Here is a 144179-nt window from a genome sequence, read left to right as displayed (position 1 = left end):
TTCAATATGGGCTTCATGCTCTTAGTATATGATCCTATGATGACCCCATAACTTTGGTACTTGATGTACATTTGGAAATAGTCATAACACTTGAGAAAAAAGAAAACAGGAAATTATGTGATAGTGACCAAATGCGTAGGAAAGAAATCTGTGCTCTAACCAAACTAATTTGAAGGTATTTGGAGATCAATTTTTAATCTCTCTCAACAAGTGATGATTCAAACAAAATGTTTCCCTTTTCCAAAAAAAGTGATGAAAAGTTATTGACAACTAATAGCTATTTTTGTATTCCTATAGAATATTCATGAGAATTTTCTATGCATTCTTTGAAGTTAACTTTCATTGAAACATCAAAAACTTACAGGTAACCTTTGACAAACAATTTTTAATAGTATGCTACAACTGAATAATCACACAATTGCATGAGAGATAGGGTAAATACAGGTTCCTACTGTTTCTATTTGTAATGAATTTTTTAAAGTATTCAACTTGGTGAAATAGTGCAAAGTTAAAATTAAGTAAGATCTCTCTCTCTCTCTCTCTCTCTCTCTCTCTCTCTCTCTCTCTCTCTCTTTCTCTCTCTCTCTCCCTGTTTCTCTCATTTCTCTGTGTTTCTGTCTTTTGTCTTTCTCTTTCACTCTGTGTGTATATCTCTCTCTGTTTCTGTATCTGTATCTCTCCCTTCCTCACCCTCCACATAATTATAAAATCATGAGTCTAATAATAGATGAGCCGATGGAGACAACAGGGTTCAATAACCTGCTAACTACTGACTCCAAGTGAAGCATTTATGTCATAGTAGAGCTTCGTGTACAGAATCTGAACTAAAAGTAAAGTTCTCTAACTGCTGCTATTCCTAGATGATTATATTGATTGTATAAAACCTGAGAATTCTTTGAAATGTATTTAGTAAAATAAAACTCTTTGAAAGAGAATGACAATGTAAATAAAAAGAACAAAAGCAGAGAAACTGAATGCTAGAAATATATGACTATTTTTGGTTCCTAAAATAGAGGCATAAGAAGGCATGTCTCCTTCTTTGCAGAAATATGGGATTATGGATATGGAACAATCATATAATATCAGACTTTTTAATGTAAGTCAATCAGTCAATAAATATATGTCAGGCACTTTGCTAAATCAGTGCTGTGGATGCAAATATGAAAAAGAATAGTCCCTTTCCTCAAGGAAGTTACAATTTAATGGGGCAATAGAAAACACAAAAGGAAGTTTAAAAATTGGGTGATAAGGTACCCAGAGTGAGGAAGGAGAGGGCATTGGACTCAGAGAGGTGTCTAATGGAGTTCAGTTTATAGCCTAGTAGAAAATAATGAGATGACTGGCCTGGACACCCTGGTTAAATGCAGGGTTTTTAGTATTACCTTCTTCACTACACATGCCAATCAGAGGAATAGAGGTTACTGAGGGCACTGAAAATATCTGAATATCAATACTGATACCATCTTGGAAAAGGATGAGGTTTCTGATCATTTTCTTGAGGCATAATAAATAAGTGCATACTGCAAACCAAGTAGGAAATAAAGAAGAATAATATCTTGTTGAACATGATCAATTCAATTTTTTTCTAAATGTTTCCCTTCTTTTTTGTTCTAAGAGATAACAACAAATGTAGGTAATATAAATTAAACTATATCAAAAGTATCATTAAATATGTCATTTCCAAAAAGGAAGGGAATGGGCTAAATATGATGAATTAAAAAAAAACACAGACTACAACTGGACAAATAGCCCATTGAATTAGACGATCAATGTATGTGACTTAAACAGATGCTATAAATTTACAGTTAGACCCAATGAAGATGGAGTAAGAGATCAATTTGTATTACATTAAAGAAAATTATTCCAATGATGCCAAACTTCTCCCTGCCATAAAACTCATCATTCATACACCCACATCTATCTATCTATCTATCTATCTATCTATCTATCTATCTATCTATCTATCTATCTAGTCTGTCTATCTACCCACACACATCTAATCACACACATCTTTATGCATAGATGTGTGTATATGTGTGTGTTTTCCAGTTGTCCTATAATAACTACAAATCATTAAATTTCATTATTTTCAAAAAAAATCATATTTATAAGAAACCTAAAGGTCTTGAAAATTTATTGGGGGTGAATAATGATAAAATACAACATCAGGGACAAGCATGCCCAGATGGTAGCTCACTTAATGAGGAGGAGAGACAATTGATAGACAGGATGATATACATCCTAAGTGTTACCTGATATCTCCAAGAAAATAAACTAACCATGTTTAAGTTTAAAACATGTTGATATCTCTTCAGAGTTTTGCTACCATCACAGAGATATCTTTCCACCTCATCAGTACATGCCTCTTCCTCTTCCATGGACTCATTGCCAGCCCCTGGAATCCAATGACAATCAAATAAATTCTCAAGTTTTACCTATTGACCTGACAACAGAATCTCATATAATGAGTAGGGTTGAAATGATTAGAACACAGATCAATCTAAATTTCTTTTTTAGGTTTTTGCAAGGAAAATGGGGTTAAGCGGCTTGCCAAAGGCCACACAGCTAGGTAATTATTAAGTGTCTGAGACTGGATTTGAACCCAGGTACTCCTGACTCCAAGGCAGGTGCTTTATCCACTATGCCACCTAGCCACCCCCTAAATTTCTAAGTAACAGTATTTTCATTGGGGATTGCATTCCTAATCAAGGACTTGATTTAACTAATAAATCATCCATTAAACCAAAAATATAAAATAAAAACAGTTACAAAAATTAACATCTTATCATTATTTAAAACTATGGATACATTTATATAAAAAAATGTGTTCATTCTTTAATTAAGAACTTTGCACTCCTACTCCTTAGTTTATTCAAAGTTACAAATACATATTCCCCATGTAAGATTTTTTTTTTAGTTTTCTGGATTTGGAGTCTTATTCTTTTTTTATTTATTTACACATTATTAAATAGTCTTGGGTTTTTTTAGTTTTTTTAGGGTTTTGCAAGGCAAACGGGGTTAAGTAGCTTGCCCAAGGGCACACAGCTAGGTTATTATTAAGTGTCTGAGACCGGATTTGAATCCAGGTACTCCTAACTCCAGTGTCAGTGCTTTATCCACTATTCCACCTAGCTGCCCCTAAAATAGTCTTGTTGTAAGAGTAAACATAATCTCCCCTCCTCCCACAAAAATAAAAAAGCCCTCACAAGAAATAAAGTGAAAGAAAGAGAAAAAATGTACTTCAGTTTGTGTTCTGATACCATCAACTCTGTCTCGTGGTGGATTATGTTATCATAAGTCCATCAGAGAAGTTCCTTCCATATTTTCCCACATATAATTCCACATATAATTGTAATTTCCATATATTTTTCCAAATATTTTTGCTGTTTCTGGTTGTAATTCCCTCCATCTATTTCTCCCCACTACCAATTATTATATTTTCTCTCTCCTTTCACTCTGTCCCTCTTCAAAAGTGTGCTGAAGGATGGTTGAGTGACACAGTAGACAGAGCACTGGCTCTGGAGCCAAGAGACCCCAAAGCTACATCTCCTCCCACAAGAGACACAGTAACCACCCAGCCCCATGGTCCTGAACAGGCCACTATGTCCCACAACCTTGCAAAAAGTAAAATAAGGAAATGTGTTACATCTGACTATCCTCTCCCATGATCTACCCTCTCTTCTATCTCCTTCCCTTCACTCCTTCCCTCTCACCCATCCCCTTTCTCTCCTTTTTCTTCTAGATTTCTATGCCCTATTAAGTATATATATATATATATATATATATATGTTGTTTTCTTTCTGAGACATTTCCAATAAGAATGAAGGCTCCCTCAATCCCCTTCACACTTTCCCCTTCACATATATATATATATATATATATAAAATATATTTAAAATATATTATATTCATATTCATCTCCCTCCTGTACTTTGTTTATATAAGCTCCTTCTAAAAACTCTAATAAATGAGAAGGTTATTATGAGTATTATGAGTATCATCTTCCCATGCAAGAATACATGCAGTTCATCATCATTAAACCCCTCATAATTAGCCCTTCCTTTCTATGCTTCACTTGAGTCCTGTACTTGAAGATCATACTTGCTATTCAGCTCTGGTCATTTCAACAGGAACATCAAATTCCTGTTTCAATGAAAGTCCATCTTTTACCCTGGAAAAAGATGTTTGGTTTTACTGGATAGTTGATTCTTGGTTGCATTCTAAGTTCTTTTGCATTCCAAAATATTATATTCCAAGCCCTATGAACCCTTAATGTGGATGCTGATGAATTGTTTTGTTCTGGATGCTGGTAGTATTTACTCTTTGATTTGGGAGTTCTGGAACTTGGCTATAATATTCCTAATATTCCTGGGGGTTGGTTTTTTTTTTTGGAACTCTTTCCAGGTGAGATCAGTGGATTCTCTCAATTTCTATTTTGCACTCTGCTTCTAGGGTATCAGGACAATTTTCCTGTAAAAATTCTTTAAAAATGAAGTCAAGGCTCTTTTACTGATCATGACTTTAAGGTAGCCCAATAATTTTTAAATTGCCTTTTCTGATTCTGTTTTCTAGATCTGTTGCTTTTTCCATTGAGATATTTCATGTTTTCTTCTAGTTTTCTCATTCTTTTAATATTGTTTTATTGAGTCTTGATTCCTTGCAAAGTCATTGGCTTCCTATAGCTCCATTCTACATTTGAAGGATTTATTTTCTTTAGAGAGCTTTCTTATCTCTTTTTCCATCTGGCCAATTCTGCTATTTAAGGTATTTTTTTCCTCTGCATTAACTTTTTGAACTGTTTTTTTCCATTTGACCTAAACAAGCTTTTAGTATGTTATTTTCTTCAGCATATTTTGGAGCTCCTTGACTAAGCTGCTGACTTGGTTTTCATGATTTTCCTGCATCTCTCTCATTTTTCTTCTACCTCCCTTACTTTGTTTTCAAAATCTTTTTTGAGCTCTGAAATATCCTGAGACCAACTTCTGTATTTCTTGGAGGATTTAGATGCAGAAACTGGAAATTTCTCATCTTCAGAGTGTGTAATTTGGTCCTCCATGGGACCAAACTAATTGTCTATGGTCAGGTTCCTTTTTTTCTGTTTACTCATTTTCCCAGCCTGTGCCTGGTTTGGGGTGCTTCCTGAACTTCTGAGTATTATTTGGACATCCCACAAGGACCTCAGTTCCTTCAAGATCTTATGACTGCTCTACTATCTGTGCTCTGTCTTTGGAGGGCAATGGGGGCCCAGACTACAACCAGGATCTGAATATGGACAAAGCCCCAGAGTCCTGTCCCAGGGACAGAGGAGAGACATCAACAGTCTCCCCCCACTCCCTTACTTTCCGTGGGCTGAGTTCTCTGGAAGCAGCTCCCAGGCAGCTCTTAAGGCCTGCTTCCATTTCCTGGCATCTGGGTTGTGCTGAGGAGGTTCATGCTTACCTGAGCTCTGTGCCCATTCTGGCAGAGTTCTCCCCACAGATTTTGCAAGTTGGGCTTGGTCTTCCCTGGGCTGCAAGTCAGGAAACTGCTTTTGCTGCAGGGAGCTAGCTCTCCTTGGGACCCAGGTGCCCAGGCATCTGGAAGGCTGTTCCTGGATGAATGGAAGTCCTTTGCTCTGGCTTAATATTCCTAGCTGTGCTGTTGCCTCCTTCACCCCCATGGAACAGAACTTTCCCAAGATCTTCCAGGTTACCTTGGACTGGAAAATTGCCTCACAGGATCTTTCTGTGAGTTCTGTCTCTTGAAAATTTAGTTGGGGCATAATTTTAAGGATTTTGGAATATTTTGGAGAGAGCTTCTAGAAAAGGCTGTTCTCATGCCACCATCTTGGCTCTGCTCCTAGATTCTTTACCCCATGTTAAATTAAAAAAAAATAACCATGGAGGAAAATCACTTCTTTCCATCCTTCATGAGCATAACTAGTTCTATCAGCATAATTCTCCCTGAGAATTAGGAAGAAAAGTAAATCAGACCACTGCAAATCCTCTAAAAAAATTAGTTTACTGGAAAGCTGTTCATTGTTTGAACTATGTTCAGGAACAAAATCTAGGTCTCAACAAGATCCCAAGTTAAACAAAATTTGTATGTATACAATTCATGGTTAAATGAGGTAAAGTTCTTGAGAATATTTGGTAGTTTGGAGAGGAATCAAGGGATTAAGTGTGCCCCTTTTCTGGAATTGGCTTAGATATTTATAAGTAATATATATCAAAAGGAATACAAAGTAGACCAATTGATTCCAGCTCTTCAGAAGTTATAAAAAATGGTGAAGCCTCATTCTTGGATCATCTCTGATAATTAATAATCATAATGATAGTTATTCTAATTTTAGTAGAACATTGGAGGCCTGATTCTATTCTTTTTCTTCATCAGTTCTGAGCCTAGTACCTCAAATTATTAAATAATAATTGTTGATAAATGCTAAATTAAAGGTTGATATAGTATTTTTCTAACAGCAACTCAGTGAGATTGGTATAACAACTATTATTATTCCTGTTCAAAAGATTATATAATTAAGATTTGGAGAAGTTAATAAAAGTCAGTGTTCTCATAGATAGAAAGTATCAAAGGACTGAGACTTCAATCCAGTACTCTTTGCAATATACCACATTAGATTATTGTTGACATTTTGTGCCACAAAATAGAGGCATTTCTTGGCTTCAAATAAGCAGAAATAACCAGAAACTTCTGTTTTCCTGGGATTCTTAATAAAAATGTCAAATCTTTTACCTATGATTAAAAAATAGCATGATTTTTACTAACTTAATTGTCCTGATTCATTTTGGTTCCTTTTTTTGGCCATCAAGCTCAGCATTATGAAATGCCTAGTAATTGATCCTAATTCCTCATACATAAAATAAATAGTATGTGGGGATGTTGAAAATGGGTGCACATGTACAGCTTTTAGTATATTGTTAGCCACTGAGGGATTGGGGGTAGAAAGGAAGAGTGGCATAAAAATGTGTGGATAAATGTTGAATGGCTTTTATGACATGTAGCTGAAAAAATCAAAATAAAATATTCAAAAACATGAAATGACAGGTTAGATTCAGGACTTTAGTCAGTGACCATGTAATGAACTGAAACAAACTTACTCTAATCTTACATTTATGACCCCTTAACTGATAGTATTAGGTAAAATTATTAATTATACATGGTTTGATTTCAGTTCTCCATCCTTGGCTCTTTCACTCCACCTCCACCTGGTCTAAGTCATATTCTTGAACTTTAGTCCTACATTCTCAATTGAGTATTAGAGAATTTAAATTGGATAAGACATAGATGGTTCAAATATACATGTCCAAGACGACTGTCTTTCCTTGCAAAATTACCTTTCTTTATCCCTATTTCTGACTGGAATACCATCATTCTTCTGGTGTCCTGGGTTTGGAATTTTGCTGTTATTTTTGATTTTCCATTCTTCCTCAATCATATATATATATATATATATATATATATATATATATATATATATATATATATATAAAATATCAATTACCAAACCTTGTCATTTATACATTTATAATATTTCTTATCTCTGACTCTACTCTCTACTAATACAGTCTGAACCTTAATCCAGTACATCATCATCTGTTACCTAGGCTATCAAATTGGCCTCCTAAGTGATTGATCTCCCTCAGGATTCTTCCCACTCCACTCCATCCTGATAAAATACAACCTCTTTGAGAGATAGTATTGTTTTCTGGTTTGTTTCCTGTTAATTGATTGACAGTACCAGGACATAACTCAAAACTATGAGCAGTGATAGGTAATATGTTCTGTTGCAAGTATAATCAAATCTTTGCCTGGGACCAATGAAAAATTGGATAATGAATTATTATCAGAAAGATTTTAGAGTCTAACTAGACCTCTCCTAAAATATATATGAGAAAACTGAGCCTCAGTAAAATTAAATGATCTGTCCAAGGCTATCCAGGTGGTAAGTAGTAAAGATCCAGGTGCTGCAAGGGAGAATCATTCTGGGATATTGGAAGTGAGGAGAAATTTAACATTATCTATGCCTCTGAATGAATGAGAAAGTCATAAGCATCCTGAATATGGCACCTAACTACACACATGCCGCATTTATCATATCTATCCCTTTGTTGTGTCAGGATGAATATAACACTTTCTGGAAGCAAAATTAGTTTGCCTATGAAAAAGTAAGTTCCCCAGTGTTACCTTTGTACCCATTGAAGTTTATTTACCTCACCTAGGTGGGCACTTTATTCCTGCCAAGTTTTTTAATAACCCTGCTGTCAAACATCTATGAAACACCAAGAGAAGCTATAAATATCACTACAGGACTAAAATAAAATAACAAAAAGTTTCCAGTGTTGCTATTCTTTTAAAAAAAACAGCTTGCTATAACAATCTGCTTGTGATTGTCATGCAGCTGTCCCATGATTTTAAACTACAGCTTTTCCAAAGTCACAGGCTTATATTTTGACAAAGCTACCCCTGAAATTTAGAGACATCATGGGAACCCAGACAGTAATGGAAAGACTTATTAAAACTGTCAAACACATTGATGAGGCAGGACTGATTTCTGGGCAATAGAAAACTGGGTAAAAAGGAAGCAGAAAGATAAAAACTTTTAAGTTATATCCTTCACAAAAATTTTTCACATTGCATATAGATACTCATCAAAACAAAGAGCAAAAGAAACTCTATGATTATTTTCAGTTTTCTATTCATTATCATTAAAAAAAAACAAATCCATACTATTTCCCAAATTTTCCTGTTTCTCTTAATAATATCACCATTTTCTCAATTACCAGGTTTGAAACTATGGAGTGATCATGAATTCTTCTCTGTACTTTATTCCCTACCATCTGAATCATTATCAAGTTCATTTCTTCAAAATCTTCTGTGAGTCCTCACTTGACTTCCATTGCTATCAACCTAGTTCATGTCATCATTGCTTTTCACTAAGAATATTCAACCAGATTATTGTAATAACCTCTGTCAACCTTCCAGTACTCCCATCAACAAATCTTTCCTACTTAGTATCATTTATGGATAAATATTTCTGCAACAAAGCTCCAATCCTGTCACTTGCCTTCTTTAAAAACCTTGCATTGCCAGCCATTTCTGAATGAGTGAAGGGAAACACATAGCATTCCAGTGGCTATAGTAAACAACATAAGATCTTAGATAATTTATTTCTCTCTGGACCTCAGTTTTCTCATTTGTAGAATTGGGGATGAACTGCCACTCCCAGAATGTTATAATACTATGATTCTTTATTAAATAATTCCAGATCACAATATGAAACTATCATTAACCAGTACTGTTGGTGATGAGGGAGAAATAGTTATACGAGGAAAAATACATATATTTTGTAATCAAGGATTTTAAACTATCCAAAACATCAGGTCAATTAAACAATATTGAATTAAGAACCTAGAAGAATTGTGCTGTGAATACTAAGACAAATGCAAAATATTCCCTGTCCTCAAGAACTTTCCATTCTAGGAATAGGAGTAAGGGAAAAATATACCCAGGTATAAGGAAATGCACCATGATTTGACTGGGAAGGTAGTACACTAAAAACCAAGGGCATCAGGGAAAGCTTCATAGAGGAAGTGGCACTAGAGCTGAGTTTTGAATGAAAGCTCCAATAACAGTTTATTGATGTTACTTTAGTAATACAATAAATAAATATACTTGGATATAATATATTTTTATACAAAATATATAATTATATAATATGTAATTGAAATATTGTATTATAATTATATTCATTATATCATTATATTATATACATTATATCATTATATTATAATCATTATAATGATATTCAGGTTTATTATTATATAATACTTTAGTAGGAAGAACTTGATAGTAGTCTTCTCTTTATTTCTGCAACTCTATTCATTCTTTTATATAATTGCAGTGGAAGAGTTATAGCCTCTTTTCTCCAGAGTTATTCTTTTTGCTTTCTTGGCTATTTAGATACTTTTTTCATCTTTCTTCTCTTCCACTTCAGTTTCTCTCAGTCTGTGACTTCTCTTGTGAGACATGTTCTCTCTCCATTAAAAATAAAAAAAAACCCTTCATATAATCCTGTTCAGCCTCTTTAAGCTCTTATCTAAATATCCTTCCTACTTTCATAAATTCTTAGAATTTCTGCCCTAAATCCTATCTCATCACACACACACCTAAAATGTTTTATTAATACATATTTAAAAATACATTTTCCTACTATATCTTCCATATAATAGAAACCTTCTCTGAGAGAATGAAAACTGAGCAAAATCAACCAATATTTTTATTGCTCATTCAACATTGCACACCCAGAGTTTCAACCTCTAATTCAAAAGGGGGGGGGGGATTATGTTTCACCATCTCTTCCTTGGATACAAGATTGTGCATTGATTTTAATCTGAGAAAATAATTTTTTAAACAAAAATCACTCTTTCCACCAGGAGTTCTCTTCCCTGTGGGTCATAGACCCCTTTGGCAATCTAATAAATCCTATAATCCCTACTCAGAAACATTTTACGTGCACAAAAATCAAATTTTAAGCACAATACTACCAAAGAAAAGAAATTCTATTGCAATATATTTATCAAGTTATTTATTTTAAAAACAAGGTTCCCAGGTTAAAAAATCTACTTTGAACCTTTGTCTTCTGTATTCGACCCTCTCAACTACAATGAAATTGTTTTCTTTCAGAATATCAGTGGTCTCTTTCAAATCAAATTTAAAGACCTCTCTTCATTCACCATTCTTCCAGAGCTTTATGCTCAACAGTCTTCTCTCTTCTGTGTTTTTAACATTATAAGTGGTTCTTCTTCAATATGACATATATATCCCTAAAAATCATCATATTATGTAAAATCATGTAGTGAAAACCACAAAGGATTGTTGGAAAATGAGGTTGGAGCAGAATACTCAAGAAATGACAATGATACATAAAAAAGGAAACCGATAAAATAGATTTGCACATACACAAATCATCTAATATTGAGGTCCTTTACTTCTCCTTTCCCTACTACATGGGTGGAAGCAGTCACCTTTGATTACCTGAGTAGCTAGATTAATGTGTCTTTAAAAACTGCTAAACTAGTATCCACGCTCTTACCTGTGCACTTTTCCCTGAAGTCATCCAGAGGTTGAAGATCACAATTCTCCCAAGTGAGTTCCAAGGAAGAAGGGTTTTTTCTTTCCTTTGTCCTCCTTTGACTTCCTACCTAGGATATTTGTCTTTTTGTATTTCATTTGTTCTCAGTTTCAGATACATATGTGATCTCCTACTGGATCCAGGAATTTGAGTTATGGCAACTTTGGAGTCAGGATTCTAAGTATGATATTGAAAGCCGCCTATGTAGCAGGTCAAGAGGTTTCCCAAAGTAGAGTTTGGGTTTGAAACTTAAGACTATTATATATAAACTGAACTATATCAAGAACCTAATACCCTTCTCATTCCCAGAGACTAAGGTGGTATGAAGGGGGAGGAGGTAGAAGGAAGAGGTAGGAAGGGATTAAAACCCCTGTGCTGTAGAGTATATTTGCATATTCATTATGATATCTTTTGAAGTAAATTTTTTCTTTGTAAGAGCTAATCTATTAGTGATAAAACAAAACTGAGGTGCAAAGGGAGAACCCTACACTTGAAAGAACACTGTCACTGGGGGTTGGAGTCATAGTCAAAGTTTATCCCCCCTGCCATACTCTCAATGGTATCAAAGAATGTTGGGAAAAGGGATGATAGATAATAGTGCCAGCCTTCAGATGGTGGGGTCAGGGTAGTCAGTGTTGACACTATAAAAAAGGTTAGCAGAATTTTACACATGTTAAATAGTTCATAAATATGTTTATGCCTGTCAAATGTCTAATAAATAATATAACAGTGACCAAAATCTTTGACCTCAGGTAACTATTTGACCTTTACTATGTTCTCCAGAATATCTCTACTTTCTCCTCTCCTGTCTTTAACAAGTGATTATCTCTCAAATCTCAAAGCTTTCCTACCTATATACTTATATTCAGACCTCATTTATCCTCAATCTAAAATGACCATTTCTATCATAATGACCTCCACATCTAACTCTGTTTTATAACTTCCCATAAGGAAACTCACTTTAGATTGTCTCCACTGACCTTTTTTCCCCTTTCTTTGGTGTCCCTTGCATATGTGCCATTATCCTAAAGGTACTTATCTATACTCCTTACCCTTCCCATCAGGCTGCTTTAAATGGACCTGCCCTCCTGGTCAGTACAGCCATAAATTCAGAGCACATAGCAGGACCAGATCTGGGTTCAAATGCTATTTAGATAATTATTAGATATGTGATCATTGCAAAGATATTTAACCTCTCCAAAAATCTCACTTTTCTGATCTGTAGGATCAAAATAATTGCACTTCTAATACCTCCCAGAGTTGTTGTGAAACTAAAATCAGACAATATACCCAAGGAATTTCATGTGCTTCAAAGCACTCTATAAATAGTAGATATTATTTTCCCTCTCAGGAAACAGCAATGGATAAAGTACTAGGCCTGAAGTCAAGAAGACCTGAATTCGAATCTGGATTTATACACTTATTAACTACATGATCCTCTGTTTGTCTAATATACTGCAGAAGGAAATAGCAAGAAAACCTTATGGAAAGTATTGACATTTTTAAAAAATGTATTTTATTCTGAATTTAAGAAATAAAACAGATATTTCTTTAACACAGGACAAAGGAAAAAAGGTGACTGTACATGAAACTGGAAATCTAGTCTATACAATTCTATTCCTTTGAAATACACAATAAAGTTATCATGTAACCTTTTTCCCTTTTCTCTCCCCCTCTCCCTAGAGATGGCTATCATTAGACACAAATATGTATATATTTATTAAATCATTCTTTGCACACTTCTATTTTTTCAGATTTTTCTCTGGGGCATAGATAGCATATTCCTTCATATGTCCTTTGTAGCTAGTTTGGGTATTTGTTATACTCAAATTGACTTATTCACTCAAAATTGCTCTTAAAATAATATTAATGTTACCATATATAATGTTCTCTTGGTTCTGCTCATTTCGCTCTTTATTATTTTGTACATCTACCCATGTTTATCTAAGAACACTGAATTCATTTCTTATAACATAGATCACAATCACATACCTTGCATATGTACTAGAGTCACAAAGAATTGGACATGACTGAACACCAACAGCTTTCCCAGTCTCTCACAAGGGAGGAGAGATAAAATGGTAGCAGTTAATCTTATGTACTATATTGTGCTAATGTATTCACGGAGGTACCCATCTCTCCCATGTTTAATTATCTTTTAACAGAGATCTGATTATGGTAATGGTGGGAATTTCAGATTTCATATCGGGCCAATGTAGTTTGCAGATAAGGCTGTCTATGTGCAGCCCCACTGAGAAGGAGAATTACTGATTAGTAAATACCATCTTAGAACAATGCTACCTCTGAATCCTTATCTATTCATCTAACAGTATTTTCTCAGTAGCTATTGTCACCCTCTCATCTGATCTTCATGCCCTGGTCTGGAGAGTGCAGAGAAACTCTTTACAACATAGCTGCAACTCATCTTTCCCTTCCCTTCAACCAGAAACTAGACAGAAACTCCTTTGTCATAGCTTACATTAAATCATTTCAGACAAGCACCAGACTATAAACTTAACCTGACCCCTACCCCCACTAAAGACTAGGAAATATAGTATCATAGAGATCCTCCTAGGGAGACTATTTGGTATCCTGTATATTCAAATATGATATTTTGAATGGAAACTACTCAAAAAATACCACAAGAAATGTATTCTCCTTTGGGATTCTATGATAGTAACTTTTGAAATATTTTTGTATGTGGTTTAAAAGCAGGAAATAAGTCCCTGAGAAATGCTTAGGTGAAAGAAGACTCTTTGCTCCCCTCCTCCCCATTTTAATAATTAATAATTTAGGAAACTGAAGATTTTTTTAATAGTCTCATTCATGATGGGGATGAGATCAAATAGGAAGTCCAATAACTAGGGGTTTTGAGGGGGAAAATTACAAGTAACTAAAATAGAAGTTAGAAAGAATCAACTCTAATGTAATAAATAGATGTCACAACTATACAGAACAATTGAATTCATCCAAAATCATAAGTGGCCTGTTAAAATGTTGTAGGATGAAATTTTTAATTTACTATTTAAGCTGAAAATCTCAAGAAATTTTCATTTATAGAGTAGGTGCTTTTACAAATTATTGCAGGAACATAAATATAATGAAAAAGTGAAGAATCGGTTATAGGAATTTTGGAAGTAATTTTCTCTTGGGTGCATAGTACTGACTGGATATCTCCCTAATGAGACATTCACTCCTTACTCTGTGCCCTGGGAGGAAAGGAATGAGTTCTTCCAATTACTGATAAGGTTTAGTGATTGCTTCAATAGTTACAGTAACCTATGGGGTCTTAAAAGAATGCTTTGCTTCATTGAATGATATATTTTTAGGGAGATAACCATTGAATCAACAGAAGAAGTCTTACTATGATTTTTTTCAAGTATTTTTCAATGCTTTATAATAGCCAATTTAAAAACCCTCAATGTCCCTCTGAAAGTTTTCAGAAAAACTCAACTTTAGTTCAATGATCAAATATTGTCTCTTCCTATACTGTTTTTCATCATGCCTGAAATTTCCAGCATTAACTTTATTATTTAGAATAAGAACAAATTCTTTAGAATTTGTACTTGCAAACCTTACATCAGAAGTTCTTTCCTAAAACAAAGGATTCAGGATTTGGTTTACTTATTTAAACTGAGAGTTACTTTGGAAAACTCTCATTTTAAACTGACTCATTATCTCTACCCAAGAGGAATGTGGGAACTTAAAAGTCTAGCTTTTGCCAAGGGTTCCAATGTTGCCCCTTACAAGCACTCATCTAAATATATGTGGACAAGATAAGAGTCCATGGCAGAATAAAGGCTATAACCATTCCCTCTGACCTTCCAAATCTTTTGTAATGAGCCTCCTCTACCCAGAGATCTGTGCACCCTCTATGATTTGCAATATTAGTTTGTAAAGGAACTCCATGTAAAGGGAGAGCACTTCAGGTCATATCCTCAATATCTGGATTCTATCCCTCAATGCTACTTTGCCAGGCAGTCTTCTGTAATTCCTTCCCCCCTGTGGTAGAATAGAATTCTTCCATTTTCCCACAATGGGAATTAGTTTTCCCTAAAAGACAATAAAACTGTCCCTGGGATAGTAATACACTACTGTTGGAGTTGCAAAATGATCCAACCAGTCAGGAGAGTAATTTGGAACTATGCCCAAAGAGTTATAAAACTGCATACTCTTCAATCCATCAATACCACCTCAAGGTCTATATCTCAAAGAGATTTAAGAGGAGAAGAGGGGAGAAAGAAACCACTGGTATAAAAATATGTATAATACCTCTATTTGTTGTGCCAAAGGATTGAGATTCCATTAATGGAATGACTGAAAAACTTGTGACAAGCAGGATGATTTCAGAAAAATCTAGAAAGACTTACATGAACTGATGCAGAGTGAAGTGAATAGGACAAAAGGAACATTGTACACAATGTTCAGCATTATTGTATGATGATCAATTATGTATGACTTAGCCATTCTCAGTAGTACAAAGGTTCAAGATAGTTCCAAAGGATTCAGGATGAAAAATGCTATTCACCTCAATGGAATCTGAATGTAGTTTGAAGCATACTATTTTTCAATTTACTTTTTCATGTTTTTAATATATGTCTTTTATAACATGACTAACATGGAAACATGTTTTGCTAATTGCATATGATAACATATAGAATTTCTTATTACCTCAGGAAGGATGGAGGTGAGTGAGACAGGAAGAGAGAAAAACTGAATTTTTCTGAAATTAATCCTAAAAAATTGTCCTTAAATATAACTAGGAAAGATTAATTTTAAAAGTTGTCCGTGGAATTTGATTGATTTCAGTCTCCTTTGACATTGTTTTCTGATCACCTGATGAAATCAAAATGTCCCATTCATTTGGAATTGAGATCCCCTCTTACTTAGGGATCTCTGAAAACTCTAGTCACTAAAACCTGCTCTGCTGATTTGATGCATTTCAATATGGAAACAAAAGTAGGAAGAGGCATGTTCAGAAAAACTGAGAGGCACTGTGTCATTGTTTAAATCTTTGCTGTGTCAGGGCAAAGGAAATCTGTTATCTGTTATTTATATGTTCACTAACTCACTAGTGCCTCATTTTATCTCACCAACTAAGCTGAAAAGGATTTTGTCATCAAGTTCACCCCATTTGTCATTGTCCACCCATCCCAACCCCTCTTCAAATAAGCTTCATCATTATTTTGCTTCTATTGCCAGACTCTCCTCTACTCCACCTGTGTCACATACAAATAAAAATTATAAGCTAAGCAATTTGTGAGAGCCCTAGAATTAGAAAACAACAAAGTAAGATTATATATGGATTATTGAATTTTGTTTGTTTTTAAATTTAATATTTCCCAATTATATTTTAATCTGGTTCAAGCTGCACTTCGAACTGCAGAAGTCTGTAGCCCGTTGGTTAACTTTGCTCTACTCCTATTATTTGCTTTACAGATGAAAAGGGACACCCTGTATTACCTCTCTATCCGATGAAATTGTGCCAAGACTCAATCAGGGTACCTTGAAGGAACTACACTTAAGAACACCTCTGAGCTATTTCAAAACTTGTATTTTTACCTAGGACTCATAGATTTCAGTACACATAAAAGATCTAGTAATGTAGTTGTGTTAATCATTTTTTTTTCTTGAATGATTTCAAGAAATCTCTTTTGAAGCATAGGATAATGGAAGGAACTCTGGAATTAGGAGACACTTGATTTCAAATCTTACCTGCTTCATTTTTAAAATTTTGAACCATGGATAATCTGGTTAATTTTTCAAAACCTGTTTTCTCACCTATATTATAGGACTAATAATATCATTGACTTCAAACTGTACCTTCCTTACTTGTTTCTTTTACAGTTATGGATAAGTTAACTTCTCAAAACCTTGGTTTCCTTATTTTGTTAAATGGAGGTAATAATAGTAGTCACTTCACAAGATTATTTTTGTGACCATTAGTTAAGATTATGTAAAGTGGTTATCCTATCTTAAATCCTTGTATAAATGTGAATTTGTTTTTTTTTTAATTTTCTACTTCATATTAGTTAATGTTGAGTTCATTCCATCTGCTAGATTCTGCCTCCTGTTCTGTATTTCACTTTTGGGCATACTTCCCACTCTTTTGGGGGCACTCTCATACTCTAGAAATTTGCCTTCTGACTATTACATCCATCCTGGGCAGTTGGGACTAGTTATGCTAAATAACCTGGGGTGCTTTTATAAAAATATTCTAAAAATGGGAAAATGACCAGACAAGTACAACTACAGTTCAAGTGCAATCTGCATTCAAGTGAAAAGAAGTTTATAAACCCTTTGATATACACAGTATATAGGGTTACAAATATGTGACTTGGCAGAAATCATATTATCTAGCTAATGTAGTTTATCTATTTAATCCATAATTAAATATTCTCACCTAGTATAGTGGCTCAGGGAATGAAAAAGAAGTTAGAGAAAATTTTATTAGAAGAAGGTCAGGATTAGAAAGAGGAAAGGAATCATTTCAGTTAATGGAGGCACTGTTGTAATAGTCCTTGGGGAGCCAAGGGACAGCATGAGGGTACTGGAAAGAGAGGTACCAAGGACAGAGAGTGATTTTTTTCACAATTTTGCCAAGGCTGACTTTATATTTAAAAATCTAGCTCATTGAGGGCTATAGTGATGATCTAGAACAGATTCAATATTCAGACTTCTTCTCCAGCCTTGACTTTGAAGGATGGAAATGAAGAGCTTCACCAGGAACTAGAAATGAGAACAACAGGCTGGTATAATAGTGAAAAGATGTTTAATACTCTTTGGAGTACTGCATTATAGAATCCAGGAAGATAAGTTCTGAATAAGGAGCTGACTTCAGATCTGTTCCTTAACATCTGGTTTATATACCTCATTGTTTCTTTGTCTTATGTATACTGGCAGTAATTAAGATGAGGACCCCAGGATGCCATCATTTTGGATATGGGATATATTTCTTCAGTTATTCAGTCTTCCCTCTACTCTGTGCTCTACAGGAACTCTGGAAGTCCCATTAGCCTTCTACTTCACTTGCTGCCACATGCACTTCTTGGTCATACTGTGGAGAGTGGGATTCTGCTCTCTGGTCTATATATTGCCCTAACTTTCCCAGTAACACTACATTCAACCAGGATATATTTTCATGTCTCTACTTATTGCCAATTCCATGAATGCCAGAATTCTTAATTATAGATCCATTGGTAGAGTTTACTAACTGTAGATGTGAAAGAGAGCAACATTATTTTAAAATCCTATTATTTAAACAAAGTTGGTCACAACAATTTCTAGGATGAAGATGTCTTATCATAGAGAGTCTTTTTTCCCCCTAGGCAACAGGCCATCCCTACAGACAAGGTTAATTACTAGATGTAAATAAATACAATGATAATGAAAGCCATCCTATGGTCATTTTTGTTTCTTGTCACTTTATACAGCTGAACATTTTTGGGTAGCTATTGGCATTTCTTACCTCTTCCTATGCCTTCAGGTTTAGATGAACAAAAAATGGAGAACATGACAATTCATGAAAAAATAACCACAGTTGTCTTGTGTCCCAAAAGTCTTGCCTTCAAATAGAGCATCTGGTGGAACACACCATTCTCAACCTGCCTGTGACTTAGCAAGGTGAATTTTAAGAAATTTTAGAATCAAAAATTCATTACCTTATGACTAGCTAGTTGACAAGCCTTTTCAAATTTTGTGTAGATGGTTCTTGAACCATTCATGGAAATCTGCTATTGGGTCTGAATTTCATCCCTTCATAGTACCTACCAGAGCTTGTGTTGTGCAAGCACAACCTTTAAGAATTTCTTTCACTTGCAGACACAATAAGGCTTTGAAGTCAAGGTAGTCTCCATAAGCATCAGGGAAGAACTGTAAAAATAATTCCAGAAAGTGGAGTTTAATATTTTCTTTATCATGGTGTTTTCTAAATGTTTCTAAAGTCACCATTCTTGAATTTGTAGGGATTCTAAAAAGCAACACTTTAACACAGTCTGCAAAATAAAAATAGAGCTCACAAGATCATCAACATGTATGAACTTTGTACATTCATGCAGATCCATTAATTTTAGATTTCATTTTCAAATGACACATATATATTAAAGGGGCCATGAAAATGTAGATGTGTGACCTTTAGGGGCTATGCAGCTTGGAGTCTCATAACAAATTTTAATTTACACCCCATTAACATGAGCCAAAGGACAAAAAGGCAAGTAAAAGAGAAAATGAGCTAGGGAGGTCTTTACAGAGCCTGGCATAATGAAGTGTGGAGTATTATGATCTGTCCCTTACCATAAACATATTTAAGATAATATAAAATCTGCATAATCATTTCTTGATAGCAATTCCTTTGTAGCCTTCATAGTTAAATTAATCTTTTATCAAAGACAGGCTCCTAGATTATTCAAGGATCAAAATTGTCTTAATTCAGCTTAGGATCATAAAATCAGGCCAGCTTGCTATTTCCCAAACTTGGGGGAACTATCTTATACACCAGTACTTTTGTCCAGATTGTGTTGTATATCTGAAAGACATTGTTCCTCCTTGCTTGGAAGCTACCTATTGGAATCTTTAGCTTCCTTTCAAACTGAAACTTCTGACATCTTCTATGGGAAACTCTTCTGGATCCTCTAAATTCTTAGAGTTTACTTCTTCAAATAACATTGCTTTTACTTATCTCTTTAAACGCTTTCACCTTTCCCCTCTTCCATATAAATTCCTTAAGACAGGGACTGCTTGGGATTTTATTTTGAGGATCAAATGAGGCAACATATTTAAGACATTTTGCTGACTTAAAAGTCATATGTGTTTTCATTTTGTTTTTATATGCCCAACACTTTGCATACAGTAGACACTTAGCATATGCTTTTAATTGAAGCAAGTGTAGCTGCTAGAAAACTTAGAGTGGAGATATACTGGTAAATATTTAGAAAACAGCTCTTAAAAAATGTAACCACATCTTACTTGTGAATTTATTTGTATTGTCAATATTTTAGACAATCAAAAATGATAAATTAAATATTGATTTATATCTTTTATTATTTTTGAGGTATAAGTATTCACATTGAAAATTTAATAATCTGTTGAACTCAAAACAGCTGGCTGCAATATAAAACTATCTCCTCTAATTCACTGCATTCTTGAAAGGAGCCTCTCTCCAAATCCCTCTCTGGATATATTAACTTTGTCTACCAGTTGTAATTCCAAAAAATGACTAAGAAAATAAAGAGATTTGTTAATATTTGTATATTTCTTCCTAAACGCTAGATGCTGTGTTAAACCTACTAATGTTATCTCATATGCATATATATTAATCCAGCAATACCACTACTAGTTATGTATCCCAGAAATATTTTTAATAAAGGGAAATGAATTCATTTATATAAAATATTAATAACAACTTTTTGTGTATCCATCATGGGAAATGGTTAAACAAGATGTGGTACATGATTCTAATGGATTATTATTATTATTATTATTATTATTATTATTATTATTATTATAATTATTAGAAATGATGAGTAGGATGATTTCAGAAAAATCTGAAAAGATTTACATGAACTGATGCAAGGTGAAGTGAGCAGAACCAGAAGAACATGGAACATAGTAATTATAATATAGTGTGATCAACTGTGAATGACTTAGCTATTCTCAACAATATAATTATTCAAGGCAATTTCAAAAAGACTCTTACTGAAAAATGCCACCTATCTACAAAAAAAGATCTGATGGAGTATGAATGTAGATCAAAGCATACTAATTTCATTTTATTTTCCTCCATGCTTCCTGTCACAATATGACTAATATGAAATGTGTTTCACATGAGTGCACATGTTTAACCTATATGAAATGTCTTAAGGAAAGAGGATGGTAGGGAAGGAGTGAATTTTGGAACTCAAAATTTTATAAAATGAATCTTAAAATTGTTTTTACATGTAATTTGGAAAAATAAAATAGTGGTTCAAAATAATTATTATTTCATGTTACCCTCACAACAACCATGGGAGGTAGGTGTTGCTATTATCCCCATTTTACAGATAAGGAAGAAAACAGAGTTTTCATGATTTGTCCAGAGTCATATGGCTAGTAACTTTCTGAGACTGGATTTGAACTCAGTTCTTCCTGACTCCAGGTAGGAATTTTTATGCATTAGCTCACTTAGCTGCTGTTTAGCAACTTCCTTCCTCTGAATCTATTCAAGTGTACAATGATGCAATTCAGCTCTGATTTTCCCTTTGATTTCCTTTGTATTTTTGTTGTATTGTGTTTTCTATGTTATATTCTGCAGTGATTTCCAAGGTAGTTCTGTAGAAACAAATTTCAGTCATGTTGAAGATCCACTCACTCCGTGCCTATTACTGCTAATGAACAGAGGAGATCCTAAATCCAAAAAGCCCTTTATCTATACTGTAATACTAGATCCATGAACAAACATATTATGGCACACTTGAGTTCAGGTCAGAGGAAGGTGACTCATCCTTGGATATCTCTCAATACTAATTCACTGCTAAAATCAATTGACATCCATGGCAACCAGAAACGTGGGTTCTGAGGTTTGGCTAATATTTGAACAGCTCTTAAATAGCCCCTGCTGAACTCTGCATCCGAAGCACACAAAATGATTGTTGTTATAAAACAAAATGTTTCTGTTGTTGCCCATGCTTGCAAAGAACACATTTGTATTTTTAGAGCTAACACATTTTAATACTAGCAAAGACACTAACTAAAGAAAATGTAGTAAATTTTTCTCTTTTTCAAGTTAAATGCCTTTGTTGTTTACAGTTTTAAAGACATGTCCCTGCCTAATCACTAACCACTAAAAAGTATAAATCAAAGTAGTTTACATCTTAGGAGCTTGGCAATAAAATGGCATTTTAAAGCAGTAAACATCTTTAAAACATTCAGGAGCTTTATAAAATGCCAAACTGATTTTTGGAATGACAAATTTGAACTCGAAAAACAAAATTTGTTCCCAGGCAAAAATTTGTATCTATTTTTACAAACAATAAAACTTCGGGGGGGTTGGTAAATGGAGAAATAAAAGATCAGACCACGAAACTGTGAAATAAAGCTAGTCCATGTTATAGAATTGTCACTGTGCCCATAGCAACTCATCTAATGTGTATATTAATGCATATGGAAACCATACTGATTTTTGCTATATTATTAATTGTCTTGTGTTTAATGTTTGACCATATGTTCTGAGCATGACAAACCCAAGCAAAACAGCAATTGAGTCTGATTAAATTCATCTTCAGGGCATTTCTCTGTGCTAGATGCAGCTTACCACTTTCATGTGTCTCTCTATGGCTCTTTGGGGATCCTCAACATAAATTCCTTCATGATAATAGGATTCCAAGATATGCAGCCAAATAAATAGTATCATCAAATGAAAAGATTGTTTCAATAGGTCAAGCTAGAATTGTTTTGATCAAATGAAATTTTTTATTTTTACTCTCTCTTCTAACTTGTTATTGATTTTTGATCTTACTCCGTACAAATCAATGGTTTGATTCTCCATAGACAGCTGATTTCAGAAATGACTTTCTATTGCTAACTAGCCATTTCCTTTCTATTAAAATATAGTCAGTTTTACTTTTTGAAATTTATTCAGATATCTCCTATCTTATTATTTTCTTAAAAGAAGTTTTTGTGATATGTATAGGTTATAAGTTTTTTTATAAGCCTTTCATCTCATTCATTTCTTGAATCTATACCCTATTTTTCAACATAAATTTGATATCCTCTCCCATGCTCATCTTTGTATTAAAATGACCCAGAATCAAAATTTATGGTGAATTAATTTAGTAAATCAGTTCATTAACTAGAATTTATTATATTTATGTGTGCAAGCCACTAGGCTAAGTGCTGAGGACACAAAGAAAGACAAAAGCAATAAGTTCCAGCTATCATACCATATAATGTAATATATCCATTTAAAATAGAATTACAATATTTCCTTAAATTCTGCAAAGATGTAACTACATAGACTGTAGTTATCTTTATAGTAGCTTTTTTTTTTACGCACATAACTTCAAAGTGAAATGGCCAAGTAGCTCTTGAAGTGATATTTCTTTTTGCTCTTGATCACAACAAAAGCATCACCAACTCCTTTTTTTTTTTACTTCTTCAAGGAGAACCTTTGCTTACCTGCAAATTCCTTTAGATTTCTGGTAAAATAATTAATTCAGTTAATTAAGTAATTAAGTTAATGTTCATAGATGGATTAAAAACTGGTTATCTTTATTACTCTAGGCTCCTTTCCCTGACAATCTCCTACCATAGCTGTAGAAGTGGAAGGTGGCTGCACAGTACTGAGATTCCTTTTATATTTGTGATTTGTTTCACAGGTTGCCATTGCTAAATAATTCATCACAGTATCTGGCTGAGATATATGCATGGATGAACTAATCTGGGCAATATGTACTATTCATCAACTTGGTTTTTCCTCTTCAGGCTGTTAGACTGATCTCTTTTGAGTGGCAATGGATCTCATTGAGGAAGCCCTAGAGTATTCCAGGGCTTGAGGCAATCAGCACTATGTCACTAGCAAACCCAAGCATCTGTATAACCCAACCTGTTTTTATAAGGAACTTTTCTTCCATATGGTTTCTTTGCAGAACAAATTCCATGAATCTAGTAAACACTTTTGTCAAGAATGCATCAGTTTTATGCCTCACTTGATACTGATAATTAGAGATTGCTGAACAAAGTTATCTGCATTTAAATTTTTAAAAAAACTTATAGGCTCTTACCAAATGTATGGAGTCATAGGGAAAGCTCATAGGATTATAGATCTAGGTCAGAAGGGATCTCAGAGGATTTTAGTCCAATTCCCTCAAGCTTTTACTGATGAGAAAATTTTACTGATGAGACCCAGTTATTGAATTAGGAAGTTTTAGTAACTTACTTAAGTTTAAGTTCACACATGGAATAAACATTAGAGCTGAAATTCAAACTCAAGACCTTTGACTTCAGAACTAGTGCTCTTTTCATCATATCACACTACTGTGAATGTAGTTAGAAGAAAAACTTTGTCTTCATTTTGTTTTCTTTAATTAACAAATGATAATCCCAATGATATATTATGTTGTCCATAATATATATATATATATGATATGCATTTGAATAATATATGGAAATATATATGATACATTTTCTCAACTCTTCTCAGTGATATGACCATGTAAATCTCTGCTCTAGAAAACCACCTTGAAAAAGTAACTTTGTCCCCTTTAATTTCCTTTTTTTAAGCAAAAGAAGCATAGAGAGGCATATCCATCAATGATTTTTGATAATCTCAGTTTTTTTGGGGGGGAAAGTAATAATACTATTTGTGATTTTTTTTAATTTTCTAACAATATTTTCAATGAGATACTTTGAAAATCAAATCCTGAAATCTTTTAAAATTTTGTCACTGTATCACAGATTCCTTTTTTCTCATTGTTTTATTTTTTACCAATTACATGCAAACTTAATTTTCAACATTTTATCCTTTTACAAATTTATGAGTTCCTCATTTTTCTACCACCCTTTCTTCCTCCTCCCACCCCATGGCAACAAACAATCTAGTAAAAGTTGTCCATGTATAATCACATTACAGATTTCTTTGTGTACTTGATGAAAATCTTCATGATATAATTTTTTATCTTTTCCTTGCTCTCTGGACATTCCACCACCAGCCAAGATGCCTGAATCATAAATCAAACTTTAGAGGACTTCACTCTTTTCTACTAGGAATTCTTGTCCTAAAGGTCTGTTCTAGTGATTGATGATTGTTTTGACATGATATCCATCCTTTCCAGTTCTAGATAGGGATAGAGTTGGGGAGAACTTCATTGGTATAGGGAATGCACAAGTCATGAATCAACTCCTAATTTTCCTTCAGTATTGAAGAGGACTATATCAACCAACCAAGTGATTACACAATTATATTTATTATAGTGAGGGTTATCCTGAGAAGGACATCCCTTTACCATAGCTAATCTACCCCTTGACTTGATTGATAGGAAATAGGATTTACTGATGGTCTGGTTGATGCTGGAGTCTCTTGGCCTTGAAGTGATTTCCCTTCCTCCCAAATCAGCGAGGCATAACAGAGCACCATCAGTGCTGGGTAAGCACCAGCATCTGGCATCTGGCAACAGAATGTGACAGCCTGATATATATTAACATGTATTTCAGTGAATCAAACTAATTCTGACATTGCTCCAGAAAGAGGTATACCAATCTGCTCTCTTTTGGATCCATCATTGTAACTTTCCAAATGAAAATATACCCCCCTATCCAATTTCCTACATATTATTCAAAGTATAGTACATTGGATGTTGAGGAGTTAATGAAATCACACTTGTGCACATGATCATCAGTGATGAGAGATTATTATAAATATCAACAAATAAATTCATCTTCTATCTATTTGTTCTTACCATTTTGAATCTTGTAAGAGGGTGTGAATTAGTCAGACTCCACAACAAATGAACTACTTTTTGTTCCCTACTTTTTTCTCCCATTATTTTTGGCTGTGTTGTAAGGTAATTTTTATGCTTATCATCTTCCACAACCTTTCTCCATAATATTTTGTAGATGATCTTGCAAAACCTATTTTTTTCTGGATTAGCAGATCCCTCCTATTAGCAAGTATATCTAGGGCTTTTTATGAAGTTTTTCATGGACTGCTTTTGCCTTATTATAGTAATAGCTCAACATCAGTTAATAAATTCTTTTTTAAAAATTAAGATAATCACCACTGATGTTTCTCTATATCCATTTCACATTTTTTCACAGCTGTTAGATATCATACCCAGGTTTGAAAGACGCTATTGTAATTTCATAGCGTCTTCTCATATTTATCATTTCTTCTATTTTGCTATTTTGATCTTTACTTTGACTTATCAGGCTGCAGAAAACTGACCCAGAAATTATTTCCATACTGTTAACAACCTTCTTTCTACTGTAGTGAAATCAATTTTATAATATTGTTCAATATTTGTTATGTCCATTGTCTTTTAACACTGTCCTTGAAAAAAAAATGTGTATGTTATATAAGTGTGAAGCTTCTGATCTATAAGCTTTTGCTCTCTCTTTTATGCCTAAATCAAAAACATTTTCTAGGTTATTTTTTCATTCTTTCTATGTCCCATTTTCATTGAGTGTCAAGGAAACATTGATTTATATCTTGTATAGAGATCAAATAATTTTTAAGCTTTTTCTTTCACAATAGATTATGTCACAAAAGCTAGATTATTTTCACTAAGAATTTACTTGGTTTTGCTTGTTATATTCACTACTAGATGAGTCAATTGGTCAGTCAATAAATATTTTTAAGACCCTCCTAATAATGACATTGTAAAAATAAATTTTGTCCTTCATTCTCCATGAAGATCACAGCATCAGGTAGGTGCTGCCATGACAAGCACATGAATTAGATTTGAGTGAGGAGGGATGGACTGTAACCAGTCTCACTTTCTCCTCCAGGGTCATCTGGGTCCAGTGTCCAGATATGAGTCAGATCTACTGAAAATGGCCCTGGATGTGAGGCAATCAGGGTTAAGTGACTTGCCTAAAGCCACACAACTAGTAAGAGTCAAGTGTCTGAGGCCAAATTTGAACACACGTCCTCCTGACCTAAGGACTAGTGCTCTACCCACTCTAGTAGCTGCTTAGTCCTGGGCAGATAGTCATGACTTGGAGCCAGGAGCACAGTAGTTCAAATCTAGTTTCTGATTATTTAGGAAAACTAATAATTAAAAAGTCTGTAGATAAGACAATATCATACTCCTTTCCAGCTCAACAGAATCCACCAGAACTTATATTACCTTTAAGAAATATATGCCACAAGGAGCTAGCTGAGTTGTACTTTTATGAATGGGAAACACTATGAATTTTATTAATGGAAAGCGTAGCAGTAGGACTTTTTTGTTGAGGATAAAGACATTATGGCTATCTTACAAAAAATCAAAGTGTTGTCATATAAAAGAAAGTTTAGATTTACTCTGTTTGACCCTAGAAATATCTTAGAAGGACAGGATGGAAAGGAGGATAATTAGGCTTAAAACAAGGAAAATAACAAATGTAGAATAAACTCTGATTCAATAAGCAAATAGTGATGGGAGCTTTCTTATAGCACACTAGGAAAGCGATGAGGAAGGTAACAACCATAAGAGGAAGCTCCCCTAGAGGCTTACTTTCTCCCTCCATGTCTTGTCAATATTAATCAGAGTGTTGTCTTCATAGAGTTTTACATATAGACCTTAAAGATAATTTATTTCAGTTTTAGAGATGAGAAAACTATGACTTAGAAGGATTAAGTAACTTGTTTAGGGTCACAGAGCTAATAAATGTCTGAGAGGAATTCAAACCCAGATCTCCCTGATACTGAGTTCAGTTTTCTATCCACTAAACCACAGCAGTCCTAAGGTAATTGCCTTGCCCAGGTATTAGTGTTATCCTTATTCCATACTAGGGATTTGAAACAAGATTAGTTCCATTTGTGATAGAAACACTGAATGATTTTTGATCTCTCTTTTTTCAGCAATCTGTGAGCTTCCTTAGCCCAGATTCTGATCTCTCACTGAATCAGAAATCTCTGAAATGAACTAACATGAATGCTGGTCTTTTTCAGCAATCCATTAGGGGAATAGCACAGTGACAAAGATATTGGAATATAATCCTTTTCGTGATTAATTTTATAGCCTGTATCTATCTATCTTACTCCTGGTTCACAGAACTGGGTAATGAGGCAGTTCTGGACAAGCAGTCAAGCTCCTGGGAGATTATCGCTTTAGGACAACAATAATTATTACTGCATTTTCACCAGGTCTTGTGGAGGAAGAGGATGAACAGGAATTCTGTGATTTGAAGGGAAATGATCCCCAGATAAACCTTTGGCTTCCTAGGAGGTCAAAGAACCTGAGTTATGTGGTTGTCAATAGACACTTATTGCTATTCTTTTTTTCCTCCCTTATTGATAATAGAGTGAGTCAGATTAACTCTGTCTTAAAGTAGGTCTTCACTATCTTAGAGATAACTGTTCTTTATCAACTCCAGTGACTCAAAATTTCCCCCATCATCTATTTCCTTTCTGTTGTAGAAGGCTACTGATTGGCCACATATTCTAAGCAAGCCTAAAAGGCTATAAAAATCCAATCTGTACCTTAAAATGTCAAAGCTCCTAGTTGCCTGAGCAGTCTTTCCCAATGTGCTAATAATTTTTTTCCCTTTCAGTTAGACTACTCATTTGCAGACTTCATGACAGGTTATATTCTCCCTGGGTTCTCATAGGATGCAAGTTGGAAAAGTCTAACAACAGTTCTTTGATTTTTTTTCCCTTGCTATCACAATGTTTGCTCTTTTTAAGTAAATTGTTTTGTTTCACTATTGCATGAGATCTAAATAATTTTTTTAGGTTTTTTTGCAAGTCAAAAGGGGTTAAGTGGCTTGCCCAAGGTCATACAGCTAGGTAATGATTAAATGTCTGAGGTAACATTTGAACTCGGGTACTCCTGAATCCAGGGCTGGTGCTCTATCCACTGTGCTCCCTAGCTGCCCCTAAATAATTTTTAATGTTTGGATTTAAATAAGAGAAGTTCCTCTTAAGTATGAGCCAAACTACTAGAGTATCTTGAACTCAAGACCGAGTACACATTCAAAATTATAGGGAAAATGTACTGGGGAAACTACATCTCATTCTTTTAAAATCAAGGGAAGATTCTTCTTAACAGGTAGAGTAGTCCAGAAATGAAATTTGATACCTCAATAGGTAATGAGCTTCAAACTTCTGATGATTTTCAAATTAAGACTACTTGACCACTTCTCTGAATATTATGGAGGAAATTCTGACTCAAATAGCAATTGAATTAGATAATCTCTAAATCTTGCTCGATCTAAATTTCTATGATTCTACCTCCTAATGTCCTTCTCCAGAATCCCTCTTTGTCCAGAATCTGAAATGACAATCATCCAGTATGGTCCTACCCTTCAAAAATACTTTGTTCCAACATTACCAACCTCTTCCTCCCAATCAAAATTTCCATTCTCTCAAATGTAATAGTTCTCAGATAACAACTACAATAGATGTTAGGAGAAAAGCAATCTGGTTGAATTAGCTCTGACTAACATGTAAATGTACCATCAATGCTAGTCTTTAAGAAATATTCATGATTTTAGAAGACTTCAATCCAATAGCAATGCATTGTTGATTTACCATATGCAAGGTAGTGTACTAAGTGCTAGAAAACAGAAACAATGAAAAAGTAGTTTCTGTCTTCAAAGAGTTAATATTCCATAATTGTCAGATTTCAGGTAGCAGAACTGAATGAAGTTCAGAAATTAAGGCAGTGTAAGAAAATATTTTTTTCAGGTTCACCATGCAGTTGATTATGCTGGACTAACAATCTGTTCTGAGATTAAACGCAGGTAAGTCTCCTGATTTTCTCAACTTTTTCTTGTCCTCAGCTTCTATACCCATAGAGTCTGCAAAAATACAGACACTCCTAGTAGAAGTAGAAGTAGAAACTGAAAATAGAAGAAGACAGAGAAGATGTTCATACAACTCCCTCATTAGAACATTTCCTTAATTAATAGAGACCAGCATATTTTCTATAACTTCTACTCTTCAGAACTGCGAAGAGTACTGGGAGGTTAAAAGACTTACCTAAAGTGGCAGAGTCAAAATGAGTCAGAGATTAAGATGGTCTTCCTATCTACTATTCCATATTTTCCTTCACCCAGGTGAAAAGAAGTATTTTATAACTAACTGGGACTTGAACAAAGTCTTCCAAAATGTAGTTCAGCTCTCAGTCTCCTAACTTTCTCCCATGATTTACAAAAACCCTTAGAAAAAGATGCCCCCTACACCATTTGCTATTGATCATCTTCCATCAACTATGTGATATTGGCATACCTAGAGTCAAATAGGATGCATGAACAGAGAAACACTAAGCTCCCATTTCCCTATCAAATCGTGAGATCATGTCATATAGAAATCTGAGATCACTATATGATCCAGTCTGCAGGCATGCAATCAATGTATGCTCAATGAATCCATAATCTTCTGCCAACATAAAGAAGATGGAGGAGAAATGATATAAATTTGCGGTTGAGCACTGAATTTTATAGGAAATTTCAATATCTACACCTTCTTTATCCTAGGTTTTCTGTTTGGTTGGGGTTTTTGGGGGGGAGGGGAAGGGTCCATGCATGCGTGTGTGTGTGTGTGTGTGTGTGTGTGTGTGTGTGTGTGTATGTAGGTTTTATATGGCAAGGAGTTTATTTGTTTTCCTCCTCTCATGTTGTTTAACTTAGGTGAGAAAGTTGGGTTGATTAATGTTTATGCAATAATTTTATAGATGAGAAAACTGAGACAGAAAGAAAGTAAACAAAACAAATTAATTTTATAAGAGGAACAGAGTCTAATGCCCAGATTTATCAGATCTGGTTTTACCCTTTATATCTCTGATAGGTAGAGAACTCAACCTGAAATTAACCTTATGACATTTATGACCTTAAGGATTTAACTGTACCAGTGAAAACATGGGAGATAAATTAACAGCACTGCTATTCATTCCAAGTATTTTCATTCTTTGCATTACCCAATAAAAACCAATAAAACAAGCAATTATTAAGCTCTTACTATGGATAAGACACTGTTGCAGGCACTGAGATGCAGAGACAAAATAAAAAGAAGCCCCCTCTTGGTGCTTCAGTTGGTCCAAAACCAAACCCATTAATCTTTCTCCCCAAACCTACACTCTTCTGAATTTCTCTATCATTCTTACTCCCTAAAAAGGGAAATAAGAACACCATTGTTCAGTATCACAGCCTCAGTGTGTCACTTTTCCCTTCTTACTCTCAGCCTTCATGTCTAATCAAATGCCAAACCTTGGAATTTCTATCAACACACAACATCTCATATTTGTATCATGCACTACCTCCATATATCTATCACCTTCATCCTGACTTTCATTTTAACTTACGTAAATGTCAGTTTCCATTCCAACCATTTTTTCTCTTAGCTGCCAAAGTGATCTCCTCAAACACAGGTCTGACAATGTCACTTCACTACTTATTATACTCTAGTAGTTACCTGGAATCAAATATAAACTCCAAATGGGAGGGAAAGAAAGTAAATGATTGTTAGTTGAAACAAGTAATGAAGAAAATTTTAAAACTATAAATCTCTCTGCTTGGTATTTAAATCTATTCACAACTTTCTCCCTTTTTACCCTTTCTAGTCTATGAATGTATTACTATTTTCCAAATACTCTACTGTCCAGACATTAGGGGAATTTGCTGTTCCTCTTATATGACACTATATCTCTGTGCTTTTAGAGATGACCACTCTAAGTGGCTGAAATGTTCTTCTGCCTCTGCTTCTTGGAATCCTTGTCTTTCTTTTTGTCAACCTGAAAAAATAATTACCAAATTGCCACAGAGGTTATATATGAACTATCAACTCTAAAAAATAAAATAAAATAAAATACCATAGATCTCACAGAGGTAATAGGCAAAAAGTCTTCTTTATTCCATTGGGACCCAGTCAATGAGGCTAAGCCTTGTTACATATAATTGTTGCTAGATAAAGAACTAAACAATGATATGTATAACCACAGAAATGAGATCTAAAAGCATCAGAGAGGCAAATTTGCCTAGAAGAAAAAAAGTCTAATCATAGCAAAGCTTCATACCTGGGACATGCTCTTATAGGTGCTTGTCCAAGCTCAAGGATCATTTGGGGTTGGCTTAAACTTATTCTGTTATTTAACTACACAAGAGTTAATCAAGAGAGTAAGAATAAAGCACTGTTTTTGAGCTAAACTCAGGAAAACAGGTATCTCCTAACAGTAAGAAAGAAAAGGGGTGTAAAGAGAGGAGTGGTTTTGGCTTGGGGGTCCTGACATTAAAAACAAAATTTGAGTCACAGACTATAATAGTTCTTTCCTGTCCCCTTCCAGCTTCTAGTGTCTTCATCACCAAAGTTTGTATGTAAGAAGGAACAAGTTTGCATTAAACGTCTACTACATGACAATTATCATATTAAGTATTTTACAAGTGTTATTTGATTTGATTTCCACATCATCCTAGTGAGGTACATATTATTATTATTATTATTTCAAATCCATAAGGCAGACTAAGGTTAAAAGACTTGACCACATTTACAGGACTAACAAGTGTCTGCAGTCAGTTTGAACTCAAGCTTATATTTGGATCCATTTCCTGCTAGGATATAAATTTCTATAGGACTTGTGCCACTTCATTTTTGCCTTTGTATCTCCTAGCACATAGTACAATTCTTGGTTCACAACAATAATATTTATTGTTTAGTGTCACTAAATAAGTATATAGATAGAGATAGAGATAGATTAGATATAGATATAGATATAGATATAGATAGATATATAAATTTAAGAAGATGGAAAAAATCCTTAGAGTTATGCTTTAATACAAAGATCATGAGCTGTGACTTGAATGAAGCTAGATATTTTAAGAGAAGGAGATGAGAAGTGTGTATATTCCAATCATGGAGAACAGCCTACAAAAAGACAAGGAGATAGGAGAAAAAATACTGAGTTCAAGAAATAGCAGGTAGATAATTTAGACTGTGCAACAAGTATATCAATGTAATGTAACATAAAATAAATGTAAGAATGTGAACAAACCTGGAAAGATAACCAGATTATGAAAGGTGCTTTAATGCCAGGCTTGAATTTGTATTAGGGGAAAAAATGTTATTATCAGACTCATGATTTAAAAAATTAGTTAGCAAGAGCATGCAAGATGGATCGGATAAAGAAGAGACTGGAGCAAGAAGCCCATTTAAGAAGTTGTTGCAAAAATACCAGAGATAAATGCCAATGATGATGACTTGACCTATGATAGTAACTGTGTAAGTAAAGAGAGGGACAGAAGCAGGAGATTTTGTGAAAACAGAATTGACAAGAATTAACAAGTGATTGAATAATAAGGGGTGGGATTAGCATGTAGGAAAGAATTGTAGAACTGGGTAACTGGAAGGATGGCAGTGACTTTAACAAAAATTTAGAAATTCATAGAACATGTGGGTTTAAGACAAGGAAAATAATGAATTCTATTTTGGACTTGTTCAATTTAAGGTTTATGGAACGTCCAATTGGACTGACATAAGCATCTAGAGATTCAGTACTGGAGGTCAGGATAGATAGACCTTGGAGTCATTAGGATAAAGACTAATTGAGCCCTTGGGAGTTAATAAGCCTGTAGAGACCATGGAGAGAAACAGGGAAAATAAGGTGGCAGTGTTTTAGAACTGGATGGTGCAATAGTATTGAAAAATAATCCTGTTCAATCAAGTAATTTTTATAAATGAGAAAGTCAAAATTCAAAGAGATTAGGTAGCTCTTTCAATGTCTCATAGTTTATAAGTAGTAGAGGCTAGATTTGAACTCAGTTATTTTTACTTAAAATCCTGTATTCTCTAACTCTCATAGTTTTATTTCTTGCTGAATACATGAAATTGGTGACATCCTCTTGAGCTAATATTCCTAAGTAAATTAAAAGGTTGCATTATATCCAAGTGTCTCATAGGATGTTATCACCATGGTTTAACACTATTTCCTGTGAACTTTCAATTGATATAAAGGTATTACCACAGCTAGGAGATTAAGAGGAAACTATAGAGTTTCTTAAACAGGAAATATTTAATTTAAAAATAAAGAAAAAGCATGGCAATAAATAAAGCACTGTGGAAAGTAATGAGTAGAAACGATGAAAAACAGTGGGAAGAAAATCAAATTTGCAAAACGTTTAACAGAATCAAGTTAAGACAAATTATCTCAAGTGCATTTAAAGATGAAACTATAAGGAGTACATTAGTCAGCTGAAAAAGGAATAGATCTGTTAAAATTTTGGCAACAAACTTTTCTTCATCAATGACAACTGATCACATTTTAACTATAATCTCTCCAGTTCCTCCACATGCTATAAAAAGAATTGAAATAGGGGAGGAGCTAAGATGGCAGCAGCAGTACATTTTCTCCTAGGTGCTCTCTCCCAAATATTTCAAAAACCTTAAAATTATAACACTAACTAAACTTTCTAGAGACAGAACTCACAGAAACACTCAGTGAGGCATTTCTCCAGCCCAAGGTAACCTGGTAAATAGTGGGAAGGCTCTGTTCTATAGGGTTGGAGGGTGAGCAGCCTGCTAGAGTAAAGGAATTTCAGCCTCCTGGAAACAGTGCCAGGGTACCTGAGAGTTCCAACTCCTAGCAGCAGAAGCAGTTTCCTGACCTGCACCCCAGGGAGCACTAAGCACAACTTGGAAAATCAACAGGGAGACCTCTGCCAGAACTAGCACAAAGCCTAAGCCAGCATGGCCTTTCACTGCCCTCAGCACAGCCCAGATCCCAGGAATGGTAGCAGACCCACAGAGCTGCCCAGCAACTGCGCCCTGAGTACTCAGCCCATGGAAGGTAGAGGGAATCTGTCCTCTGTCACTGGGACAGGACTCTAGGACTTTGACCACTTTCAGACCCTGGTTATACTCTGGAGCCCCCATAGAGCATGCCCTCACCCCACAGCTCTGAGGCAGAGGGGTGTGCTAGTGGTCATTCAACAGACCAAGAGAACAGTCAGAGCCTTACTTGCTGAGGTCTTTGCAAGGGTGTCCTAATAACACTCAAAAGCTCAGGAAGCACCCCAAAACCAGGCACAGGTAGGTAAAAGGAGTAAACAGAAGTAAAAAAAGGAACCTGGCCATAGACAATTAGTTTGGTCCCAGGGAGGATCAAAATACTCAATCTGAAGATGAGAAAGTCCAAACTTCTGCATCCAAAGACTCCAAGAAATATAGAAATTGGGCTCAGGCTACGACAGAGCTCAAAAGATATTTTGAAAATCAAGTAAGGGAGATAGAAGAAAAATGGGAAAAGAAATGAGAGAGATGCAGGAAAAACATGAAAATGAAGTCAGCAGCTTAATCAAGGAGATCCAAAAAAATGCTGAAGAAAATAACATGTAAAAAACCATCCCAGGTCAAATGAATAAAACATTTCAAAAAGTTATTAAAAAGAAGAATGTTTTAAAAAGCATAATTGGCCAGATGGAAAAGGAGATAAGAAAGCTCTCTGAGGAAAACAAATCCTTCAGACATAGAATGGAACTAAAGGAAGCTGATAACTTTGCGAGAAATCAAGGCACTATAATTCAACACCAAAAGAATGAAAAAACTAGAAGAAAATGTGAAAAATCTCATTGAAAACACAACTGATCTGGAAAACAGAACTAGAAAAGATAATTTAAAAATTATTGGGCTAGGGGCAGCTAGGTGGTTCAGTGGATAGAGCACCAACCATGGAGTCAGGTGAGTTCAAATCTGGCCTCAGACACTTAATAATTACTTAGCTGTGTGGCATTGGGCAAGCCACTTAACCCCATTGCCTTGCAAAAAAAAATTATTGGGCTACCTGAAAGTCATGATCAGGAAAAGAGCCTTGACCTCATTTTTAAAGAAATTCTACAGGAAAATTGTACTGATATTCTATAAGCAGAAGGTAAAATAGAAATTGAGAGAATCTACCAATCTTCCCCAGAAAGAGATCCAAAAAAAAGAAGCCTCAGGTATATTAGAGCCAAGTTCCAGAACTCCCAAGTCAAAGATAAAATAATATAAGCAGCCAGAAGGTCACAATTCAAATATTGTGGAGCTGCAGTCAGGATTACCCACGACTTAGCAGCAACTACATTAAGGGCTCATAGAGTTTGGAATATAATGTTCCCAAGGGCAAAAGAACTTGGAATGCAACCGAGAATCAACTACCCAGCAAAACTGAAAATCCTCTTCCAGGGGAAAAGATGGATTTTCAGTTAAACAGGGGAATTTCAAATGTTCCTGTTGAAAAAACCGGAGCTAAACAGAAAGTTTGATCTTCAAGTACAGGATTCAGGTGAAGCATAGAGAGGGAGGATGAGAAGGATAAATTATGAGGGACTTAATGATGATGAACTGTGTGTATATCTGCATGTAAAGATGATACTGATAGTATTCTTATAAACCTCATTTAATAGAACAGGTAGAAGGAGTTTTTATAGATGAAGCACAGGAGAGAGATGAATTTGAAGATATAATATAAGGTAAAATTAGAGTCAATGGGTGAAAGGGAAATATACTGGGAATAAGAGAAAGGAGTAGAATAAGCTAAGGTATTTCATATAAAAGATAGTTCATGTAGCTTTTGCAATGATGTGGAAGGGGGGGGAGGCAAGGGGGAATGAGGGAGCCTTCAATCTCATTGGAAATGGCTCAGAGAGGAAACAGCATACACACTCAGTAGGGAATAGACATCTACAAGAAAAAGGAGAGAAGGGGGACGGGGAGGGGAACGGGATGTGGGTGATAGAGGAGAGGGTAGATCATAGTAGAGGTTAGTCAGATATAACATGTTTTCTTTTTTACTTTTTTTCAAGGTGATGGGATTGGGTGGCCTGTTTGTGACCATGGGACCAAGTGGTTATTGGGTATCTGGCTTGGGGCCTCCTGGCCCCAGGGAAAATGTTTTGTCCACTGTACCTTTCGGCTGCCCCACAACACACTTTTGAACAGGGACAGAGTGAAAGGAGAGAGAAAATATAATAGATGGTAGTGGGGAGGAATGTATGGAGGGAATTACAATCATCAACAGCAACTGTGGAAAAATATGGAAGTAAGTTCTCTGATGGACTCATGATAAAGAATGTGATCCACCTGAGAGCTGATGGTATCAGAACATAGATTGAAACACATTTTTTTCTTTTTCCTTTACTTTATTTCTCTTGAGGTTTTATATCGTTGTGGGAAGTATTATGTTTACTCTTAAACAAGAATATTTTAGAAATGTTTAAGTAAATTAAAGAAAATTTTAAAAAATATTTTTTAAAAAAACAGTGAAATAGCACTAAAGAATAATTTAGAAAAATAGTAGGACTAGACCAAGTATATATGAAGAAATGTATGCTACAGAAAATATTAATTTGAGAACAATAAAGGTTGAATTTGAAAGATACATAAAAGAACACAAGATACTAAATTTTGTTTGAAAAAAACATATAGATGATATAGTTATCTAAAAGAAAGAAAAATAAAGAAAATTGAGAGGTCATCAATAATTACAAATATATATTCTTACTTTTTCATTACCATAAATTTTTATAAGAATAACCTACATATGTAACTTAATCCATATTGAAAATATGAGAAGATATTTTTAAGTTATAGTCTTCAGTTGTCCCCACATGCCCAGTCAAAAAAATGACCAAAACCTTCTGAGAAAACTATCCACTGAATTTTATTGCTTGGTGATTATTTTCGAAGGATCAATTTGTCAAAGCAAAATGTCTATAATATGAATGAGAGAACCTTGCAAGATTGGTAGATAGATAAGAGAGCAGAGATAAATGTTCTGTGCCATTCAAGACATGAAATAGGGAGAAAAACACTTGCCAAGGTGTTATCATGGTGGATGCTAGTCCACTATATTGGTCAGATTGAAGACAGATTCTCTATAATAGATTTCTAGTTTCTAGAAGTTCCTATATGTAGATGAAGGTAAAAAACAGGTAGTTAGTATTTCTCTAGTGCCTACATCAGACACTATGCCAATTCTTAGAATTAGTATGTATTTGATCCTCCCAATTTACAAAATTATTATCCTTATTCTATAGTTAAAAATATTAAATATGTTGAAGCAAACAGAGGTTAAGTGACTTCCCAAGGATCACTCAGCTAATAGGACTATGAGATCACATTGCACTCATGTCTTCCTGACTTCTAAACATGGGACTGCTTAGTTCCAGATTATATTGTACTTACTCAACAAAATCTTTGAATTATATAAAACCTTCTCAATAAGATCTACAATCCATGAAATAATTTGCATTAATAATCCACATAGAGGAAATAAAGCAGGCATTTGGGCATGAAGATAGGGAAGGGAAACTAATGTCATGCACTTTCATGTATGGATTGCTGATTGAGTTGATCTAGCAGTATATATCTACTGTTAGATCAACAAATATATTTTATATATATAATATATATGTCTAAAGGGTGTGTGTGTTTATATATGTACATGTGCTTATGTGTATATGTGTACATAAACATAACTAGGAATATATATGTATATATATATATATATATATATATATATATATATATACTATAGAATAACTCCCTATCTTTTGAGATAGAAAAGAAAGAAGAAAAAATAAAGAAACAAAGATAGCAAAGGAAGAAAGAAAGAAAAAGAAAGTCAGAGAGACAGAGAGGTATTGATGCTTTAGATATAAAATAGGAAAAATAAAGTGGGTTTGATTGTTTTTGAAAAATTACAGAGTGCTTTGAATAATTTAAAGTTGATCCTTGAAACAAAAGGTCACCTTTTGTTTTTAGTTTTTGCAAGGAAATGGGGTTAAGTGGCTTGCCCAAGGCCACACAGCTAGGTAATTATTAAGTGTCTGAGGTTGGATTTGAACTCAAGTACTCCTGACTCCAGGGTCAATTCTCTACTTACTTCACCACCTAGCTGCCCCAAAAGGTCACCTTTTTAACACCAAGAAGTCACTCTGATGCACTGATACACTAGATGGATGTAGTCTTAGTCAAAACCTGATATAGTGGATAGAACATTAGATTCAAATAAGAAAGATTTGAGTTCATGTCAAATCTAGGCATATCACTTTTATCTACTTTCATTTTCTGTTCAGTAAAATCAGGGAATCAAAGTACCTACCTTACAAGATGCTTTTCAAGATCATTTGAGCTAGAATATGAAAAAAATAATAAAGATTTCAAGGGATTATATAGATAGTAGTTATATAATAAGAATTGTTGCTGTTGCTGCTATGTTATCATCCAACTTAAATATCATTTGTGCCTGTATTACCCTGGGCAAGTACCTTAACTTCTTAGTGCCCCAAGCAATTCTCTAAAATTCACTTGTAGAACATTTATTGTTCTGCATTGATGAAGGGACTTTCTTCCTTCATTCCAAATAAGTCATGAATTCATTATAAAATAAAATTCTCCCTGTTAATGTTTTATAAATATACAAACACAGTATGCATTAAAGAATCAAAACTAGAGACAGCCCAGAAGGTAGTAGAGAAATACAAGATGCGTGAAAGTAGACTCTAGGATGTTATTAGCAAGAAGGTTCACAAAATATATTTGCCCACTCTCTTATTCCTACTTCATATAACTATCTCTTCTGCTATCATCTCTCTCTATCTTTAAGATTATAAGTGGACTGCTCATTTATATGTGCAATTCATCAAAGATAGAAAACCTGAGTGTTGCTTGTTACTAGTGTAATGTGAAAAGACTTAGAGCAGATCTTAACTTTTACAAAACTGAAAGCCTATAGACCCTTTCTCAAAGAATAAAGGGAAGAGAACAAGTGTTTTTATGGTTCTTATGTGGTGCCAGATACTGTGCTAAGTGATTTTTACAAATATTATCACATTTAGTCCTCACAGCACCCCTGTGAGAGAGCCGCTGTTATTATCCTCATTTTGTGGTTGAGGAAAACAAGACAGAGATTAAATGATTTGCCCAGGGTTGCATAGTTTATAAATTTCTAAGGTTGTATTTGAATGGAAGTCTTCCTTCCTTCCTTCCTCTATTCTACTTACACACAATGCTCTATCCATTAATCCATCTAGCTACCATAGAATACTGTTTTCAAAATATTATTCTTCTCAGAACATTTTAAAATGAATTAAATAAAATGCATAGGATTGAAAAGGAAAATTCTTATGGTGAAATACAGTTATCAAAATATTAAGAAAAAACAACCAAATTCATAGTCCTGTGGTCAAGAGCAGAAGAAATGAATGAAGACCTCAGGCACATTAGGTAGACATCCCCATTTTGTCCTTACAGGAGAACATAGCCAAAGACTACAAATGATAAAAAGACACAGATATGCTTCAATGAATATTATTTGAGGGGAGGCCTATATCCATGAGATCATAGACCCATGTCATATTTTTTTTTTGTGAGGCAATGGGGGTTAAGTGACTTGTCCAAAGTCACACAGCTAGTAAGTTATCAGGAGTTAGAGACTGGATTTTCACTCAGGTCCTCCTGACTCCAGCACCAGTATGCTCCAACCTCCACCACCTAGCTGCCCCCCTTCCCCCACCTCCATCATGCAGAAAAACATGTTTTCCTTTTCTTTTTGAGGAGGTTCCTTTTTCTATGAAAGGCATTTAATATTCCATGAGGGGGAAAAATTGAGCTGTAATGAGGATTGTGAAGATCAGTGAGGGGAAAGGCAAAGGAGGGTTGTGAAGTTCCATAAAGATGACTGAAGTAATTCTTATGCCAGTACCCTGGACAGGCCATCCTTCTAACTAGGTACTGCTCTCCCTGCCTCCTGCCTGTGTTATTGTCTAATGTGCTACTTAGCCCATAGACTTCCTTTGCAAATGGACAAATTTTCTTTTTAGAGTGGAGCTATGTGAGGTGAGGGATACTAAGAACATGATTCAGCAAATTAAGGGAACTTGGCACAATCAATCCATTGATTTTAATTACCTTGATGATTTATATGGATTGGCTTAGCCATAGCTCTCACTATCAGTTGTGATTATCAGTTATGCTACAGTCTGACTCACTCACATAGGAGGGTCAGGAGCCCATTTCTGGTTCCATCATTGAATTCTCACCAGGAAGCAAATCAGTTCATTTCCCAATATTGTAAATTCTTTGTAATGCATCATCTAATGTACCCTGACCAATGCTATGAGAATATCATCAGAAAGTAGTGCTTCCTGTATAATACTGGTTTTAATTTGAAATACATTCACATAAGTCTGCACAGATCCCAGAAAGGCAATGATTTACCCAAAAGAAATTAAGCCTACATTTATGATGACTTTAAATATAATTATATAATAATCCAAGTATTGAAGTCCATATATTTATAAATACACATGACATAGGTATCTACTCAGAGAAGAATTGATCATTTTTATTAAAACTTAAATAACCTTTAACAAAGCTTAGGATATTTCAAACCTACCAAATCCTAAGAAATATTAAGATATTTCAAGTTTTACCTACAATAACTATAAATTCCATATTGTTCTATTTATTTTGGTTTCTGGTATAATTGCAATAGCTGCTGTCCTTTCCCCAGAATTAAATTGTTGATCCAAACTGCCTGGAGCTAACAAATTATAAAGGCAAATTGTTTAGAGTGCCTTATATAGGACAGAGCCAGCAATTATAACTGTATATATGTATTTTTTTTACCAGAGCAACAAACTATATCAATGCCAGCACATCAAAATAAAAAAGCCTAGCTCATGTTTTTAAAATGAGAAGCTCTAGTTAAATGGCATATTAGAAAATGTAATAAGAATTTTGGAAACTTTTGAGTCTGAGGGAGGGCCATCCATTCTTTTCTTTATTTGAGATCTTCATGGTTTATTAATTCAACTTTGACCCTGTCCCTAAACAATGCAAGACTCATGTACAGTGACCTAAGATACTTAAAATTGCTAAGAAGCAATAGGATTTTATTTTGACAAATATCCTTAACCTATTTTTGGATTGTGGACTCCTGTGGCAGTCTGGTAAAACCTGTAAGTCCCTTCTCAGAGTAATATTATTAACTGCGTAAGTGTTTCCAATTTAGTATTTGATTGGGATTTTTGGTTTGTTTGTTTTTTAATTTTTTTTAAGTTGCATATCCAGTTCATTGGTCTGCATTCTATTTTATTGATTAAGCATTTAGATATATAAATTTTCTTTTGTTGTTCCTATAGGTTTTGATTCGTTGCATAAAATAATGAAGAGTGAAATGCACAGTATTAAAATATAGTATACATTAATAACTATTGCTTTAAAACCACCTTTGAACAATTAAGTCATTTTGACTATTAAAAATACCAACATTAGCCACAAAGAGCATTTAAAGGAAGATGCTTTGTGCATTCAGAGAAAGAAATAATAAATAAAAATGTATAGGATGATTTTACATTTATACATATACACATTTGTGTCAAATGGTAGCCATCTCCAGGGCAGAGGAGGGAGGGAGGAAAAAATGAAAAAAAGTTGCATGATAACTTTATTATATTTAAAAGGAATAACTAGTTGTACACAATTGATTTGCAGTTTTAGGTACAATCATCTTTCTAAAAACTTCTACTATATTACAGAAAGACATTTTCTTTCTTAGCTTCAGAGTAAAATAAGTTATACTAAAATTTTAAAAGATACATAGTATTAAAAAGGAAACCAATTACATTGAAATATTTTATCAAAATACTAAAAATAAATCAAATCAAAATCAATTACAAAGGGCTCATAGATTCCAAATTTAAAAAACAAGCTCTTGGAAATAATTCCTTTACTCTCCAAACATTTTGTTTTAAAAGTTCAGATGATTGCTTTATTAATTATATCAATGGAAATGTTTTTATTCACATTTTATGTTTTGATTTGCTGCACTAGAAATATATTACAAGTGAAATATAGACATAAGATCAAGGCAGCTATTGTTGGACTTGACTCCAGGTCCTGCCTCCACTATTTCCTATGTGACCCTGGAAAAATCACTTCCAGATGCATCAGGCAACTACCTAGGACTTACTAAGTCAGAGAAATGCTACAATTTATATTGGTGAAGAGACTCACACTAGTCAATTAGTCACCTAAAAAATATTTGCTAAATACCTCCTATATGCCAAGCACAAATGTTTTAAAGGAGGGATACAAAGTAAAATAAAAAAAATAGTCCCTGGGCATTGTATTGTAGAAGATATTTACATACACAGGTACAATCGGAATAGACAGCTACATGGCAATGGAGAGAGTGTTAGACCTGAAATCAGGAGAACCTGAGTTCAAATGCAGTTTAGACACTTACTTACTAGCTGTGTGACCCTAGACAAGTCACCTAATCTAATTTCCCTCATTTTTTCATCTTTAAAATGATCTGGAGAAAGAAATGTCTAATTGTTCTTTACCAAGAAAGCTCCAAATGGATTCCTTGGAAAGCTGGACACCACTGAAAAACTCAAGAACAACAAGGTGCCATAATAAATGAGGTGATGTGATAGGAAACACTAGAGATCAAGAAGAGTCGAAGGTAGAAGGAGAAGGTACTTGAGCTGAATCTTGAAGGAAACCAAAGTATTATAAGAGGTGTAAAGGTAATTTATTCCAAGAATGAATAAATGTGTACACAGTCACAGAAAGAGGACAATAATGTCTATATGAGAAACAATAAGAAATCCAGTTTGGTTTGACTTTAGAATATATAAAACTGGGAAGTAAGGTTGAAGCTAGGTAGGGAAGGAATTAAAAGAGCAAATGGAGTTTATATTTATTTATAGAAGAAACAAGGAGTCTTTGGGGTTTATAGAGTAGGAGAGGAGCAGAGTTCTTCCAGATTCCAAATAAATAAATCATCACCAAAGTGGATGGATTTGCATTTTATAGTTCATTGTCATATTTTTGGATTTAGAACTGGAAGAGTTCTCAAAGATCATTTATTCCCACCAAATCATTTTAAAGATTAAGAAACTGAGGATTGGTCAATTAGGTGACTTGTCAAGGTCACATGAGAATTACTAAAGGTAGCATTTGAATTGAGATTTTCTCATTACAGAAAGAAGGCTCTTTCTGTGGTAGTATAAAACTCCCAACCTCTCACTATAGAGCACATGAACATGTGAATTATCACTATTATTACGTGAAGGAGAAGAGAGGGCTTTATTTGTTAACTGTTATTTTTAGTTTCTTGGACCATGTCCCCTTAAAGATAAATTTCTTTCAGAGCATAATTTTTCTTCTTTTTATTCCTCATGTGACTCTGTCTCATATAGAATATTTTACATCATCACTGGGGATGCAATACCTTTAAAGTCAGACAGACAGATTGGATCCCCTCTGTCCTCCACCATTCAATATTCTAATATTTCAATATTCCCTCTCCTCCCCTATTGCATTCTAAATATACATCTAATTTCTATTCTTTATGACTTCGAAATCTTTTTAAACAATCCAGCTTATCAAAAGCATTCTGACCAATTATTGCATTTATGTTCATGATTATTTTCACCAGATGATTGCAAAATGGAGGAAATGTCTCTGGACAAATAAACTTCTTTCTTCTTCAAATTCTGGACCTAGCCAGAAAAAGAACTTTAATATTTAATACTTCCATGAAACATTTAATGATGATAAAATAATATTCTTACATCAAAATTAAAGGGGCAGCTAAACAAATCTCCTCTGTTGACCTGACACATGGGCAGTTCAGAGGTTGAATGAAAGAAGTTATGTTAACTCATTAAAGATGACCTGTATAACTAACAAGTGACTCTGTCATGCTCTCTGCTTCTTCTCTTCTCATGAATTATCCAGGCAACTTGAGTCATGAAGATAAATGATCTTTTCCATTGTCAATATTCCTCCACACCTCCATGGTGCTGAGGTAAGGATAAGCAGACTGCTAATTTTATTAAAGTTTTACAATGTATTATTCAGTGTCATACATTTAAAAGTCAAACCTCATCAGATTGAATATTTGCCATATCTCTTTTCCCTTTTCCTCTAGTGGGAGTGTGAGGAGCCCCCATTTTATTTTACTGTCATGGATGACAAATTTAAGTGATTATCAATGGATATCATTTGGTGAACTGGGATGCTGGACAATTGTGAACCAGGACCCCCAAAAGTATGGCAACAGGAAACTAAGGTTCAATCTCCAATTGTCACATTGCAGAATGCCCTAAAAATGATTATAGAAGGCTCATTTACATATTTTCAATTAACTCAGTTCTTCTTGCCGCACTAGGGATGGGCCTATTGTCTAATATTTGCCCAGAAATGCTGCCTTTCGTTCAGGAAAATATTTCAACATCCTCAATTACAGTGTTCAATCAGTGGATGCTAGTCAGGTGGAGGACTCACTTTGCAGACAGATGGAGGTGGGTGACAGGAGTAATACAGTGATTTGCCCCCCCCTGTCATAGTTACCTTATTCCTGTAGTTTCCATTCTTCCTGGGTCAACAAAGAGTAGCAACTATTTAAGGGTTTCTGTGAGTTCTTCTGCCATTAGTTTGGCTTTTCAGAGCAAGAAGGGTCATCAGAAGTCACTTATCTAGCTCAACTCTAAAGTAAGAATTCCATCTTTAATACCGACCCAACAAACATTCAATCCTCCTCCTCTTAAAGACCTTCAGAAATGGAGTATTTGTTATCTCCCAGTGCACCACATTTCACTTTTGTACAAATCAAATCATTAAGATATTCTCTTTCAAAATGTACTGATATCTGCCAGCATAACCTCCAACCTTTGGGTTAAATTCTGTCTTCTAGGATCAATCAAAACAAGTCTTATCCCTATTGCATATGTTAAACTTTAACATATTTTTAAGCCATCCAGCATGGCTCCACTAAGTCTACTATTTTCCAAATCCTTCAATAGATCCCCATATGTCATGTTTTTTAGTTTCCTCACTACTTTGTCATTCTTGCTTGAATGAATTTCAACTTATAAACATTTTTCATAAAATGATATGTGTATGAAAAAAATATTCAAGGTGTGATATGACCAGGATAAAGGAAAAAGGCATTGCTATCATTCATTTAAGATATTTTAGGAAATTATCCTTCTAAAATAGGAGCTTGAGAATGGAGTTGGAGGTGTTAGACTGAAGAGGAAAACTATGTACTCCCTCTTTCTACTTTGACCCTCATTAGGCAGATCCACCTTTCCCTTAGTTAGTGATCCACCCTTTGGGGGTTGGAGATGGACTGGGTAAAAAAAGAGAAAGAAGAGGAAAGTGGTCATTAAACATACCTGGTAAGAGTAAGATAATTCAGTGTCATTTAGAGCAAATACCTTTGAGGGAATTGTTTCTTATTCCTTCTTTGCCAAGTCTATTTTCCCCTCACATGAAAGTTTAGCTCAGTTTTCTTTGTCCAGAGAAATCCATGCAGCCTAGATTCATATGTTTTTATCTTTTTCTTGTGTTCTTGGAAAGTTATAACATTATTTCTCCATTATATCTTTTTTATTTCCTGTTCTGAAGTTCCCAGACATCAAGACAACTTTTATACAGAGTATTGTCCAAGACCATAAAATGTGCTATCACATTTGCCCTTCTGCCTGTCCTTAATCATCTTGAACTTGGATCTCCTTTTTATTAGCCCTTTCATATAGGAGAGTTAATCAGCCGAGCCTCTAACTTAAGTTGTCCTTCCAACTGATTGATACCCTGATCTTTCAGATGCAATGCCCAGTGAAATCCCTCTAACTAAGACCATCTTGGTCCTGCCAGTTGTCTAATTTATCTGTTCTCACGAATCAACTATACCAATTCTTTATGGGCACTAGTACACCATTCCTCTTTTTTTTAACAGCATAACCATAACTTAATATTCAGATTATCTCTAATTTCCATTCTCAAAAGATAATCCTACATTTATCCCTGATATAATGTATTAATATAGAAATAAAGAACTTTCAGTAAGAATCATTTTGGAATTTTAATGTATATGAAATGATTCTCACAGACAGATATTATTTATGTGGAAATGGAGGCTGATAGTAGATGCAATCTTCTGTAATACTACCATGATACTCTATTTTCCACAGAAAGGAATCAAATCCTTTAGCTAAAGATTGAATTTTAATGTAATATTCAGGTAATTTGTAAAAACATCCAAAGAGTATCCTCCCAGAAGAATGTAAACTCTTAAGGATAAAGACAATTTCTTTTTTGTCTTTAAGTATAATGTCTATTCCATAGAAATCATTTAATAAATGTCAAATTCAATTGTTAAGCTAATCATAAGTCATTATTAGGGAATATTACACTTGTCAATGTATCACTTTTCTTTCATTTACTCCTTGTAGTCCTGCAATTTCTTGCCCAACTGCATTCTATGCTTTTATTTTCCTGTAGAAACACTCTTTCCATTGTTGAATATAGAAACCTAAGATGTTTATTTACAAATGACAGATTTATTAATAGCATCTAGTTTGATTGTCCCATAGACAATAGAGCTTCCATGAAGTATTAAATAAGTTTTAAATGTCATTACGATATCTATGAAAGATGCAAAAGCAGAAAATAATGGGTATTTTGCATTGAAGAGACTGATAAGTGTATGATAAACACTATAGATTATTCCTAAAAAGAAAAAGGGGTTAATGTAGAGATATCTAATTATTTTAATTTTCCTCAGACTATTTCATGGAAGCCACACATTTGCATGAAAGGACTATGAGGGAAGATTTAAATGAAGTTATTTTTCTAATAAGATTTCAAATAGGCAGATGTTTGCCCCTAGGAGCTGTTCAAACAACAGATCTTACATTAGAACATTGTGAGAGCTGAGAAGAGAGTACATATCTAGCCCTCATTTTTTTCCCATTTCTTAGACATATTCCTATGTTTGGATTTTCAATCTATGCCTCATATACAGAATTCACCTTTGTTTCATGTTAAGATTTTTTCCACTGGAAAAATAAGCTAGAAAATTATACATATTTGCCCATTAAATTCACCTGAGAATATCCCAAGCTTTAAAAAAATGCTAATTTATACACATCTGAATCACTCAATTAAGCTCATGCTCTGAACTGTCGTCTCTGACAAGAGCTGCCTACCATCTGTTAAGTCAACTATTTCCATTTCCAATGATCCTGAGTTCATCATTTATGCTACTGTGATTGAAATTTCCAGTCAGTCATAAATATCATCTGTTCTGTTCCCCATCCTTCCCTGTATTCACTTAGGTCATGATTTTTACCTCTTTTCTAATCAACAGATTCCTCATAGCAACCCTGCAGGAAGACAATGTCAACAATTTTGTTTTGGTTACCTACTACTTTGCAAAAATTGCTACTTTTTCTGGTGGTCTAGGTAGTCATTTATTGTCCCTTCCGTAGATCTAACCAGGATGGATTGGGGACTGGAGAGCACCTCAAAAAGACATCTGTCTTTCTACAGATCCCCAAGAAAGAAGACACTACAATATTTAGCAGAAATATATTTTAGCATTAAGAAGCCAAATAGTTACAATCTATCCTAAACTTCTTTAACCATAATTAAAAATCCTTCTGACTTTCTGAAGCCAAGGGTCATACTGGAAGGGCAGGCAGAAATGGTTTGTAATTTACATTATTGAAGGGAATATAGAAATTTATGACATCACAAATTGATTATTTTTATATTTTTTAGATTTTAGTTTCTTCAGCCAACATACCTATTAGCAGAAAAGTTTCATATTTTTCTCAATTTTCTTATTCTTTATTATACTGTGATTCATGATTTTAGACCTGCCAAGGTCTAAATCTCTTTCTGCGATCTACCTTTTGACAGATTGGTTATCGTTAAATAAGAGAGGCAATTGTACTCCAGAAGGTTGGGGGGAGGGTATTGTTGCTTTTATAAATCTGAACTTAATTCCCCAATAAAATGGGCACTGCCACATGTATCATGGAACAGAAAGAGTAATATAAAAAAACTATGATCTCTACTAGGCATAAATTCCTTTTCTATTTAAAAATAATAAATTCAATATGTAATATTCAAAACTATCTTGCTTGTCCAGGATATTTTCTTTATTTTCTTCTTTATTTACTTCTATCTTCAGCAATTATTTATATTCAAATAAAACAAATTCTCACTTAAGCTCTGTCTTGAGTTCATCACTTCTTGGTCAGGAAATAAGTAGGATGATTCATCATCAGTCCTCCCAGAGAGATTGTGACTTGTCTAAGCATTGTGCCTAGTAATTTTCTTAAAGTGAATAGAATAATTTCATTATATTCCTTTTAGGGATAATCCCCATGGTTTTTCCTAATTAGCATTTTATGAATCCATTTTGATAATGTGAAAATGGAAGAAATGCATTGTTAATCTATGTAGTCTATGTTTTTCTCTGAGTCTTTGATTCTTTGGTACCATGCTTATACCTAGATGACCATTTTCTCTTCCCAGTTGGTCTTTATTCTTTCCAAAAGTATTTCCCCATTCTTATGTATGTCAAATTTTATTCTATTTCCTACTTACCCTGTGTTTCCAATTTGCCACTGAAAGTTTTCAGGCAAAAGCACTCAGAAAACTATAAATGTTTGCCCAAAGCATTAATGTTTAACTTTAATATTTCTTTAATATTATGTATGTTCTGAAATCCATATTGTCATAATTCATGTTGGAATATAATTTAGAAATTTCAGACAGCTTCTAAAGAAGACAAACCACTAATTTCATGATATACTCAGTACTGTGCTACATTCTAATTGATACCTAAGAATGGATCTGATTGTCATTACGTATCATATCATACCAAAGATTAGCAAGCATATTCTCTTTTCTATCGTTCAAATTCCAAATCAAAACCTGCAAGACCCAGAACAAACTTATGACCCTTTATTGAAGTCAACTTTAAATAGAGGCTAAGCACATCTGATTGGTGTATTAATTTATTTTGTTCTTTTTTAATTGTTGGATCTCTATGTGGCAAAACAGTTTTTTTTGTGAATAGAAATGTTTGTTGCAAAAGAAACCTCTGAATCAGCTATGCCTGCCCTGCTTATTTAGACCATATAAAATTTAAATAGTTCCTGACAATGAAAACTAGAATATATGTTAACTATAATACAATTATTTGCTATTTTAAGAAACTGGCATAGGAATTATACATTTGTAAATATATATTCACATGTAAATAGAAATTATCTTTTTCTGTATATAAATTAGGTCAGTGACAGCATTAATATTTAGAGACATGTCAATATTTGCTATAGCAACAGTCAAAATGCCTGTTGTGTTTTTTACTAGCCTAGTGACAATGAGTGTTTTCACATTGATAAAGCAGATGTTTAAAAAAGAGATGTTTTATGAAAACTTGATTTTACATTGACTTCTACATCAGTATCTGAAGTAGCCTGTAAATACTGGGGTCTTTCAGAAAAGCTAATTTTCTCTAATGCTTGAACATGAATATGAGACATTCAAGTAATCTAATCCTGGACATATCCAACCAACCATAAAAGTAACAAATATAATTGAAAGATTTGACCACTCGGTTCTTCAGCTATCTCCTTTTAGATCAAAAGGTATTTAAAAGATATAACTACATGATATTAAATAATTAACTGGCACTAGGATGCAAAGACAAAAATGATACTACCTCTACTCTCAAAGAGCTTATATTCTACAGAAGGGGGAACAGATATTAATAGATAAGTAAATAAAAGATGACAAAGATGACAAACAACATCTAAATAAAATCCCAAATTCTAGAGTGGTGAAAGCAACAAAAAGTCAGAATGGAACCTTCTTCCAACCCAAGACAGCAAAGTAGATCAGAAAAAGAGACTGGTGACATTGGGACTAGAGGCTAGGTTGAAGTCCATGTGGATTCAATACTAGTGGTAGGATTAGGTAGTGATAAGAACATATGTTACAGTTTCAGGAAACTTTCAAGCTAGAAGTGGTAAAAGGACTAGGAAACTCATCAGAAATAGATTACAGGAGCCCCCTATGCTAGAACTGGTCGCAGTGCTACTCTATTGGCTATCCATTGCCAACACCCACTTCTATACCACAGTTTAAAGGAAGAGAGGAATATTTAAGGGAAGAGATATTCTGAGGAGCAGTATTGCTATCAGTTATAAGGCAACAGTATTTCTGAAGAGGAGTTTGGTCAGAAGAGATTGGGACCCTGAGGAGCAGTATCACTTCCAAGCTTAGAGAGCAGAGAACCTGAAGAGCAATACTGATTGATAATCCCAAGAGATCAGGGACCCTTACTATGTAAAAACCAGAATTCAGGCCAGATGAGCAGTGACCAAACTTCTTCCCAGATTATAGCAGCCTGAAATAACTAAGAATTTACACAATTCCAAAAATTATCTCTGAAAATAACAATAAAAAGCTTAACCTCAGGAGAATGACTCTCCCTTGCCTTGATGGGAATATAGACCAACTTTAACATAAATTCAAAGTAAAAAAAATAGGCTTGGAAATGAACAAACCAAAAAAAACCTGAATCATAAAAATCCATCATATTGACAGGGAAGATCAAGACAAGACCTCAGACAATAAAATCAAAAGAGCCATAAGCAAAGACTCAAAGAAAAGTATGAATTGGACATGAGACCAAAAAGAATTTTAAGAGAGCTAAAATTAATTTTCAAAATCATATAAGAGTGGTAGAAGGACAATTAAAGACAAAATGAGAAGGAAGAAAATTATGAAAAGACAATTGACAGATTGGCAAAACATGCAAAAATATTGAAGAAAATAACAGCCTAAAACCAGAATTCTCCAAAAAGGAAAAAAAAGAGGAAAAAGACTTCTCTGATGAAAATAACTCCTTTAAAAAAATAAGAATTGGAACTTTCCAGGGAGGAGCTAAAATGGTGACCTGAAATTAGCATACTCCCAGAGTCATTTCCTACACAACACTAAATGAAGCTTCTGCATAGACATTAAAACTACAGATTCCACCAAAAAAGGACAAAATTAAAAGAAGTTTTCACCTGTAGACATCATGGAGGATCTTCAGTGAAGGTCTGTCTCTTTGGAAGAATGGAGAAGAAAAAGCCCAGATAGATGGAAGGCTTTTAACTCCAGTGTAGTCCAGATCTCAATAGCCTGACAACAGTATAAGTCCCAGAAGCTATACAGCAAGACAGCAGAGAGGGTCTCAACCCCAAACAAAAAATGAACCCTATAACAAAAGGTGGAACTGAGTTGGGAACAAACCAATGCATAGGAAGAAATTGGACATAAAGGATGGGAAACAAATTTCTGCAAAGGTAATGCCTGGATTGCATAGTCAATATCTTGGCCAATGACAAGCCAAGGATCAAACCCTAGTCCCTGCATAAAAAAAAAACTTGGGTATATAGTTCTATAGCAGAGCTCAAACAAAAAAGATAAGCAAAAAAGCTAAAAGTGCACTCATCATAGAGAGCTACTATATAGATAAAGATAAACAATGCCTCCTCAGAAGAAGAAAGCAGTAAAAAAAATTACTTACAGTGAAAGTCTCAACAGAGCCTATAAATTGGATTCAAATACAAAAACTCATTGAAGAACTTAAAAAAGAATTTTAAAACCAAAGAAAAGAGGAAGAAGTAAAACAGAGAAAGGAAATGAGAGTCATGCTGGAAAATTATGGGAAAAAAGGACCAAAGAAATCAACTCCTTTAAAAGCAAAAATAATCAAATGGAAAAAAAAGAATGTAACTCTCCAAAAACTAAAATTGACTAACTGGAAAAGGAGTGCAGTTCATCTAAAACTGAAATCAACCAACTGGAAAGGGAACACAAATCAGCAAAGAGTAAAATTAGCCAAATGGAAAAAGAAACACAAAAGCTAACTGAAGAAAATAAAAACTTAAAACTTAGAAATGGGGAAAATAGAAAGCAATGAATCTATGAGAGTAAAAGAGTCCATCAAACAAAGTAAGAAGACTGAAAAAAATTGAAAAAAAAATGTAGAGTACCTTTTAAGAAAAACAAAAAACCTGGAAAATAGATACAGAAGAGATAACTTATGAATTACTGGACTATTAGAAAACCCAGATCAAAAAAAGAAGATCTATTATTATCGGGAAATTATCAGGGAAAACTGTCTAAATCAGCAAGAGCAAGAAGACAAAATAGTCACTGAAAGAACACATGGAATTCCTCCAGAAAGAGAGAACCCAGGCTCTTTAGCCTGGGTCCAGAATAAATAAATAAAGGAGAAAATACTGCAAGCAGCTAAAAAAGAAGCAATTTAAATACAAAGGAAACACAATCAGGGAACACACAGGACTTATCAACTTCAACACAGAAGGAGCAGAGGACCTGGAATACCATATTTAGGAGGGCAGAAGATTCTGGATTACAACCAGTTTTACTTCCCTGTAAAATTCAGCATATTTTAGTCAGGAAGAAAAGATGAATGTTCAATGAAATAGAGAACTTCCAAACTTTCCTGATAAAAAGATCAGAACTGAACAGAAATTTCAATCTCCAAATACAAAATTCAAGAGATGCATAAAAAATGTTAACAAAAAGGGCAAAAAACCCCCAAAATAAATGATAGTCAAGAACATTAAATTGTATCCAAACCCATAAGTTTTATATCTTGTAACTCTTAAGAATTGTATTTCTCTTAGGATAGTTAAAAGGTTGAATATAGTTGAAAAGACTGGATTTAGAGGAGAAGGGGATGATTAGTTATTGTCTTTCCAATGAAGAGGAGCAAGATAACATCATTATGTTTGAGACAAAAAGTACAGATGAAAAGCTGGGGTGTACACTCAAAACTGATTTGTCTCAGTTTCCTTTGACCAAATTTAATTCTGTCTTGCTTATAGAACTTACTAGTTTCTCTGTTAAGGGCATCTTATGCTAGGCTGTCTTGAGTCAATGCATTCCATACCTTACAATCCATTGCAAACTTCTTTAGAAAGACCTTCAGAATGACCCATTATTTAGAATACTTAGAGACTCTATAGTTAAACAAATCAGAAGCAACTTTAGGAACAGAGGGTGGGAATCTACTTAGAAGGTTTATATATAAAGAGATTAGGGAGTGATTTTTTTAATCTTAATCCATACTTCATTTAACAAGAATTTAAATACCATGGTTGGGGAGCTAATGGGGAGGAGTATGGAAGTGTTGGAGAGAGTATGCTTGGGGAGGGGGTGTGGTACAAATGGTTCATGAAATGACTTGACTTTGCACAATGCTTTGGCTCATGAGGATTGTGTGTCCATGGAGGGTATTTGAAAACAGAGTAAAGCTTAAAGTGATTCTAATTTGATATGATTCATAACTTTCAAGAAGTGTAATTCTAATGAGACAGAAGAGGGGACTGGAGTTCTATGAGGCAATGCTACTTATTAAGCAATCAAGCAATCAATCTATGGTTGTTCTTTGATTGATAGAACTTCGATTTTATCAAGCAATCAACTAATCAACTTTTGCTTGATGGTACTTTGATTGATAGTACTTCTGTGGATAAATAGGTAAAGATGCACAAAATCCATCATAGAAGAGGGAAAGAAGGGAGGATGTGAACACTGAGTAAATCTTATTCAATAGATTTGACCTTGAGAGGTAATAAGATACATTCACACATGGGTTTAAAAATCTATCCTACTTTACAGGGAAATGGGGGAGAAGGGAAAGAAAAGGGAAGAAGAGACTGATAGAATATAAGGTGAAGGTATAAGTGAATATAATCTGAATGTTAAAATTTCAAGGAAAAGTTAGAGGGTAAAGTGAGTAAAACTTTGATGAGGAGGAATAATTGGAAAGGAAAGAGAAAAATACAAATGAAGAAAGATATCATGGAGGAAAATAAAGAATTTGTAATATTAACTCTAAATGTGAATTGGATGAATTTGAGGCAGAGAGATACACACAGGGTAAAGGAAAAATATATTATGGTTCAACTGAAGTAAAAATAAAATCAGGGATATGGATCCTGATCTCAGAAAATGAAAAAACAAAAACTGATTTTATTTAAAGGGATAAGGAAAAGGCACAATAGGCAATGAAGCTACATCATTATTTAACAAGTATGCACCTAATGGTATAGTGTCCAAATTCATAGAGGAAAAGCTGAGTGAATTACAAGGAGACATAGAGAGCAAAATTTTAACAATGGGCAACTTCAATCTCCCTCTCTCAGAACTAGATAAATCTAACCAAAATATAGACAAGAAGGGAGGTAAGAAGGTGAATAAAACCTTAGAACACTTAGATATGATAGACCTCTGATAAATCTTAATAGAGATGGGAAAGAATATACCTTTTCTTTGTAGTACATGGGTACTTATGCCAAAACTGATCATGTATTAAGACATAAAATTCTTATAATAAAATGCAGAAAGGCAGAAATAATAAATACATATTTTTCAGATCCTGATGCAATAAAAATTACATCTAATAAAGGCTCATCAAAAGATAAATCAAAAATTAATTGAAAACTAAATTTTAAAGAATGATCAAACAGCAATGATCAAAATGATCAAACAACAAATAATTAAAATAATCAGTAATTTCATCCAAAAAAATGATAACAATGAAACATCATACCAAAATTTATGAGATGCTACCAAGGCAGTTTTAGGGGGAAATTTTATATCTCTAAATGTTCATATGAATAAAATAAAGAGGAAATCAATGGATTGAATATGCAATTTAAAAAGCTTGAAAAAGAAATAATTAAAGGTCTCCAATTAAATGCAAAATTAGAAATTCTGAAAATCAAGGGAGATATTAATAAAATTGAAAGCAAGAAAACCATGGACCTAATAAATAAAATAAATTTTTAGTTTCATGAAAAAACCAATAAAATATATAATTTTTTGTTTAATCTGTTTTTAAAAATGAAAGAAGATAAACAAATTATCAGTACCAAAATTAAAAAGGGTGAAGTAACCACCAAAAAGGAGAGAAAATTTGGAACTATTTTGCCAAATTGCCAATAAATTTAATAACCTGTAGGAAATGGATGAATATTTCCAAAAAACAGACTGCCACAATTGATAGAAGAGTAAATAAAATATTTAAATAACTCCATTTCAGAAAAAGAAATTGAACAAACCATCAATAAACTACCCACGAAAAAGTGTCCAGGTCTAGATGGGTTTTCAAGTGAATTCAATCAAATATTTAAGGAATAATTTATTCCTATTAAACTATTAAAAAAAGGTGTTCTGTTTAGTTTCTTTTATTACAACAATATTGTGCTGATACCTATAACGGGAAGAACCAAAATAGAAAAAGAAAATTAGAGGTCAATTTCCCTAATGAATGTTGATGCAAAGATCTTAAATAAAATTTTAACAAAGAGATTGTAGCTAGTTATTACTATGATAATACACCATGATCACGTAATATTTATAGCAGGTAGGTGGAGATGGTTCAATATTAGAAAAATACTCAATGTAATTGAGCATATCAATAACAAAACCTACAGAAATCATATGATTATCTCAATAGATGCTGAAAAAATATATGACAAAATCCAGCATCCATACATATGAAAAACATAGCAAGTATAGGCATAAATGGAATTTTTATTAAAATAATGAGCAGTATCTGTCTAAAACCATCAAGAAATTTATATGTATTAAGGATTATAATCAGAACATTTCCAGTAAGATAAAGGGTGAAACAAGGGTACCCATTACCACCATTACTATTCAATATAGTATTAGAAATGTGAGCTTTAGTAATAAGAGATGAAAAAGAAATTGAAGGAATCACAATTGGCAATGAGGAAGAAAAGCTTTTACCCTTTAAAGATGATACAGTGGTATAATTAGAGAATTTGAGAAAATCATCTACAAACCACTTGAAAAAATAAATTCAGCAAAGTAGTAGGATATAAAAATAAACCCACATGAAACATCAGCATTTCTACACACACACACACACACACACACACACACACACACACACACACAAATATATATATGAACAACAAAGTTCAAGAGCAAAAGACAGAGAAATTTCATTTAAAATAACCACAGAAACCATCAAAAACCTGGGATTCTACCTCCCCAAAGAAACCCAGGAACTGTAGGAATACAATTACAAAGCACTTTTCACACAAATAAAGTCAAATCTAAACAATTGGGAAAATGTCAATTGCTCATGGCAGGGTTGAGCTAATATTATTAAAAATCACACTTCTCAAATTAAATTACTTATTCCGTGTCATACCAATCAAATTACCAAATAACTATTTTACTGAGCAAGGAAAAAATAATATCAAAATTCATCTGGAGAAACAAAAGATTAGTAATATCAAGGGAATTGAGGGAAAAAATGTAAAGGAAAGTGACCTAGCTCTACCAGATCTAAAACTATACTAAAAGGTAGCAGTCATCAAAACTACCTCGTCCTGGTTAAGAAACAGAATAATGGGGGCAGATAGGTGGCTCAGTGGACAGAGCACCAACCTTGAGTTCAAATCTGGCCTCAGACACTTAATAATTACCTAGCTGTATGATCTTGGCAAAGTCATTTAATCCCATCACCTTGCAAAAAAAAGAAAAGAAAGAAATAGAATGATGGATCAATGGATTAGGATAGGTTCAAAAGAAACAGTTGTAAATAATTGCAGTAATCTACTATTTGACACACACAAAGACATTAGTTTCTGGGATAAGAACTCACTATTTCACAAAAATTGTTGGGAAAACTAGAAAATAGCATGTCAGAAATAAGGCATAGACCCACATCTCACACCTCATACCAAAATAAGGTTTAAATAGGTACAGGGTTTAGATATAAAGGAAGACATCATCGACCAATTAAGAGACCAATATACTCTATTTATCAGATGTATGGAAAGAGGAGAAATTTATGACCAAATGAGAAATGGAGTACTTTATAAATTGAAAAATGGATTATTTTGAATATTTTAAATTAAAAAGCTTTTTCAGGGAACCAAAATGGTGACAGGAGAGGATCCACTTTAGGTGCTCTCTCTCTGATATTTTCAAACTTATAAAATAAGGACTCTAATTGAATTTTTGAGAGACATAACCTATAGAGGGATCCAGTGAGGCAATTCTCTAGACCAAGGTAACCTGGAAAAGAGCAGAAGGGATCCACCCCACGGGGCTAGACATGTGGCCTGCTAGAGTGGGAACTGCTCACAGCAGCAGGGGCAGCTTCCTGACCTACACCCAGGGGAGCACCTGGCAAAACTTGGGGGATCAGCAGGGGGACCTCTGGCAGAGTGAGGACGTGAATCCTAAGCCTCAGGGCACTTAGTGAGCAGCTTGGCCAGGCAGTCCAGATCCAGGAACTAGAAGCAGGTGGAACCAGTAAGCAGGAGCCCCCAGACAACTAAGCTCTGATTGCTCAGCCTAGGTAGGGGAGTGGAGAGAGACTTCCGAGGTCTGTCCTCTGTACTTGTGGCTCTGACCACATTCAGATCCTGATCACAGGTCAGGCCCCCCATAAAGCAACAGGCTTCCCCCACCTCAGCCCTGTAGCAGAGGGGTGTTCTTGTGGTCATTCACAGACCAGGAAGGAAGACAGAGCTTCACATATGGAGATCCTTGTGGAGAGGTGTCCCAATAATACTCAAAAGCTCAGGAAGCACCCCCAAAACCAGACACAGGCTGGGGAAATGAGTAAACAAAGGAAAAAGAGGAACACCACTGAGAACTACATGTCTATGATCTCAAGAAGGATGAAAATACTCAAGCTGAAGATGATAAAGTACAAGCTCCTGCATCTAAAGACTCCAAGAAAAATGGAAATTGGCCTCAGGCTTTGGCAAAGATCAAAAAAGATTTTGAAAATCAGGTGAGGGAGATAGAAGAAAAATTGGGAAAAGACATGAGAGAGATACAGGAAAAATATGAAAAAGAAGTCAGCAGCTTAGTCAGAGAGATCCAAAAGAATGCAGAAGAAAATGACATGTTTAAAATCAGCATAGGTCAAATGGATAAAACAGCTCAAAAAGTTATTGAGGAGAAGAATGCCTTAAGAAGCAAAATCGGCCAGATGGAAAAAGAGATAAGAAAGCTCTCTGAGGAAAACAAATGTTTCAGATGTAGAATGAAACTGACGGAAGCTGCTGATTTTATGAGAAATCAAGATACAATACTTCAAAACCAAAGGAATGAAAAATTAGAAGAAAATGTGAAACATCTCATTGAAAAAACAACTGATATGGAAAACAGATTCAGGAAAGATAATTTAAAAATTATTGGGATACCTGAAAGTCATGATCAGAAAAAAAAAAAGCCTTGACATCATTTTCAAAGAATTACTACAGGAAAATTGCCCTGATATCCTAGAAGCAGAGGGCAAAACAGAAATTGAGAGAATCCGCCGATCTCCCCGAGAAAGAGATCCAAATAAAACAACCCCCAGGAATATTATAGCCAAGTTCCTGAACTCCCAAGTCAAAGAGAAAATATTATATGCAACCAGAAGGACACAATTCAAGTATCGTGGAGATGCAGTCCAATCACACAGGACTTAGCAGCAACTACATTAAAAGCTCATAGGGCTTGGAATATAATCTGTCTGCTGTGCTACTCAACTGCCCTAAAACATATTTAAGAAGAGGCACAGAGTGAAAGGAGAAAGAAAATATAGTATATATTAGTGGGGAAGTATGAATGGAGGGAGTTGCAATTAGCAATGGCAACAGTGAGAAAATATGGAAGTAGCTTTTGTGATGGACTTATCATAAAGAATGTGATCCACCCACAACAGAGCTGGAGGTGTTGGAACATAGACTGTTGCTCATTCTTCTTCTTATTATTATTCTTATTATTATTCTTATTATTGTTATTATTATTATTATTATTATTATTATTTGGGGGGAGAGTTGCAGTGCAAATGGGTCTGGATGACTTTCCTGGAGCCACACAGTTGGGTGATTGTTAGGTTTCTGAGGCCAGATTTGGACCTGGGTACTCCTGGCTCCAGGACCAGTGCTCTGTCTGCTGTGCCAACAGGCGGCCATTATTATTATTATTATTATTATTATTATTATTATTATTATTATGGGATTGGGGCGGCTTGCCCAGGGTCACACAGCTGGGTGATTGTTGGGTGTTTGGGGCCAGATTTGGGCTCAGGTGCTCCCAGCTTGAAGGCCGGTGCTCCATCCACTGTACCACCTGGCTCAATTATTGTTATTATTATTATTATTATTATTATTATTATTATTATTATTATTATTATTTTAATTTACATGTTTTTCTCTTTCCTTTATTTTATCACTACTGTGGGTCTACATTTTTTGGTGGAGGGGGTATTATGTTTACTCTTAACCAACAATGTTTTAGTAATGTATAAAAAACATCATTTGTACAAAAATGAGAATAAAGAAACAAACGAATAAACAAACAAACAAACAAATAAATAGATGCTTTTTCACCAAAAAAACCAATGCTACCAAAATTAGAAGGAAAATAGAAACTGGGAGGGAAACCATTATAACAGATAGGGGGGTCATTTCTAAAATTTATAAGGTTTCTTGTTACTCCCCAATTGATAAATAATCAAAGGATATGAACAGTTTTCTTTTTTAAATTTATTTTTATTAAAGATATTATTTTAGTTTTACATTTTTCCCCCCAATCTTGCTCCCCCCCCCCCCCCAGAAATCACTCTGTCAGTCTTTACTTTGTTTCCATGTTGTACCTTGTTCCAAATTGGGTGTGATGAGAGAGAAATCATATCCTTAAAGAAAAAAGTCTAAGAGGTAACAAGATCAGACAATAAGCTATCTGTTTTTTTCTAAATTAAAGGGAATAGTCCTTGCACTTTGTTCAAACTCCACAGCTCCTTATCTGGATACAGATGGTACTCTCCTTTGCAGACAGCCTAAAATTGTTCCCAATTGTTGCACTGATGGAATGAGCAAGTCCTTCAAGGTTGAACATCACTCCCATGTTGCTGTTAGGGTGTACAGTGTTTTTTCTGGTTCTGCTCATCTCAATCAGCATCAATTCCTGCAAATCCCTCCAGGTTTCCCTGAAATCCCATCCCTCCTGGTTTCTAATAGAACAATAATGTTCCATGACATACATATACCACAGTTTGCTAAGCCATTCCTCAATTGAAGGACATTTACTGGATTTCCAATTCTTTGCCACCACAAACAGGGCTGCTATAAATATTTTTGTACAAGTAATGTTTTTACCCTTTTTCCTCATCTCTTCAGGGTATAGACCCAATAGTGGTATTGCTGGGTCAAAGGGTATGCACATTTTTATTGCCCTTTGGGCATAGTTCCAAATAGCTCTCCAGAAGGTTTGGATGAGCTAACAGCTCCACCAACAGTGTAATAGTGTCCCAGATTTCCCACATCCCTTCCAACAATGATCATTATCCTTCCTGGTCATACTGGCCAATCCGAGAGATGTGAGGTGGTACCTCAGAGAACCTTTAATTTGCATTTCTCTAATAATTAATGATTTAGAACATTTTTTTCATATGGCTATGGATTACTTTGATCTCCTCATCTGTAAATTGCCTTTGCATATCCTTTGACCATTTGTCAATTGGGGAATGGCTTTTTGTTTTAAAAATATGTCTCAGTTCTCTGTATATTTTAGAAATAAATCCTTTGTCAGAATCATTAGTTGTAAAGATTGTTTCCCAATTTACTACATTTCTTTTGATATTGCTTATATTGGTTTTATCTGTGCAAAAAGCTTTTTAATTTAATGTAATCAAAATCATCTAATTGGTTTTTGGTGATATTCTCCAACTCTTCCTTAGTCATAAACTGTTCTCCTTTCCATAGATCTGACAAGTAGACTAGTCATTGATCTTCTAATTTGCTTATAGTATTGTTTTTTATGTCTATGTCCTGTAACCATTTGGATCTTATCTTGATAAAGGGTGTGAGGTGTTGGTCTAATCTAAGTTTCTTCCATACTAACTTCCAATTTTCCCAGCAATTTTTATCAAAGAGGGAGTTTTTATCCCAATGCCCCGACTCTTTGGGTTTATCAAACAGCAGATTACTATAATCATCTCCTGCTTTTACACCTAATCTATTCCACTGGTTCTCCACTCTATTTCTTAGCCAATATCAAACAGTTTTGATGACTGATGCTTTATAATATAATTTTAGATCAGGTAGGGCTAAGCCACCTTATTTTGCACTTTTTTCATTAAGCTCCTGGCAATTCTTGACTTTTTATTTCTCCATATGAATTTACTTACAATTTTTTCTAGCTCATTAAAGTAATTTTTTGGAATTTTGATTTGTAGGGTACTAAACAGATAGTTTGGTTTTGTTAGAATTGTCATTTTTATTATATTATCTCTACCTATCCATGAGCAGTTGATATTTGCGCAGTTATTTAAATCTAATTTAATTTGTGTGAGAAGTGTTTTATAATTGTTTTCAAAAAGATTCTGAGTCTGTCTTGGCAAATAGACTCCCAAATATTTTACTTTGAATGGGATTTATCTTTCTAGCGCTTCCTGCTGTTTCTTGCTAGATATATATAGAAAAGTTGAGGATTTATGAGGGTTTATTTTATAACCTGCAACTTTGCTAAAATTGCTAATTGTTTCCAGTAGTTTTTTAGATGATTTCTTGGGATTTTCTACGTAGAGCATCATGTCATCTGCAAAGAGTGACAGTTTTGTCTCTTCCTTCCCAATTCTAATCCCTTTAATTTCTTTTTTCTTCTCTAATTGCTTATGCTAACATTTCTAATACAATATTGAATACTAGTGGTGATAATGGGCACCTTTGTTTCACCCCTGATCTTATTGGGAATGCCTCTAACCACTCAGCATTGAGTATAATGCTTGTTGATGGTTTCAGATAGATAATGCTAATTATATTAAGGAACAGTCCATTTATTCCTACACTCTGTAGTGTTTTTAATAGGAATGGATGCTGTAGTGTTTCAAAAGCTTTTTCAGCATCTATTGATATGATCATATGATTTCTGATAGGTTTGTTGTTGATATAATTAAGTATACTAAGAGTTTTCCTAATATTGAACCAACCCTACATTCCTGGAATAAATCCTACTTGATCATAATGTATTATCCTAGTAATGACTTGTTATAATCATTTTGCTAAGATTTTATTTAGGATTTTAGCATTTATATTCATCAGGGAGATAGGTCTATAATTTTCTTTCTCTGTTTTAACTCTTCCTGGTTTAAGTAACAGTACCATATTGGTTTCATAGAAAGAGTTAGGCAGAGTTCCATCTTTCCCTATTTTTCCAAAGTGTTTATATAGGATTGGAACCAATTGTTCCTTAAATGTTTGGTAGAATTCACTTGTGAATCCATCAGGCCCTGGAGATTTTCTTTAGGGAGTTCAGTAATGGCTTGTTGAATTTCTTTTTCTGAGATAGGGTTGTTTAGGTATTTAATCTCTTCTTCATTTAACCTGGGCAACTTATATTTTTATAAATATTCATCTATTTCACTTAGAGTATCATATTTATTGGCATAGAGTTGGGCAAAATAATTTAGAAATATTACTTTAATTTCCTCCTCATTGGTGGTGAGTTCACCTTTTTCATTTATGATACTAGCTATGTGGTTTTCTCCTTTCTTTTTTTAATCAAATTGACCAGAGGTTTATCAATTTTATTGGTTTATTCATAATACCAACTTTCGGTTTTATTTATTAATTCAATAGTTTTTTTGCTTTCAATTTTATTAATTTCTCCTTTAATTTTTAGAATTTCTAATCTGGTACTTAATTGGGGATTTCTGATTTGTTCTTTCTCTAATTTTTTAGTTGGATGTTTAGTTCATTGATTTCCTCTTTCCCCAATGTATTCGTATAAGCATTTAGAGCTATAATATATCCCCTGAGAGCTGCTTTCAATGAATCCTATAGGTTTTGGTATGTTGTTTCATTATTATCATTATCTAGGATAAAATGGTTAATTCTTTCTATAATTTGATTTTTGGTCCACTCATTTTTTAAAATGAGGTTATTCAGTTTCCAATTTGTTCTGGGTCTATATCTCCTTGGCCCAGTATTGCATATGACTTTTATTGCATTGTGATCTGAGAAAGATGTATTCACTATTTCTGCCTTTCTGCAGTTGATCATTAGGTTTTTATGTCTTAGTACATGGTCAATTTTTGTATAAGTTCCATGTACTGCAGAGAAAAAGCTATATTCCTTTCTATCCCCATTCAGTTTCCTCCATAAATCTACCATACCTAATTTTTCTAACAATCTATTTACCTCCCTAATTTCTTTCTTTTTTTTTATGATTCGATTTATCTAGATCTGTTAGCAGGAGCTTGAGGTCTCCCACTAGTAGAGTTTTGCTATCTATGTCTTCCTGTAATTCTTTCAGCTTCTCTAAGAAATTGGATGCTGTTCCACTGGGTGCATATATATTCAATATTTAAATGACTTTATTGTCTATGGTACCTTCTAGGAGGATATAGTTTCCTTCTTTATCTCTTTTAACGCTATCTATTTTTGCTGCTGCTTTGTCTGAGATAAGGATTGCTATCCCTGCTTTTTTTACTTCAGCTGAAGCAAAATATATTTTGCTCCAACCTTTTACTTTTACTCTATATGTAGCTCTCTGCTTCAAATGAGTTTCTTGTAAGCAGCATATTATAGGATTCTGTTTTTTAATCCACTCTGCTATTTGCTTAAGTTTTAAGGGAGAGTTCATCCCATTCACATTTAAGGTTATGATTCCTAATTCTTTATTGCCCTCCATGCTATCTTCCCTCTGTTTGTATTTTCCCCCTTTCCCTCCCTTTTATCCATATTCCCCAGTCTTTTGTTTCTGAAAACCACGCCCTTCGGTGTGTTTGCCCTCCTATATCACACCCTCCCCTTTCTTTCCCCTTTCCTTTTTTCCCTTTTCCCTTCCCTTCATTTTAATATTTCCCCTTATTTCCCCCACCCTTCCCTTTCTCCGTTCCCCCCTCCCCTTTCCCCCTTTTAATACTTGAAAGGTTAGATGTTTTATAAGTTAACTGAGTATGTGGAGGTTGACTTTAAGCCAAGTGTGATGAGAAGAAGATTCAGGTGTTTCTCCTCTGCTCCCTTCTTCCCCAGTATTACCATAGGTTTTTTGTACCTCTTAGTGTAATGTGATTTATCCCATTCAATCCCCTCCCTTCTCCCGTCTCTTTCCTGTCCCCCTGTTTAGGGTGGTAGTGTTTTTTTTTAGATCATTCTATCTAAGTCATAGAAAATTCTGAGTGTCTGACCCTTCTAGTTCTGTATATTCTATCGAATAGAGTCTAAATTCCTGAGAGTTATTAGAGTCTTTCTCCCAAATGGGGTTAAAGCCAGTTACATCCCATTAGATAGTAGCCTCATGGATAGGTCATGAATGTCCATCATTTCTGGCAAGGTGTATTCTCTCTGTTAGAGTTACATTTATTGAATTTTTTTTCTTTTACCGCCCCCCCCCCTTTTTTTTTTAACCTTTTCATATGTCTCTTGAACCTCCTGTTTGATGTCCAAATTTTCTGTTTAGCTCTGGTCTTTTCATCAGACATTTTTGGAATTCTTCCATTTCATTAAATGCCCATCTTTTTCCCTGGAAGAGTATGCTCAGCTTTGCAGGAAAGTAGATTCTTGGCTGCATTCCAAGCTCCCGGGCTCTTCGAAATATCTCATTCCAGGCCCTTTGATCCCTTAATGTTGATGTAGCCAGGTCCTGCATGATCCTTACTATGGCTCCGTGATATTTAAATTGTTTCTTTCTGCTGCAGGATTTTCTCTTTTATCTGAAAGTTCTGTAGTTTGGCCACAACATTCCTTGGTGTTTTCATTTTAAGATCTTTTTCTGGTGAGGATTGATGTACTCTTTCAATAACTATTTTGCCCTCTGATTCCATGATATCAAGGCAGTTTTCCATCACTAGATCCTGTAATATTAAGTCCAGGCTTTTTTTCTCTTCAATGTTTTCTGGGAGTCCTATAATTTTCAGGTTGCCCCTTCGATCTATTCTCAAGGTCAGTGGTTTTGTCGATGAGGTATTTTACATTAGCTTCTATTTTTTCTGTTTTTTGATTTTGTTTAACTGACTCTTGCTGTCTCATGGAGTCATTAGTTTCTGTAGACTCCATTCTTTTTTGGGGGAGAGGAGTTTTTTCCCATTAACCTTTTGCAATGCCTTTTCCAGTTGGTCAATTCTACTTTTGAAAGAGTTTTCCATTTGACCAATTGAGGTTTTGAGAGAATTTATTTCTTTTTGCATTTGCTCATTTGAGGATCTGAGAGAATTGTTCTCATTTTGTAATTGTCCAATTGATGATCTGAGAGATTTATTCTCTTTTTGTGTTTGTCCAATTGTACTTTCCAAGGTTTTGTTTTCTTGTTGCAAGGTATTAATTGTCTCTCCCAAATTTTTAAGCTCCTTCCTTATTTTTTCGAGGAAGTCTTTCTGTACTGAAGACCAAATTGTATTCTCCTCAGAGTTTCCAGGTCTCTCTGATTTGGAGTCTTTCCCTTCCAGGAATTTTTCTATTGATCCACCTTTCCGCTGACTCTTCTTCATTATGCTAAGGCCTTGAGTTGGGGGGGGCTGGTTCACCTGGGCTTGGGATCGCTAAAGGCTTTACTGAGTGCAGTTTCTCTGGCTGGCCAGTAGGAGGTGCTGGTTGCCCTCTATGGAGTATCTGTGACCTGGGTTGAGAGGCCTTCTCCCTTTGCCCGACAGGAGGAGTTGGAACTATTGAATTCTTTTGCTTTCAATCAATGGTGGGCTTTACCCTGGCCTGAGGTCATTCCTCAGCTGGCCTGGTTCTTCAGCTCACACACCTGGGCATGAGGCAGAAGTAGTTTGCAATTGTTTGTTTTGAAGGAGGCTATGAGTGCAATGGAGGTGTGGACTCAGAGTTTCTCAGACCGAAGGAGCCCAGCGATGGTGTCAGCAGCTCTCCTGCACTAGACCTCTCTTCACAGCCCCTTCCCCAAGCTCCAGGGGGACAGCACCAACACCAGCGCCTCTGCTTCCCCGTGGACCCAAGCCCCTTTCGTCCAGCCCCAGCACTGCTCCAGCAGATCCTGCTCTCCAGCCCTCAGACTCCCGGTTCCAATTCAGCTGTTACTCTGGCTGATCCGGGTCTGATACTCACCCACCCAAATTCTACCAAAGCTGCAACGGGAGACAAATCCTGAGGTAGATACTCTTTCTCCTGGCTTTTCTCTCTGCGTTCCGTGAGTCAGACTTCCTCTAAGAGATTTGTTTCATGTGATAGATGGGGAAGAGATCAGGAGACTCTAGAACGGTGCCTGTCTTCTCTCCACCATCTTCGAACAGTTTTCAAATGAAGAAATTAAAACTGTATATAGTCATACGAAAAATGTTCCAAATCATTATTGATTAGAGAAATGCAAATTAAAACAATTATGATGTTTCACCTCATACCTATCAGATTGGTTAAGGTGACAAAAAGGAAAAACCATGAATGTTGGAGAGGTTGTGGGAGGATTGGAATGTTAATGCATTGTTGATGGAGTTGTGAATGGATCCAACCATTCTGAAGAGAGATATGGAACTATGCTCAAAGATCAATAAAACTGATCATTCTCTTTGACCAGCAATGACAACACTAGGCTTATATCAAAAAAATCATAAAAAATGGGAAAAGTCACATGTGTTCCAAAATATTCATATTAGCTCTTTTTTTTGTATTGTCAAAGAATTCGAAATTGAGGGAATGCCCATTGATTGATGATTTATTGAACAAGTTATGATATATGAATGTTGTGAAGCATTATTGTTCTATAAGAAAACATGAATGGTTGGACTCTAGAAAAGCATGGAACAAATTACAGGAACTGATGCTGTGTGAAGGAAGCTGAACCAAGAGAATATTGTATACATTAACAACATTGTGAGTTGATTAACTCTGATGGGTGCAGCTCCTCAGAACAGTTCAGAGAGTTAGGAAAATACTGGGAGATCTGTTATAGACAATACCATCCACATCCAGAGGAAGAAAAACAACACAAAGCAAATCAAAAACAAAAAAAACCCTCCTACAAATCTGAATGAACAATTCATTCATATATTAACAGTTTTTCTTAATTATTTCTTTCATATCTCATAGTTTTCCTTCTTTCCCCTTAATCCTATTTATTTCCTAGTACTGAAAATGACTAATCTGTAAACATTTTAAGCACAAATAAGAATCTATAATATTCACCTGATTGCCACTGAGTGGAGGGGAGTGGGAATGGAGGGTGGAAGGAAATTATATCACTTAAGAATATATATCTACATATAAATGAATATTGAAAAACTTTCATAACATGTAATTGGAAAAATAAAATAAAACAACAATTGGGAAAAAATCAGAATTGGCCTAATGGAAAAAAAATGTACAAAGGCTCATTGAAGAAAATAATTAAAAATTATAATTGGCAAGTAAAATCTAATACCTCCATGAGACAAAGCAACAAGAAACAAACAAAAAAGTCAAAAGAATAAAAATACATAAGAAAATATGAAATAGTTCATTGGAAAAAAATTTACCTGAAAAACAGATTGAGAAGAAACAAAGAATTATTGAACTACATGAAAGCCATGATCAAAGAAACAATCTATACATAACACGTCTAGAAAATATAAACAAAATTGCCTTAATATCCTAGAACCAGAGAGCAAAATAAACATTGAAATAATACATCAATCACAACAAGAAATTACAAAATAACAGCTTTCATTAATATCATACCCAAATTTCAGAACTCCTAGGTCAAATATTGCAAGCAATCAGAAAGAAATAATTCACAGATCATGGAACCATAGGATCACACAAAATTTAGATATTACCATGTTAGACTAGTAGAGGGTTTGAAATATATTCTGAAAGGCAAAAAAAATCAGGATTGCAGACAAGAATAACTAAACATAAATCTTAGTATAATCACTCAAGGTAGTCTTACTAAATCCCTTAAAAGATATAAGTATTATTTCAATACTAAAAGGCAGAAAAACTGGGAAAAAAATTATAGACTCATTTTCTTATAAAATAATGATGCAAAAATTTTAGGAAGAATTTCAGCAATATGCCACATTCATTTATATACCATAACGAGCTACGATTAATACCAAGAGTGTAGGGCTATTTCATTTTTTAGGAAAATGGTGGGCATAATTGACAATATCAATAACAAAAATAACAAAAATCATATAATTATTTCAGTAGATTCAGAAAAGAGTGTACACTATGATGGAAGCAACTTCTCTCAGCATTTCAGTGATAAATAATCCTGAGAAACCTGTTAAGGAAAATGTTATCCATATTCAGAGAAGAAACTTTTGAGGCTGAATGCAGAGCAAAGTGTACTATGTTAACTTTTTAAAACTTCTTTTATGTGTTTTCTTTCTTTCTCCTGGATTTTCCCCCCCTTAGTGCTAATTCTTCTTTTACAACATGACCAATTTGGAAATATGCTAAATAAGATTATCTATGTAAACCTATATCAAAGTGATTTCTGTCATGGGAAGGAGGAAGGGAGGGGAGGATGGTGGAGAAATTTAGAGCTCAAAAGCTTGCAAAAGGATGCATAATGAAAACTATTTTTGCATACGATTAGAAAATAAATTTAAAAGTCTGTGAATCTTAAGACCCTGATGAATATTTTTGATAACTGGGAAAGCTGCTTTGAACCTTTTAAGCATCCTTCAAAACTGATTTCTTAAGAACATCATTTTTCAGTACAAATTTGGTAAATACTAGGCATTTAATAAATGCTTATCTTCCCTTCCACCAATCACAAATAAGGAAATAAGGTGATTGCTTTCTTGGAAAAAAGATAAGTAAACACAAAACAATTTGAGGATGGAGAGAGCCCTAATGGGAATCAAAAAAAAGTTTTCCAAAGACAATGGGATCTGAATTTAAAGTCAGAATGCTAAGAGGTAAAGAAAGGGAGTGTACATGAAGCATGAGGTAAAGTCTATACAAAAGTACAGAGGCAGGGGATAGAATAGGACATAATTTAATTTGGATGGACTATATTATAGAAAGGATAGTAATATGAAATGTCTTGAAAGATAGATTAGTCAGAATGAATGGGTTTTGAATGTCAACATACCCAGCAAATTGTCATTTGATTCTTAAATTAATATCTACAGAGATAGTTCATTGAGTTCATTGTCATTAAAGATGGTCCATTTCATCTTCCTTACTTGGAAGTGATCTCTCCCTCACTCTAAAAAGTCATTTCAGTGTTTCAAGGTTTTCTATCTGGGATCAAGAAAAGGTAGTTAATTCCTCTTTCCCATGACAGTCTTTCAAACACTTAAAGATACTTGCTATATTCCCCTAAATTTTATGCTGTGTTCTTAACATTACTTGCCATTCTGGATACCTTCCAATGAAAGATATCTAGCCTATCATTGTCTTGCCCAAAATGCTTCCCCAGGGCTTGAAGACAAACTTTAGATAGGGTTGAACACAGGGAGCTGATCACCTTCCATCTTCTGTCAACTTTGCAAGTCTTAACATAACAAATCTTATATTTCTTCTTTTGACTGCCATATTACAAGGTTAACACACACTGAATATAAAATCAATTAAAGATTCCATGTTCTTTTATGATATCTATATATGGTTTTTCTAAGCCACAACTCCTCCAACAAAAATTTCCAGGGTAGTATGTTAAAAAATATTATATTCCTGGATTTAATCTTCCTGAACTAACAAGAAAATGGACATGCTTGATTCCAGGTTTTTAACTTTTTCTTTCATTCAACAAGAATATAAGAAAACATTTATTATGTTTCCTCTACTTAAAAAGGCATCTGTGGTAATACAAAAGACCTTAAAGGTCTTTCTTAAAGAAATTATATTTGTCTTCAAGAATTTTAAAATCTAGTTGGAAGGAGATTAATGAGTAAGAAATAACTAGGGGGTGGTTAGGTGGCACAGTGGATAGAGCACTGGCCCTGAAGTCAGGAGAAACTGAATTCAATTCCGGTCTCAGACACTTAATAATCACCTAGCTGTGTGGCCTTGGGCAAGCCACTTAACTCCATTTGCCTTACAAAAAGCTAAAAGAAGAGGAAATAACTAGAAATAAATATGATTTCAAAAATGTAAGTATTAAATTAAATTACAGTAAATTAATACTTGAACTGTAGTTTGTGGAAGAAATAAAGGTATAGGGGATTGAAGACAATGTAAGATAGGTGAAAATACCATGGAAAACTCATTAATTCTTGTACAATAATAGTCAGAAATAGAACTATGGAAATACCAGTAGGGGTTTGTCTCAAGGTATCAAAATGTAGGTAGTGTTTCCAGTCATTTTATTCAGAACTGTAAACATAAACTGCACTTAGATGGTTTGAATAAGTAGGGAAAAAAGGAAAGTTATGATATGGTTGTCATAAACAGCACCAGTGAGCTCTTCCTGACCCTGAGAATCATTTGAGAATATGTTTCATGTAACTTATTCAAGAAACAAAAGTTCCCTGTTAAAATTGTACAAAAAGTAATATAAAGTAAGTCAATAACTGGTACCCACAGATTTGAGAGTTGGTACCGAGAGGAAGGATGATAAAAAGTACTAAATTCTATGTCTTATTCTGGCATATAATATGTAAGTGGTTCTGTGAAGTCAATTCAATATTTCACAAAAATATGTCATTCTCTAAATATTACAGGGAAGCTAGTTACATATGAACAATGTCAAAGATGGATAATTGTACAAATTAATTTTGGTACACTAAAATAATCTTAATTTATTGGTGACCTTATAGCAAAAGCAAATTGTTATGTATTGTATAATATATGCCTTCACAAGTAAGAACATAATGTTCTTGGGAAACACTTAATCATGAGAAAAGGTTTTTTATATTTTTTAAAAGTGTGTCTTCAGATTTTATCAGTTCAGCAGTTTAACAGACAGAACCAACAAATATAACTACTCCATCAAAGACATAAAATAAATGGTGGATAAAATATATTGAACAGTTCTTTGATTTCGTGATAATTAACATTAAAGAACAGTGCTATAACTATCATTGTGTCTAAATATGGGTTATCAAATACAAAAATTACTGTGTCACTTTGTGTAACCTCTTTAGAGTACTAATTATTAGATGGGGGCAAGAAAATCATAAAGGGGAGATATTCTAATATTAAATACTCTAGTTCTTATGATCTGGAGCATCTTTAGGACATTATCATATTGTATCTGGTGATTAGGAATTCACCAAAGGAAGGTTGAAGTAGGGTTAGGTCTCTTTAGGTTTCCCAGTAGTTCCAAATTAGCAAGCCTTCAGTATATCTCTTTTAGTACATTAAAAAAAATGAGATCTCCAATTCATAGTCATAAAATACACTGCTAGGTTTACTCCATGAGTCAGTAAAAGTAGGTTTTGAAAGTAGAGGTTTTGTAGACCTGAAGTTAAAAAGTTGTTTCTTTATCTACAATACATGGAAAATGATCTAACATCAAAATGTGAAGGAAACAACCTTTGAGTTAGGTTTGACAAGGTGTTATATTGAGATCCTTGAAAAATAAACACAACTCCTTAGAAAACCAATGGTGTTCTTTCTAGTAAATAAAGTTGCAGGCAAGTGGATGAAAATTTATGGGAAGAAAGAGCTCTTTCAAGCCTTGCAGCAAAACTTTACACACGGAGTAAATGTCTTTTTAAAAAATTCACATTTGTAACATTCCACATAAAACACCAAAAAAAAAGACAACCACAGAAATTTCTTTGATGTGATTAAATTGGCATAATCGACAGTGCATACGTCTCAGTGTAGAGTAAGAGTTAGTCTACACTCTCTCCTTTCCCTCTTTGACAGGTGTGAAATACGACTTAGATTATAGAATTTCAGTGGACATAGAATCTTTGGGTCTACACTATCTTGGAGGGGACAAACATCAATTGATAGTACTTGGTCTATTCATAGCAATTTTTCATTATTGTGTTCTTTGGTCTCTACAACTCATACAAGTTGGAAGCACAATGGCTACTCTGGGGTTTTAACTCATTATTGATGTGCATATTAGTTTTGAACTGTTCTTTTTCACCCATGAATCAGTTAGCCCCTTTTGAGTCAGTCAAATACATCCTCCCAACTCCTGACTCCCCAGAGGGTTCACCATATTTGAGCCACACAGTGAGTATCCAGTAATCTTAGCCCATTGTAATCCAGAACTCTCAAACCCAAGATATCCAATAGCCTTAGCCTTCCCATTTGCATGGATTATGTTTGTGACAACATATCTAGTTACTCCTAACAATTTAAAACAAAAGAAAATGATTTGGAAAAAAAAGACAAAAAAAAATTTCTCCCCTTTCTTCTTTCTCCCTCCTACATAACATTCATTAACTCCTTAATTTGAACAGAACTATATATTTTGTACAATGGTAAATGGAAGATGTTTGGTGTGTTGGAATTTTTCTTAATGTAAAAGGAGATCTTCCTAAACATTCAACAACAGTGAGAAGTTGCATCAGATTTTAAAGAAAACAAATTGACTGACTGAAAATTTCTGACGGCCAATAGATTTCACTGTGCTTTTTTCTAGTTGTTTGACCTTAGGTTAGCCTGTGTCCATTTTTCAAAAGTGCATTGTTAATCCTGAAAGTCTTTTTTTGTTTAATGTAACCCCAGGCTTTGGCTTCTTGCCTAAACACAGTTTGTACTTTTCAAAACGTGTTGTAACTTTTACTAGATTGTCTTCAAGCAATTTTTTTTCAAACTCATCTTTCCAAACTAGTCAACCTTCACACTTTTTTTCTTTCTACAACACCAGATAGGGGCATCTGAATGGGAAAATAGTTTGACTAGTAAACTAGTAACTACTGGTAACTACTTGGGTAAGGGATTTTACTGGGAGCTTGCTTTATGTTCCTATTTCTCTTCTAAAATCTTGTCTTATTTTTAGACTGTGTACCCAATAATCAAAAAAGAATGGTTTAGCATAATTAATGCCTTTTGAATAGTGTCTTTTTTAATAGCTCATTTATTGTGTACAAGTTGAGGGTGTTTATTTTCAATTACTCATCAAGGAGTCTCAATTTTCCAAACCATTGTTTAATCAGAGTAAACAAACTTTAGACCCTAACATCACCACCATTAAGTCTGCCTTGGGAATAAAGCATCTTGAAAGTCTGCATGGATGGCTGACTAGCAGCTGCTCTATGGGTAAGATGCCTTAGGCACCTACCTTTCACTGTAGTCCAGAGAGCAGCCACAACCAGGCCCTTGGGACATTTCAAGTCTTTCCTTAGAAAATGTAAATTAGCTGTCTTTGGGTAGACACCACAACTAAGACTCCAACACTGAAAATTTCTACCTAAAACCAAAAAAGATTCCCAAATTGTGATATTACCACGAAAGAACCCCAGTTTTCTATCACTTTAAAGAAAAACTTGCAGAAAAGGAAATGAGGTTTGATTGTATATTTCTCTGGTTTTAGGTAGAAAATTAAACTTGAAGAATATACTCTACATTTTAAAGAGAATGACAAATATATATGTATATATATATATACTAATATGCACATATACATTGTATATGCATAATGTTATATTGTCCGATATTTTTGCACTAGTATGAATTATGTGCACAAACTGTATGTACATATGAACACACAAATGGATATGTACATATGAATATTAAATTATATATGTATATGTATAATCCATTATACAGATATATGTGTATGCACACACATACTGTATCTTCCTTAAGTACCATGAAAGGTTCTTTGTTTTTGCTGACAATATTTCAAAGAAATGGGTGATAATATTTCTATCCATATTTTTTGAAAGCTTCTCTGTAAATGTATGGTCAGAATAGGTTAGAGCTAGGCTATGTAGCCTTAGCTTATTCTTAAGATGATATCTTTGGGTTGCCATGGCAACTCACCAAGGCCTTATTTTGGAAAAAAATTAGAACTGTGGAAAAAACACACACACAGAAATTTCAGCTCTTCCCATCCCCAATTCTCCATCATGCTTTCGAATTTACCGTTTTTTTTTAAACAATGGATGGTTTGTTTTTATTTTGATTCAATTCAAAATGCAATGAATATAAAACTAATTCAAATGATGCAAAATCTATTTGACACCTTTTATTATATGCTTTCATGAAACATTCTGATGTAGCAAACATAAAAGAGACACTGTCCCCTCCACTTCATATTTCTTCCTTGCTTCTTCCCATGAACTTTTCCTCCTTTAGTAATAGACTCAACATTGGCTGACAGCCAACTAACTCCTCCCTTATCCCTAAGTCTCCAGGGTTAGAAAATCCATTTATTTGCTTGTAATCTTGAGAAACAGTGGTTTTTGCCTCTTTTGAACTCCTACTGGATTTTATTTCTGTAAATCATTTGGTGTTTTTCATATCCTATATCAATGTAATGCATCTTCTCCCCTGTAAAAGTTTCATCTCTCCCAAAGAGATTGTAAATTATTAGGATAGGATTATAGATTTAGAGTTAGGATGTCCTTTTTAACAAAACCCTTCATTTTACAGATGAAGAAATAAGTCCAAGAAAGGTTTCACAATTTGCACAAGTTCATATAGCTAAGGTGGTACACTGGATAAAATGACAGAGTCAAGAGGACTTGGCTTTGAATCTCATCTTAGATATTAGCTATATGAACCTAAGCAAGTCTTCACATGCCAGAAGGGACCAGCAATAGTATCTTATAAATTTCATATAAGATTCCAATTAGATATGTAGTTAGATATGTAGGGGGTCTTTGTAAACCTTTAAGTTCTATAGAAATGCAAGCTGGGTGGGGTGGAGGATCCAAGATGGCAGCATGAAGGCAGCATTTCCCAAGGAAGTCATTCCTCCCCCAAATGCTAAAGTCATCAAATTATGACTCTAGCCAAAATATAGAGGGGCAGAACCCACAGAAAGACTGAGTTATACATTTTCCCAGTCCAAGATAACTTAGAGGTTCTGCAGGAAAGGTGTGTTTCACCAGGACCAGGGGTTGGAAAAATAGCTGTGGCTGCAGCACAGCTCTGCCCAGCTCAGGTCAGCACAGCACACCACAGCCCAGAGATCACTGCCAACAGCTTGAAGGGATGGTGAGAGAACTCTGCTCCACCAGAATGAGTGTGGAATGAGGAGTACTGGCTGCAGAATCTGTATCATATATCTGGAGAAAGCAGCCTGAACTCCCAGAGACAGTAAGGGAACTCTGGAGTGATTTCTCTACTCTCCCTGGGGTAGGACTCTGCTGTTTGCCTACACTTAGATATTGCAGTTTGGGCTTCCATACTAAATAACCAAGTTGGATTCTTCATTATAGCCCCAGGGCAGAGGGAAGTATGGGGACTATCCATATCAAAGCACAATCTAGAAAGCATAAGACCTTGGAGGAATGAAGGTCCAAGTGTGGTTTCTCCCTGCCCCCAAAAAACCACCCCCAAACCTTGGAAGTAATGTAAATAAGTCTTGGGCTGAGGAAAAGATTAAAGAACAGAAAAAAGAAGAATCTGACCATAGAGAATTACTTTGGTCCCATGAAAGATCGAAACAAATGGTCCCATGAAAGATCAAAACAAATACTCAGATGAAGAAAAAATCGGAAGTTTCCATATCTAAAACCTCCAAGAGAAATAGAAAATGGGCTCAGACTATGAATGAGCTCAAAAAAGACTTTGAAAATCAATTAAGGGAGGTGGAGGAAAAATTGGGAGGAGAAATGAAAGCAATGCAAAAAAAATCATGAAATCCAAATCAAAAGCTTGGTGAAAGATATACCGAAAAAATTGAAGAAAATAATATGTTAAAAACAAGTTTAGGTCTAATGGAAAAAGCAAAACAAAAGACAAATGAGGAGAAGAATGCCTTAAAAAGAAGAATTGGCCAGCTGGAAAAGGAGAGCAAAAAGCTTTCTCAAGAAAATAACTCCTTCAAATGCAGAATGAAACTAAAGGAAGCTGATGACTTTGCAAGAAATCAGGAAGAAATAAAACTCTTCCAAAAAAGCCTAAAATTAGAAGAAAAGGTGAAATATCTCATTGGATAAACAACCAACCTCAAAAACAGATCCAGAAGAAATAATTTAAAAATTATTGGGCTTCCTGATGACTTCAATTTTTAAGAAATAATACAGCAAAATTGCCCTGAGATCCTAGAAGCTGAGGGTAAAATAGAAATTGAGAGAATTCCCTGGTCACTCTCTGAAAGAGATCCCAAAAGAAAAACTTCCAGGAATATTGTAGCCAAATTCAAAAACTCCCAAATCAAAGAGAAACTTTTAAAAGCTGCCAGAAACAAACAATTAAACCACAGTCAGTATTCCACAGGATCTGGCAGCATCTACATCAAGGGCTCATAAGGATTAGAATATGATATTCCTGAAAGCAAAAGATCATGTTTAACAACTGAGAATCAAATACCCAGAAAAAACTGAACATCCTCTTTCAGGGGGAAAAACAGGGGACTTTCAAACTTTCCTTTTGAGATGACCAGAGCTAAACAAAAAGTTTGATTTCCAAGTACAGGACTCTGGTGAACCATCAAGGGAGTGGAACAGAGGGACTAAATATGAGGAACTTGATTATCTTTAACTATTTGTATTCATGCAGGGGAAGAAAATATCAATAATTCATATGAACTTTCTCATTTATAAGAGGTGTTAGAAGGAGTATATATAGACAGGACATAGGAAGAAGCATAATATAATATAATTAAAAAGATAGAGTCAATGGGTGATAGAGGAAAGTACTGGGAGGAAGGGAAAGGAGAGGAAGAAGAAGCTAAGGAATTTCACATAAGAGTCAAGGAAAAAGCTTTTACAATGGAGTGGATATGGGGAAAGCAGGGAATGAGGGAGTCTTCATTCTCATCAGAAATGATGTAGAGAGGAAATAAAATGCACACTTAATAGGGTGAGGAAATTTATCTTACCTAGAGAAAAATGAGAAGAAAAGGATGGGATAAGGAGGAATGGGGGGAGGGAAGGGGAGAATAGGTGATAGAAGAGAGGGAAGATGGAGGGAGAGGGTACTCAGATACATCACACTCTTGGACAGGGTCAGGATGAAAGAAAAGAAAGAATAGATTAAATCATAGTGGGGAGGAATAGAGTGGAGGTACAACTAGTAATAGCAACTGTGGGAAAAATGTTCAAGAGACTTCTCTGGTAGACTTATGATAAAGAAAGCAACTCACACCAGAGTCAGAGTAACTGAAATCTGAACACAGACTGAAGTACAATTTTTTTCTCTCTCTCTCCATTCTTGAGGTTTCTCATCTTTTTTTGGGGGGGGGGTATGTTTACTCTTATGTTTACTTTTTTTTTTAGGTTTTTTCAAGGGCAAACAGGGTTAAGTGGCTTGCCCAAGGCCACACAGCTAGGTAATTATTAAGTGTCTGAGACTGGATTTGAACCCAGGTACTCCTGACTCCAGGGCCAGTGCTTTATCCACTATGCCACCTAGCTGCCCCTTATGTTTACTCTTATAACAATTCAATTTACATCAATGTATAGCATGGAAACAATGTAAAGACTATCAGTCTTTTGTAGGGGGGAAGAAAGGGAGAGGGAGGGAAAAATTGCAAAATCCAAAACTTTCAAAAAAGATAGGAAGATACTACTATTGCATATAATTGGAAAACAGATTAAATGTTAACAAATAAAACATTTATAAAAAATAAATAATAAATTTGAAGTGCTCTGCAGCTTTAAAGTACTATATAAAAAAGAAATACAAGCTAACGTTGCTGTTGTAGTGGCGATTTTTGTTCTTGTTAAAATCACACAGACTTTGTTTTAGAAAGATTTTATTTAATTTGAATTTTACAATGTTCCCCCCATTCTTGCTTCCTTTCCCCCCCACCCCCCCACAGAAGGCATTCTGTTAGTCTTTACATGGTATACATTGATCTCGGGTGAATGTGATAAGAGAGAAATCATATCCTTAAGGAAGAAAGAAAGTATAAGAGATGGCAAAATTACATAATAAGATAACTTTTTCTTCTAAATTGAAGGTAATAGGTAATAGTATTTGATCTTTGTTCAAACTCCACAGATCTTTCTCTGGATACAGATGGTATTCTCCATCACAGACAGTGCCAAATTATCCCTGAATGTTGCACTGATGGAATGGACAAGTCCATCAAGGTTGATCACCCCATGTTGCTTTTAGGGTGTACAATGTTTTTCTGGCCCTGCTCATCATACTCAGCATCAGTTCATGCAAATCCCTCCAGGCTTCCCTGAAATCCCATCCCTCCTGGTTTCTAATGGAACAATAGTGCTCCATGACATACAAGTGCCACAATTTGTTCAGCCATTCTCCAGTTGATGGACATTCACTGACTTTCCAATTCTTTGCCACCACAAACAGGGCTGCTATGAATATTTTTGTACAAGTGATATTTTTTTTACTTTTTTCATAATCTCTTTGGGGTATAGATGCAGTAGTGGTATTACTGGATCAAAGGCTATGCACATTTTTGTTGTCCTTTCTGCATAATTCCAAATTGCTCTCCAGAAGTTTGGATGAGTTCACAACTCCACCAACAATTTATTAATGTCCCAGATTTCCCTCATCCTTTCCAACACTGATCATTGTTCTTTCTAGTCCTACTGGCCTATCTGAGAGGCATGAGGCAGTATCTCAGAGATGCTTTAATTTGCATTTCTCTAATAAGTAATGATTTAGAACATTTTGATATCCTCAGTTGTAAATTTTCTTTGCATATCCTTAGACCATTTGTCAATTGGGGAATGGCTTGCTTTTATGAAGATTTGACTCAGTTCTCTGTATATTTTGGAAATGAGTCCTTTTCCAGAAATACTAATTGTGAAAATTGTTTCCCAATTTACTACATTACTTATGATCTTGGTTAAAGTACTTTTGGTGTGCAAAAGCCTTTTAATTTAATGTAATCAAAATTATCTAGTTTGTTTTTAATGATGTTCTTCATGTCTTCCTTGGTCCTAAACTTCTTCCCTTTTAATAGATCTGAGAGGTAAACTACTCCTTGCTCTTCTAGTTTGTTTATAATATTTTTTATGTCTAAATCCTGTAATCTATTTTGATTTTATCTTGGCATAGGGTGTGAGGAGTTGGTCTAATCCAAATTTCTTCCAAACTAACTTCCAATTTTTCCCAACAGTTTTTATCGAACAGAGAGTTTTTATTCCAATATCTGGACTCTTTGGGTTTATCAAACAGCAGATTACTAGAAACAATTCCTGCTATTGCACCTAGTCTATTTCAGTGAGCCACCACTCTATTTCTTAGGCAATACCAGACAGTTTTGATGACTGATGCTTTATAGTATAATTTTAGATCTGGTAAAGCTAAGGCACCTTCTTTTACACTTTTTTCATTGAATCCCTGGAAATTCTTGACTTTTTATTTCTCCATATAAATTTAATTAAGACTTTTTCCTAACTCATTAAAGTAATTTTTGGGGGATTTTCATTGGTAGGGCACCAAATAGGTAGTTTAGTTTTGGTAGAATCGTCATTTTTATTATATTAACTCGACCTGTCCATGAGCAGTTGATGTTTGCCCAGTTATTTAAATTTGATTTTATTTGTGTGAGAACTGTTTTGTAATTGTTTTTGTATAGTTGTGAGTCTACCTTGACAGGTAATCTCTCTGGTATGCTATATTTTTTGAGGTTACTTTGAAAGGAATTCTCTTTCTAGCTCTTTCTGCTGTATCTTGTTAGTCATATATAGAAATGTTGAGGATTTAAGAGGGTTCATTTCATATCCTGCTACTTTGCTAAAGTTGTTAATTATTTCTAGTAGTTTTTTAGATGATTTTTTTGGGATTCTCTCGGCATATCATCATGTCATCTGCAAAGAGTGATAGCTTTGTCTCTTCCTTCCCAATTCTAATTCCTTCAATTTCTTTTTCTTCTTTTATTGTTGAAGCTAACATTTCTAATATGATATTGAATAAATAGTGGTGATAATGGATATCCTTGTTTCACCCCTGACCTTATTGGGATTGCCTCTAGGCTATCCCCATTATGCATATAATGCTTATTGATTGATACTGCTTATTATTCTAAGGAACAATCCATTTATTCCTACACTCTCTACTTTTTACTAGTAGGAATGGATGCTGTATTTTGTCAAAATCTTTTTCAGCATCTATTGATATGATTTCTGATTGGTTTGTTATTGATGATATTAATTATAGGAACAGTTTTCCTAATATTGAACCAACCCTGCATTCCTGGGATAAACCTTACTTTATCATAATGTATTATCCTAGTGATAACTTGTTGTAACTGTCTTGCTATGACTTTATTTAAGAGTTTTTCATTTATATTCATCAGGGAGATAGGTCTATAGTTATCTTTCTCTGTTTTAACTCTTCCTGGTTTAGATATCAGTTCCACATTGACCTCCTAGAAAGAATTAGGCTTAGTTCCATTTTCACCTAATTTTCCAAAGATTTTACATAGAATTGGAACCAAATGTTCCTTAAATGTTTGATAGAATTCACTTGTGAATCCATTTGGTCCTGGAGATTTTTCTTAGGAAGTTTAATAATGTCTTGTTGAATTTTTTTTTCTGAGATAGGGTTATTTTTGTTTTTAATTTCTTCTTCATTTAATCTGGGCATCTTATATTTAAGTAAATATTTTTCCATTTCACTTAGATTGCCAAATTTATTGGCATAGAGTTGGGCAAAATAATTCTGAATTATTACTTTAATTTCTTCCTTGTTGGTGGTGAGTTTACCTTTTCTCATTTATGCTACTAGCAGTTTGGTTTTCTTTCTTTTTTTTAAAATCAAATTCACCAGAGGTTTATGAATTTTATTGGTTTCTTTCATAAAACTAGTTCTTGGTTTTATTTATCAGTTCAATAGTTTTCTTGTCTTTGATTTTATTAATTTCTCCTTTAATTTTTAGAATTTCTAATTTGTTATTTAATTGGGGTTTTTAATTTGTTCTTTCTTGAATTTTTTAGTTGCATATTTAGTTCATTGAATTCTTCTTTCTCTAATTTATTCATGCAAGAATTTATAGATATAATATGTAGATATAGATAGATATCTAGATATAATATATCTAGATATAATATATCTCCTGAGAACCACCAGATGCCATAGATTTTGTTTGTTGTTTCAGTATTGTCATTATCTCGGATGAAATAATTAATTCTTTCTATAATTTGTTGCTTGATCCACTCATTCTTTAAAATGAGGTTATTTGGTTTCCAATTAGTCCTGGGTCTATATCTCCCTGGCCCAATATTGCATATGATTTTTATTGCATTATGATCTGAGAAAGGTGTAGTCACTATTTCTGCCTTTTTTGCAATTGATCATTAGGTTTTTATGTCCTAGTACATGGTCAGTTTTTGTGTAAATGCCATGTACTACAGAACAAAAGTATATTCCTTTCTATCCGCATTCAATTTCCTACATAAGTCTATCATATCTAGGTTTTCTATCAATCTATTTACTGCCTTAACTTCTTTCTTATTTATTTTATGATTAGATTTATCTAAATCTGATAGTTGGAGGCTGAGGTCTCCCACTAGTAGACTTTTGCTTTCTATGTCTTTCTGTAGCCCTTTCAATTTCTCCTCTCAGAATTTGGATGCTATTCCATTGGGTGGTACCTTTTAGGAGGATATAGTTTCCTTACTTATCTCTTTTAACACTATCCATTTTTGCAGCTGCTTTGTCTGAGATAAGGATTGCTACCCCTGTATTCCCTTCAGTTGAAGCCTAATAAATTTTGCTCCAACTTTTACCTTTACTCTATATGTATCTCTCTACTTCAAATGAGTTTCTTGTAAGCAGTATATTGTAGGATTCTTGTTTTTAATCCACTTTGCTATTTGCTTATGTATTAAGGGAGAGTTCATCCCATTCATATTCAAAGTTATAATTACTAACTCTTTATTGGCTTCCATGCTATCTTTCCTCCATTTGTATTTTCCCCTTTTACCTTTTATCCATATTCCCCAGTGTTTTGTATCTTAATACTGTCACCTTCAGTTTGTTTGTCCTCCTATATCAACCCTGCTCCCCTTTCTTTCCCCTTTCCCTTTTCCCCTTCTTCCCTTCCTTCTGTTAGGTCCCCTTCTTCTCCCCCTCCCTGTCCCCCTCCCCTTTTCCTCTTTTAATACTTGAAAGGTAAGATACATTTCTTAACTGAGTGTGTTTAAGTTAACTTTAAGCCAAGTCTGAACAGATGAAGCTTCAGTTGGTTCTCATCTCCTCCCTTTCTCCCCTCTATTACAATAGGTCTTTTATACCTCTTGATGTACTGTGATTTACAACATTTAATCTTTTCCATACTCCCAACTCATTACTGTTCCCCTTTTAAGGAAGTATTGTTTTTAAATCATTCTATCTGAGGCATGGGAAAGTTATGAGTGTCCATCACTTTTGGCTAAGTATAGTCTCTCTAATAGAGTTACATTTCTCAAGAGTTATGTGAATCTTTCTCCCAAATGGGGATATGGCCAGTTTCATCTTATTGGGTAACAGTTTTTTTTTACTTTGCCCTTTTTTTAACCTTTTCATGTGTCTCTTGAGCCTCCTGTTTGATATCCAAATTTTCTATTTAGCTCTGGTCTTTTCATCCAGAAATATTGGTAGTCTCCCATTTCATTAAGTGTCTATCTTTCCCCCAGAATAGAAGGCTCAGCTTCTCCGGATAGTGGATTCTTGACTGCATTCCAAGCTCCCTTGCTCTTTGGAATATCTCATTCCAGGTCTTTTGATCCCTTAATTTTGATGCAGCCAGATCCTGTGTAATTTTTACTATGGCTCCTTGGTATTTAATTTATTTCTTTCTGGCTCTTTACAAGATTTTCTCTTTCATCTGATAGTACTGGAATTTGGCCACAACCTTCCTTGGTGTTTTCATTTTAGGATCTCTTTCAGGAGTTGATTGATGTATTCTTTCAATAACTATTTTGTCCCCTGGTTCCATGATATCAGGGCAATTTTCCATTCTAGTACTAAATCTCTTCTATGTTTTCAGGAAGACCTATAATTTTCAGGTTGTCCCTTCTTGATCTGTTCTCGAGGTTAGTGGTTTTGCTGATGAGGTATTTTATATTTTCTTCTATTTTTTTCAGAATTGCTAGATCTCTCTGAGTTAACATCTATTTCTTCTAATTATTTCATCATGCCCCCCTTCACTGGCCTTTCTTCATCTTTCTAGGATCTTCTATTGGGGGGCTGGCTCTCAGAAGTTTGTTTGTGAAGATCCTACAAATTTTGTTCACTTGGCTTAGTAATTCCAAGGGCAAACCTGTAGGGAGCACTGGCAGCAGGGTCTGAATTGTTCTTAAACAATGTGCTAAGCTCTGGAGGAGGGAGTTAATCTCTGTTGCAGTTGAGTGAACTCTGTTGCCCACACCTGAGCCTGAGGGGTGGGGAGTTGTTTATAGTTTGTTCTGGGAAAAGGGCTCTACTGAAATTATGGAGTTCATGTCCCTTGCCCAGCTGGTGGTTCTCCAGGTGTACTCTGGATCTCTTTGTGCTGTATCTCACCCCCCCCACACACACCAGTAGCTCCTCTTCCCGAGGCCAAAAGTTCCAGGGCTAAAGTTGGATCTCGCACCCACTACTCACCAAGTCACTGTGACTAAGGCTGATCTTCTGACTTCCCCCAACTGTTGTTCCTGCCCTGACCCTCTTCTCTCATTTCCCAGTTCACCCATGGTCCCCTGAGACAGACCTTGTTGGTCGTTGTTCTTCTAGCTTTTCTTTCTCGGTTTTGTTGATTGAATTTCTTTTAATAGGTTTCTTTCATGTTATTTTTGGGGGGGGAAGAGGAGCATTTAATACTGTGCCTGTCTTCTCTCTGACATCTTGTCTACTATAAAACTTTCAACCTGGACCTCCGACTCCAGAGCAAGTGATCTTTTTTTATTGTTTCTTTATTATTACACCTCTTTTAGAGTCAAAAAGTATGTTAACTTGAAGAAATTTTAGGCATTCAATTATGCAAACACAAAATTATTTAGGAGGTATAGACTAATTAGAGTCAGAGAATTCAATGAAACCATTTTCTCCATTGTTCAAAAAAATTTAAATTTGTAAATATGTGAATTTTTAAAAAATCAGTCCTCATCATTCACAACCTATGCACTGTAATTGATACTTTTGTTGTCTTTCTAATTCACTGCCTAACACAACATAGGTCTTTAATAAATGATTCTTTTCTCATTGACTTTTCATATTACTCTTTTCGTTCTCCTCCTACCTATCTGACAGGTGTTTCTTAGTCTCCTTGATGACTCCAGTCATGTCCCTGTGGTTATTTTCCAAGGTTACATTCCAATCCCTCTTTTGTTCTCTCTCTAACTCATAGAATTGAGGCAGCTTGGTGATGCAATAGTTAGAGCACTAAACTTGGGGACAAGAATATCTGAGTTCCATACAGTTTCAAAAACCTAATAGCTGTGTGATCTTGTGTAAGTAACTAAACCTGTGCTTCAGTTTTCTCATCTATAAAGTGGGCATAATAATAGCATTAACTCCTAGTAATGTTGAGAAGATCAAATTCTTAGCACATAGTTGTGCTATATAACTGATATACATACATACATATATATATATATATATATATATGTATGTATAAAATCATTAAGCTTCCTCCTTTCTTGGTAATACTGTCACCCATAGTTCTTCTATAATCTGTGATTCCATTAGTAGATAATTCCCCCACAGAAACAGATAAGACACAATCACTCATAACTTGGATGTAGTCTTTGTTAAGTTATTCAAGCTCAAAAAAATCCATTAACCCAGTAGCCATCCTTCTGCTTATAGAATCTCTTAGAAGTAAAGTAGGTTGGTTCTCAAACATTATGAGCCTCTTCAGCTTGATAGAAACGTCCAAGGTTTATACTTTGGTTCAGAGCTAGTAGTATTCTGGGAAATGGTTAACAATTGGTTGCTGGGGTGTGGCGGGGTTGGGGATAAAGTGTAACTACAGCATATTTTTAAGTTCAGTCTATACTATTAACCTTTTCTCTGTCACATTCTTAAGACTAGACCATCAACCAAAAAAAAATAAATCAAGCCCAGATTTGTAATCATTGTCTATTGCTAAGATGTAGATGCTTTCATTAAAAATGTAAGAATCAGTTCTCAAAATCCAGTTAAAGTTGCCTCAAACATACTCCTGAAAATAGTCTTTAAGAGCCATCTCCTTTACGATAAGGTATATGATTGAGACTTTCAGAGGTAAGGCCTTAAAGTGAAAGTCATTATTATAAACACTAGTTCACTGACCTGAGATATAAAAAAGATATGAAAATGGATTCAGTTAGAATTAAGTAGGGGATCTACTTAAACAGATTCATGAAGGAATACCCCTCAGCTTCTATTTCAAAGTTTGAATTTTATGTCAAAAAATGCTTAGAGAAAACCTTTTGCATGCATATTTACTATAGTAGAGGCTTATTCTATTCATAAACGTATGTGAATAGATCTATTTATAGGAAACAAGAAAAACAGGAGGAGCTAGGGATTGTTATATGCAGAAGGATCTAATAAAACTTTGGCACAGCCAACAGTAATAAATTTTTGTTTTGTTTTGTTTTTTAATGAGAGGTAGAATGCTGCAACCTGCAGTGTTCCCTTTTTGCTTCCAGGATAAAATAGAAGAACATTGTGCAAAGTTTTTTATGTGGCAAGGGGGTAGAATTCTTAATTTAAAAAAAAGATAGAGGTGGTGACATAAAATAACACAGACAATTTTTCCTGGTGAAATATGAAAGGATCTTTCAAGAACAAAATTAATGCTAATACAATCATAAAACGAAGCAGTTAATTGATAGGGGGAGGGGAGTCATCTTAGTAAATATATTTGGAAAAGGTTTGATATCCAAAATATATTGATAATAGATATAAAAGTATATGAACATAACAGACAAAAGGTTGAAGGATATTAAATAAACAGTTTTTCAGATATGATAGCCAAGCTGTCACTAATCCTATTAACAGAACACTCTAAATCACTGATTATAAGATAAATAAAAATTAAAATAACTTTGAATTTTTCTCTCTTACCAAAATGATTGATAAAAACAGCAAAATAAAAATGTGGTGAATGCTAGAATGGCTATGGCTCATGTGTAAATTGGAAGCACTATAAGTCAGGGACTACTACTATTCATCTTTATGTATCATTACCTTACACAAATTCTCAAAAGTTTATAATCTATGAGTGATTTGAAATCAGGATTGAGGGTAACTACGGTTAAATTCTATTGGAATATTTCAGGTACATACTTCAATGAGTACTGTGGTGCTTCCCCTCACTATTAGAAATATTCAAGGGAACTTTATTTTCAGGATTTTCTGGGCAAAGTCTGAGACTTTGATTTGCAGTTGAACCATGTGAGTATTTTATTGCTCTCATAAATCTTAGGTGGAAATTAGTAAGCATTATCAGAGTATTGTCTTATGCCTCACTGTGTTCTGGCTCCAGCAGTATTCTTTAAGGAAGTCCTAGGATGATAGGTTTAGAACTGGAAGGGACTGTAGAAGTCTTTTAGCCTGAGCCCTTTATTTGACAGATGAGAAAAGAGAGGTAAAAAGCATTAGATTCTCACCATCCAAGATAGCACCCTTAGTTAGTGACACTGTTAGCAAATCCCTTTTGCCTTGAGGGGTTTCATTATCCTGTGCCAAGTCTCCAGAGTAAAAGAAGAGGAATACTAAATCTCTGCCCACTGAGTGTGCCAGTTCTTTCCTCCTTCTTGGAGCAGAAGAAGGTGGTGGCAGGGAGCAGTAAAGGGTCTATCTATTTTGCATCTGTCACAACTCCATGTAAACATGGATACTTAGTAAATATTATTCACTCTTAAAATTCTACTTATATTACTTTCATTGATCTAGATACTTTAAAAGGATACAATAGACAATGCAATCTTTTTATTTTTATTTAGAATTTAGAAAACACCAACTTTACAATGGCAAACAAAATGACATTCTTTTTTATTTTTTGCAAGGCAAATGGGGTTAAGTGGCATGCCCAATGCCACGTAGCTAGGTAATTATTAAGTGTCCAAGGCTGGATTTGAACTCAGGTACTCCTAACTACAGGGCCAGTGCTCTATCCACTTCACCACCTAACCACTCTGAAATGACATTCTCTTTAACTTTGTGGTTCTAGAAGGATTCTTAGCTAACAAATATAACCATTGATTTCAGGTTCTGTTGCAGGATGTCCCTCTTCCTCTGAACCAGGATATACTTTTTTTTCATACTAGGCTATTTTACCTTTGATTACTTCATTTCAATAAGATGGCATCGCCATTATTATCATTATCATCAACACCACCAACAACTATAACAATGGCTAGCATTTATATAATTCCTTATCATTTGCAATGATCTTTACATATGTGATTCTATTTGATCTTTACAAGAATCCTGTAAGACATATGCCATTTAACAGATGAAAAAACTGAGTCTGAATGGGGTTAAGTGATTTGCCTAGAATCACACAGCAAATATATCTAGAGAAATATTTAAACATAAATCATCATAAGTAGAAGTCAACACTTTACTGAATGCTCCAGTTGCCTTTTGTTCAATCCCTACTTCTTTGGAGGTTTTTTGCTTCATTAGTTTTTGCATTGTATTTACTTTGTTTTTAAAGGCTCAAAACACACAATCTCTTCTTTTGGCTTGTATAAAACAATTTCATTCCACAATATCTCTTAGAAGGTTTAACTAAGTTTATGAGGATGTTGACTTCTATGGTCTTAGAAACAGAAGAATCTCTGGGGAGTGATCAGCAAGGAAAGTAGAAGTGTTAAAGAGGAGAGGAAAGAAAAACAGCTTTACATTAGAGATAGGTGTGTTCCACTCCTGGATGTTCCTGTGGGTGAAGAAAGATTGTTTGTGAAGGGAGATGGTGACCTTCAAAATAGGTGAAGCCTAAAGAATTTGAAGCTTGAAAAGGCTACACATTTTTCTATTGGGATATTGGCATCAGAATTCCTAGAACCTGGAGAGAAAATGTATCCCAAAATCACAAGATAATTTCAAATACATAAAGAAAAAGCCTTTGACAAAGCACTTACTTGGTCAAATTAAAAAGTCTACAAAGTATAGCTTAAAGGGACCTTTTTAATATTATATAAAATATCTAAAATTAAAAGCAAGTATGTGTAATGGGGATTCACTAGAAGTTTTTCCAGTAAATATAGGAATGAAGGAATAATGTCCACTCCTTCTATTCTTTTTTTGCTTTGTAAACCTTAAAAGTGTAATATAACTTTTTTAAATTTATTTTTTATTTTTGAACAAATTATGTTTTTTATGCATTACTTAAATATTCTTGTTCAAGAGCAAAAATAATACCACCCCCCCAAAAAATATACACCCTCACAAGCAATAAAGGAAAGGAAAGAAAAAAAAGACATGCTTCAGTCTGTGTTCTGACACAACCAGCTCCATCTTGGGTGGATCACATTCTTTATCACAAGTTGATCACAGAAGTTACTTACATATTTTACTTCCATTGCCATGCAACTCCCTCTATCCATACCTCCCCATTACAATAAACTATATTTTTCTCTCCTTTCACTCTGTCCCTCCTCCAAAACGTGCTATAGGGTAGCCAAGTGGTGCAGTGGATCAATCATAGGCCCTGGGGCCAAGAGGCCCTGAGCCCACATACCAATGCTGAGGCCCAGCAACCATCCAGCCCTGAGGTCCTGGACAGGCCATCCAATCCCAGTCCCTTGCAAGAAGTAAAAAAGAAAATGTGTTATATCTGACCACTCTCCCCACTATCTACCCTCTACTCCATCACCCACATCCTCCCTTCCCCTTGTCCCCCTTCTCTCACCTTTACCCTAGCTATCTATACCCCATTTAGTGGATATGCTGTTTTCTCTCCAAGCCACCTCTGATAAGAGCAAAGATTCCCTCATTCCTCCTCATCTTCCCCCCTCTTCCCCCCTAACTTGCAATAGTTCATTGCAATTAAAAAAATCTTATACAAAATATCTTAGCCTATTCCACCTCTCCTTTCTCTTACTCCCATTATTTCCCTTTTAGCCATTGACTCCATTTTTACAATATATTGTATCTTCAAATTCAGCTCTCTCCTGTGCTTCATGTACATAAGCCCCTTTTATCTGCTTTATTAAATGAGAAGTTTTATCATCAGTATCACTTTTCTATGCAGGAATACATGCAGTTCATCATCATTAAGTCCTTCATATTTTACCCTTCTCCTCGACTCTCTATGCTTCACCTGAGTCCTGTATTTGAAGATAAAACCTTGTGTTCAGCTCTGGCCATTTCAAAAGGAACATTTTAAATTCCCCTGGTTCATTGAAGGCCCATCTTTTTCCCTGGAAGACAATGTTTGGTTTTGCTGGGTAGTTGATTCTTGGCTGCATTCCAAGCTCTTTTGTCTCCTGGAATATTATATTCCAAGCCCTATGAGCCCTTAATATAGTTGCTGCTAAGTCCTGTGTGATCTTGACTGCAGCTCCATGATATTTGAATTGTGTTTTTTTCTGGCTGCTTATAATATTTTCTTTTTAACTTGCAAGTTCTGGAACTTGGCTATAATATTCCCAGGGGTTGGTTTTTTATTTTTTTGGCTCTCTTTCTCAGGGACATCAGTGGATCCTCTCAATTTCTATTTTACCCTCTGACTCTAGGACATCTAAGCAATTTTCCTTTAGCAATTCTTTAAAAATGAGCTCAAGGCTCTTTTCCTCATCATGACTTTCAGGTATCCCAATAATTTTTAAATTATCTTTCCTGAATCTGTTTTCCATATCAGTTGTTTTTTTCAATGAGATGTTTCACATTTTCTTCTAATTGTTCATTCTTTTGATGTTGAAGTATTGTGTCTTGATTTCTCATAGTCATCAGCTTCCTTTAGCTCCAATCTAAATCTGAAGGATGTGTTTTCCTCAGAGAGCTTTCTTATCTCCCTCTCCATCTGGCCAATTCTGCTATTTAAAACATTATTCTCCTCAATAACTTTTTGAACTGTTTTAACCATTTGACCTATGCTTAGCATGTCATTTTCTTCGGCATTTTTTTGGATCTCCTTGACCAAGATGCTGACTTATTTTTCATGTTTTTTCCTGCATCTTTCTCATCTCTTTTCCCAATTTTTCTTCTATATTCTTTACTTGATTTTCAAAATTGTTTTTTTTTTCTTGGAGTCTTTGGATGTAGGATTTTGTACTTCCTCATCTTTAGATTGAGCATTTTGATTCTTTTTGGGATCATAGACTGTATTTCTCAATGGTGTTCCTCTGTTTTCTCTGTTTACTAATTTCTTCAGTCTGTGCCTGGTTTTGGGTGTTTCCTGAGCTTTTGGGTATTATTGGGTCACCCCCCCCCACCACATGGATCTTGGTGTGTGAAGCTCTGTCTTCCCTCCTGGTCTGTGAATGACCACAAGTGTGCCCCTCTGCCACAGGGCTGAGGTGGGGGGGCCCTGTTCCATGGGGGCCTAGGCTGACATCAGGATCTGAATTTTGTCAGAGCCTCAGAGTCCTGTTCCAGGAACACAAGACAGACCCTGGAAGGCTCTCTCCACTCCCCTACCTTCTGTGGGCTGAGCATTCAAGGCTCAGTTACCTGGGGGCTCATGCTTGCTGGCTCTACCTGCTTCCATTTTCTGCTGAGTGCCCTGAGGGCTGGTCTCTGGCAGAGGTCCCCTCTGCGGATACTCCAATTTGTGCCCAGTGCTTCCTGGGATGTAGGTCAGGAAACTTCCCCCATTGCTGTGAGCCAGGGCTCCCAGGCACCCTATAGCTACTTCCAGTTGGCAGAAGTTTCTTCTCTTTGGCAGGTCACCCCCTAACCCTGTGGAGTGGAGCCTTTCCACTATTTTCCAGGTTACCTTAGTCTGGAGAATTGCTTCATTGTATCTTTGGGCAGTTCTGTCTCTGGAAAATTTAGAGTCATAATTTTGAGATTTTTGAAATATTATGGAGAGAACACCTAGGAGAGGCTGTCACCTGTTGCCATCTTGGCTCTGCCCCATACTTCCCTTATTTTTTGATGAAATAATGGAAATTCTAGCAATAATAAAAATTTAAGAAAAAAAGATTAAAGGAAAAAAATTAGATAAAAAGGAGATAAAAACTCTCTCCCTGTTTGTTTATAATATGGTGGTTTGCTAGGAAAATCCTAGAAGTTCAACAAATATACTAAGACCATTGATAGCTTTAGTAAAGTTATAGACTATAAAACAAATTGTCAGAAATCATTAGCATGTCTATATAAGAATGCTAACAAAGCACAAATTGCAATAAGAAAAAATAGGAAAATATCATTCTATATAACTACAAAATGTCTAAAATGTCTGGGGATAAACTTCCTAAAACACACAAAAAGCTTTTGTAAATTCAATTGTGAAGTATTCCTTAAAGAAATAAAGAACTTAAATAGCTGAAAGAATGTTTGGTACTCATGGCTAGACTCAAGCAATATTAAAAATTACAATATTATTAAAATTAATTTATATTCTTAGCAACATAATCAAATTCAAAGGGAGTACTTTAAAGAACATAGAAAAATAATAATAAAATTAATTTGGAAAAAAGATCTAAAATATTGAATCTATAAAAAGAAGTAAGGATGAAGGGGAAAATAGTATTTTTCAGATCTTAAACTGTATTATAAAGTCACAGTCTTTTTAGTAACCAAAGAGCTGGGTAAAGGAACACATTAGATAAGAAAGATTAAGAAAAAGTAGAACTCAACAGCACAGTACTTGATAAAGTAGAAAACAAAAATTACCTAGGAGAAAGAAATACTTATTTACTAAAAAAAGAAAAACTGAGTAAAGGCTGAACCAAGATTGTGGTGTAAAGGCAGGGACTCCCCAAGCTTTCCCCCAAACCTCTAAACAAATTCTAGAGTAGCAGAACCCTAAAAATACTGAGTGAAACAATTTTCCATCCCAGGATAACTTGGAAGATGGGTGGAAAGGGTCTGTTACACTGGGGTGAGGAAAGTTTTGTTACACTGAGGTGAATGGACTGACCCTGTGCAGTCCTGCCCTAACAACCCAGAAACAGACAACTGGGTCAATGGAAGTGGTGGTGGTCTCCAGACCTCTCAGTTCATAGACTGCCAAGGACAGCTTTAAAGGGTAGCAGGATGAGAGTGGAGCACAGTCTAGCACAGTGTAGACCTGACTCCAGTGGACCAGGAGCAGTCCTTGGGAATCACCTAATCAATGGTTCCAGATCTCTCTATCCACAGATTACCTAAAGGAAATTACAGAGGTCTCTTTGCTGTTACTGAGGCAGGACTCTGTTGTGTTGCCCATACTCAGATCTAGGTCACAGTCCTGGGTTGCAGTTCCAGGAAGAAAAATAGCAGTAACACAGCAAGAGTTTCAGTTCCAGGGGATCTTCCTCACATTTCCAGAGCATAAAGGAGTGCTTGTGGTCACCTACAGAGCAGAGCACAAACCAGGAAGAGTAGCCAACACCTCTCCATAGACCATACCACTTTAGAAGAACTGAAAATTTGCAGGTCTCTAGAATATAGTGTAAAAAACCCCAAAGACTTAGAACAATGTGCCCAACACCCTGGAAGTAGAACTCTACCTTAACAAAGAGTTAAAAATCAAGTCATAGACTAGGGAAATGAGCAAACAATAGAAGAAAAAATATCTGACTATTGAAAATTAATATGTTGACAAGGAAGATCAAAATGCATTCAGAAGAACATAAGAAAGTTAAAATCCCTGTATCCAAAGCCTCCAAGAAAAGATATGAATTGATTTCAGCTCAGGTAGAGCTCAAAAAGGATTTTGAAAATCAAATAAGGGAGGTAGAGGAAAAATTGGGAAGAGAAATGAGAATGCTGCTGGAAGATCATGAAAATATGCCAGCAGTTTGGTTAAAGAAACACAAAAAAAAGTACAAAATAAAAGAATACTTTAAAAACCAGACTGGGACAAATGAAAAAAGGTACAAAAGTTAATGAAGAAAATTATTCCTTAAAATATAGGATATGGCAAAGGGAAATTGATGACTTTTGGGAAATCAAAAAATAATGAAACAAAACTAAAAGAATAAAAATCTAGAAGAAAATGTGAATTATTTAAATGGAAAAACAACTCATCTGGAAAATAAATCCAATTGAAATAATTTTAAAATAGTTGGACTACTTGAAAACCATAATCAAATAAGAATCTGGACATCATCTTTCAAGAAATTATCAAGGAAAACTGCCCCATTATTCTAGAACCAGAAGGAAAGAAGATTTCTCCTAAAAGAGATCGCAAAATGAAAACTCCTAGGAATATTAAAGTCAAATTTCAGAACACTCAGATCAAGGAGAAAATATTGCAAACATTCAGAAACAAACAATTCAATTATCATGGAGCTGCAGTCAGACTAAAACACTATTTAGCAGCTTCAATATCATAGAATCATAGAACTTGGAATCTGATATTCCAAAAGGCAAGAGAGCTTGGATTACAACCAAGAATTAATTACCCAGCATAATTAAATATACTCTTTCAGAAGAAAAGATGATCATTTAATGAAATAGAGAACTTACAAACTTTCCTGATTAAAAGTTTAGTGCTGGACAGAAAAATTTGATCTTTAGATATGAGACTCAGATGAAGCACAAAAAAAGTAAACAGGAAAAGAAAATCATAAGTGATTTAATAATGGTGAACTGTTTATTTTCCAGCATGGGAAGATGATACTGATAACTCATATGAACTTATTTATTTGTTTGTTTGTTTGTTTATTTATGTTTTTATTAGGGTAGTTAGAATGAGTATATAAAGACAGTTCATGGACTTTCTCTTCTTCCCAATTCCTTCATTTCTTATGTGAATGGATTTCAATCTACATATTGATATTCTTTCAAATACCCTAAATTTCCAGTTCCTTAATTTATATAAATAAGGCTCAGGTGGGAGTTGAACATGAAGAGATAATATGTTTAGAAACTGAAGTTAAGGGGTAAGACAAAAATGTCCTAGAAGAAAGGGAAAGGGAGAGGTAGAATGGGATGCATAACAGATGCAAGAAAAAAAGGTTTTCAGGTGGAGTAGAAGAGCAAGAAATATGGGAAAGTGAGTGAGCCTTATTCTCATCGGAATTGGCTTAGAGAGGGAATAACATACAGACTCAATTGTATATACAAATCTATCTTTCCCTACCAGAGAGTAGGAGAAGAGGGGGATGGGAGAATGGGAGTGTGATTAAAAGGAGGGCAGATGGTGGGAGGGGATAGTCAGAAGCAAAATATTTTTTTGGAAAGGGAAAAAGTAAAAGGAGAGAGAATAGAACAATTAGGGGAAGGGGGAAATAGAATAGTTACTGTAAGGTAAAAAAATCTTGAAACAAATTTCTCTGGAAAGGCCTTATTTCTCAAACCTAGAAAACTGAGTAAATTTATAAAAATTTATAAAAAAAAGATCTATTCCTCAATTGATAAGTGATCAAAAGATAAAAACTGTTTATCACATGAGATTTTAATGCTATTTATGACTATATTAAAATATTCTAAAATTATTGATTGAGAAATTCAAATTAGAATAATTCTGAGGTACTACATTATACCTATTAGATTGGCTAATAGGAAAGAAAAGGAAAATGACAAATGTTGGAGGGATGTAGGAAAAACAAGAAATTAATACACTGTTGGAGGAGTTGTGGAATGATCCAACCACTCTGTAGAGCAATTTGGAACTATGCCCAAAGGTGTATAAAACCATGCATAACCTTTGTTTTGTTTTGTTTTTTAAGTTTCTGCAAGGCAAACAGGTCAAGTGGCTTGCCCAATGCCACACAGCTAGATAATTATTAAATGTCTGAGACCGCATTTGAACCCAGGTACTCCTGACTCCAGGGCCGGTGTTTTATCCACCTAGCTGCCCCCATTCATAACCTTTGACATAGCAATGCCATTACTAGGTCTGAATATGAAGAAATGAAAAACGAGAAGGAAAATGTCCTAAATGTGTAAGAATATTTATTATAGTTCTTTTTTGTTGGTAAGGAATTGTAAATGAAGAGGATGCCTATCAATTGGGAAATAATTTAATATGTGATTACATTGGAATACTATTCTGCTTTAAGAAATGATGAAAATGGGGCGGCTAGGTGGATAAAGCACCGGCCCTGGAGTCAGGAGTACCTGGGTTCAAATCCGGTCTCAGACACTTAATTATTACCTAGCTGTGTGGCCTTGGGCAAGCCACTTAACCCATTTGCCTTGCAAAAACCTAAAATAAAAATGATGAAAATGATGCTTTCAGTAAAACTTGGAAAGATTAACATGAACAGGTGCAATATGAAATACACTGTTTTCAAAAAGCAATGTAGTAGGATAATCTACTGTCAGTGACTTAACTTTTCTCAATAGATTCAAGATAATACTGAAAGAGTTATGATAAAGAATGCTATTTATTTGAATATAGATTGAAACATACTTTTTAAACTTTATTTTTCTTTGTTTCGTCTTGTTTTAGGTTTTTGCAAGGCAAATGGGGTTAAGTGGCTTGCCCAAGGCCACACAGCTAGGTAATTATTAAGTGTCTGAGACCGGATTTGAACCCAGGTACTCCTGACTCCAGGGCTGGTGCTATATCCACTGTGCCACCTAGCCACCCCTAACTTTATTTTTCTTGAGATTTTTTTTGGGGGGGGTAAGGTCTATGGTTGCTTTTACAACATGACTGTTTTGTAAATGTTTTTCATGGTCACACATTTTTAACCTATAACAAATTATTTACATTCTCAAAAATGAAGGGAGAAGGGAGAGAATTCAGAATTCAAAGTTTACAAATTAATGTTAAAACTTGTTTTTACATGTGATCGGGAGAAAACAAAATTTAAAAAACCTCTGGTTAAACTAGGTAGCAAGATTGCAGAAATTAGGCTTAGATCAGCACCTTACACTATATTCTATAATATATTCTAAATGCATCCACAAGCTTAATAATAAAGATCATACTATAAAAAATTAGAAGAGAAATAAATTATGTACCTCTCACAGCTATGGGTAGAAGAGTTTTCTTAGCCAAACAACAGATAGAGGTCATTTCAAAAGATAAAATAGAAACAGAGTTTTCTGCACTGAGAAGCTCTCTGGACTGCTGAGGGGAGCTGTATGCATCAAAGTTGATGAAATCACAATGTTGTTAATGTGTACAATGTTCTCTTGGTTGTGCTTCCTTTGCTCAGCTTCAGATCCTGTAATTTATTACATTCTTCTCAAGAGTCTTAATTTGGGTGAGAAGTGCTGAGTGCAGATTTAAACACTTTTTTACATTATTTTTCTTGTTTTGTGCCTTCTCAATGGGTAGGAAAGGTAGAGAAGGAAGGGGAGAATTTAGAACTCAAAATTTTTAATAATTAATGTTAAGAAAGCAAAATAAGAGCCTATCAATTCAGGAATGGCTAAAAAAATTATTACACATGAATATAATAGAATATTTTTGGCTATATGAACTCACTAAGAGGGAAACCAGCAGTCCAGAAAAGAATATAAACAAATTAAATAAAAATTATGATTACATACTAAAACCTTTAAAGTAAATGTAACAAAATTATAAAAATAGATCAAAATAAAGAGATATGAGAACACATTCCCAACTTAAACTTTCATGGAAATAGGTGATCCACTGGTATTACATATTATATATGATTCTAGAATTTGAAAAAAATTAAAATATTGCTAATTTATGCAGTGCCTTTTGGGAGAGAGTGAAAATAATGTAAGAAGTAGAAAATATCAATTAAAGCACATTTTTTAAAATTATGTAGTAACAGGTTAGATTAAAGAATACATACCTTAATATTGCAGTATTTTTCTTAGTCTGCTAGTTTTTAAACTTTCATAGAGGTGCTCAGAAACTGAATGAGTCTGACTTCTTATTTATATAAGAATAGAATCATAGATTAAAATGTGCCAAGACCAGGCAAGAATTTGGGTCCAAGGAAATCACAAGAATCATTATAAAGCCTTTATAAAGGTAAGCAAGTAGGAGGAGAGGGTCTTGAAGCAGGATTGAAATATCCTTTAAATTTCTCACTGAGGTTCAGCCCTGGATAACATTATTTAAAAAGAAAAAAAAGTGTCAATAGAATTCTTTTCACCTTTTAGCTTGTCTAGAAATAGATTCTTTTAAGAGTTCAAACTCCAAATCTAGTAATAAGCATATTACATAACAGACAATTTAGGTCTATTTGGTCCCCAGTACCTCTTATTTTTCCAATCCATATTATAATTTTTCTTTTTTTAATTGATATTTTATTTTTACAAATACATTTTCAACATTCATCCATATGCATATGAATATGTTTTAAGAAACAAAATTTCCTTCCAGCATCCCTTCCCACCTCCTTCCCCGCAGTGACAGTCAGGTTATCATTACACATACACATTCGGTATGAGGAATTAGAATTAGGAGAAAGAAATATGTAAGAGATAAATTCTATAATATGTTCTTCAGATTCAGAAGCTATTTTTTTGTATTGTTTTGTTTTGTCTTTCTTCCTATGGATGGGGATTTGTTATCCATAGTCAGTTTAATACGGTTGTCCAAGCTATATGAACTGCTGAGAGGAGCTGTATACTTCAAGGTTGATGATCCAACAATGTTGTTGTTGATGTGTACATTGTTCTCTTGGGTTTGCTCCCTTCACTCAGCAGAAGATTCTATTACTCATTCCGTACTTCCCTAGAATCTGACCATTCATAGTTTCTTATAGAACAATAACATCCCATAGTTTTCATGTATCATAACTTGTCAAGCCATTCCCCAGTTGATGGACATCCCCTCAATTTCCAATTTCCAATTCCAAATTCCAATTTCAATTCGTATTTTGGAACATGTGGGACGTTTACTAATTTTTCCTAATTTTGAGTTTTACAATTTTACAATTTACAATTTTCCCCCAATCTTACTTCCCTTCCCCCACCCCAACCCCCCACTAAAGGCAATTTGCCAGTCTTTACATTGTTTCCATGGTATACATTTATCTAAATTGAATGTGATGAGAGAGAAATCATATTCTTAAGGAAGAAACATAAAGTATAAGAAATAATAAGATCAGACAATATCAGTTTTTTCCTAAATTAAAGGTAGTAGTCCTTGGTCTTTGTTCAAATTACACAGTTCTTTCTCTGGTTACAGATGATATTTTTCATCACTGACAGCCCCAAATTCTCCCTGATTATTGCACTGATGGAATGAGCAAGTCCATCAAGGTTGATCATCACCCCCAGGTTGCTGTTAGGGTGTACTAGGTTTTTCTGGTTCTGCTCATCTTGCTCAGCATCAGTTCATGCAAATCCCTCCAGGCTTCCGTAAATTCCCATCCCTCCTGGTTTCTAATAGAACAATAGTGTTCCATGTTATACACATACCACAATTTGATAAGCCATTCCCCAACTGAAGGACATGCATTGATTTCCAATTCTTTGCCACCACAAACAGGGCTGCTATGAATATTTTTGTACAAGTGATGTTTTTAACCCTTTTTCATCATCTCTTCAGGATATAGAGCCAGTAGTGGTATTGCTGGATCAAAGGGTGTGCATATTTTTGTTGTCCTTTGGGTGTATTTCCAGAGTGCTCTCCAGAAAGGTTGGATGAGTTCACAGCTCCACCAACAATGTTAATGTCCCAAATTTCTCACAACTCTTCCAACAACAATCATTGTCCTTTCTGGTCAGACTGGTCAGTCTGAGACACATGAGGTGGTACATTAGAGATGCTTTAATTTGCATTTCTCTAATAAGTAATGATTTAGACCAATTTTTCATCTGACTATGGATCACTTTGGTCTCCTCATCTGTAAATTACGTTTACATGTCCTTAGACCATTTGTCAATTGGGGAATGGCTTTTTGTTTGAAAATTTGACTCAGTTCTCTGTATATTTTAGAAATGATTCCTTTGTCAGAAATACTAGTTGCAAAGATTGTTTTCCAGTTTACAACATTTCTTTTGATTTTGTTTACAGAGGTCTTGTCTGTTAAAAAGCTTTTTAAATTAATGTAATCAAAATCATCTAGTTTGTTTTTAGTGATGTTCTCCATCTCTTCCTTAGTCATAAAAGGCTTTGCTTTCCATAGATCTGACAGGTAAACTACTCCTTGATTTTCTAATTTGTTTATAATATTGTTCTTTATGTCTAAAACCTGTATCTTTTTGGATCTTATCTTGGTATAGGGTGTGAGATATTGGTCTAATCTGAGTTTCTTCCATATTCACTTCTGATTTTCCCTGCAGTTTTTTATCTAAGAGAGAGTTTTTATCCTAATAGCTGGACTATTTGGGTTTATCAAACAGCAGATTACTAGAATCATTTCCTGCTATTGAAACTAGTCTATTCCACTGGTCCACAACTCTATTTCTTAGATGATACCGGACAGTTTTGATAACTGAAGCTTTATAATATAATTTTAGATCAGGTAGGGCTAAGCTACCTTCTTTTGCACTTTTTTTCATTGAAACCCTGGAAATTCTTGACTTTTTATTTTTTCATATGAATTTACTTACAACTTTTTTCTAATGCATTAAAGTAATTTTTTGGAATTTTGATTCGTAGGGCACTAAACAAGTAGTTTAGTTTTTGTAGAATTGTCATTTTTATTATATTACCTCGACCTATCCATGAGCAGTTGATGTTTGCCCATTTATTTAAATTTGGTTTTATTTGTGTGAGAAGTGTTTTGCGACTGTTTTCAAAAAGTTTCTGAGTATGCCTTGGCAAATAGAGTTCCAGGTATTTCATATTATCTGAGGTTACTTTGAATGAGATTTCTCTTTCTAGTTCTTCCTGCTGTATCTTGCTAGTCACATATAGAAAAATCGAGGATTTGGGAGGGTTTATTTTATATCCTGTAACTTTGCTAAAGTTGCTAATTGTTTCCAGTACTTTTTTGGATTCTCATGTCACCTGCAAACAGTGAGAGTTTTGTCTCTTCCTTCCCAATTCTAATTCCTTCAATTTCTTTTTCTTTTCTTATTTCTGAAGCTAACATTTCTAATAAGATATTGAATAGTAGTGGTAATAATGGGCATCTTTGTTTCACCCCTGATCTTATTGGGAATGCCTCTAGTCTGTCCCCATTGAACATAATGCTTATTGATGGTTTTATATAGATACTGCTTATTATTCTGAGGAACAATCCATTTATTCCTACAATATCTAAGTGTTTTTAGTAGGAATGGGTGCTGTATTTGGTCAAAAGCTTTTTCAGCATCTCTTGATATAATCATATAATTTCTGATAAGTTTGTTGTTGATATAATTAATTATACTAACCGTTTTTCTAATATTGAACCAACCTTGCATTCCTGGGATAAATCCTACTTGGTCATAATGTATTATCCTAGTGATAACTTGTTGTAGTCATTTTGCTAAGATTTTATTTAAGATTCTTGCATCTATATTCATCAGGGGGATAGGTCTATAATTTTCCTTCTCTATTTTAACTCTTCTGGGTTTAGGTATTAGCACCATATTGGTGACCTTTCCTATTTTTTTATAATTTTTTTTTGGATATAGGCCTTGAATTGGATTGCTGGGTCAAAGGGAATGAACAATTTTATTGCTCTTTGGTCATAGTTCCATATTGTTCTCCAGAATGGTTGGATCCATTAACAACTCCACCAGCAATGCATCAATGTCTCATTCCTCTCACAAGCTCTCTAACATTGATAATTTTTCCTTTTTGTCATCTTTGTCAGATTGATAAGTTTGAGGTGATACTTCACAGTTGCTTTAATTTGTATTTTTCTAATCAATAGTAATCAATAATTATTTGGAGCATTTTTTCATTTGATTAGATAAAGCTTTAATTTCTTCATTTGAAAGCTACCTTTTCATATCCTTTGACCATTTATCAATTGAGAATGACTGGTAATCTTATAAATTTGATGCAATTTTCTACATATTTTAGAAAAGAAACTTAATAAGAATTCCTAGGTGTGAATATTGTTTCCTAGTTTTCTGTTTTCCATCTAATTTTGGAAGCATTGATTTTATTAGTGCAAAATTTTTTAAATTTAATATACTCAAAATCATTCATAAATCATGCAGTTATAATGTACTCTATTTCTTATTTGTTTATAAATTTGTCTCCTTTCCATAGATCTTATAGATAATTTCTTGGTCTATTAATTTTTCTATGGTGTCACCCTTTTTGATTAAATCCTGTACTCAATTTGATCTTAATTTTATATAGGGTGTGAGATGTAGATCTATGCCTAGTTTTTGTCATACAATTTTTGACAAATAGTGAGCTCTTATTCCAGAAGCTGATTTCTTTGGATTTGTCAAACAGATTACTGCAGTTATTTATTACTGTTTTTTTAACCTATGCTAATCCACTCATCTGTTACTCTATTTCTTAACCAGTACCAGACAGTTTTGATGACTGCCACTTTATAGTATAGTTTTAGATCTGGTAGAGCTAAGCCATCTCCTTTACAAATTTTTTCATTAGTTTCCTTGCCATTCTTGACCTTCTGTTCCTCCATATGAACTTTGATACTATTTTTTCTAGCTCGATAAAATAGTTATTTGGTAGTTTGGTATGGAACTGAGTAAATAATTTAATTTAGATATAACTGACATTTTTATTATATTAGCTCAACCTGACCATGAGCAACTGACACTTTTCCAATTATTTAGATCTGACTTTATTTGGGTGAGAAGTGCTTTATAATTGTTTTCATATAGGTTCTGAGTTTGTCTTCATATTATCCTTTTTCTAAAACAATTTTTAAAATGTTAACTTTTTGAGTTACTTTAGTTAGATGGATTTGTCTCTCTCCCTCTCCTTTCATTCTCCTCTTTCCTCCCCCACAGTCTTTCCTTCTTTCTTTTTCTTTCCCTTTCCCTTCTACTCCTTTTCCTTTCTCTTTATTAATTGGTCTTCTTCCTAGTATTAGAGATTTAAAAAAACTCTTTTATCTCGTTAAGCCTATGGGTTTAATTTAACTTCATCAGCATTTTTTGCTGACCTTATCTTTTCTCTTCTTGCTTTAAGTGTCTACTATTTGTACCTTCACAATTCACTTCCAGGAAGACTTTTTGACAACCCTACATTGTCACATTGACTATTTCTAGATTTGTTTTTAAATTCTTTTGTCAAAAATTCTAGATACAATTTAATTGTGGTTCTTATTATTATGCTCCAATCTGTCTCTACTGCTTGAGTTTCTTTTAGTCTTTGTCTTTTTTTCATCTTGACCAGTGAAGTTCAATGATGGGAGAAATTTTTCATGAGAAAACTCTTTCACCAATTCATATCAGAAATCAGAATTAACTTATAGTCTTAGAGACTTACCTGGAGAAGTTACAAAGTTATAAAGTAATTGACATGAAACCAAGGTGGTAGAGTGGAGGCAAGAATTCCCAGAAGTTTCCCCCAGATCACTTCAAATGCTTAAAATTATGACTCTAACCAAATTCTAGAGTAGTAACCCACAGAAACACTGAGTGAAACAATTTTCCAATCCAAGGCAACTTGGAAGATCCATGGGAAGGGTCTGTTCCACCAGTTTGAAAAGGCTGCAGTGCAGCCCAGGTCACAGCCACACCACACTGGATTGAACCAACTCCAGACTTCCAGGAACAGTACACAGGGCGCCTGGGTCCATGGAGGCACTTGAGTCCATGACAGCATGCCAGTTTCCCAACCTCTCAACCTAGGGATTGCTAAGTGGGGAAAACTCTGTTTCACCAGAGTGAACACAGAGCCCAGGCCAGCTCAGGCCTCAGCATAGCCTCATCCAGGGAACCTGCAAACCACCTAGCAGCTGCTTCCAGATTGCTCAACCCACAGATGGTAAGGGGGTCAGGGGAGACTGCATAGGTCTCATTGCTATTACTGGATCAGGACTTTATTGTTTTGCCCATGCTCAGATCTAGGGGCATATAGTCATAGTGGAGCAGGGATCATCTTCACAGTTCCAAGACAGAGGCAAGTGCTTGTGATCATCCATAAACAAGAGCACAGATTATGAGAGCAGTCAGAGCCTCTCATGAGGCCTTGAACAAATTGAGGTCCCTGTGGGGGGAGTGACCCAAAAACCCTCAAAGGCTTGGAAAACTGTGGTTTCTACCCTGGAAGCAGAATTTCACATTAACAAAGAGTTCAAATCATAATGTTCATAGACTGGGAAAATGAGCAAACAATAGAAGAAAAAGAATCTAACCATAAACAATTATTTTGGTCCCATGAAGGATCAAAATACACACTCAGAAGATAATAAAGTCAGATCTTCTGTATTCAAAGCCTGTATCCAAAATAGGAAGTGGTTTCATGCTATGGAAGAACTCAAAAAAAAGCTTTTGAAAATCAAGTGAGAGAGATAGAGAAAACATTGGGAAGAGAAATGAGAATGAAGAATGCAGAATGCATAAAAATCATGAAAACCAACTCAGCAGCTTGGTGAAGGAGATACAAAAATAATACTGAAGAAAGTAATATTTTAAAAACCAATTTAGGTCAAAGGGAATAAAGCAGTTCAAAAATTTAATGAGGAGAAGAATGCCTTACAAAGCAGAATTGACAAGTGGAAAAGGAGATAAAAAAATCTCTCTGAAGAAAACAACTCCTTCAAATGTAGAATGGAACTAAGGGGAAGCTGAGGACTTTGTGAGAAACCAAGAACAATAAAACAAAACTAAAAGATGAAAAACTAGAAGAAAATGTGCAGTATCTTACTGAAAAAAAAAAAAACAACTGACCTAGAAAACAGATCCAGGAGAGAGATAATTAAAAGATTATTGGGCTTGAGGGGAGGGGGGAGGGGGCATTGCAGAGCCAAGATGGCAGCATGGAGGCAGGAATTCCCAGAAACTCTTCCCCCAAAAACTCAAAATGCATTAAAATTTGTGTCTCTAACCAAATTTCAGAGGTAAAGAACTCAAAGAAAGACTGAGTGCAGTTTTCCAGTCCAGGACAACTTGGCTGATCAATGGAAAAAGTCTATTTCACCAGGACCAGGGTTAGAAAGCCAGGGCTGCAATCACTATTGCATGGAAGTAAATAGTTCTAGCCTTCCAGGAACAGCCAGCAGGGTGCCTGGGTCCCTGGGGAGCCTGGGTCCATGGCAGCAGGAATGGTTTCCAGACATCTTGGCCTAGGGATCATTGGGGATGGCTTGAAGGTTCAGGGGAAGAACTTTGCCACACTAGAGTGAGTGCAGAGCCCAGTCCAACTAGGCCTCAGGGCAGCCCTGCCCCAAAACTTCCAGAGCCATCCAGTAGCTGCTTCCAGAGTACTCAGCCTACAGACCATGAAGGGGTCAGGAGAGACTGCAGAGGTTTCTCTGATATCCCTGGACAAGATTCTACTGCTTAGCCCAAACTCAGATACAGGGCCCATTTTGGGCCTTCCTATACTACCATAGAGGAGCAGGAATCCCCCTCAAAGCTCCAGGAAAGAGAGGAGTACCTGTGATCATTAACAGAACAGAGTACAGGCCAGGAGAGCAGACATGGAGGTCATAAGACCTTGGAGGAAATAATATCTCTTGGGGGGAGGGGGTGTCCCAAACTCTCCCAAAACCTTTTGAAGTACCCTAAAATCAGGTCAAAGGTTTGGAAAATGAGTGGACAACAGAAAATAAAATGAATCTGACTGTAGAAAATTACTTTGGTCCCATGGAGGATCAAAATAAACATTTAGAATATGACAAAGTCAAAGCTTCTGTATCCAAAACCTCCAAGAAAAATAGGAATTGTTGTCAGGTTATGAAAGTAAAAAAAATAAGGGAGGTAGAGGGAAAATTGGGAAGAGAAATGAGAGCAATGCAGGTAAATCATGAAAACCAAGTCAGCAGCTCGGTGAAGGAGATAGCAAAAAATACTGAAGTAGATAACATGTCAAAAACCAGTTTAGGTTAAATGGAAAAAGCAATCCAAAAAGTCAATGAGGAGACAAATGCCTTAAAAAGCAGAATTGGCCAGTTAGAAAAAGAGATAAGAAGGTCCTCTGAAGAAAAAATTTCCTTCAAATGTAGAATGGGGCTAAGGAAAACTGATGACATTGTGGGGGATCAAGAAACAAGAAAACAAAATGAAAAGAATGAAAAACTAAAGGAAAATATGAAATATCTCACTGTAAAAACAACTGACCTGGGAAACAGATCCAGGAGAGTTAATTAAAAATTATCAGGCTACCTAAAGGTCATGACAGGAAAAGAGCCTTGACTACATTTTTGAAGAAATAATCCAGCAAAATTTCCCTGACATCTTAGAAGCAGAGGGTAAAATAGAAATTGAGGGAATCCCCAAATCACCTCCCAAAAGATATCCAAAATAATAGCAATAGTGTAGTTAAATTCTAGTACTCTCAAAATGAAGAGAAAATATTATAAGCAACCAGAAAGAAACAATTCAATTACCATTGTGCTACAGTCACACAGAATTTGGCAGCATCTATGCTAAGGGTTTCTAGTACTTGGAATATGATAATATAGAAGGCAACCAAGAATCAACCTTCCAGCAAAATTGAATGTGCTCTTTCAGGGGAAATATGGTTATTCAATGAAATAGGGGATTTTCAAACTTTCCTGTTGAAATGACCATAGTTGAAGAGAAAGTTTCATCTTCAAGTTCAGAACTCAGGGTGAAGAAAAGGTGGACAGTATGGGCTAATTATGAGGGATTATTCATGTTGAACTACGTGTATTCCTGCATGGGTAGAAGATATCAATAATTCATATGAACCTTCTCATTTATAAGAACAATTAGAAGGAGCATGTATAGATGAGGCACAGGAGGCAGCTAAACATAATGGTATATATTACAAAAATGGAGTCAATGCATAATAAAGGAATGTACTGGGAGAAAGAGAAAGGTGAGGTAGAATGGGCTAAGATATTTCACATGAAAAAGTCAAAAAGAAACATTTGCAGTGGAATGGGGGGGGGAAGGTGAGGGGGAAGAGGTGAACCTTCATTCTCATCAGAAATGGCTCATACACACTCAACAGGATATAGAAATATAACTTACCCTAGAGGAAAAAGGAGAGGAAAGGTATAGGTAAAGGGGAAATAGAGGAAGGTACAAATGATAGAAGAGAGGGAAAGTCATGGGAGAGAGTATTTAGAAACAACACATTTCCAAGGAGGGAAAGGGTGGAAGGAGAGAGGTAATAGAATGAGAGTGGGGAGGAATAAGATGGAGGGAAATACAACTAGAAGTAGCAACTGTGTGAAAAAATATTGAAGCAAACCTCTCTAATGGACTTATGACAAAAAAAGTGATCTAGCCCAGAGACAGAGCCAATGGTATTTGAACACAGACTGAAGTATAGCTTTTTTTTGCTCACTTTATTTTTCTTGAGGTTGCTCTATCGTTATGGGGGGAGGGGGATTATGTTTATTTCTACAACAAGACTATTGTAGTAATATGAAAATAAGTAAATAAATTAAATGCAATAATTAAATAAAAATGTTTTAAAAAGTTAAATAATTTGTACACAGTCAAAAAAGCTAGTATTTGTTAGAAATAGAGCTTGAGCCTAAGTTTTATCAACTCTAAAACTAATCCTCTTTCCACTAGATTATGCAGCCTTTATACTTAAATATCACTATTATAGGGAAAATATGGATATATGGAAATTTTTTCTCCTGCTCAGTTTTATCAGATGTCATTAATTGTGAATTACTGATGACAATGAATTGCAATGAGTAGTTGGTTGATAAATGTTTATGGAAAGAATGAATGAATAAATACTTTTTTACCTGTCCATATCATTCTTCCTTCTCCTTTTTTGTTTTTTTACTCAGAGCTTGTTACATTTATTTTTTTTCATTTTTTAACATTTTATGTGCTTTCCAATTATATACAATAGTAATATGTAACCATCATATTTTGCAAGGCTCTGAATTCTACAATTTTTCCCCCAACCTCCCTTCACTCTACCCCACACAGAAGGCTGTCTGATAGTCTCTACATTGCTTCCATGCCATGCATTGATGTAAACTGAATGTGTTATAAGAGTAAAGATAAGAATAAACATAAACCAGGGCAGCTAGGTGGCACTGGCCCTGGAGTCACGAGTACCTGAGTTCAAATCCAACCTCAGAGATAATAATAGTTACCTAGTTGCATGGCATTGGGAAAGCCACTTAACCCCATTACCTGGTTAAAAAAAAAAAAACTAAAAAAAAGAATAAACATAAGCACCACCACCCCCCCCCAGAGAGAGAAAGAAAAATTATACTTCAGTCTGTGTTCAGATTCCAATGGCTCTCTCTTTGGGGTGAGTTGCTTTCTTTATTATAAGTCCACCAGAGAAGTTGCTTCAATATTTTTCCCACAATTGCTTTTACTAGCTGTACCTCCACTCTATTTCTCCCCACTCTCATTTATTCTTTTCTCTCTCTCTCTGCTTTCTTCCTGGCCCTGTCCAAAAGTGTGTTGAATCTGAGTACCCTCTCCTTTGATCTTCCCTCTCTTCTATCACCTATTCCCTCCCTCCCTCCCCCCATTCCCCCTCATCCCATCCCCTTACTCCCATCCTTCTCCAGGGTAACATAGATTTCCTCACCCCATTAAGTGTGTATGTCATTTCCTCCATGAGTCATTTCTGATGAGAATGAAGGGTCACTCATTCCCCTTTGCCTTCCCCCACTCCACTCTATTTGAAAAGCTTTTGATTGATTCTTATGTGAAATCTCTCAGCTTCTTATTCATCTCCTTTTCCTTCCTTCCAGTACTTTCCCCCCATCATCCATTGACTCCATCTCTTTACCACATCATACCATTATATTCTGCTCTTTACTATGTTGTGTCTACATATACTCCTTCTAACAGTTCTTATAAATGAGAAAGTTCATATGAGTTATCAATATCTTCTTCCCCTTGCATGAATACAAACAGTTCAACATTATCAAGTTCTACATAGTTAGTCCCTCTGTTCCACTCCTTCTATGGTTCATTAGAGTACTGTACTTGGAGATCAAACTTTCTTTGTAGTTCTGGTCATCTCAATAGGAAAGTTGGAAAGTCCGCTGTTTCATTGAAAGTCAATCTTTTCCGCTGAAAGAGGACGTTCAGTTTTTTCGGGGTAGTTGATTCTCGGTTGTAAACCAAGGCCTTTTGCGTTCTGGAATATCCTATTTCAGTCCCTTTGAGCCCTTAATTTAGATGCTGCCAGATCCTGTGTAATCCTGAATATGGAGCCTCAGTAGTTGAATTGAATGTTTCTGGCAGCTTTTTAGAATTTTCCCTTTGATTTGGGAGTTTTTGAATTTGGCTATAATATTCCTGGAAGTTTTTTCTTTTGGGATCTCTTTCAGGGGGTGACCAGGAAATTTTCTTGATTTCTATTTTACCCTCAGCTTCTAGGATCTCAGGGCAATTTTGCTGTATTATTTCTTGAAAAATGAAGTCTAGGCTCTTTTCCTGGCCATGGCAGTCAGATAGCCCAATAATCATTTTTTAGGTTTTTTGCAAGGCAAATGGGGTTAAGTGGCTTGCCCATGGCCACACATCTAGGTAATTATTAAGTCTGGATTTGAACCCAGGTACTCTTGACTCCAGGGGTGGTGCTTTATCCACTGTGCCACCTAGCCACCCCATCCCAATAATTTTTAAATTATTTCTTCTGGATCTGTTGTTGAGGTTGGTTGTTTTTCCAATGAGATATTTCACATTTTCTTCTAATTTTTGGCTTTTTTTTGAAGAGTTTTATTTCTTCCTGATTTCTTGAAAAGTCATCAGCTTCCTTTAGTTCCATTCTGCATTTGAAGAAGTTATTTTCTTCAGAGAGCTTCTTACTCTCCTTTTCCAGCTGGCCAATTCTGTTTTTTAAGGCATTCTTCTCCTCATTTGCCTTTTTGTTTTACTTTTTCCATTAGGCCTAAACTGGTTTTTAACTTATTTTCTTCAGTATTTTTTGTATATCTTTCACCAAGCTTTTGATTTGGTTTTCATGATTTTTCTGCATCACCCACATTTCTCCTCCCAATTTTTCCTCTACCTCCCTTAATTGTTTTCCCAAGTCTTTTTTTGAGCTCATCCATGTCTGAGCCCATTTTTTATTTCTCTTGGAGGTTTTGGATATGAAAGCTTCGATTTTGTTGTCATCTCAGTTTTTGTTTTGATCTTCCATGGGCCCAAAGTAATTCTCTATGGTCATATTCTTCTTTTTCTGTTGTTTAACTCTTTTCCTCAGCCCAAGACTTATTTACAGCACTTCCAAGGCTTTGGGGTTGTTACTTTGGGGGGACACCCCAGTGGGACCTTTATTCTTCCAAGGTTTTGTGCTCTCTGGCCTGTGCTTTGATATGTAGATAGTCCCCATGCTTCCCTCTGCCCTGGGGCTATAAGGAGGGATCTAGTTTGGTTATTTAGTATGCAAGCCCAAACTGAAATATGTGAGTGTAGGCAAACAGCTGAGTCCTACCACAGAGAGAGCAGAAAAATCACTACAGACTTCCCTTACTGTCTCTGGAGGTGCAGGCTGCTTTCTCCAGATTCTTTATGCAGGTTCTGTGGCCAGTGCTCCTCACTCCACACTCATTCTGGTGGAGTACAGTTCTCTTACCACCCCTTCAAGCTATTGGCAGTGATCTCTGGACTGTGCTGTGCTGAGCTGTCCTGGGCTGCACTATGCTGCAGCCACAGCATTTTTTTTCCAACCCCTGGTCCTGATGAAACACACCTTTCCTGCAAAACTTTTAAGTTATCTTGGACTGGCAAAGTGTATCACTTTGTCTTTCTGTGGGTTCCCTTTAAATTTTGGCTAGAGCCCTCATTTGTCTTGGTTTTTTTTGGAGTTTGGGGAGTAGGAGTTCCCAGGAAATGCTGCCTTCACCCCACCATCGTGGCTCTGCTCCCCCAACATCCCATTTTTCCTTCCCCTAAGATATCCTAAGTATTCTACTAAGTATAGGTAACTATTTAAAAAGTCAAAGGAGAGTTAAAATGTTCTATAATTGTGATTTGTGATCATGACCCAAGTAAAGAAGAGAAAAAATTTTTCTGTTCATACTCCAAATTGCATCGCAACTGATTAATCAATTTGTCCAGTACTGATAGTCATTGACAATTATGGTTGTATTTCTTTCCAGATATAATGCTGTCATCATCTTTTGTTGTTTGACTTAACTGTAATGAAACGTTTTGTTAGTCTTATTTAAAACTGACTGAAACAACTTCTTATGATTTGATTACCTATTTTTTATTCAACTTAAATTTTATTCAACTTAAATAAATTGCAAATTTCAAGAAGAGTTTGCATTATAAAATGAAATGAATCATTGAAAGCATTGATAAAACTGCATATCACTTTTCTCCTAGGTCCTTGTTTATTTTATGTAAAGAGTTAATTCTTGTTTCTGTGGTCAACAATTTGGTATGATTCAACAAGCATCTATTCAGAAACTACTATGTTCATTGTTTTAACATCCCATCATCTCTCTCCTGCTTTCTAAGGATCTGGGACATTGTATTCCATCATACGCCTATCTGCTGACCTTACTATTTTCAGGGAATCAGGGAGACATCAATCCTTTATAAACTCATTATGCTTCCTCAAGACATATATAAATGTAAAGATATGGCATGCCTAATAGGTTTGAATCTTCTTGAACCAAGGAGATTCCAGATAACAAAAACTTGCTCTACAAGGAAGAAAATTCAGCATTCCCAATAAATCACAGTGGCCATGCTGGTTCACTACATTTCATTCCTTACTCATTTGCATATGCTCTACATCTCTCAAAGCTTTCACAGAATCATGTAGTTATTTTTAAGTATTCTAAATTTAATTACTGCATTTTTGCTACTATATAATTAATTTAATCTGTATCATTTTATAAATTTAAATTATATTTCAGTAAAATTTGCAAACTACATGTAGAGCACGTACCAGGAGCATCATGAGGCACTGGGAAATAATGGAATTTGGAATCATATTCAAAAACAGGATCGCTTTCTCTCTTTCTTTGTCTCTGACTCTCTGTTTCTCTATCTATAAAAATATAAGGAAATGAAATATATATGTATATATACATATATATACACAATATAGCTATGAATATACATATATATATATATAATGAAATGAACTATACATATTCAAGCATACATCTATATATGTATAGGAATATGTATATGTATAGATATAGATATCCATTTCTTTATGTGTATATATTCACATGTATTCATATACAGGTTGACAAGAGTCATTATACCGATGACACTTGCCTTATCTATGGGGTCATTGGAATCCATGGAGACAGGAGTTGAGTTAATATATTGTGAATAGGTCAGGGATGAGTTACAGTATATATAAGTGCCATGAAACACAGATCTTTTCTTCTAACAGTTTTTCCTCTTTTCCATGTGGATAGGTCTACTCTAGGTGCCTTAGTTCTGACATCTTCCTCTTTAGGATGTCAAAATAAATTACATATTTGTGGAGGACATTTTACTCCCTGGAAACTAGATGTTAAGTAAATTCAGAGTATTATTTTCATAATTGGTTGGTTTAAGAGTAAAGATAGAACTGCCAGAAGAGCAATAAAACTTATCATACTCTTTGACCCAGCAATTCCAATACTGGGCCTATCCATAAGAAATCATAAAAATGGTGAAAGTCTCATTTGTTCCAAAATTGTCATAGCAACTCTTTTTTTTGTAGTGGCAAAGAAGTGGAAATTAAGGGGATGTTCATCAACTGGGGAATGGCTTGAAAAATTATGGCATATGAATATTATGGAATATTATTGTTGTATAAGAAACCATCAATGGTTATTCTCTAGAGAAGCATGGGATGAATTACAGGATCTGATGCTGAGTGAAGGGAGTAGAACCAAGAGAACATTCTTCACATTTACAACATAGTGAGTTGATCAGCTTCAATGGATTCATCTCCTCTCAGCAATTCAGAGAGCTTGGACAACCCTATTAGACTGGTCTTGGACAATGCCATTCCCAAGCAAAGGAAGAAAAACAAAACAAATCAAAAACAATAACCAAAAAGTGTTCCAAATTGGAAGAACACTACATTTACTTTATATAAAAATTACTCTTCTGTACTTCTTTACCTTAATCCTTTTTCCTCATACTGAAAATAACTAATTTGTAAACCTGTTTAACACTAATGTGTATAGTAATATTCACCTGACTGTTCGCCAGTGAGGTGAAGGGAGTGGGAAGGGAGGGTAGAAAGAAATTGTGTACCATCCATGTGCATAAGAATGAATGTTGAAAATTTAGAAATTATAAAATACCAAATAAAATTTTAAAAAGAATAAAGATAGCACAGATAAATAATAGGCAGCCTATAAATGCATGCTAACACAGAATAACTGTTATTTTTTTCTGTTGCGTAAATCATCTTTCCATAGCTGCCTTTTAGTGATTATCTCTATGTGTCACTAAATTACTAACAGTTTTAAATATTTTCCAAATATTTTATGGACCATTTTAGATTTCTGAAAGTATACATTTAGAATGGTATAATATAGCTTTTAACATATTCAGTCATAGTATTTTCCTTAAAAACTGTCATCAATGAATCTAATCTTTCATAAAACAAACTATTTTATAATGATGATGATGATGATGATAAAAATAGCTATTACTTCAATGGAGTATTTTGTTTTACAAAGAATTTGATATATATTAAACCATTTGATCTTTACAACCCAGTAGATAGTTGCTGTTACCATCCCTACTATACAGATGAGGAAACTGAAACAGAAAGATTAAGTGATGTGGGAGAGTCCCACAGCTATTAAGTTTCTAAGATTTTAACTTGTTTCCTTTTTCCCAACTCCAGTCCTCTAAGTATCCCTTTTGTATGCTGTTCAATTTGATCCATGGATACAAACTCAAAGCCTTCAGTCCCTACATTTCCTTAATGCAAATTAAAAATTTCAAGCTTCATGGAATAAAAATGAAATTTCAATGCTGTTGAAGAATCTACAAAAACAGAATTTTTTAAAATAAATTTTTCAGTATAACTGTACAGCTTCATTTCATCAATTAATAAAATGCTTTAGTTTGATTACTTTTAAATTTGGAAGTCATGTTTAGTTCTATTTAAGAGGTAATGTATTTATTGGGCTTAAATTTTCTTCCTGAAAAACATCACTCTTTTTTTTTATCAGTTTTTTTGACCTCATTGTGTTGTTATCATGTTTTAAACAGAGAACAGGTTTCCAATATACTTGTATAATCTTTGCTAGGGAATACTTTATATATTTGCCATGAAGGAATAAAGCAGAGGTACTGAATTTGGTCAAAAACTTTGCCATAACCAACAAAAAGCAGTAAAACTGTTAGGACTCTTTAGGATGAATTATTCTTCAATTAATTAATAGTTAAAAAAATCACTTTTTATGTTTCTTGAATGATTTTTGAACTTTTATCACTTATTGCTGCTACTCTTCAGGCAATATATTGTTTTAATGTGTGCACTTATAGATTTTTTTGAATAATATAAGCTGTGAGTTTTGTAGAAACACAGGGACATAATTGGTTTATATTTGGAGAGGCAACTGATGTTCTAATCTCTTGTTAGCAGGTATGTGTTTTCTTACATTTAGAATGGTAGGACCAGATTTACAGCTTGGAGGAACTTATTACACCCTTTGTTGCTATTCCTGTGCCATTATAAAGTGTTAGAGTCAATCATTATAGATTATATATTGCCAAGCTTCTTTCATTTTAGCAGAAAAACTAGTTTCAGTTACCTCCTTTGTCATAGACTATTCTGTTATAGACTATATGGATAGTACACAGCTTTCTTTTTTCATTTTTTTTTTCATTTTATAGCATCCTGTTTGAGTAAAGCACTTCCTCAATTCTCGCTTGCACTCATAAGTTTGAAGGTTAGGTAACTCCAAGAAGTAACTATTCTCAGAGGATTTAGGAATTTTTTGCTAATCCAAACCTCCTAAAGCAATGTCTCATGAGTTCCACTAGTGAGCCTACCTTTACTAGTAAATCAGTAGTGACAATTACTTCATAATAAAGATGTTTACTGAGATAGAATAGCAAAAGAATTTTCTAAAAAATTGTCCCCAATAATTTGTGACAAACTCTCCTACAGAAAGTATACACACACACACAAACATAGAATGCAGCATTAGTAGGAGTTGGCACATATAAAAAGAGCATTGTTGATGAGATATAATGCTTGATGAATGCATGTGACTAAGCCATTCTGAGTTCTTTCCATTTCCTCATGATGGGCTCAGCCTACTCAGACACTAAACTGGACTTGCTTCTAATAGGGTACAAATTTTATATTGAATGAGTCACTCAGTTGACCTCCCTATGTTCCCATCTGGGATGAGCTGTCATTTCCACCATCTCCACCTACATCTTCTAGCTCAGTCATAGTTCTTGAGCAGTGATCCCTCCCTAAAACTGTCAGAAATCTTCATTGTTCCACCACATCAGCACTAAGGTTCTAAGGCCTGTCACCTCCTAGGAAGTTGGTCATAAATGCCTTGAGATTTAGGCTTTACTTTTTACCAACTCTTCTTAGTACAAGATTGTCAATCTCTTGGTTATTCAGTCAACAAATATTTATTAATAATCTATTAGGATGCAAAGACTTTAATAAGTGCAATGAATACAAAGAAAAATAAAAAAGACGACAAAAACCAAAACCCCTGCATTTGAGGAGCTCACAATTGAATAGAAGAGATAATAAGCATATAATTAAATATAAACATGTTATACAGAGGATGCATAGGAAATAATCAGCAAAGGGAAGGCATTAGAATTAAGGAGTGGGGAAAGTTTTCATGTAGAAGGTAAGATTTTAATTGGGACTTGAAGGAAGCCAGAGAAGATATTGAAGAGAGAGGGGGAGGGGGGGGCAGAGGGGGAGAGAGAAAGAAAGAGAAGGAGATAGAGAAGGAGACAGAGAAGGAGAGAGAGAGGACAAGAGGAAGAGAATGGGAAGGAGAGACAGGGAGAACATTCTGTGAATTTGACCAGAGTTCAGAGATAGATGGTACTGACTAAAGAACATTAAGAAAGCCAATGTTCCCTATACTAAATAAGGTCAAAATGGGTACAGGATTTAGACATAAAGATCAATACCAAAGATAAATTAATAGGCCATAAAATACTCTGTCTACCTGATCTATGGGAAAGGGATAAATTTATGACCAAATAAGAATTAGAGCACATTATAAACTACAAAATGAATGATTTTGACTATATTAAATTGAAAAGGTTTTACACTAATAAAATCAATGCTGCCAAAAATTAGAAGAAAATCAGAAGGTTGAGAAACAATCTTCACAACCAGTTCTGATAAAGGTCTCATTTCTAAAATATATAGAGAATTGCATCAAATGTATAAAGTCACAAGTCATTCCCCAATTGATAAATGGTCAAAAAATATGAACAGTTTTCAAATGAAGAAATTAAAGTTATATATAAAATAATATGAAAAAAATGCTCCAAATCGCTATTGATTAGAGAAATGAAAGTGAAAATAACAATGAAGTATCATATCACACTTATTATATTAGCTTAGATGAGGAAAAACAATGATCCATATTGGAGAGATTGTGGGGTGCTTGGTACATTGATACATTGCTGTTGAAGTTGTGAACAGATCCAACCTTTCTGGAGAGCAATATAGAACTATGCCGAAAGAATAATAAAACTGTTGATACCCTTTGACCCAGAAGGTCTATATCCAAAAGAAATTTAATATACATATATACATACATTATATATATATATATATATATATATATATATATATATAATTAAACATATATATATATATATATATATATATATATGTTTAATTTTGCAAGGTAGTTGGGTTAAGTGGCTTGCCCAAGGCCACACAGCTAGGTAGTTATTAAGTGTCTGAGGCTGGATTTGAAGTCAGGTACTCCTGACTCCAAGGCTGGTGCTCTATCCACTGTGCCATCTAGCCACCCCCAGAAGGAATCATAAAAAATTAAGAAAAGTCCTACATGTTCCAAAATATTCTTAGCAGCTCCTTTTTTGTAGTGGCAAAGAATTGGAAATTGAGGGGATGCCCATCAATTGGGGAATGACTAAACAAGTTATGGTACATGAATACTATGAAATAGTATTCTTTTATAAGAAACCATAAATGGCTGCACTCTAGAGGAGCATGGAATGACATTAGAATCTGGTGCTGAGTGAAGGGAGTAGAGCCAAGAGAACATGGTACACATCAACAGCATTATGAGATGAACAACCCCGATGGACGCAACTTCTCTGGACAGTCCAGAGACCTAGGACAACTGTATTAGATTGGTAATAGTCCATATTATTCCCAACCGGAGGAAGGAAAACAAAACAAAACACATAGAAAAAAACACCCCTTCCAAATCTGATGAACGCTTTATAAAATTATCTCTTATGTGTATCTCTTTCCCGTAATCCTAATTCTTCATGCCAAAAATAACTAATTTGTAAATATATTTTAAAAAATATGTATGTAAAATGCTAACCTGACTGTTCCCTACTGAGGGGAGGGGAGTGGGAAGGAAGGGTGGAAGGAAACTGTAACTTGGAAATATGCATATACAAGTGGATGAAAATTTAATAAAAAGAAAGCCAATGTCACTTGATAAAATGATCAAAGAGTATGTGTGAATGGGGACATATGTAAGAAATAAGAAATGGAGTAGGGAAATTTTTGAAGGTTTTTAAGTATCTGTGTATTTTATTTTATTTTTTTTTTAGGGTTTTTTGCAAGGCAAATGGGGTTAAGTGGCTTGCCCAAGGCCACACAGCTAGGTAATTATTAAGTGTCTGAACCCAGGTACTCCTATCTCCAAGGCCGGTACTTTATCCACTACGCCACCTAGCTGCCCCAGTATCTGTGTATTTTAAAGAAATAAAGGTCAATAAGGAGTCACTCTCAAGCTGAAGAATGATATGGTCAGACCTGTGCTTTAAAAAGATTACTTTGACCACTTAGTTGAGATCAGAGAGGAGTAGAGAAATCTTGGGAAACCAATCAGGGGTTCTTTTTTGTTTTTGCTTTTTTTTAAATAAGGTAATTAGAGTTAAGTGGCTTGTCCAGGATCATATAGCTATTAAGTTTCAAGTATTTGAGATCAGATTTGAACTTGGATCCCCCTGATTGCAGGTACCAGTGCTTTCCACTGTGCCACCTACCTTCCCTAACTAGCAAGTTCTTGTAATGGTCCAGGTATAAGGTAGTGAAGGCCTGCATCAAGGGGGTGCAGTGTCAGAAGAGATAAGGGAGCATAATTAAGAAATGTTACATTGGTAATAAGGTATGCCTGGCAGGTTTTGGAAACAGATTGATCAGAGAATTTGAGGAGATAGACTGAAGGATGACAGATGAGTGACTAGCAGAATTGTGATATCCTCGACAAGTTTAGAAAGGGAAAAAGTTTGGAGGGAGAGATATCTATAAGAAGTTCAATTTGGAGCATGCCGATTTTAGACACTATTAAGACATTCAATTGGCAATTAGATACTGATGGACATCAGAATGTTTAGAGTTAGATGTGAGAAACAGCATAGAAATGCTTGTTTAATTTATGGAAGCTGATGAGATCATTAAGTGAAACAGCCTAGGGATAAAAAAAAAAGATGCTAGAACAGAGTTACATGGGTATACAGCAGAAGTGGGAGAAAAACCAAGAGAGAATAGTGTCCTAAAACCCAGAGAGAAGAAAATATCAAGAAGAAGGCAATTGACAGTTTCAAAAACAGATAATACATTTCCCAAATTATTATGTTGGATGAGTAGAGGTTTGAGAGTTATTTATCCTCATCATGACCTCAATAATCACCACTACCACTATCACCATCCTCATCACCATTATTATCATTCTCATAAAATTGTAGTGAGCATAACTACTTATTATGCAAATGAACTCACTTCAAATAAAAAAACATTTCATTCATTCATTTTTTGATGCAGATCAAACATTTCTGTGTACGTATTTTGAGCCAGAATTTAGTTAAACATAAAATATGTATAATGTATGATTATTTCTGAGTTCACAATTGAGTTGTGATACCATTTGAATCAATAGAAAAGTCAACTATTAAATTGGGTAGTAGTACTACTACCAATCATTGGGATGGCTCAAATCAGGGAGAAATTCCCATTGGCTGTAGTAACCAAGGAGGATATCACAAATAAGATAGAAAATATTGTAAGAAGTACCTTTAAAGAAAGACAGGATTTGGGTAGGGAAGTAGAAACATTCCAAATAGGAGGAAGAACAAGCACAAATGTTCAAAGGTAAAAAATAAACATAGTAGCTGCAAGGAATTCAGGAACAAGGAGTGAGTTGACCTGACTGGAATAGGGAACACTTGTAAGTTGTTGAAGGATTGTAGACACTTGAGCAGAATGATCTGAAAAACATCATCCACTATTCTTTCCTCCTCTATTCCAGTCTTAGAGGAAGAGTTGGCCCATGCCAATGCCAATCCTTTTTATTTGTTTTTTTTATTCTCATCCACAATTCCTCTAAAAACTTGTACCTTTGCTTATCCACTCTATCTAATTTTCAGTCTTGCCTTATGTACTACTTTCTTTCTTATCAGGTATAAGCATGCTCAGATTTTGCCATCCTTTAAAAAAGTCTTCATTTTATTGTACCATTTGTTCAAAATATAAACTTATATTTCCCTTCCCTTTCTACACTAAACTCCTTGGAATAGCTGTTGATGCTCATTGCCTTCAATTTTTCATCTCCTTCTCACTTCTTAGCTCATTAAAATTTTTCATCAATCATCTGAGACTGTTCCATCCAGGAATAACATTGATCTCAACTGCCAAATCCAATGGCACTGAAAGGAACTGGTTTCTGGGTGGAAATGTGGTGAAAGGTTGGAGAAAAGTGATCACTCCCTTCAGGAATTTGTGATAATAGAGAAACCAGAAATAATTTGATATGTACCAACTTAAATTTTCAGAGAACAGCTTTCAGTAGGTTCAAAGGAAAGATCTCATGGATTAAAATGCTTCAGAGGAAGTTAGCCCTAAAGGGATCTGCTATGCTCAAGAATGAAATTCTGAATATACAAAAAAAAAAAAACTTGTTTCACTGAGAAAATTCAACAACTAAACTGACACAGGAAACTAATTCAAATCCCTAATTATCTAAATAACAGTAGTATTATCCCAGAATAATGTAATGAAATTCTTAACCAGGAGGTCAGCACTGGGAATTGAAAAATGAGAAAATCCAAAAAGAAATAACTTAAGAAGAATTAATTTAATATGAACTGATATTTATTCAGAATTTTAGAGTTTGAGAAATGCTATATATACTTTGTCTCATGTGAGTCTTACAGCAATCCTACCTCATTTGAAAAATGAAAAAATCCAGCAATTCAGGTATCAAAGACAATTCTAAAAGTCTTGTGATAGAAAATGACATCCACATCCAGAGAAAGAATGGAGCCTGAATGTGGAGCAAAGTATATACTATGCTCACTTTTTAATATTCACTGTGTTTTTTCTTTCACATGTTTTTTCCTTTTTGTCTAATTCTTCTTTCACAACATGACTGTTATGAAAATATATTTAGCATGATTAGACATGTATAACCTATATTAGATTACTTACTGTAGGAAGAGGAGAGAAAAGGTAAGGAAGGAGAAAAATGTAGAAGCCAAAATCTTACGAAAAAATGAATGTTGAAAACTATCTTTACATGTAATGGAAAAAAGAAAAGAAAAAGAAAGAAAATTTGAGAAAATTGAGATCGATAAATTAAATAACTTGCTTCTCATCTTACAGTGAGTATCAAAGGGAAGGTTTGCACCTAGGCTTTCCTGATCCCACAATGGTATAGAAACTATACCATTCTATTTCTCAGATACTCATTTTGAATCTTGTTGAGCTCAATGGGGCTCATCATATTAGTACCAGGCTTAATGCAGAGACTTGATCAGTTTTAGCTGTACTGTAACTAAGCACTCCCAAATTCAAGTTGTCACAATCCTCAGCCACAAGGACTCCAAGTATACATCAGCAAACCAGGCCATGCTTTCCTTTTTTCCATTAAAAAATCAAATGTTTAATTCACTTATTCATTCATTTACTCACACATTCATCCTTTTAGTATATACTTTAGGCAAAGCACTGATCTAGATGGTGAATAAGAATCTATTCTGGAATTTAGCCAGGGATTGACATTAAAGTAACTTTGTACGATATGTAAAATGTAGCATTTTCCTCTTTCTGAAAACTGGGATAACATTTGCCTGTCTCCAACCTTCTAGTCCTTCCCCTTTTTCTCAAAGTAGCTGTGATCACATCTGCAAATAAGTTTAGCATCATGGTATATCATTTAGCTGGTATTGAAGTCTTAAATTCAAGTGAAAAAGCCAGATGTACTCTCCTATCTTGGGTTTAATTTTTCTCTTAAGGATGTTTTCCTACTCTTTCCAGGTTAAAAAATATTCAGCTTGGGTGAGGAAATGAAGTTAAGTAACTCTTTGTACTCTGCCATCTGTTAATGTTACCCCATAGATTTAGAGAAACATAGATTTGGAAAGAACTTTCGAAGTTTGGTGATAACACCTATCACTAAAGGCAATTACCTGACAATAATCCTCTCAACCTACCTAAAAGCTTCCACTTGAAGACCTTCAAAAATAAAAGTCATATACTTACCCACCTAGGTCATTCAAATTTCACATACTTCTAAACTCCAGACTTCTAGATTTTGCTTCCATCATGCTCATATCTTCCTCATATCTTTATGCCTTATTAAAAATTACATCCTCTGATGTAAGACCAGTCTAATCTGTCTTTCACAGGTTCTATTTTGCCAGTGGTTTTGCTGTTCAGTCATTTCAGTCAAGGCCAACAGATCAGGTGCCCATTTTTTGTCTTTTCTTGTCAAAAATTCTGGAGAGATTTCTCCAGCTCATTTTACAGATGAGGAAGCTGAGGCAAATAGGGTAAAGTGATTTACTCAGCTAATAATTTGAAATCAGGAAGATGAATTCTCTATTCCCAGCTCCCTGTGACATCTGGTACTTTGTCAATGACTTTCCTAAAACTTGTTACTTAAAAGATAATCTAACTCAATATGCAGTCATTGAGCATCTACCATGTGCAAGACATTGTAACAAGTAATGAAACTGAACCTAACAACTCAAACAGAACTAAACAGATTAGGGTAGAGCATAGTCAGATTCTATTATAGCATGTATACTAGATAGCATAATAAATGTTATCTAGTCACATATTTAGCCAGTTCACAGTCATTTGTTAAGTGTATCCTTTGTGTTCCTAGTTCAATATTTGTGCAATTAATTTATAACTGAAAATGATCACATTTATTCCCATTAACTTTCATCTTTTTACCTCATTCTTATTTATTCATCTAAAATTCCTTGTTCTTCATAAAATCTTTCCCAATTCCCCTTCCTTAATAATAATACTTTGCCTCTGAGATCACCTATAAATTATAATATCTATATGTTGTTTGTAGCTAATTGTTTGCCCACTGTCTCCCATTAAACTATGAGCTCCTGGAGGGCATGGACTATTTTTGTTTTTCTTTGTACCTCCAGAGTTTAGCACGGTGACTAGTACATAGTAAAAGTTTAATAAGTGCTTATTAACTGACTGACAGGTATTAGCACAATAGTTCTTATATCCAATTTCCTCATATACTTTCCAGCTTCATGTCATCCTCAGATTTGATAAATATACCATATGTGCATTCATACAAATCACTATTACATTTTTTCCTAAATGATACTGAAAAAGACATGAAGAATTTCTAGTCTGATTTGTCACTAATCTATGAATCACTTATTGGGTTTATTCATTCAACCAATTTAAAAATCATCTAACTAGAAGACTTCCAGGCAAGATGGTGGAGAAAAGACAGTCACTGTGTTAAGTGCTCTTGTTTCCATTCAAAAATAACATGAAAGAAACCTGTTAACAGAAATTTGATAGACAAAACCCAAAAAGAGAAGCTGGGAGAACATGTACCAACAAGGTCTCAGGGGACCATGGGTGAACTGGGAGAGAAGACCAGAGGCCAGTGAAGGGACAGCAGTATGGGGAAGCCAGAGGCCTGGATTTAGCCACAGAGGCTTTGGTGAGTGGTGGGTTCAAAGATCAACTTTATCCATGGAATATTTGGCCAGGGGGAGAAAAGTGAAGGAAGGGTGAGTTCCAGCACAGAGAGTTACAGAGCACCCCTGGAAATTCAGCAGCTGGGCAAGGGACCTGAACTCCATACTTTGGCAGAGCCCTCTTTCCAGAAAGAGTAAATTCCCCCACCCTGACCCCCTCAGGCTCAGGTGTGGGCAGCAGAGTGAAAGAGAGATTAACTCCCTCCCCCAGGGTCCAGCCTATTGTTCAATGTCAACTCAGACACTGCTAAAAAGGGCCTCAAACACTCCAGAAAAAGCAACCATCGCCCCTTACTGGTTGGCCCTTGGAATTACTAAACAAACTGAACAAAGCCTCTAGGGTTTTCAAAAGCAAAACTCTGAGAGACAGACCCTCCCCTAACACAAGATCCTAGGAAAATGAAGAAGGGCCATCAGGGAGGGCCCATGGAGAAATATTTAGAAGAAATAGATTCTAACACAGAGAGATCTAGCACTTCTAAGGAGAATATGAATTGCTCTCCAACCCAGAAAGACTTCCTTGAAGAAATCAGGAAGGAGTTTGAAAATCTATTGGAAAAACTGGGAAAAGAAACTGAAGAGAAAATTAATACATTGCAAGAGAAAATTAACATCTTGCAATAAGAAAACAAATCCTGGGAAAATACAATTGGACAAATACAAAATGAGAATAATTCCTCTCAGATCCTTAATTGGGCAAATGCAAAAAGAAAATGATTCTCTCAAAACTACACTTGGGCAAATGGAAAACTCCTTCAAAAATAGAATTGACCAATTTGAAAGGGAGTTGCAAAAGGTAAGTGAAGAAAATTCTTCTCTAAAAAGAAGAATGGAATCTGTGATAACTAATACTTCATGAGACAACAAGATTCTGTTAAACAAATAGAAAAGATAAAAAAATAGAAGAAAATGTAAAATGCCTCATCAAAACCATTGACCTCAAGAATACTTCAAGAAGGGAAAACCTGAGAATTATAGGTCTTCATGAAAATATTGAAGAGAAAAAAAAGCCTACACTTAATACTACAGGATTTAGTGATAGAAAATTGCCCTGATATCATGGAACCAGAGGGAAAAATAGTTATTGAAAGAATACATTGCTCCCATCCAGAAAGAGATCCCAAAATGAAAACACCAAGGAACGCTGTGGCCAAATTCCAGAACTATCAGATAAACAAGAAAATCCTGCAAGCAGCCAGAAAGAAATAATTTAAATACCAACAAGCCTTTGTAAGGATTACACAGGACCTGGCTGCATCAACATTAAGGGATCAAGGGACTGGAATGAGATATTCTGAAGAACAAGGGATCTTGGAATGCAGAAAAGAATTCACAATATAACAAAGCTGAGCCTTTTCTTCCAGGGGGAAAAGATGGGCATTTTTTGAAATAGAAGACTTCCAACACTTCCTGATGAAAAGACCAGAGCTAAATACAAAATTTGGACATCAAACAGGAGGCACAAGAGACACATGAAAAGGTTTAAAAAAATTGGGTAATGAAAAAAAAACTGCTATCCAATAAGATGAAACTGCTTATATCCCTACCTGGGAGAAAGTTTAGTAATGCTCAAGAATTGTAACTATTTAAGAGAGAATATGCTTAGACAGAACTGATGGACATTCATGATTTTTCTGTGACTCAGAATGATTTAAGTAAGGAGTAAGGAGTAAGTAAGCAGTAAGGAGACAGGAGGATGAAGGAGATTCAATGGGATAAATCACAGTACATCAAGTACATCAAGAGGTACAAAAGATCTAATGTAACAGAGGGGAAGAAGGGAGGAGGTGAGAACACTTGAATCTTCATCTCATTAGCCTTGGCTTAATGTTAAGTTAAACTCACTCAGTTAAGAAATTTATTTTATCTTTCAAGTATTAAAAGGGGAAGAAGGGGAGGGGGGTGTGGGGGGAGAAAAAGGGGGAACTAAAAGAATGAAGGGAAAGAAGAAGGGGAAAGGGAAAGGTGAAAGAAAGGAGACAGGGTTGAGATAGGAAAGCAAACACATTGAAGGTGGCGGTATTCAGAAATAAAATACTGGGAATAAGGAAAAAGGGGAAAAATACAAACAGAGGAAAGATAGCATGGAGGGCAATAAAGAGTTAGTAATTATATCTTTGAATGTTAATGGGATGAACTCTCCCTTAATACATAAATGAGTAGCAGAGTGGATTAAAAATCAGAGTCCTGGGTGGCTAGGTGGTACAGTGGATAGAGCACCAGCCCTGGAGTCAGGAGTACCTGAGTTCAAATCCGGCCTCAGACATTTAATAATTACCTAGCTGTGTGGCCTTGGGCAAGTCACTTAACCCCATTTGCCTTGCAAAAAAACCTAAAAAAAAACCCAGAATCCTACAATATGCTGCTTCCAAGAAATTCATTTGAAGCAGGGAGATGAGATAGGTTATAGAGTAATGGTAAAAGGTTGGAGAAAAATATATTTTGCTTAAACTGAACTGAAAAAAGCAGAGGTAGGAATCCTTATCTCAGACAAGGCAGCTTCAGAAATTGATAGTGTTAAAAGTTATAAGGAAGGAAACTATATACTCCTAAAAGATACCATAGACAATAAAGTAATTTCAATAGGAAATATGTGTGCACCGAAAGGTATATCATCCAAATTCTTAGAGAAGTTGAAAGAGCTACAGGAAGACATAGAAAGCAAAAGTCTACTAGTGAGAGAACACAACCTCCCACTCTTAAGATTTAGATAAATCTAATCATAAAATAAACAAGAAGGAAGTTAAGGAGGTAAATACATTGTTAGAAAACCTAGATATGATAGACTTATGGATGAAATTGAATGGGGAATAGAAAGTAATATGCTTTTTTTCTACAGTACATGGCACTTACACAAAAATTTATCATGTATTAGTGCATATAAACATAATGAGCAATTACAGAAAGGCAGAAATAGTGATTACACCTTTCTCAGATCATAATGCAATAAAAATCATATGAAATATTGGGTCAGTGAAATACAGACCCAGAAGTAACTGGAAACTAAATAACCTCATTTTAAAGAATGAGTTGATCAAGAAAAATTATAGAAAGAATTAATTATTTCATCCTAGATAAAGACAATACTGAAACTACATAGCAAAATCTATAGGATACATTCAAGACAGCTGTCAAGGGTTGCATTATATGTTAAAAATGCTTACATGAATAAATTAGAGAAAGAGGAAATCAATGAACTAAATATGTAACTAAAAAATTAGAGAAAGAACAAATTAAAAGTGCCCAATTAAATATCAAACTTGAAATTTTAAAAACTAAAAGACAAATTAATAAAATTGAAAGTAAGGATGTTATAGAACTAATAAACCAAGCCAAGTGTTGGTTTTATTAGAACTACTAGAAAGAGTTAGCAACTTTAGCAAAGTCACAGGATATAAAATAAATCCTCATAAATCCTCAACATTTCTATATATGACTAGCAAGATAAAGCAGGAACAGCTAAAAAGAGAAATCCCATTCAAAGTAACCCCAGACAATAAAAAATACCTGGGAGTCTACCTGCAAAGGCAAACTCAACAACTTTTTGAAAACAATTACAAAACACTTCTCACACAAATAAAATCAGATTTAAATAACTGGGCAAACATCAACTGCTCATGGATAGGTAGAGCTAATATAATGACAATTCTACTGAAACTAAACTACTTGTTTAGTGCGCTTCCAAACAAAATTCCAAAAAATTACTTTAATGTGTTTGAAATAAATTGTAAGTAAATTCATACAGAAAAATAAAAAGTCAAGAACTTCCAGGGATTCAATGAAAAAAAAAAGTCCAAAAAAAGGTTGTTTAGCTTTACCAGATATATAAAATTACATTATAAAGAACCAGTCATCAAAACTGTCTGGTATTGGCTAAGAAATAATGTGGTGGATCAGTGGAATAGACTAGGTGCCATAGCAGGAAATGATTATGGTAATCTGCTGCTTGATAAACCCGAAGAGTCTAGCCTTGGGGATAAAAACTGTTGGGAAAATTGGAAGTTAGTATAGAAGAAAGTGGGATTAGACCAACATCTTACAGCCTATACCAAGATAAGATCAAAATGGATACAGGATTTAGACATAAAAAAATATATTATGAGCAAAGATCAAGGAGTAGTTTACCCGTCAGATCTATGGAAAGGGAAGCAGTTTATGACCAAGGAAGAGATGGAGAACATCATTAAAAGCAAACTAGATAATTTTGATTACATTAAATTAAAAAAGCTTTTGCATAGACAAAACCACTGTAACCAAGATCAAAAGAAATGTAGTAAATTGAGAAAATTTTTACAACTAGTATTTCTAACAAAGGACTCATTTCTAAAATGAAAAGATAACTTAGTCAAATTTTCAAAAAAACCAAATCATTGTCCAATTGACAAATGTTTACCAAAGGCAATTTACAGACGAGGAAATCAAAGTGATCCATAGACATATGAATAATTTCTCTGAATCACTACTTATTAAAGAAATGCAAATTAATGCATCTCTGAGGTACCACCTCACACCTCTGGTCAATATATCCAGAAAGGACAATGATCAATGTTGGAAGGGATGTGGGAAATCTGGGACACTAATACATTGTTGGTGGAGCTGTGAACTCATCCAAACTTTCTGGAGAGAAATTTGGAATTACGCCCAAAGGGCAACAACAATGTCCATACCCTTTGATCCAGCAATACCACTACTGGGTCTAAACCCCAAAGAGATTATGAAAAGGGGTAAAAACATCACTTCTACAACAATGTTTATAACAGCCCTGTTTGTGGTGGCAACGAATTGGAAATTAAGTGAATGCCCTTCAGTTGGGGAATGGCTTAACAAACTGTCCTTATCCCAAAAATAATTGTCTATAGTCAATTTTTTTTCTTCTGTTGTTTGCTCATTTCCCCAGCCTATGACTTAATTTTAACTCTTTGTTAACATGGGGTCTCTGCTTCCAGGGAGGAATATGCACTGTCCCAAGTGTTGGGGATTTTTGGTAGTTGTTTTCAGAGATACCTCTAGGGATCTGTAAGTTTTCAGCTCTTCTAAGGTCTTATGATCGAAGAAGAAGTTGGGACCGCTCTCCTGGCCTGTGCTCTGATGTGTGGGTGACTATAAGCACTTCCTTCTGCCCTGGAACTGTGAGGAGGGTTCTTGCTTTGCTGTGGCAGTAAACTCATTTGAGCTTCTGCTTCTGATCCCTGAACTGGGATGCAAGACTGCAACGATCTGAAAATGGACAAAAATTTGGTGATAACAAAGAGAATCCTGCAATATCCTTCCAATTCCCTTTCCATCGATAGTCTGAAAGCTCTGGAAGTAGCTGCCCCTGCTGATTCAGTGACTCCCCAAGCCTACACCTGGTCTGCTGTGGTCTGATCTGCACAGCTGAGACCTGCAGTTGGACAGTGCTCCACTCTCACCTCAGTGTGGCAGACCTTCCAAATTGTCCTAGTCAATTTCTGGTCTGAGTCTCTGGGCAGTCTGGAAACTGCCACCATTGCCACTGATCCAGTCACTCTGCAATCTTTTCTTACATTGCTGAGTTCATTTTGCTCCAGCATAGCTTTTTGTTCTGTGCTCCTGTACAGCAGACCTTTCCACTGGATGTTGAAAGTTGTCAGGGTAAAAAAATTGCTTTACTCAGTCTTTTTGTGCATTCTGCCACTCTACAATTTGTTTAGAGTCAATATTTAAAAGTATTTGATGTAGTTGGAGGGAGAGTTTGGGTGAGTCTGTGCCTTTACTCCACCATTTTATCTCTGCCTCCTTTAACTTTTAGAACACTACTTTGGTTAATATCTGATGAAAAGTCTTAATCCTATAAATCCTCCTACAACTAACAAATTTTTAGAAGCAGCTTTTACTGACTTTAATTGAATAAGTGAGGTAGAAAATGCTCTGAGACTTCCCCCATAAAAAGTAGACTTTTGTAGTTCTCCCATTTTGAAATCATAGTAAACTCATCAAAAGATAAAATCATTCTATCCATTTGTCTCTAGATAGAATTTCAGTCAGATCATCCTAGAAAACTATTTCCATAGAAAACTCTATAACTTCCTTTGATAATCTAGCCCATGTCCTCATAATTCTGAAAGCCAGGCAGTCCTTTCCAACGATTAATTAAAATAACCTCAAGATAAATTCACATCTCCCATTAAAACATTGGAACCCAAAGGTGGTAGTAAAATATATTTGTCCAAAAAAGATCAATCAATTAATATGTTTATTAAGTTAGACATTGAGTTAGATACTAGCATTACAATGATAGAAAATAAATAAAACAATCTCTGCTATCGAAGAGTTTGCATTCCATTGAGGGGAAAAAACAGGCTTATATTTTTAATGTAACACATACACACATATGCACAAGTACATATATATATATGTGTGTGTGTATATATATATATATCATATGCATTTATATTGCACACATGCACATAAATACATATAGATAGATATATACAGAATGTATAACATGAATGCAAAATATTTTGAACAGTTGAGGAGATCAGGAAAACTTGTTTTGAGAGGAAGATGGAACTTGAGTCTTAAGAGAAGAGAGGTTTGGAGATGAAGTATATTTCAGATGTGGTTTTTGAATAGAATGCATGCATGGAGATGATATGTGCAAAGAACAGATTAAAGTTAGTTTAACAGGACCATAAACAGAAGAACCTATATTGTATTTGACAGATAATAGGGAGGCAGTGGAGTTTATTGAGTAGGGACTCTGCCACTTGTTTAGATTTTGCACTAAAGGAAAAATCATTTTGGTAATCTATGTGAAAAATGGATTGTAATAGAAGGGGGAGAAAGAAGACAGAGAAAAAAACATGTTGTTAGTCCAGGAAATAGTAATGGGGAATTGAACTAAGGTGGGAGCAGTATGAGAAATATAGGGAAAGGTACTCATAAACCAAGGGCTAACAAATGAGGAAGGGCACAAATTTATAAAAAGAATCTTAGAAATGTAAATATGAAGGAGACTTTTGAAATTCAGCTAATTATAACAAAAGTTATTTTTAAAAGTTAAGGATAAAAAATCAAGATAAACAATGAAAAGAGATGATGAACTAGAAAAAATGGTTAATGGATGATTATATTTGGATGATTTTTTTTCTTTGAAAGATATTAATTATTTTGAGTTTTACAATTTCCCCCTATTCTTGCTTCTCTCTCCCATCCCCCACAGAAGGCAGTCTGTTAGTCTTTACATTGTTTCCATGGCATGCATTGACCTATGTTGGATGTGATGAGAGAGAAATCATATCCTTAAGAAAGAAAAATAAAATATAAAAGAGAGCAAAATTACATAATAAGATAACAATTTTTTTGCCCTTAAATTGAAGGTAATAGTCTTTGGTCTTTGTTCAAACTCCACAATTCTTTCTTTGGATACAGAGGGTATTCTCCATCACAGATAGCCCAAAATTTTCCCTGAGTGTTGCACTGATGTGAAAAAAATGGATTGTAATAGACTAGGGGAAAAAGAAGACAGAAAAAAAAAACATTTGTTAGTCCAGGAAAGAGGTAATGGGGAGTTGAACTAAGATGGGAGCATCATCAAGGTTGATCATCACCCTCTTGTTGCTGTTAGGGTGTACAATGTTTTTCTGGTTCTGCTCTTCTCTCTCAACATCAGTTCATGCAAATCCTTCCATGTTTCCCTGAATTCCTATCCTTCCTGGTTTCTAATAGAACAATAGTGTTCCATGACATACATATACCACAGTTTGTTAAGCCATTTCCCAACTGAAGGACATTCACTTAATTTCCAATTCTTTACCACCACAAACAGGGCTGTTATGAATATTTTTGTGCAAGTGATGTTTTTATCCTTTTTTTTTTATCATCTCTTCAGTGTATAGACCCAGTAGTGGTATTGCTGGATCAAAGGGTATGCACATCGTTGTTGCCCTTTGGGAGTAATTCCAAATTGCTCTCCAGAAAGTCTGGATGAGTTCACAGCACCACCAACAATGTATTAGTGACCCAGATTGCCCACATCCCTTCCAACATTGATCATTGTCCTTTCTGGTCATATTGGTCAGTCAGAGGTGTGAAGTGGTACCTCAGTGATGCATTAATTTGCATTTCTCTAATACATAGTGATTTAGAACAACTTTTCATATGACTATAGATCACTTTGATTTCCTCATCTGTAAATTGCTTTTGCGTATCCTTTTACCATTTGTCAATTGGGGAATTGCTTGTATTTTTTGATAATTTGACTCAGGGAGGCAGCTAGGTGGCGTAGTGAAGCACTGGCATGGGAGTCAGGGGTACCTGAGTTCAAATCCAGCCACAAACACTAAATAATTACCTAGTTGTGTGAACTAGGGCAAACCACTTAACCCCATTGCCTAACAAAAACCTTAAAGAAAAAGGAAAAAAAAGAAAAAAAAGAGAATTTGACTCAGTTACTTCCTTATTTTAGAAATGAATCCTTTGTCAGAAATACTAGTTGTAAAAAGTGTTTCCCAATTTACTACATTTCTTTTTATCTTGGTTACAATGGTTTTGTCTGTGCAAAACCTTTTTAATTTAATGTAATCAAAATTATCTAGTTTGTTTTTAATGATGTTCTCCATCACTTACTTGGTCAAACTGCTTCCCTTTCCATAGATCTGACAGGTAAACTACTCCTTTATCTTCTAGTTTGTTTATAATATAGTTTTTTATGTCTAAATCCTATATCCACTTTGATCTTATCTTGGTATAGGGTGTAAGGTGTTGGTCTAATCCAACTTTCTTCCATACTAACTTCCAATTTTCCCAACAGCTTTTATCGAAGAGAGAGTTTTTATCCCAAAAGTTAGACTCTTTGGGTTTATCAAACAGCAGATTGCTATAATCATTTCCTGCTCTTCCACTGATCCACCACTCTATTTCTTAAACAATACCAGACGATTTTGATGACTGATGCTTTATAATGATTGTAGATCTGGTTGGGCTAAGCCACCTTTTTTGTACTTTTTTAATTGAGTCCCTGGAAATTCTTGACTTTTTTCTTTCTCCATATGAATTTACTTACATTGTTTTGTAACACATTAAAGTAATTTTTTGGAATTTTGTTTGGTAGGGCACTAAACAAGTAGTTTAGTTTTGGTAGAATTGTCATTTTTATTATATTAGCTCTACCTGTCCATGAGCAGTTGATGTTTGCCCATTTATTTAAATCTGATTTTATTTGTGTGAGAAGTGTTTTGTAATTGTTTTCCAAAAGTTTTTGAGTCTGCCTTTGCAGGTAGACTCCCGGGCATTTTATATTGTCTGTGGTTACTTTGAATGGGATTACTCTTTCTAGCTCTTTCTGCTGTATCTTGATAGTCATATATAGAAATATTGAGGATTTATGAGGATTTACTTTATATCCTGTGATTTGTAAAGTTGCTAATTATTTCTGGTAGTTTTTTAGATGATTTTTGGGGATTCTATAGGTATGTACTATCATGTCATCTGCAAAGAGTGAGAGTTTTGTTTCCTTCCTTTTCCAATTCTAATTCCTTAATTTTTTTCTTCTCTTATGGTTGAAGCTAACATTTCTAATACAATATTGAATAGTAGTAGTGATCATGGGCATCCTTGTTTCACCCCTGATCTTATTGGGAATACCTCTAGCCTATTCCCATTGCACATAATGCTTGTTGATGGTTTCATATAGACACTGCTTATTATTCTAAGGTACAATCCATTTATTCCTACACTCTCTAGTGTACGAATGATTGTTAATTTTGTATGATTACACATTTTTAATCTATATCAAATAATGCTTTATCAATAAGGGTGAATGAGGTAGGAAGAAGGGAAAGTTCAGAACTCAAATTTTAAAAAAATGAATGTTGAAAGTTACATTTGCATGTAACTGAGGAAAATAAATTAAAATAAAACATAAAAATTCAAAATCACAAAAAAATAAATTAATTAATCATTAGGAAAAAGAAAGATTTCAACAAAAATAGGATTGGCAGCATTTTATAAGAATGAAAACTTAATACTTGACATTTATAAAGGGCTTTGAAAATTGCAAACCAGCCCCATTTTTTCATACATATCAAAGGAGCATAGATTTAGAGCTACAAGATATCTTAGAGAAGATCAGATATAATTTTTTCATTTTATAGATTTAACAGGAAACTAAAACCCAGAGTATCTGAAGTAGGGTTTGAACTCATATTTTCCTGAGATAGGTGTCTGTACTCTGGAGAAAATGATAAGGATGGCATTTTAAGAATAGATGACATAAGAAATCACTTTTAAGCATGGCAGTATTCCTCCTTCAACTACAAGTTTAACTTTTTTTTTCCTCAGGTTACAATGTGTTATGCTTTTTTCAGATCATATGTATGTCTCTGCTCCTCTTTTTACTTTTCCCCCCTCCTCACAGTTGATGGAATCTCATAAATTGCCTTCCAGACTAAATTTACTGAATTGAGTTGACCTCCTGCCCAGAAAAGAGTATTGATACACTGTCATCACTCACTTCACATGTGCCATCTTTAGGAGTGTAATTTTATTGTTTTCCAATTGGGTGCTTTCAAATAATCTTTCTTTTCAGGTTTTCTGGAGTCAGAGAAATTGGCCTTATTGCACTGATTAGAAAGTGACTAGGAAAATGGTTTATGTAATTATTACACAAAATATACTGAAATTTGCTGTTGATCTGAAAAATAAAAACAACAAAAACAAAAAACTAAAGAACAAAAAGTCCTCAAAAGTGAGTAATAAAATATTGTTCATCACAATCAAACATTTATCAAGCACCCATAGGAGATCTGGCTGTAAAGAGCACTTTGAAACATACCTACTGTAGATTAAATAGTGTTCCTTTCCTCAAAGTGCTCTGCATATATTCTCTCTGCATGATCTTGGAAACCAACTGAATACACAAATATTTGGGCATTGCTCAGTCACTTAGAGACATAGGACCATTCTTCTTGAATGAAATATTTCATTCAGGTGTCTGTCTTCATACATTGGCAGTAAGCCTGACTGAAAAGGAAATGTATCCAAGCTTAGCTGACAAAGTACCCTGACAGAAAGGATTATAGAAGGAGCAGAGTTTCTGTTAGTTTATGTTTTTTGGTTGGGGTTTTTTTTTTGGTCAAGTAGGGAACCAAACATTCTCAAATATGACCCATGGTTTCTGTAAATAAATCCTTTCATATAAATATTGTTTATTTTTAAATAGCATTTCCATAGAGATATAATCTACTCTTGAGTTTGCTTTACCTGTAATAATATATCAGAGCACATTTAAACCCTTTTCTCAAGTTCATGAAATATGGGAATTATGATTTTATGCTCCACTATAAACAGTGCAAGTGGACTGAAACATAGTATAATGGAAACAGTAACAGACCTGGGTTCAAAGTCCAGCATTTCCACTAGCTATGAGGCCAGGGGAAGTCACTTTATCTATTATGGCCCCAGTTTCCTTCTCTTCAAAATGAAGGGTTTGGGTTATAACATTCAAGGTTCTTTTCTGCATTTATCTGTGTTCCATTCAATAAGAAACCTTAGAATATTAAGAAACTTACAAATTTGAATCTGGTCAAATGGAAATATAGAATGTCTGTGGGTGAAATTTGATTTCATAAAATAACGAAGTCAAATAAAGGGAGAAAAACATCTTCTGTTAATTATAATTTATTATTCACAAATCTGAATTTTTATGGAAATTAATTTTATCATATAAAACCATGCAGAATCTCCTAGAAGAACTATTCTATAAATCAGAAGGGGAAAAAAGGAAATGTGTTTTTTTGCAGAAAAAAAATTGACTGAAATAAGTACTTATTTACTCCAACCTCTAAATTCTATAGTTCAAGCATAGTTAAATTGGTTAATTAAAGAGCCCAACTTGGATAACATTCTTAAATATAGAATTAAAAAACTTGACCTTTTGGAGTAAACTGCCACCACAGTTATATACAATTTAAAAGATCCACATTCAAAGTTTGCAATTCTCTTTTTGCTAATTCCAGATCTGACATCTTGATTTATCTGGAGGAAATTTGAGATTCTTTTTTTATGGCAGAGTGTAAGGTGAGGTAATAAGGTTTAAGTGACTTGCCCAGGGTCACACAACTAGTGTCAAGTGTCTGAAGCTGAAATTACACTCAAGTCCTCCTTTTTCCAGGGTAGTGCTTCTATTCACTGTGTTACCTCACTGCCCCCAGCATTCATTTTCAAAGCAATTCATTTGTGAAGTCTAAATGTGAATAATTCAGTAGCTTAATAAGTATGCCAGAAAGAGAGGAATGCATTAGATGGACTTTCCATGTTCTTTTGAGTGCTTTTTGACTTTAAAAATATGAGGCCAACTTCAGTACTTAATGAGGACAACAGAATTAGAGCAAAAACTTGATATAAATATAATTAGGTATGTTATTACCAAGTTTTTTTGTCATTTCTTTACTGGAAGATATTGTTTGGTCACTCACCATATGCTATATGTTGAGGAGGATAAAAGAATATAAGGTCAGACACTTGAATTTAACCATATAGTTAGGAAGACAAAAAAGTACACGTGAAACATATAAGCCGCAATGTAGAATGGCTATCATAATTATGTGCCAAAGTTTAATAGCATAGCTCAGTGTTTCTTCTATTTTTTGAAGTTTTTGACCACTGTATGTACGTCACCAATTTTGAAAGCTGAGCATGTATAACACACAATTTAAATATAATTCCATCAAATTTTTATGAATTTAATAGTATATATAAATGATCATTGTATCACTAAATGATTAAGTATAACTATTCTGCAATTTACATAAATGGTTGGATGACTATTTTACTCAGCCAAACTTATTTTATATAATTTTTCTCTTTTAATTTTGTTAGTTTTTTAAATACCTATAATCAATGTCAACAGCTTTCCCTGATGTCATGTTTCATTTAATTCTCACTTTAAATGTGTACCCACATTTAAATTTTTGCATATTCAAAGATAAAGACCTAAATCTTTCCTAAGAACTGAACTCCTTATAGTAATAAGAAATAATATCCTTATTACTGTAGTAATGCTACACACATCATCAGTTATCTCTCTGTTTCTCTGATCAGAGAGTGCATTGAAGAGATCTTTGAAGAAATCCTCTCAAAAATCTCCATTTAAGGTGAGGGTTCAGATCAGACATGTCTTTATTTCCACTTGGCTGTACTTCTTCAGTCTTCATCATTCCCCTGGACAGGTAACATTACCCACTTTTCAGCTTCCCCCTGCATGTGTCTCCTTCTTTTAGATTGTAAGATCCTGGACTGACTATTCCCTATTGTGTACACCTCCTCTCTGAGAAGTCTCTGAATGGCTCATCTCTTTTTTCCCTATTACCTAAATCCTACCCAAGGTAATTGAGATCATAGGAATCCTGGAACAATGAATTTGTGAATCAGCTGCAAGGAAAATTAATATTGTGGTCATAATTCTTCAAGAAGGAGATGGAAGTACTCCAGGCTATGCAGTCTAGTGAGCAAGCATTTACTCATATTTCTTTATACAACATTCCATCTGAAATATATTTGTTGTACATATAAAACTCTAATTGAAGAAAATATCATATACGTGTGTGATATATATTTCTGTATTGCATTTTTTCATATTTTTCATGATTTTCTCCAATAAAATGAGTTATTTATATATGTATTCCGACGCACACACATATATACACCAACACCATCCTTCTCCATGACCTTCTTCATTTTGATGCCACACAATATCACAGGAGATGTTGACTTAACTGAGACAATTTTGTCAAATACTCTCCGCAAATGTACATATATATGCATACATACACACACAATATGATGAATAGTTTCCTTTAATAAAAGAGAGTTAGATTGCACTAGATGGGGGTAAAGAAGAGAAGCATGACAGGAATTAACTGGTTACTGATGAAGTCATTTCCAAATCAGTTGGCAATATATGTAATCAGATTATTGACTAGTTAGAGAAAAGGTCAAAATCAAATAGTATAGCAAGCCAAGGTTACACTCCCAGAGAATAAATGCATATCCAAAACATTACAATGTTACGATTACAGAAACAACATCACCTTACATAACAGTTTAAAGGAAAATAAGGATCTGTAAACCTTGGCATGAGAACTAGCCACAGGAGTTAAAATGAAGAACATTTGTAAATGAAACTAAATGGAGGGAAAGATACAGACATGAAACTGGACAGTGATGTTACCATTCCCTACAGCAAGTTAGCTTCAACTGCTCTAACAGTGGCACTATTGCATTTGAACTATATCATCTCAATATCTAGCATTTTATTTGAGGAAATAGCAAAAGCGTTTAAAGAAGAGTCATTCAGAGTTGCTGGACTTGATTAAATATATACAGAAGAAATCCATGGATGATAATGATGATGATGATAGCAATTATGTAGTACTTTAAAATTGGAAAAACACTTTATAAATATTATCTCATTTTATTCTCACAATAACAGGAAGGGAGAGAAGGCATTATTATTATTATTATTATTATTATTATTATTATTATTATTATCCTAATCTTTAAGATTCAAAAACTGAATACAGAGAACATATTTCTTCCTATGTCTTTTATAACTAATTTTTGTATTTATAATAGAAAAAATTGACATATTTGCTTAAAGTCACTCTTAAAACAATATTGGTGTTACTTTACACAGTGTTTTCTTGGTTCTGCTAATTTTCCTCTCTATTATGCCATCTTTCTACTTGTCTAAAATGATTGCACTCATCATTTCTTAAAGCGAAGTAGCATTCCATCACAGACATCACAACTTGTTCAATCAATTGAAAAGCAATTGATCTGCATCCAAAGAAAGAAAATGGAGAGAAAAAAAGAGAGATTTACATTATGATTTCATTGTAAACTTGAAAGGAATAGCAAGTTGTGCATTGTGTATTTCCAATTTCATGTACAAACATCTTTCTTATTGTACAAAGTTTTGGAAATGCTTGTTTTATTCCACAAATTAAAAATGACATACATTTTTTAAAAGATGAAAAAATTGAGATAGATGTTAAATAACTCGCCCAGAGTCACACAGCAACTAAATGGATGAGGGTGGATTTGAATTCCAGTCTTCTTGACTCAAGCTCAGAGGTTCATCAATTTTTAAGATATTTCAAAGTGTGAAAAATTCTGGAAGAATGGAAAAGATCATAGACCACATTCATTTGAATCAATTGAATCAATGATTAACCATTTGTCTAATTATACATCCTTATGAATTTTTTTGAAGACATCAAGCCATCTCTATTACAGGGAAGGGAGAGGAAAGAAAGGGAAAAAATAGAAAGTTAAATGATAACTTCATTACATGTTTAAAAGGAATCACAAGTTATATATAATAGATTTTTAGTTTCACACACTCATTTTCTTTCCTTCTGTTCTACTAAATTATGGAAAACTTTGCTTTGTATCTTAATTTCAAAATAAAGCAAAATACAAATTTAAAAACAAAAATAATGAAGTACAAAATATAATTATGAATAAAAAGGCATATTTCATCAAAGTTTTTTGTTTGTTTGTTTTTTAGATTTTGCAAGGCAATGGGGTTAAGTGGCTTGCCCAAGGCCACACAGCTAGGTAATTATTAAATGTCTGAGGCCGGATTTGAACTCAGGTACTCCTGACTCCAAGGCCGGTTCTCTATCCACTTCAAAGTTTTTGAAAGACTGTGGTCAGTTTTTATAAATGATTTTCTTCATTAGACTAATATTCATGTTCAAAGAATTGTTTGACTAGTATATGAAACATAAATCCTTCTAGTTATTGTTTCTTGAATATAAAAAAGATTTTGCTTCATAGACAAGTCACATCATGTTGATATCATCTTCACCATCCCCACCACACGAAAAATTAAAAGAAGCCAAGAAAGACCTTTCATTCACTGAGTGAATCTTTTATGAAGATTTCAGGAATAGCCCACATGTGAATCACAGAGGAGGAAAAGAAATACATGGGTGACAATCTGTATCCAATGTCTCTAGGGTAGAATATAACCTTCTCTGTTGGGCATTTGAAATGAGTAACAACTTTGTTCAAACCTCCACTTCCTGAACTGCAATCCAGCTAAATTGCTGTTATTTGTGTCCCTTACACATGACACTCAATATTCTATCAATGTTCCTTTGCACTACCCATCTTCCCTGTCTGGAACATAGTCCTTCCTCATTTCTATTTATTAGAATGCCTTGTTTCTTTCAAGATTCAGTTTAAGTGACTTCTTTCACATGCCAACTTTTCTAATTTCTCCATCACAGCTTCTGGCGTTCTCCTTTCCAAAATTGCCTAGAATTTACTCTGCCTATTGTATCTTTTCTAGTATCTATGTAATCTAAAAATTAATGTTATTTTATTTATGCACATTTAGTCATCTTTAATTGAATGTAAGCTGGAGAGCTAGAACTGCTTCATTTTTTATTTTTGCATTAAGTTGGCTGCTAATCAAAACTGATGGATCAGTGGAGAGAGTTCCTAACCTGAGTTCACAAATTCATCCAGATATTAGGGAATCTGGTATTAAAATGTGGGATTGCTTGAAGACTAGAAGTGGTGAAGCCAATGGGAAATTAAGCTCTCTCCTCAGAGAAGAGAAACACTTTTTTCTACTTAAGTGACAGGGGAATTTTAGTTAATAATCAAAAATTATTGTTCACTGCCTTCTTTAACTCTTTCCACTGTCCTATTTTAGTTTGAAAGTATGTTTGACTACATTTTTTCACCAACCAAAAATTGAATTTTGTCTCCTATTTGCAACTACTTCACTGTTGGCTTCTCTGACATAAGGCACATAAATAATATAGTCTTTGATTATCTTATCTTTCTTATTTTATTAGGTGAAAGCAAAGTGGATGGAGAGAGATGCAGCAATTGGATACCGTGATATATGAAATAAGAGAGGCAATCTTTAACTGATTAGGGAGGTTTTCTCCATGAATACCTCTTAGTCAGAAAAGGAAATGCCCTTTCAATAAATATACAGTCTTCGTTCTTTTTTGTCTTCCCTCTGGTTCACACCCACTTACATACCTTTTTCAAACCATGCAGAACAGCCTCCTGTTTATCTTGACATTTTCCTTCCTTAATTCAACACACCATTGAGTTGCCTTAAAGGGACCTTAGCTGTGCTAACCTTTAGTCACTTCAGTTAGACAGAGCCATGTCCTGTTTTTAATGGAAAACAATCCCCAAAACATACAAAGAAAAATTCTTAGTGTTCATAAAGGATATGAACTGAGTATTTTTCTGCAGGTGGAGAGTTCTTTGCAGGTTGTACAGGGAGTAACCAAGTTCAAAAAGGTTTACATAAAAGGTCCAAATAAATTCTGAACATCTCTACAAATTGATCCTTTTGAGAACATAAGGTTCTCAGGACCTTCATCCATCAATCATTACTTCTCTCCTGAACATCTTTAATCTCTCCCTTGGGCAACAAATATGCTCAGGTCTCCTCTATTCTTTAAATACACACACACATACATATATCTACATGAATATATATATATATAGAGAGAGAGAGAGAGAGATATACATAGTTTATGTAATTATACATATACAAAAAAATCCCATATTCTTGCTGCTCACTCTTTGCCTCTTCCCCTTCCCCCTCCATTTCTGTTTCTGTCTCTTTTCTCTTTTTCTCCCTTCCTCTCCTTCTCTTTCTCTTGTTCTCCCTCTCTCCCTCCCTCTTGCTCCTTTCTCTCTCTATCTCTCTCCCTCTTCATTCTCTCCATTATAAAATTTCTAGAAATAATAGGCTACAATTTCTGCCTATTTTCCCCTATCATTGACTCTCTTCAGCTCTCACAATTTGAGTTCTATTCAATACCATTATATTGAAGCAGCTTACTATAAAGTTATCAAAAACTTTTTATTGTCAAATTTAGATTCCTTTATGCATCTATTCTTGTATTTATATAATCTAAAAATTAATATTATCACTTTATTTATGTACATTTAGTCTCTTTCAATTGAATGTAAGCTGGGGAGCAAAAAAATGCTTCATTTTTTTTTTTGTTTTTGCTTTCTGATGCTCTGTCTTTGACCTCCATGGCACTATTCTCTCGTGTTTCTTCTCTTACCTCTTTAGTTTCTCCTTTATCTCCTGTGGTGGTTTCTCATCTTACTGCCTCTTAAATGTGGATTCTCCACATCTCCCCCATGTTCTTTTTTGTTCTTTCTCTAAATTCTGTTCCTTGGTCACTTCCATAGCTTCAATTGCTACTTCTGTTCAGTCTTTCAAATCTATATGTCCAACTCCTTAACCTCTCCCTTAATTTACAACCCTTTATTTATACCAGGATAATGGATATCTATAATGGATAATCCTCTATTATTAAATTTTTTAAGATATGTGAGCAAAAGATAAAATCTTTTATAAATAAATTTCTCATTGTAGTTTGTCTAGGTCTTTTCTTTGTGTTTATCATATATCCCTTTCATCATAAACATTTGTGGACCATCAAATTATTTTTGATATATTTTTAGCAACTTGAAGCCATAGACAGATTGTGACTTAGTTCATCTTTGCATGCCCAAAACTTTGCATAAATCTTAGTAAATTTTAGTTTGATTAATTTGCTGAATTAAGATTGAGAAATACTATTGTAAGGGTCAGAAAAAAAATTAAAATACTCTGAGTGAGTACTTGTGTCAATCAATGAACTAAAACTAATCTTATACTCAGTGCAAAAAGGCCTTAGAATTAGAATGGCAGTACAATGATCATGTTCAATTAGATTGATAAAATCTGTTCATATGCTCAGAATTTTCTCTAAATTACCCAAATGAGGTGAGAAGATGGGAGTGAGGATTCCAAAAAATTAGTGTGAGTGTGTAATTATAGCTAAACTTCTTGAGAAGGAATTACCTTGGGGTGGTAGCAGTAGGAAGAAGTAGATGCCTTGGCTTTAGCCAGTCTCTTATTCTCTCTTATGACTAGAGAAGGACCTTGACAACTTCAAAGAGTCTGAAGGATGCTGGATCACCCATCTTTCCATTAGTATCTTAGAATAATACTCCCAAGGCAGTAGCAGCTACCATCTTCTGTATTCTAAGTAACACTCAGGATCAGCTGGTGCATTGTCTGCATCATCAAAAACCAAGGACAGATTGAATTCATGAGTCTGCAAAGAGCCCAGTAGAAAAGAGATTACAATATGCCCAAGGAGAAATTCTTGAACACCTCACAAACAGGAGAAGAGTTCTTCCAGTAACTGGTACTTGTGAATAACCCCTTTACTTCATTTGCTCACGAAGTTTGAACACGCTTTCCACCAAATTCTATTTATAGTGAAAGGAAAGTATGTTATGGCATTGGGGGAGGGCTTATAGTGAAAGGAAAGTATGTTATGGCATTGGGGGAGGGCAATATTTTGTGCCAACTGTTTTTAATTAAGTTAATTAATATCCTTCTTTTAAAAAATAAGGCAAATTGACTAAATGGTCCTCAACTGATAATCTTAGAAGAGAAGCATACTAGTGAGGACTCAAACCAATGATATTTGTAAATCAGCCCTAACTTATCAAAACTCTACTTAGATGCCCAAGGGAGAGATGAAGAATATCTAGTTATTGGAACCCTGCTTGATAATGGAAGTGAGAGTAAGGAGAAGAATCCTCAGAGAATTTGCTAGACTACTGAAAATCAGGGACATGAGTTCTAATTTCATGACTACTATTAATTGGCTGTCTAACCTTGGGCAAATCCCTTTACTTCTTTGGGGTTACAGTTTTCAATTTTGAAATAAAAAGAGAGTAGTATTTCTAAGACTTTTTCTTTCCTTCCAGGCCTGAAAAGCATATCCATAAGGAATAAAATTAGGAAACCAGTTTACCTGAAATATTTTTCCTAATATTTTACATATAAACAAATAAAGGACAATGATGTTATGTGAAAAACAATTCCTTGAAACCCAGATCCTCAGTTGGATCAACCATAAGTCTGATCAAATGTTTTCAATGTTACATTCTAATATCATGAAACTACAGTTTCTTAGAGATGAAAGGCAATGGTTCTATCTAGCACAATCTTTGAAATACATATAGGTATCTTTTCCACAAAATCTTTAATTGGCAATTATCAATATTCTGTTCAAATATTTTCAATGATAGGGAGCTTATTGATCTCTAGGGCAACCTGTTTCAATCTTGGACATTTCTTATAAATTTTTTCTTGTAAGTATATGAAATCTCCTGCCCTACAACTTCCAGCCATCTGTCCTTGTTCTGAATTCTGGAGCAATACAGAAAAAAATATACTACTTCTAGTTCAGGACAACCCTTAAAGGTGGATATTTCACATTTTCCCTAAATCTTCTCTCTAAATGTTTTCAGGCATTATTTATATTACATGATTTATAGATTCAGTAGTTCAATTAATATCTACTGGTCACTCTAATTCAAAAATTCTTAACCTGGGCTCTATGGACTGCTTAGGGATCCATAGATAGATTTCAGCATATCCATGAACTAGGATGAGAAAATACTGCATCTTTATTTTTTACTACCTTCTAATCTAAATTTTAAATTTCTTTTTTTAGTATTTATTTTTTTCATCCATATGCACATATATATTTTTAAGTTACAAAATTTCCTTCCACCCTCCCTTCCCACCCCCCTCCCCCAACAGTGAAAAGTCAGGTTAACATTGCATATACATATTTTTGATAAACGTGTTTACAGATTAGTCATTTTCAGTATGAGGAATTAGGATTAAGGGAAAGATTCTGAAAGGTTGATTTTTGTTTGTTTGTTGCTTTCCCCCCCCTCTAGATGGGGATAACATTATCCATAGCCAGTCAAATATGTTTGCCTAGCTCTCTGAACTTCTGAGAGGAAAATTTAACATTTCTTTCAATTATTGAAGAGTATTATTTTGATAAGAGATCTGCAGACTTTTCCAGATGGTCAAAGGAATCTATGACACAAAAAAGGTTAAGAAATGATTTCCTAATTTGCCTATGATTCTGTTGGAAAGTAATACTCAAAATTCAATACACTATTTCATATGTCAGTTTATTAACACAGATTTTATTAGCAATTTTACTTTCCATCATTAGAACATATAACTTCATTCAATATAAAAGTGCATTAGATGGTTTTGCATATAGATCATATTATTCAGACACATTGTGTTCATAGTCAATCAGAGAACTCAGTATTTTTCCATAAGAACTACTGGGAAATCCCTTTGATATTCATGCAAGATATCTTATTCTCTCTCCTCCCAGTCTCACCCCATTGCTTTTTCTTGCATTCTCAGTCAAGGATTTATATACAGGTAAATATTTTCATTATCTACCTTACTTTTTATCTTGGAGATATTTCTTTTGTAATAAGGTATACATTTTCATTGCCATTATCATTTCCAAACATCAATTCCATTCCCCCAAAAAATGTCATTGAAACTTTAAAATTACTTAACACCACATAGGAGTTTTTGAGGATCTGATGCCACAAATAATATTCTTTTCTTCATTCCT

At 34.6% G+C, this 144179-nt stretch overlaps 2 long non-coding RNA genes across 4 annotated transcripts in view; one reads left to right on the top strand and one right to left on the bottom strand.

Annotated features, from left to right (window-relative positions):
• The first annotated feature begins 40230 nt into the window (after window positions 1-40230).
• On the top strand, window positions 40231-135816 carry LOC141523701 (uncharacterized). Of its 2 annotated transcripts, none has more exons than XR_012478566.1 (4): window positions 40231-40498; window positions 43099-43305; window positions 44522-44591; window positions 135760-135816. It is a non-coding gene; the product is annotated as an uncharacterized LOC141523701 (long non-coding RNA). The 2 variants fall into 2 exon arrangements; XR_012478564.1 differs by lacking the exon at window positions 135760-135816 and adding an exon at window positions 44715-44901.
• A 1902-nt stretch (window positions 135817-137718) lies between these two features.
• Window positions 137719-144179, bottom strand: part of LOC141523698 (uncharacterized) — a 10342-nt gene continuing 3881 nt past the window's right edge. Inside the window, exons 2-4 of one of the 2 annotated variants that reach the window (XR_012478562.1) lie at window positions 141881-141978; window positions 141566-141781; window positions 137719-137832 (exon numbers count right to left, since the gene is read on the bottom strand). This is a non-coding gene — a long non-coding RNA (uncharacterized LOC141523698). Of the gene's footprint in view, window positions 137833-141565; window positions 141822-141880; window positions 141979-144179 lie in introns of both variants that reach the window. The other variant, XR_012478563.1, reaches the window with a different exon arrangement.

Source organism: Macrotis lagotis, chromosome 1, assembly GCF_037893015.1.
Source record: "Macrotis lagotis isolate mMagLag1 chromosome 1, bilby.v1.9.chrom.fasta, whole genome shotgun sequence".
Taxonomy (NCBI): Eukaryota; Metazoa; Chordata; class Mammalia; order Peramelemorphia; family Peramelidae; genus Macrotis; species Macrotis lagotis.
This window is presented reverse-complemented; position numbering and strand designations above follow the sequence as displayed.